The 144,179-nt window shown below is 36.8% G+C and overlaps 2 protein-coding genes and 2 pseudogenes across 5 annotated transcripts; 1 reads left to right on the top strand and 3 right to left on the bottom strand.

Annotated features, from left to right (window-relative positions):
* Positions 1-24,930: 24,930 nt before the first annotated feature.
* POLR1F (RNA polymerase I subunit F) lies at positions 24,931-34,905 on the bottom strand (the record flags this gene model as incomplete). The annotated part of the gene is made up of 4 exons (XM_080701691.1): positions 24,931-25,345; positions 26,217-26,425; positions 30,586-30,727; positions 34,652-34,905. The coding sequence occupies 4 exons, from the start codon at positions 34,903-34,905 to the stop codon at positions 24,931-24,933; spliced, it is 1,020 nt and encodes a 339-aa protein (XP_080557817.1).
* Positions 34,906-55,225: 20,320 nt separating this feature from the next.
* Positions 55,226-114,726, bottom strand: TMEM196 (transmembrane protein 196; the record flags this gene model as incomplete). Of its 2 annotated transcripts, none has more annotated exons than XM_080701309.1 (4): positions 55,226-55,285; positions 58,785-59,039; positions 61,233-61,289; positions 114,562-114,726. In XM_080701309.1, the coding sequence occupies 4 exons, from the start codon at positions 114,724-114,726 to the stop codon at positions 55,226-55,228; spliced, it is 537 nt and encodes a 178-aa protein (XP_080557435.1). The 2 variants fall into 2 exon arrangements, with proteins under 2 accessions (XP_080557435.1, XP_080557436.1); XM_080701310.1 differs by having other exon boundaries at positions 114,580-114,726.
* A 10,212-nt stretch (positions 114,727-124,938) lies between these two features.
* LOC308266767 (coiled-coil domain-containing protein 25-like) lies at positions 124,939-125,613 on the bottom strand (annotated as a pseudogene). Its single transcript has one exon. The product of its transcript is annotated as a coiled-coil domain-containing protein 25-like (transcript).
* A 2,661-nt stretch (positions 125,614-128,274) lies between these two features.
* On the top strand, positions 128,275-129,149 carry LOC308266766 (myeloid leukemia factor 1-like; annotated as a pseudogene). The gene has a single exon. The product of its transcript is annotated as a myeloid leukemia factor 1-like (transcript).
* The last annotated feature ends 15,030 nt before the right edge of the window (positions 129,150-144,179 follow it).

The following is a 144,179-nucleotide window of genomic DNA, read 5'->3' as shown; positions in this document are numbered from 1 at the left end:
GAAGGAAGAAAATCTCTCTAGTGTATGTGTTAGTTAGCCTTCTGTTATTGTAATAATACCTGTGGTAAATTATCTTCTAAGGAGAAAAGGTTTGGCTCACAGTTTGGAGTCCACAGTCTAGGACCCAGTGGTCCCATTGCTTTGGACTTGTCGTGATACATCATGGTGGGAGTGTATACCTTAGAATTATAATTCACCTCATGACAGAGAAGTGGAAGACGGAAAGAAGGCGGCTGCAGTCCCACAGTGACCTCTGAGGGCACAGCCCTAGAGTCCTAACAGTCCCTACCAGATACCTCTCTAGAGGTTATACCACCTGCCAATATTGCCAGGTTGGTGACCAAGCCTTTAACACCTAGGCCTTTAGGCGACATTCCAGATTCAAACTACAGCAGTATATAAAAATATATTGTGTGGACAATGTTTTCTTGGGTGGTAGGATGAAGAGTAGCTGTTAAGAGCTGAGTTCTTTTTCAGCAAAAGGGAGGAGGGTTGCAGAAATTATTGGCTTCAAGTCATTTTCATTAATTGTGAGCCAACCATTGCCAGCCACTGAGCAGTTCCTTTCATTATACTAAGACTTTAATATCCTACAAGACAGTTTTCACGGTCACTACTTGAGGGACGAGGAAAGAGATTCAGAGTTAAGTCATCTGCCCAAAGACTTGAATGTGATTTTGCCAACATTCACACCAGGCACTCCCTTGTACAGCTTTTCTGCTTTCGTGGGAAGGGCAAAGCGAGTCACTAATAAAACAACACAAATTTCACAAATTATGTGAGGAGGAGGATGAAGATATGTTTACAGACAGATGAGAAACAGGACTAAATGTATGTAAAACAAATAATTAGGCAAATATTCCTGCTGTAAGAAAAGGTTTAAAAAATTGTGGACCATATATGTGCACAAATGAATAGATGATCTAGGCAGCCTATGAGTCTTAACAGTGCAAGAGCCAGAAACTAAGTTTTGTTCTAGGTCAGGATAAATGAGCCTTTACCAAAATATATTAGTCTTTAACAAAAGGTCTGATTGTAAATATGAAAACCAAAATGAACAAATTGAAGATCAAATGAGTCTCCTGAGCTGAAAATACTTCATTATTATGTCCTGCGGTGCCTGGTAAGCATGTGGTTACCTACATTGACTATGGTGAGAATGTGTAAGAAGACAGCAGAGAGTGGAGAAATAGGCTTAGACTTAAGGAGTAGGAATAAGGGGGAATTGGTATAGACTTAGGGAATAGGCTAAGAAAATACTTTTCAAAAAAATATATAGATAGATATCAATAATAAGATATGAGCCAAGCATGGTGGCACAAGCTTGTGATCTCAGCATTCGGAAGGCTGAGACAGGAGGATCATGGTTCACAGACAGCCTCGGATCCTTAGTGAGGCCCTCTGCAACTCAGTGAGACCCTGTTTCAAAATAAATAATAAAAAATAAGGCTGCAGGTGTAGCTCAGAGGTAGAATGCCCCTGGGTTTCATCCCCAGTACAGCAAAAAAAAAAAAAAAAAAAAAAAAGGTTTCCTTTAAGAAAAGCAAAAGTTACTTTTAGATAAACTGAAAGAAATTATTTTGGAGATGATTTAAACAGTTACAAAAACAAAATGATATCGACTTGCCATCTCCACCCCAGTGGTGCTTTTCTTGCAGGTACAATCCTGTAAGAAAGGATCCTACTGGAATTCTTTCCTGCTGACTGAAAAGCTACAATTAGTAGTTTTGAGATCTTATGGAGAGCTGGTATTGTAAACCCTGTTTGGTATTATATGACTTCTTGTAATTAATCATAGATTCACAGAGTAGGGATGGTCAAGAAAACCATTTATACACTTAAAATTCAAACTAAATGAAAAATTGTGTCATTTTGTATGGGTTCCACTTGACACATAGAAAAAGAAATATTACTGAATTATTTGTTAAAAACTTTTAACTCATGAAGCATGACAATTCTAATCTTAGTAAACTTAAGGCTACATTGCAATAGTTAAGGAGTGATTTCAGAGCTTGAATGAAGTAGCTTAATTCAGAGTTTGAACTATGAAATTAGGCAGTAGACCTAATTTATATTCCTTCCTTCCTTCCTTCCCTCTCTTTCTCTCTTTCTTTTGTTTTTATATTTTTTAACTTGCATCACATTTCTTGGAGCACGCAATGGTGGATAAAAAGATTCTGAGTAATGAAAGTTACCAGATTTTCCTTATTTTACATATATAAGCCTAATGCAAATTGGGTTTTCACTAATGGAGAGTTTGGATGTTAAACGACTCTGTGTATATTTTTGTCCATTTATTTAAACTAGTACAAGAAGAAAGGGAAAGAGACTAAGATTTATAAGAAGGATATACGGCCATCCATGGGGTAAAGACAGAGAAATAAATTGTTTCATTAGGTGCTTAATTGAGGGAACATCAGCATTTACTTGCAGAAATTCAACTGTCTATGTCACACACAATATAATCTTACTGTTAGAAATAGATTTTCATAAACTGGGCGTGGTGGCGCATGCTTGTACTCCCAGTACATGGGAGGCTGAAACAGGAATATCCAGGTTTGTGAACAACCTCAGCTACTTAGTGAGGCCCTTTGCAACTTAGTGATACCCTGTTTCAAATTAAGAATAAAAAATAGGACTAGGGGGATGTATCTTACACATAAAATACCCCTGGGTTCAATCTCCAGTACCACACACGCAAAAAAATAGATTTCCATGGCATCAAAAAGGCACATGTTCAAGCTGGGCATGGTGGTGCATGCTTGTAATCCCAGTACTTGGGAGGCTGAGACAGGAGGATCGCAGGTTCACAGCCAGCCTCAGCTACTGAGTGAGGCCCTCCACAACTTAGTGAGACCCTGTTTCAAATAAAGAATAAAAAAATAGGGCTGAGGAATAGCTCAGGGGCAGAATGCCCCCTGGGTTTGATCCTGAGATACACACACACACACACACACGTAGAAAATATTTGGAAAGGTAATTTTTTTTTTAAATGGGTGCTTCTGGGTATGTGAAAGTACACCTGTCAAAGAACCCAGTGGGCTTTATATCCCTGACACAAAGCTCCTGCACTGTACAGCTTCACCTTCCTCAACCTTCTTCACCTTCTTCAATCAATTACAGGGGAGGATGGAAGAGAGGCTGACACCTGCAATTTCTTAAAAGATGCTAGTTTTAGGAAGGAAGATAAGTCCCTACCAGGTTACAAAATGGCGGTTTTACAAAATGGAGTTTTGACAGAAAAGATCCAGCTATATTCTCACATTACCAAAACATCATTATACAGTGCATGAATGTATTGAATTTAATGTTTCCAACAACAGAATTTTTATTACCCCCAATATTTTAAAGTATATACTGTGAAATCGGCCTTTAGTGGTCGATGGCTATACCTTTTGACACATAAATTTATGTAATTAACATCATAAACAAAATATAGAACAGCTCCATAAACCCCCCAATTTTCTCTTGTTGCCTTTTTATAGTTAAACATTCCCCTGCTAGATCTGTGCTGCAATCACTGACTTTGTCCATTTATAATTGTACCTTATCAAGAATTTTATATAAAGCCAGATGTGGTAATGTATGCCTGTAATCCTAGTACTCTGGAGGCTGAAAGAGAATGATTGCAGGTTTGAGGCCAGCCTCAGCAACTTAGCAAGACCATGTTTCCAAATAAAAAATAAAAAGAGCTGAGGGTGTAGCTCAGAGACAGAATATCCTTGGGATCGAGCCCCAGTACCCCCAAAATGTCACGTAAATGAAATCATATAGTATGTAAATGTTCAAATTTAACTGATTTCTTTCACTCAATATACTGCCTTTGAGATACATTCATATTGTTGCAACATTATATCTATTCCTTTTTATGGCTAAGTAGTATTCAATTAAAGACTGTATTATGGCTGGCTTGATCCACTTACCCACTGAGGTACATTTAGACTATTTTCATTTCTTTGTGATTGTGGATAGAACCTCTATAAAAACCCATGTATAGCTTTTTACTTAACCTAAATTTTGACATCTCTAGGGTAAATAACTAGCAATAAGACTGTTGAGCTATCTGGTAAGTATATTTTTAAATTTATAAGAACCTGCTAATTTATATTCAAGAGGGCTTGGATATTTTTCATTTCTGTCAGCAATATATAAAAAAAACTAGTTTATTTGAATATTTTCTATGACTAGGAATTGTCAGTTTATTTTCTTTTGTTTTAGATGTTTAACAGGTGGCTTACAGAAACACATTTTGTTTTTTTTTATTAATTTTTAATTATTTACTCTTGTGTTTGAATACTTTTATTTAGAGCATGTCCTTTGGTAGGTATGTAACTTGAAAGTACAACTATCATTATTTACAGATCCCAAAGTGCACATTTATCTGCTCTAATGAGAGCTTAATAAGCTTATCTGTGACTCCCAAACTCACACTCTGGCCACCTTTCTGCAACGATGCAGATTTGTACAGAGTGGTACGATAGAGGAATCACCTGGTATGTGCACCTCTATGTGAAGTTGAACACGGCAACACTTTGATGTCTTGTTTCAGTTCTCCTAGGCAAAAATTGTTCATTTTTCAGCTTATTCAGTGCCACGTTTCTCATATTGCTCATTTTGTTGATAAGGTAGCTGTGTATAATAGATACAACACACTGCTGAAATGCTGACTAGGATCCTAAGTACAAAAAGACTGTGATGTATCTTAGGGGGGGAAATGGGTGGGTTGAATAGGCTCACTTAGTGCAAGTAGAATGTCGTGACCATGAATGAACAGTAACCTGAATAAACCACACTTATTACCCCTGGATTTCCTCTCAGCAGTGGTTCAATACCCACTAATACCTTGTTCACAGTACTTTACAGAACATAACTACCATGAATAACAAGAATTAGCTATAGTATCTCCCAGCTTATAGCTTGTGTTTTCATTTCCTCAACAGTATCTTTCACAAAACAAATTTTTATAGACTCCAACTTGTTTTTTCCTCTATAAATCATGCTTTTGGTATTACATCTAAGCACTGCTTGCCTATTCCAACATCAAGAAAATTTTCACCTAAAATCTTTTTGTAGATTTATATTTTGCTTTTAGATATGTAATCCATCTTTGGGGGGGGGATCTGGGGATGGAACCCAGAAGCATTCAACCTCCGAGCTACACCCCCTACCCTATTTTTTATTCTTTAAATTGAAACAGGGCCTCACTAAGTAGCTGAGGCTGTCCACGAACTGTGATCCTCAGGTCTCAGCCTCCTGAATGCTAGGATTACAAGCGTGCACTACCACACCCAGCTCTGTGATCTATTTGTAATTAATGTTTTGTGTAGGGTGTGGGGTTTAGGTTGAGGCATATGGATTAATGAATTCATCTATAATTGTTCCAATACCATTTGAAATAAGAACAGTCCTTACATTACTGAATTGCCTTTACAAATTCAAGAAGTTAACTAAATGTTCAGGTTTGATTATGACATATAAAAAGAAAGTAATTCATTCCCATGCTTATAACATGAAAAAGTCTATATAACTGAAAATCAAAGTCTACCCTCGTATCTGAAGATGAACATATCCAAATACACAGCCAACATCTTCTTACCTGGAGTAGAAGTCGTTAGCATTATCAACTGGTAGGAATACTTGTGTAGTGATTTTGCTGAATTTCTGGAGAGTGAGGGTAGACTAGTATGAACTAAGAAACTACTGAAAGTTATAGTCTTAGACAGGCCTGCAGTCTTTTACCTCCAAAGACCACACCATGTTTGCATGGTATATATCCAAAAAAGATCCCTTGGGATGCTAGCAGAAAATAAGAAAAATACAGACAGAATCTTCTCCATAATAAAGGCCTGATCTCTGGGAAAATAAAAAAAACATTCTGCTAGAGTGTTACAACAGGGAATTCATTTTTCTGTAACCCCCTTCAGTCTTCCTAGCTTGCCAAAGTTAGGGGATCAGGCACAGTCCAGAGGGCCTAGGGTCTTAAGACAACTGATGGGCAAAGTCCATCAAGTGAAAGCACTGGGGATTGAAGCAAAAGAAACAAACAACTATACCACAGGAAAGTACTAACAAGCACAGGCCCACTGAAAGGGTGGCATATAATCTGAATATATGGAGAACTTTCACTCTTAAATAATTTACTAACACACCAGCAGAGCCCCAATATAATATTAGTAGATTATACCTAATAGAACTGAAAGACACTGATTCTGAGTCTTATAATAAACTTAAGTCAAAAGAGGAGACAGAAACAAAGACACTAGAAGAATCTGAAGCCTCCAGAACCTACAGGTCCTGGAAAAATTAAACACAGGCTAACTGCTAGTCAGAATCACATACATTTTTATACTTAAAACCTATTTACTTCAGTTCCTGTTATCTAATAAATTGTCAGGATTTTATTTATTTATTTATTTATTTATTTATTTTTATTTATGTGTGTGTGTGTGTGTGTGTGTGTGTGTGTGTGTGTGTGTTACTGGGTGTGGAACCTGGGGCTTTTCCATCTCCAGGCTATACTCCCAGACCTATTTTATACTTTATTTGGAAACAGGGTCTCACTGAGTTGCTGAGAGCCTCACTAAATACCTGAGGCTGGCTTCGAACCTGTGCAATCCTCCTGTCTCAGCCTCCCAAGCACTGGGATTACAAGCATGCACCACCACCCGTCTCTAAATTGTCAGGATTTTTGTGTGTGTGTGTGTGGTACTGGGGTTCCTGGAAGCCCTTCTACCTCCGAGCTACACTCCCAGACCTATTTTTTTACATTTTTATTTGGAAACAGGGTCTCCTCAGCAAGCGCGTGGCGGCTGGCTTCAAACCTGCGTGATCCTCCTGTCTCTGCCTCCCAAGCGCAGGGATTACAAGCATGTGCCACCACGCCTGGCAAATTGTCAGGATTTTGACAAAAGTTTACAGTCATGTCAAAGGCAGGAAAACAAGATAGGTTAAAGAGCATCAGAACAGAGATGTTACACCAATGCTGAAATTATTGAACATGAGAGATATATGAACTATTATTTTTATGTTAAGGGCTAACAGATTAACTAGGAAATGTCCAAGAGCAGGTAGGTAATGTAATAAAAAGGATGGAAACCAAGAAAATAAAAATGAAATACTGAAATTATAAACATTTTGTCATATTAAGAATGTTTTCAACGTGTTAAAGGACAGTTTAAAAATATCCAAAGAAAGAATAAATGAACTTAAAGAAAAATCAGTAAAACTTCCCAATAAAAAACAAACAAAAGAAGAATGAATACATGCATCATAAAGTCCAAAAGCTCTGGAACAATAGTGAAAGGTGCAACATATGTATATTTGGAATACCACAAAATGAAAGAAGAGAAATAAGCAGAGAAATAGTCACATACCACATCATGACATCTTGGTCAGTGAGGGACTACATACACAACCTAGTCCCATAAGACACTATCAACTAGTGACATGACAGCCATCCTAGCTTATGTAAATATACTTTGTGATGTTTGCACAAAGATAAAATTGCCCAACAGAGTTCTCAAAATTTATCCCTGTTATTAACATATGACTCTGAGATTAAAAAAAAAAAAAAAAGGTTAGCCAGGCATGGTGGTACATGCTGTAATCCCAGCATTTGGGAGGCTGATACAAGAGGATCTCCATTCCAGGATATCCTCAGCTACTTTACTTAGTGAGGCCCTTTGCAACTCAGTGAGACCCTGTTTCAAAATAAAGAATAAAAAATAGGGCTGGGGTGTAGCTCAGAGGCAGAATACCCATTCCAACCCCATACTGAAAGAAAGAAAATAAGGTTAAAAATTTCCTAGAATTCACTAAAGGCACGAAGCAACAGATTTAAATGTTGTTTATAAAAAATAATAGTTATAATTCAGTGAATTTCTCATCAGAAACTATGTAAGCAAGAAAAAAGGGAACAAGAATATTTAAAGTGTTAAGAGACAAATGCTATTAAGTTAGACATCTGAATCCAACAAAAATACATCTTTCAAGCATCAGAAGAGATAAATGTACCAGTATTGGGAATGGCCTAGGAAGATTTGAGAAAGCTCTAATTATTAAGATATTTCAAAAATTGCTTGAGGGGCAAATCTGTAAAAGACTTGGTCTTGGTTTTGGTCAGGAAGCAAACGGCTATTGAAATTTAGATTGACTTAGCTAAAAGTAATTAGCAAGTCCATAGGAGAGGGGAGCTAGGACTTCCTCTTTCTAAAGGCAGATCTACATAATAATCTAGCTAGGATGGGAGGAGGGGGTCGACCTTTGTGGAAGACACCTTGGCGGGGAAGTAAGGGGAGGTACCTTACAGGGTAAGGAGAGGTACCTTGTAGGGACGTTAACTATGTCAGAATTATGTGAACAAGATGGAGGCCATGTGTATAAAAAAGTCTGGTCCACATGTTGTATCTTTAGTGAATTCGTTTGAACCACCCCCCTCTGCCATTTCTGAATGGCATGGGGCTGTAACTATCTTCTGTATTTCTATCTTTTTAATAAACTTCTTTAAATCTTCAGCAAGAGTCCAGGCTAATGTGTATTTATCCTTAGCTCAGGAAAAGAACCTGTGTTTTTTCTGTTTTTGTGCTTTTTTGTGTGTTTTGAGGGAAATTATGTCCAGGACCCTAATACGGGTCTCTGGGGACAGTTTCCCCAAACCGTAACATATTCTCAAACCATAACAATAAAGACTGTCTCAGACCAAAATCAACTGAGGAATTATCAAACATCAAAATACTCTTCAAGCCGGGCGTGGTGGCGCACGCTTGTAATCCCCATGCTTGGGAGGCGGAGACAGGAGGATTGCGCAGGTTTGAAGCCAGCCGCGCTGGCTTAGGAGACGGTGTTTCCAAAATGAAAATGTAAAAATAGGTCTGGGAGTGTAGCCCCGAGGAACCCCAGTACCACAAAAAAAAAAAAAAATACTCTTCAAGAAAAAAAAAATACTCTTCAAGAAATATTAAAAATTCCTTAGACAGTAGAAAAATTTTGTAAGCAAAAACTTGGGTTTATATAGGGGAAGAAAGAACTAGCAAAATGAACTTAATATAATCAAATTTTTGAATTTTATTCTTAATTGGTCTAAAAGATAACTACTTGCTTAAATAAAATATTATAGAGTATATTGAAGAGTTAGAACATGAATCAGATGTTTAACAAGAAAGTTTAGAAAATGAAAAAAGTAAATTAGAAACTTTATTATATATGGTGTTTGCATTACATTTGACGAAGTATTTTCCAGTTTTCTTCCCATTGTCTAACAATAATCAGACTACCTGTAAAATTTTTTTAAATATAATTACTTTTTTTTAAGGTAGTGGGGGTGAAACCCAGGGGCAATCTACCTCCAAGCTATACCTCCAGCCCAATTATTTTTAGTCTTTTTTTTTAAAAACAGGATCTCACTGAGTTGCTTGTTTAAAGGTGCTGCCCAAGAGGGCATAGAATAGAGAATAGCACCTTTAAAAAGAAGCTCAGTACTTTGCATCTGGATTATAGGAAATATGCCTTAAGGGCATGCCAGAAATCAAGATTCCAAACATTGAAGGCTGAAGGGTATAAAAATATCAACTGGTTTTAAGGACATTCATTTGAGAAAAGAGTCTCAGGGTAGCCTACTTATACAGGGCACCCTAGGTAATTATTTCTCTGGGATTCATTTCCCCATACTCAGCTGTCAAGACATTGAGAGTCCTCTTCAGTCATTGTTTAAGTAGCACAGATACAGCTCAGGTCAGCAGCAAACTTTGGTATCATCTACTTAACACTTGGTTTTTACAGCCATGTACACTACAATCGTTATGGGGCCATAAAGTTTCAACCAAAATTTCAGAGGAATTCCTGGGATCAAGGCAGTGTGTGGCAGAGGAAGAATTTCTGCAAGCAGCCCAATAGGGACATGCAAGAAGCTGATAAAGCTGCAACAAAGAACCCAGGAAGTTAGAGATGCCAAGAATGTGAAGGATTTGCTGAGAGAAGCTTCAGGCAGGGAGCAGAGCCATCCCAAGAGAGAGGTCATTTGGGCTGCAGCCAGCAAGGCCATAGGGATAATGACTCCCAAGCCCTTTGGGACTCATATCACTTATGCCCCAGATGCTGGGCGAGGACCTATAGGATTTAATGTGTGCCTTGTTGAGTTTCCAACTTGCTTTGGTGTATTCTCCCTTTCTCTACCGTTATTTCTCCCATTTGAAATGGGAATGTTTACTTGTACCATTTTTATCAGAAACAAGTTAAATACTTGTTTATTTTAAATTTATTTAAATACTTGTATTTAACTTGATTCTGATATGTTACAAAGGCTCACAGCTGAGTTTACCTTTAGTCTCAGAGACTTTGGACTTGGACTTTTGAGAAATGTTGGAGCTGCTAAGACTTTATAGACTTTTGGAGATGGACTAAATGCATTTTGATTGTGAGAAGGACATGGGTCATTAGGACACAGGGGTGAAACATTGTTTATATCATAAATGCCCCCCCACCAAAAGCCCCTATGCTAAGGGCTTGATTACCAGCCTATGGTGCTACTGGGAGGTGGTAGAACTATTACAAGGTGGAGCCTAGTGGAAGGATACTGGATTATTAAGGGTATGCCCTTCAAAGGGATATTGAGATACCATTTCCTTCCCCCTCTCTTTGCTTCGTAGATAAAAGGTGAGCAGTTTGCTTGACCGTGCTCTCCAGGCTATAATGTTATGCCTCACCACAGACCCAACAGCACTGGATCTAACCAAGCATTGGCAAAAACCTCTAAACCATGAGCCAAAATAAGCATTTCTTTCCTTTAAGTTGATTATCTCAGGTATTTTGTCAGTTACGGACTTCTGGCTACCACAAAGGTTTTTACATGAAATAGATATTTGGCTGGCAGCTAGTTCCTCAAACTCTATTCTTCCAAGGCCATATGAAAAAGTCATCTTCTCATATAAGACCCTATCTTTGCAAAGTCCCTTTCTTTGAATAGTTCTAGTTTTTACTTGTAATTTTAACTTTTATCAAAATCTGACTTGCTATTTTTCTGGCATTATCTCTAATCTCCATGACTTTTTAGTTGCAGCCTTAATATAATATGTTGTTTCCTGTTCTGTTTCTATATTCCAAGTTTCTTGACAACAGAAAATGATGATACCAGCTTGGTTCATTTGTTCCTCCTTATCAAATCAATACAGCTAAAAAAATGTAGTTGTATGATATAAGGGCTGCCATTACTGGGACTATGAATCAACATGGTTAAAGAGGGTACTATTGTATCCACACATCCATGTGGTTTATCCCTTAATGGTTGTACATGGGAGGCTTGGTCCCCAGTGTAGCAATGGGAGTGGTGATGGAATCTTCAAGAGGTGGGACCTATTGGAAAGTCCTCTGATGAAATGAGGGTGCTGCCCTCAAAAGAGACTGCTGGCCACCTGGAGTAAGTTCCTGTGAAGGCAAGTTGTAAGAACCTAAACCCTGAACTGCTCTCTGGTTTCCTGCTTGGCAATACAATCTCTTCCTCTTGCACACATTCCCACTACAATGCCATCCTCTTCTGCACCCTCACCAGAAGCTGAAGCAATGGAGCCACATAATCTTGGACTCTCAGACTCTAAAATTGTGAGCTCAGTAAACTTGTTTGTCTTATAATACTAGCCTGCCTGAAGTATTATATTATAGCAACAAAAAACTGACTAAAATAGAAAGTATAAATGGGAAAAGAGAACAAGTTACATCTAAAGCATATTGTTCTTACCACTTATTTGTGTAGACTTTACTTATGCACAACCTTATGCTATTAAGAGGGTTTTGTTAGAGTAGAGTATCAAACTTGCTTTTTTTATATAAATTTTAGTATTATATATGTCTAAACATAAAAAGAAAACACATCTGGAAACAATCACTTAAATTTACTGGAAAATAAAATAACCCAAAATTAACATCTGGAAGCTAGTATATCACTTGTCAGATAAGAATAATGTTATTTGATTTAATTATGGCATATACATAAAAACCCCATAAATATATATTTCTTAATTTTATAATTTGAAACCAAAACAGATAAGGCACATTTCACATGCAACCTAATACAAAAACATTTAAAATATTTTTTCTAATTACAAGCCTTCAGTTACCCTTGATATAATTGGTAGCAAAATAATTATTAAGCAAATGCCATTAATTCCATCAAAGTAGTTTCTCTAGGTTATTTTGGTAAAGCTGAGGGTTTTTTTTAAGGTACAAAGACATAAGACAAAATTAACTTTCTATGAACTTATGGGGTTTGTTCCATTCTCCACCTTTATCACTGCTGTAGTCACACTATCATTTTTGTTCTAGGTATCTTCCAGAAATCTGAATTCCAAACCCATCCTGCTAGACTACACCCTCACCCTGAAATCCCCCTTCTATAGAATCATCTTCAAGGGTTTGCTCTGATTTCATTTCCCAGTGAGGCCTTTACTTATTATTTAAAATTGCAAGCCGGGCATGGTGGCGCACACTTGTAATCCCCGCGCTTGGGAGGCAGAGACAGGAGGATCGTGCAGGTTCGAAGCCAGCCACGCGTGCTGGCTTAGGAGACCCTGTTTCCAAATAAAAATGTAAAAATAGGTCTGGGAGTGTAGCCCGGAGGTAGAAGGGCTTCCAGGAACCCCAGTACCACCAAAAAAAAAATAAAAATAATAAATAAATAAATAAATAAATAAATAAATAAATAAATATAAAAAAAATAAAATTGCAGTAGTGAGTCACTTCACCATACTGATGGGTCTTATTTTTCTCCATAATATTTGTTACTGCCTAGCATACTATTTACTTATCTTTTTGTCTGCCTCCTGCTACTGAAATGCACTCTTTATTAATAGCCATTTTTTGTATATTTTGTTACAATTACAATACCCAAATCAGAGTTTGACATATACAAGGCATCTAATAAATAACGATATAATTACAGTGCTAAATATCATATATATATATATATATATATATATATATATATAGTAGCTATCCAACAAATAATGGCAGCATGAATGCAATTCTCAGAGATAAAAAAAAATACTAAGGATAATAAAAAATAGTTTTTAATGTGTGAAAGAATACATTTATATTCACCTCATAAAATTACTTCAATTATAAATTATGTGATATTAAACAGGATATATAACTTGAAACCAAAGTGAAAAATAAATTTTTAGTAAAAATAGTGACATAAATGAAATGGAAATCTCCTCAACCTTATTAACATTATAAAGTTGTCTAAAAGAAAAACTGATAGAAACTCTTTGTGATTTGAATAACCAGTGATTCTCTATTTGAGGTTAGAGAAGTCACTTTTATTATTTGTTCTGGTATATAAACTCTATTTGGAAAAATTCAGAATCTACTTTGTAATGTTGGTGAAGGAGCCTTATTACTTCAATCTTCCTCATTTGTAAATTATAGGTAATGTTCTCAGAGCTATTAGAATGGATGGAGAAATATGTACATAGAAAACACATTTTAAACTGTGTCTTACTGTATTACTTTCAAGACAAAAAAAAATGTGCAAAACAAAATGGCCCATGGCTTTTTCTCCCCTTTCTTCCCTCTTCTTCCATTCACTTCTCCAGATCTGTCTCTAAAATACTCATTTTGGAGACCATGGAGCTTTCACCATCTGTTTCTTTTTTCAATGTGTTAGCAGTACAGGTGTCTTCATATTTTGAAATAAGCTAAACTCCACTGGAGAAACAATGGGAGCCACACTGAAGCTGTGTGGCCTGTCTCATTTTCCCTCTACTGTCACATGTCAATTGGTAAAATTATATATATCTCACCTCCAACATGTGACTGGATGAAGCAATGCTTCCTCTTGGTGTTCCCTTAATCCACTGACTGCACCCACAGCCCAGGCTCTTTGGCAGCAATTTTTGTGTTCACTTGCTTTTCTTGCATGGAGCAATAAACACTGGGCCAGCAGGGCAAGATATAGCACCTGGGACAATTCAAATGGTTAGATGGGAAGACTGAAATAAATCCTGCTGCCCCAGGACTAAGTGATTTGAAAACCAAATGGCTTCCTTCCCAATTTATGATTTCTAAAAGGATATGGATGGACAATGTATTTCATTCAATAATATAAATTTTCAGTACCATATTTAAAGGGGTTCTTTTTTGTCTTTTTGTAACCGGGGATCAAACCCAGAGCATCACACCTGCAAAGCAGGTGCTTTGCCATGGAACTACATCAGTACTATATTTAAATGGAACTATAAATGCCACTCCCAATTCCCATCACATATAACCCCATGTGATTAACCAGGATATTATCTCTGGGTTATAAAATCAGAATATACATCTTCTCAGAGTTGATGTTCCCAAACTAACCGAACACATTTAGCAATAGTTTCAACTTGCAGTTTGCTAATTCAGATGTGTATATTTTAGGATCATTTTGTTTCTCTAAATGTTGGATCTCCTATTTCATACAACAGAAGATGTAACTCAGTCAAGATCTCTATGAGGGAAAATCATAAAAATAAATGGCACTGTTTCAAAATGTTTATTGGATGAAAATATTTGGTACCTATTATAGAAGCCACCTTCTGGAATGTCAGGTAATAATGATGCTCCTTTTTGATTGAGAATTTTTCTTACATTCATAAAATTCCTGCTTCATAAATCTTGATGCCAGACAGTCATGTTAGCAATACCATGAGTGGATGCCACTCAGATTCTTTCCAAGAATCTGCAGTTGGGAATAGGCACTCCCAAAATCAGTCTCCATGTGGTTGGGCCTCTAAAATGATGAGGAATGTCCATAAATGATAGGGAGAAGCTACTGCTGCTTTCCAGTAACTTCTCATCTTTTCTTGAGGCGTAGCTGTATTCTTGTCCACAAATTCCCAAAACCCAGAATTTTACAGCAACTCTCATCCTGTTTGCCTCCTGTTTTGTGTTTTAGATTATGTAATTTCTAGTAGCTTCTATTCATTTGGGAACAAAAAATTCTAAATTAAAATGTGAGAGTATAGAAAAAAGAGCTGAGTATAATTAATTTTTTGTGAAATTCTTGTTTGCTCCAACAACTTTTCCAGATGGGAATGATAATTTCATGAAACAAGAGAATTTGGCTCTAAACAAGAAGCCAAAGCAAAACAAAGTTCTAATATTATTGTCCTATAGCTTGAGAGAGTATAATGACCTTTTTAAAATTTTAAGACATTCTCTTCCTTAAGCATGGTACTCAGATCTTTGCCTTCATGTCTAAAGAGATAGAACAAATATTCTGCACACTAGGTCTTGTGAACTAAGAGTACACTTGACCCTTCGTACTTCTATAAAAATTTGGCCTTAAAGTGATTAGTGGTAGCCGGGCATGGTGGTGCACGCTTGCAATCCCAGCATTTGGAAGGCTGAGACGGGAGGATCGTGGTTCACAGACAGCCTGAGCTACTTAGTGAGGCGCTCCACAACTCAGTGAGACCCTGTTTCAAAATAAAGAATAAAAAAGTAGGCAGGGGGTGTAGCTCAGAGGTCAGATGCCTCTGGGTTCCATCCCCAGACCCGCAAAAAATAAAAATAAATAAATAAAAAATAAAGTGATTAGTGGTTACAAAGAGAATGAGGAGTGATGTTTAATATATTTTCATTTATCCAGCAAATAGACATTGAGCATTTACTATGTGACCAGTACTCTATTATCATTCACCTATGCTGTTGTCAGAAAGGGGATAAATAAATAGTTGCTGCTCGCTCTTAGAGAGGGACAGAAGAGAGAAGGGGATTTCTTGATTTATGGCCTATGAAAGTCCAAGATGGTTCTAGCTTCAGGTTGTTCATAGGAATTCAAATATTATCAGTGGACTTCACCTCAGGCCCTACTGTCCTGTGTTTCCCTGATTCTTAATAGGCTCATTCCACAAAAGCCCAAACAGTTACCAGAACCTTTAGATCCTACTTACAGTTAGTGATCTGGAAGGCTCTCTGAGAAGCAGACACCTGAATGAACATCAACAAACGAGAGGACTTACCAAAATGCCTGAAAGAAAATGTGAAGAGACCAGGTAAGATGTTAGGCCACAGTGTTAAGTCTCACCCAGAAGGAAAAGGAGGATGGTATTAATGCTTGGATCTGGAGTGTCCTCTCTCTTCCAATGAGCTTTTTCTGCCATGGCAGACAATAAATGGAAACTTCCAAAACTGTGAACTAAATCTTCTTCTAAGTTGTTCTTGTCAGGTGTTTTAGTCAAAGCAATGAAAAGCTAACAAAAGGGAAATTAGGTAGAAATATTCTAGGTTATTATGTAATCTATAGAGAGGTTAGGAAAGAAACATTAGTTAGGTCCCAACGCTAACTAAACTCCCTTTAGAAGGTCTGTAAGGTCTCTTCTGATGGGAGTTCAATAATCCCTGAGAGAGAGCACAATTTACTCTCTTACTGGATCAAAATTAGTACTCTCAAAATCTCACCTATTTATTTAATTGCTTGGTTATTTCAAAATCCATAGTTCATGGGATGGGATCACGTGGGGCCCCAAGTCTAGGCCCAATGACTTAACGACCCATATAAATCTATGTAGTAGAGGAAAGGTAGTTTCTTAAATAGTTGTTAAAAAATAGCAAGTACTATATAAGTATATAAACTAATATAAACACGTTTATGAATATGTTGTATAGTTCAAGATGATAGTTTATTTTACAATGAACATATATTAATATCAAATTTTTAAAATGACATAAATAAGCAGCTTGAAGATAAGCTTTCCTACAAGCCTATTAAGTAAAAAAGCATTAGTGAATAGTTCAATAATAAAGTTGAAATAAGCTGGGCATGATGGCACAAGTTTGTAATCCCAGTACTTGAGAGGCCAAGATAGGAGTATTGCAGCTGGCCTCGGCCACTTAGTGAGACCCTCTGCAACTTAGTGAGATTCTATTTCAAAATAAAGAATAAAAAAATAGGGCTGGGGGTGTAGTCTGAGGTAGAATGACCCTGAGTTCAATTCCCAGTACCACACAAAAAAAGACCATATAATTATTTTATTTTAGATCTAGTTGTATAAATTCTAATAGATATCTTTAGTGATATTTATCATACATATAAATTATTTAGATTAACTTTTCTTTTGGAATGAGGTGATGTTAGAAGACAAATTTCCACAAACCACTTGTATTCTGCACATCTTGTTAACTTTAGACATTCACATCTTTTGTTCCAGACTAATCTTTCAGAAATAGCTATCTAGTTAAAACCTTGGAAAATAAGAACGCCTCCAACCCTAGCAGAGATCTAAACAACTAGGTTTACTGTGTAGTGTAATGAAGACAAAGTTGTTCTCCTGGAGCAAAGTTTGGCCAGGTATGGCAGAAGCCGGTTTTATTGTTTTTTGTTTTTGTTTTTGGTGGTACTGGGGATGGAACCCAGGGCTTTTCTACCTCCAGACTACACTCCCAAGACCTATTTTATATTTTATTTTGGAACAGGGTCTCTGTTCCAAACAGCACTGAAATACTTTTGTTAGCTGGGTGCAGCAGCACCTGCTTGTAATCTCAGTACTTAGGAGGCTGAAACAGGAGGATCGCAGGTTCGTGGTCAGCCTCACCTACTTAGACTGTTTCAAAAAATAAGTAATAAAATAGACATAGCAGTGTATATATGAGGTAGAATAACCCTGTGTGATCCTCCTGTCCTATCCTCCCAATCGTGCACACCCAGCTTCAGAAGCAGGTTTTTAATTACTAGGTCTGCTACAGTTTGGGTAAGTGTCCTTCAAAGGCCCACATGTTAAAGTCAAGGTCGCCAAACTGTGGCTATACTGAAAAGGGGTAAAACCCTTCATGGTTGTGCCCAGTGAAAGGAATCGAGATCACTGGGGCCATGCCCTTAGGGAATATTGGCACCGTGCCATTCCCACTATATAAATTCACATCTGCCATGAAGTGAGCATGTACCGCCACCATGACGTACTGCCTTGTGACAAGTCCAAAAGCAATGGACCACCCAACCACAGACTGAAAACTTCAAAACTGTGAGCCAAGATAAACCTTTCCTCTTTTTAAGTTGATTTATCTTAAGTATTTGTTACAGTAATGTAAAACTAATACTGGGTTCCTTAAGCATAGGTTTCTCAGCTGTGACTAAAACTTCATAGAGTGCATCTATGTGGGGCCCTCTACATGGCCCCAAGAGGATCTGGCTCATGGAGCTCATGCTGCTTAATGTATGAGTTACAAAAGGAACTTTTATAACATCTAGTTCCCAATTCATTTTACAGGTAAAGAAACATACTCTAGACAAGAAAAATTGCTCAAATGAACTTTTTCCTATAGAACTCAGTCAATGTCATTTAACAAGAAAAGCTCAAAAGGAACAAATAAAAATTGGTTATCTTACAACACTGAGCACTGAAATACTTTTGTTAGCTGGGTGCAGCATCACGTGCTTGTAAATCTCAGTACTTAGGAGGCTGAAACAGGAGGATTGCAGGTTCCTGATCAGCCTCAGCTACATAAGACTGTTTCAAAAAATAAGTAACAAAAAAAATAGAGCTAGCAGTGTATATATGAGGTAGAATACCCCTGGGTTCAACTCCCCGCACCACAAAAACCAAAAAACCCTTTGTTGAATCACTTGTAAACTTGATATTTGTTCAGCCTCCCTTGTACATATGCATAAATATCACACTTAGAAAGAATATGGCATTTTGATACCTTATGAGATCTTTAACTGGTAGTCTAATCTAATCTATTGACAATCAAATCTGAAAAACATTAGACTATAACAAAGTAAACAAAATGTGGTCCTTTGTAGAATTAACAGGAAGTTCTTTCATGTCTTATACTCATTTTAATTCTTTCATTTCTTGCTCATAAAGTCATAAATCTGTCATTTTATTCCTAAGACATTGTAATTTTAATTTTTAAAGTATGGTCTTTGATGGATCTCTTGCCTTCTATTTCCAGCTAAGACAAGAGTTGGCAAGGTATTTCTTGTCCTAGTTTTTCCTTGAGTAAGTACCAGAACATTTTCTAATTATATTTAATGAACATGGAACTAATTACCTACAACTATACAGACTGTGGCTTATTTGCTATTGAAATCCTGGTTGCAAATTTATGTTTGTTGATTCTTATATTCTTAATTAGTTTAATTTTATAACTAAATTTTTGCCTTACTAAAAGATTTTAAAATACATTTATACAAATTATCAAATGAATGTGCCTAAGTGGAAACATTTTAACATTATAATGCCTGAGAAAAGGCAACTGGCTTTAAGATGATCTTGGTTACCAAATATTTATTTAAAAGAAGTAGAAGACAAAACAATACCATGAAGTTATTTATTGCTGCCGAGGGAGAAGTTTGGAAGAAAATTAGTTTAGACCAAACATCTGACCATCTTTGTTTTTAGTAAAGAAAGCCAATGATATACTGAACTAAACATTTGTTGAACTTTCCAAGAAAACATCCCAAGACTCATCCCAGAGAAATGCCCCCCAAAAGTCACACCAGGTGCAGATTTATCTACTTCCAATTTTGTTCCTACTGCGTGGCATATAAAAAATTTTAAAATAGTGCTTTTATATACTTGAAAAGAGGTCATTTTTAATCATTTTTTTTTTCAAAGAAAGGCAAACTGCCTTGTGCAACATCTCATTTGGATGTGTTGAGTCTTGGAAACTTGACTACCCTATGTTTGCCTACAAATGGACTTTGAGAGCTTGCTTGGAGGTTCTAGTGGAAAAGCGCAGCTAACTCATATACCCTTGACCGAAGACCAGTACTCCTCTATCCAGGGAAGATCATCCTCTTTGAGGGAGTGCAACAGGTTTGGCAGGGAAGCACATGGAGAGGTAAGGGAAGAAGGGGACACCTGCCTAATCAGCCAGATCAGGCAATCAATGGGTTGACAGATGTCGTAGTCAGATCACCCTTACATCCTCAATTAAGAAAATCTTTAAAACGGACAATGTCCTGGCCCAAGGAAAATCACAATTTCTAAAAGTTGAAATCAGAATTTACCTTTGAAAGCCACAAAGCATAATATAGCTAGAAACAAAAGCAATTAAAACAATAAAACCTCTTAGAAAAATTTTAAAAGTGTACTAGAGAAATCCTGAAAATTTCAAAGATTATATTTTAGATTATCTAGACATTAAAAATAATGTGATTACTACATTATCAAACAAATATAAGGCAAATCAGAGAGAAGATTTTAGGGGTAAATCATTCTATTACTAAATGAGAAAGCTTAAAATAAGTGGAAACTAAGAATTTAACTGAAGAAGCCAAGGAGAAAAAGTAAACCAAAATTTAGGATTTAGTAAAAAATAGTAATTTGTGAACAAAACCAGGAAAAAGTATTTTATTTATTTATTTATTTATTTTTGATGGCACTGGGGTTCCTGGAAGCCCTTCTACCTCTGGGCTACACTCCCAGACCTATTTTATACTTTTATTTGGAAACAGGGTCTCTTAAGCCAGCACGGCTGACTTCGAACCTGCGCGATCCTCCTGTCTCCGCCTCCCAAGCGCGGGGATTACAAGCGTGCGCCACCACGCCCGGCGTAGGAAAAAGTATTTTAAATAAACAAAATTAAATGGGAAATAAAAGCATTGGTGATGTGAAAAAATGGAGAAATTTTAGCATATTTGGTCAGATAAAAGGTTAATGTATGAAATGAATTATTTTGAAATATGTCAGCAGGAAGTACTAGGACATGCAATGTTAAAAAAATCCACTAACATCTAGAATATACGGAGAACTCAAGAAACACTAAAAAAAAAAACAATCTAATCAAAAAATGGGCAAGCGAACTAAATAGACACTTCACGAAAGAAGAAATTCAAATGGCCAATAAATGCATGAAAAAATGCTCAGCATCATTGGCAATCAGAGGGATGCAAATTAAAACTACCCTGAGATTTTACCTAACCCCAACTAGAATGGCAATCATTCAAAACACAAGCAACAACAAATGCTGGCGAGGATGTGGAGAAGTGGGAACTCTAAAACCTTGTTGGTGGGATTGCAAATCAGTGCAACCACTTTGGAACAGTATGGAGAATCCTCAGAAGAATGGGAACAAATCTACCATTTGATCCAGCAATAACTCTTCTGGGTATCTACCCAAAAGAAAGGAAACCAAACTATCAAACTAATGCATATGTATCTATGTTCATAGATGCACAATTCACCATAGCCAAACTGGAACCAGCCAAGATGTCCATCAACAGATGAATGGATTACAAAACTGGAATATGTACACAATGGAATTTTACTCAGCCAAAAAAACAAACAAACAAACAAAAAAACCCACAATTACATCATTTTCAGGGAAATGGATGGAACTGGAGGAAATTATGCTAAGTGAGATTAGTCAGTCACAAAAAATAAGAAATTGCATACTTTCCCTAATGTGTGAAAGCTAAGGAAAAATGGGTCATAGGTGGAACACAAGATGAAAAATGAAATCCTATAGAGGAGCAAACAAGACAACCTAAATGAGGGGACAGAAGGGGAGAAGACGGAAATTCTCTAAAGCATATAATATACTTAAACATATAGAAGTCAACCACTAAGCCAAGCATGGGAAGGAGATGGGGTGGGAATTGGGTAGGGGCTAAATGGGTGATGTGTACATGTATGTCCATACAAGTTTTTTTTACCCCATTATGATGTATGAATACAATGCACCAATAAAAAAAAATTTAAAAATCCTACTGAAAACAAGAAATGTTATAAAATTTCTGGAAAGTAGATATATAAAAGGCATTCATAGACAAAGTCAGTGTTACTGAAGGATGTAATAGACTTAGTCCACTTTCCCTCAATCAACTGTCATTCAATTAAGCTCTTTAGTGCAATTTCAAATAAAAATTCCAAAAAACTTCTCCTAGCTTAACAAAATACATTTTTAAGTATAGCCACAAGTATATACAAATGAGTTAATACAATTTTAAAAGTACATAAGGCAATGTATAGTCATGCATCAATGACAGATACAATCTGATCAATGTGTTTGTTAGGCTATTTCATCCTTGTACAAATATCAATTTATAGAAACCTAGATTATTTAGCCTACAATATACCTATACTGTAAACTATAACCACTGTTAAATATGTAGTATATTGCTGAATAAAAGATTGTTGCATATCACATGCATGTATATTAATTTTCTATGGCTCTCTGAAAATTATAACAAACCTGGTAGCTTAAAAGAATACCCACTCGGTAGTTCACAGTTCTGTCAGTCAGAGGTCTGACTGTGAGTGTCAGGATACAAAAAGACTGACATCAAGAGGTTAGCTGGGTTGAATTCTTACCTGGAGGAAAAATCTGTTTTCTGGCTCACCCTGGTCACTGGCAGAGTTCAGTTCCTTGTGATGTATTACCCTGTTTTCCTGCTGGCTATTGGCAGCTCTCAGCTCCTGAGGCCCTTGCCACATGTCCCCCTCGATCTTCAGTAGGAGAAATTCTCCCTTCTACTAAATGCTTCTCACGTTTCAAATATTTTCCAATTTCTATTTTTCCACTAGCTTCAAGACTAGCTAATTTTAAAAAGCTCACATGATTAGGTTAAGTTCACCCAGACCATATCCCTTTGTTAAAACCATATTCATACAATATAACCTAACCATGGGGGAAAAATTCACCACCTCTGTCCTAAGGATTAGAATGATAAATCTCACAGGCCACCCTTCTTTCTCCAAAGATACACACACATTCTTTTATAATATGGGAATTTGCTTATTAAGCCACAATAAATTTTCCCATGAATAGTACAAACATCATAATTTCCTTAGTATACATCAAAGGGGGTTAGAACTGTCTTGCTATAAACTAATTTTCTACACTTTCAAACATAATTGTAATTATATATTAAAAATTTAAAACTTGAAGGAAGCATTTATTAAACATTATCTGGATGTGTCAATACATTACATCTCAATACTATTGCTTGTTTCAACTTCTCAACTAATACTTTTAAATAGTACTGTGCAAAGAAAAGTAATGTGAACAATTTTAATCTTTGTAGACAAATAAACCGAAAACAGGCTGAAATAACATTTTATTTAACCCATTATGCCCCAAATATAGTAATTTACCAGTATAAAATCTTAAGTTTACATTCTTTTTCTTTGTATATTTTTAAAATCATGTATGTATTTATATTGGTAACACCTCTCAATTTGGTTAGTCACTTTTTTTGGTGGTATTGGGGACTGAACATTTTACCTCTGAGCTACATTCCCAGCACTATTTTATTTTTATATTTTGAAACAAGATCTCACTAGTTTGATAAGTCTCACTACTTGCTGAGGCTGCCTTTGAACCTGTGGTCCTCCTGTCTCAGCCTCCCAAGTACTGGGATTACAGGCCTGTGCCACCACACCTGGCTGATGAGTCACATTTCAAGGGCCAATACTGACTGTCTCAATTGTAATGAAAAGACACTGACTTGCACCTTTGCACTGTCTGGCACTTCTACTTATAGAGGAGCATTGTGAATGGTCTGCTAGTGTCCAAATTCTCTATTCCTATTCTTATAGATCAAGACACACCATTAGCAGAGTTTATTGATTATCCAAGATTAAACTATGAGACCAGCACAGTGCTGGGTACTAGATAAATGGCAACATAAGGGCTGATAAGACAAGATTAATTCTTCATTCACCTAGATACTAACATAGGCAATATTAATGGTCAATCTTTTTCTTCATAGCATTTAACACAAATACTAATTTCCTGGACTTTCTTACTTGTATATGTTTCTCCTATAACACTCCATTAAGGAAGAACTTCTATCTCCCTGTTTGCCATTATATTCCTGACAAATGGATGATATATCTGATAAATGCATAATCATGTACTGATTATCATCCTCAACCAGCTTGTCACTGTTACTATGTTTTTCACGACACATTCCACATTTTCTCAATAAAAGCAATAAGCACTGTGCCCTCTTTAAAACAATTTCCTGCTGGGAGTGGTGGCGCATGCTTGCAATCCCCATGCTTGGGAGGCAGAGACAGGAGGATCACACAGGTTCGAAGCCAGCAGACCGTTTCCAAATAAAAAGTATAAAATAGGTCTGGGGGTGTAGCCCCGAAGTAGATACTTCCTCCAACACACTTCAAAATCAAGAATGATTGAGAAACAAATTAACAAGTATAAAATAAAAGCACTTTCCATCATCCCCTGGAAGGAAAGAATAATGAATACTGTTTCCTACTACAAAGTCAACAGAGACTTGGTACTTCAGAGCTCTGAAGATTTCAGAAGTAACTTTGGCAACCCATTTTAAGTTAAACAACAAAAATATTAACATAGTTATGATAAAATAAAACTTAAAACCGGCAAATGTACTGAGTTTTTTAAAAAGCCAAATAAGAAACCATGTAATAACTAATGGTGAAACCTATTACCAAGGAGGGGGACTTATTTTTCAATGATAAAAATGATATTGTAATAAAGAGTTCTTTTGCTAATTTTGAGACTATGTAGAGTATAACATCTTGAAGAATGCCAGTTGAGAATGAGAAGCTCTTAGAATTTTATTCTATCTGCAATAAAACTGTACTTTAATAATATTGGTATTAACCAAATTATGGTCAGTTTTGTGATTTTAACACAAAACTTTCCAACTCTTAGTCAAGTGTTCCCTGTTTTCTAAACTACCAGTATACCTAAAGGGTTTTTTTTGTGTGTGTGGTACTGGGCATTGAACCCACGGGTGCTCTACCACTGAACTACATCCCCCACTGTTTTTATTTTGAGACAGCGTCTGCCTAAGTTGCTGAAGTTGGCCTCAAGTTTACAATTCTGCTGCTTCAGCCTCCTGAGTAGATGGAAGATTACAGACATGGGCTACTACATTTGGCACAACATAATAAGAATTCGTATCATTTAAAATATTTACTTATCTATTGTGTGTAAGTCCTTTAGCAACTGAATCATATTTAGTATGCACTAGAGAAAATTACTTTTTCTCTTTTTCTTTGGTGAGACTTCCAGAACTGGGGCAAGCTCAGCCTCCTCAGTGTGTTTCCTTTTCTTTTTTTTCTTTTTATGGTCACTTTGGTAACCACTGGAGTCACTGCCTTGAAAAACAGGGTCCTGATCCTCCTGGTGCCTTCTCTTCTTCTTCCTCCTCTTCTTGGGCTCTTCCTCCCAGAGGCCATGTGCATTATCACTGCACCCCAAGTCCTCCTCCTCCTTTGGAGCAACATCTGCAGAATTTGTGAGTTCTGTGGCACCATCATTCACCTCAGACATTTCTGAGTCTTTCTTCTTTTTCTTTTTCTTCTTTGGAACTTTTTCAACAGTTTCCTCAGTGCCGGTTTCTGCTACTTCTTCAGAAACATCAGAACACTTGGGTTGTAAACTGTAAATTAACAGTTAAAAAAATTGGTAGCATTAAGAAAAAAATAAAAGAAAATGAGACCAAGAATATCTCAGTATGCTAAGATTTTCTAAATTATGGCAGTATAAAATATATAAATTTCTTATATTCTATCCCTTTATCCTTCAGCTCAATGGAATTTATTTTTTATTTTTTGGTGGTACTGGGGGTGGAACCCAGAGGCTTTCTACCTCCGGGCTATACTCCCAGACCTTTTTTTATATTTTATTTGGAAACAGGGTCTCACTAAGTTGCTGGAAGCCTTACTAAGTAGCTGAGGCTGGCTTCGAATCTGTGTGATCCTCCGGTCTCAGCCTCCTAAGCGTGGGGATTACAAGCGTGTGCCACCATGCCTGGTAATGGAATTTAAGTTTAATGCTAAATTTAACATTAAATGCTAAATTCTGTTTTCAAAGTACTTCTTCAGATGTCAAAACAAGGCATTTAAATTTGGTTTGGTTCAAATAGATGGGCCACTGAACGTTAAACCTGACCTATTAGCCACACCACAGACATTTGATAAAGCAAAGACGTATTTGTCAAAATCATGAACTCTCCTATCTACCACTTAAATCTTTGTTTCAAATATAATGAACTAAGCTAGGTGTGGTGGCACATGCTTGTAAACCCAATACTTGGAAAACTGAGACAGGAGGATCACAGGTTCAAAGTCAGCCTCAGTAACTCAGGGAGGCCTGAGTTAGTAACTTAGTGAGACCCTGCTCCCAAATAAATAAAACTGGGCTAGAGGTGGAGGTCAGAGGTAGAATGCCCCTGTATTCAATCTTCAATGACGTGCGCGCGCGCGCACACACACACACACACACACGTACACACACAATGACGAACTAACCTAGTATTATTCAGTTTTCCTCGAATGCAGAATACTCCAGCAGCATCTGAGTCTAAACGAAATACTTCAAATTCTAGTTCATCACCCACATTTATCTCCAGCATTTGCCACTGCTCAGCGGACATCTGCTCAGGTTTAGGGATGGAAGCATTAAAACACCCGTGTACTAAACAGCCAATGTGGCTAGAAGATACCTTGTTAACTGTGCCCTGAGGAGAAGAAAGAACATAACATGAAAAGACCAGAGTTAAAAGGTAAGCCAGACCTACTAAGCTTCAAATTGATCTTCAAAGAATATTAAATTAATGGTATAATTTAATATAAAAATTTGCCTCAATTACAACTTAGCATATGCCATACCCAATCTAAACTCTAGAAAACTATGGAGGTTTTAAAAGTTCAAAACTATAACTAAAAACTGTATTATGTAGCCTCTGAGCTTAAAATAAAACTTTCCATTAAACCTAGGTTTTCTCCCCCACCCCAATCACCACATATAAATTATATGGATGAAAGCTCTAAAACTTTCATCAACCCCTTATAAATGTGAGATAAAGCTTGTGGTCATGATCTGATGTCCCCACAGATAGATTCTGGATGGTCTCCATATAAGCTATGGTGCATCTACAAAAGAAGCCACTCTAAAAAGTGATTCCAACTACACAACATTCTGGAAAAAGCAAAACTACAGACAGTCTAAGATCTCTATAGATTTTATTAGGGGGTGGAAATAAGATCCTCTTGACATCTCTCCCCATAGAGATATACCAGTTGAACAGTAATTCATACATCAAACTAACTTCATAAGAATTAAGAAAATCAGGTGACAAACTATAATGCCTGCTTTTAGTGTAACAAAACATAATGATGCACTGAAGAAAGTAGCAAGGGAAGGATGCCTGTCACACCTCCCCTAACCAGCCCAGTCCTGAGAGAGGCCTCCCACTCGGAGGAAGGGAAGAGAAATAAGTCCAGGCCTTAGACCTGAAACCCAGACAAGGCTCACCATAGCGAAACCCACTATGGGACAAAGTTCCATAACTCCAGACAACCAGGCCAATGCCAATGTGCATGGACTAAATTGCTGGAACTGCCCTAGGCAGATGGCAGACTGGCTCACCACTCTTCCTACAATGTTATATGGCAGAGTGAAAGGTAGACAGGAATGGTAACAAAGGGCTTTGTCTCAGAGCCTCCTGCCAGGCCTACTGCAGTTAAGAGGAAGCCAAGTATAATCTGAAGGTCCTGTACACAGGTCAGAGCTCATAGACAAAGCCCCTTAACCAACTCCATCAGGCAGAGACCTGTGCACCAGTGACATAGATGCAACTGTCTATCACATCAGTTTCTGCCTTGGAGTGGTTCCAGAGAACATCAACCCTCCTCTCCAAATTGTGAGAAGCTCTGCGGCTTAGACTTGTGTGACTCAGCCTAGCACTAAGTGCTTGGTGTCTGGACCACCCATTTCCCAACCTTAGGCAAATTATAGGCCCACAAATATTCAGAGAGAGAGGCTCTAGTACTGCCCTATCTCTGTGGGACAGATTTTGTATTTTAGTCTACATCACGGTCAGCTGTGGCATGGGCCTGACTGCACCCAAGACGTTGTTTGAAATTCACGTACAATATCAGCTCAGGTAGCAGAATCTTTGTGAACACTACCCTAACCTCTGGCAGTGCAGCAGTGTGCAACCCCATGTGCTGGGAGTAGGACAAGGTAGGAAGCACAAAACCTTGCCCTGGAACTCAGTACTGAACTGGTGAAACATAATACTGGGCAGATCCCAACTGCCCCCATCCTCAGGCCTGCCTGGGCACAGAGCCTGAATAGCTTCAGGGGAAGATATATGGCCAAAGAATATCAGACTTCTAGCTAGCATTTCCCGTAGATGGTTGCAGCAATCTTGGTTGTACCCAAGTGATTTTAGAAGCCAGACAGAATCCTGCAGTACCTAGTCATAAGCTGGTAACTAGAGCTGAGACACACAGACCTACCATGGCCCCAGAAAGAAGCTGGAGAAACAGACAACTCTTGTTAGGTATTCTCCTGGCTCTTTCTGAACAATACACCAGCAGAATATTTGGGACAAACCTGGGCTTAAATTGCCCTCTAGTACTAGAAAACAGTGATACAAACCAACTTCAGACTCCCCGCAAATCTGGGTCTAGTGCCACCTAGTGCTGAAATAGTAGAAGTGACTACAGGCCCAGAAAATAAGCAGCCTTCTTAGAATTTCTGGAAAAACAGGCACAAAGCCAGACTGGAAGACTGGAGTAAATACCTGATCCTTCAATACCTAGACAACATCATCCACCAACAAGTACAAAAAACTTTCGGAAAAATGACATCACCTCATTCTCAAAATAAGGTGACAAAAACTGACCAAGTGATAAGCAACACAGGAGAAATCTCATAGAATTTAAAACAACTATTTTAAAGAAATCCAGTGACCTTCAAAAGAACTCAGAAAAATGTCTCAATACTCTAACAGACAATTTTAGTAAATGGAAACAACTTAAATACATCAAACAGAGAGCTGGGTGTGGTGGTGCACACTAGTAATCCCAGTATTTGGGAGGCTGAGACAGGAGGATCGCGTTCACGGACAGCCTCAGCTACTACTTAGTGAGGCCCTTTGCAACTTAGGGAGACCCTGCTTCAAAATAAAGAATAAAAAATTGGGCTAGGGGTGTAGCTCAAAGGTAGAATGCCTATGGGTTCCATTCCCAGTACTGCAAAAAAAGAGCAAATATTTAGGCTATTGGCATTTAAGTAGAACTTGAGAATGTCAAAGGGATAGAAAGCTTATTCAAAGAGGTACGAGAGAAGTTCCCAAACCTAGGGAAGTATACAAATATTTAGGACACAGAAGGGTTAAAGTCACTGTGCAGATTTAATTTAGTAACTAGTCTACCCCAAAACATTTTATAAACCTTTCACAGGTGAGAGATAAAGACAAGCCAGATTCTTAAGGCTGCACAGCAAATTAAATAAATAATACCTACAGGTACTTCCATCTAACTGACAGCATACTTCTCAGCAAAAACCTTACAGGTCAGATAAGTGGCACAGTTTTCAAGGAAAAAAAAATCTGCCAACCAAAAATGCTGTACTAAGCAAACTAACTTTTGAAAATGAATAACCACATTTCCAAACAAATTGTAAGAGAATATAACTTCATCTGACCTTTCCTAAAAGGAACACTAAAGGGAGCTCTTTAATCTGAAAGAAAGATTAATAAGAGGAAAACAAAGAAAGGTATAAAACCTAATGGTAAGAGTAAATATTCAAATTCAGAATAATCTAATAAGTATGGCATGTAAACCATTTATCTTTAATAGGATTTTAAACAACTAAAAAAGCCTTTAATAGCTATTTAAAACATTTAAAAATTAAAAGTCCTTGTGAATTTTGTCATAAGTGAAATTATATCTATAAATTTATTAAGCATACCAAGGTTTAGTTAACATTTTAGATTCATCAATTCCTATAAAATTTTTATTCTTTTAGTTAAAAAGTATGTATTACACATAGGTGAATATACACAAACACATACATACATACATACACAAAAAGAACTGCTGGTAGAAGAGAAGAGCAAGTAAAGAGGATAAAGATATACTTCAGTATATTTGACATCAACTTTTACATATCCAGCTTCTGGAAGCCTGGATGGCCTACCACACATGGCCTTCACTTTTGTGGTATGGACTGAATGCCCAGTCCCCTGTATTCATTTCCTTTATTCATTTATTTCCCTCTTTCTTTCCTTCCTTTCTTCTTTTTCTTCTTTGGTGATACTGGGGATTGAACCCAGGTATCATTCTGAGCTACACCCCCAGCCCTATTTTATCTTTTATTTTGAAACTGGGTCTCACTAGTTACTGAGGGCCTTGCTAAGTTCCTGACACTGGTTTGGAACCTGCAGTCCTAGCTCAGACTCCCAAGTACTAAGATTACAGGTGTATGATGGTGCCTACCTTGTCATTCACTTTTATTACCTGCCAGGACACACAACCATTTGAATTCCTGTTTTGTTTTTAATACCACTATACTACTTGAACCCTTTATAAAGAAAAGTTATTTGTGTAGAATTGAGAAATTTAAAAATAACTATTGACTTTCCCCCATCATTAAGATCATCTATCCAAGTAATCCGTAGACATCAACTAGATAGGTCATATACTCTGCATGCATCATTTAATAGGAGAATTTACAAACTCATCTAGGTTAAATAAATAGAAAATAATTTTTCTTTGAAGATAATTTTATTGACTCACATTATTTGAATTCCAAAGTATACAGTCTATGGAAATTTTCCAATTACATAAGTATGCAAAGAATGCAAATAAAAAATGATATACATACCATAAGATTCTGCCCTGGTTCAGGGCTAAAAATAACAAAATCAGCTTCAATATTAAGATGAATATGTCCTTGATCATCATATATATCTCCCAGTTCACCGACAACTTTGATGTTATCATATGCGATAGGGACACCTAAAAGGCTGTTTGAGAAAAAAAAAATCTTTTACCCTCTTTTATTAGATATTCTAAGAGTCCAGAAAGCACACTTCTTAATATACCACATCAGAAACACAATGGGATATGCCTAGTCATCTTTTTAGCAGGCCCAGTTCATCATAAAGTTTCAGAGTTTTGGCTAAAGTAACAAGGTTATTCAGGACAAGTACTCAGAAACAAAATGCCCAATGCTGTACAGCCACAAATGGATCCTTCTTGCCTTTTTACTACCCCTTTGAATTAGACATGCTAGAACAATAAATAATAAGACGTGGTGAGGAAAACTTCAATTTCTTTATGTCTGTATATAGGCAACTTTGATATTATCTAACATTATTGAAGTTTTGCACTTAATAGCATGTAGAAGGAAAGTTAAAAGGTTAACAATGAAGCCCTCGATTACTACAGTCAGTGACTTCATACAGAAAAATCCCAAATGCCAACTGTTGCTAGAAAATAGAAATGTGTTTACACATATCTACATTATATTGGAAACTGACACTGATATTCTATAAACTGCATAGTTGGGATTAGCAGGCAACTATTTAAAATGGCATTTCTTAATTAAGAAGAAAGACTTGGTAGCATTTCTCAACTTAACTACTACTGGAAGAAACTTCCCTGACTCCCCAAAGCAAAGCTGAATCCATCCCTCTACTCCACATACAAATATACATTGCCCTTAATCTTTTTTTTTTCTCTTTGTGGTACTGGGGATAAAGCAAAGGGCATTCTACCTCCGAGCTACACCGCAGACCTGTTTTTTATTCTTAATTTTGAAACAGGGCCTCACTAAATTGCAGAGAGCCTCACTAAACCTCCTGTCTCAGCCTCCCAAATGCTGGGATTACATGTGTGCACCACCACACCTGGCTCCTTAATCTCACTTTATTGAATCTATCTATACACATTTAGATTTTACACACAACTTTAAGACCAGACACAACAGAGAATATTTTTGTTGTAAATTTTCAACATGATTCATGCAGAAAAAGATAATGAATTTATTCCTAATAGATTTTGCTTTAGTAAAATAATCATGATCATCGGGAAAGGAAATGTAGTAACTACCAAGTCAGCAAAATCACTAGGTAGCTGTGGCTGTCCTCAAACCAGTCCTCCTGTCTCAGTCTCCCAGATGCTGGGATTACAAGTGTGCGCCACCACACCCAACAAATGAGATACCTTTTAAAAGATCTTGTCACTGTCTGGGAAAGAAAGAAGTCTTTCAAATTGAAGACACTGCTGACAAAACCTAAACACTAACATGAGAGCCATTCTCAATTCTTCCCTCTTCCTTACTTAAAACAGACAGAAGCCCTACCCATGCTGCAGATGACCTAAAAACAAACTATACAGGATAAATGGTTTATGCTACTGTATTATAATTCCCAGCAGTATGTTCAATGTTTTGTCATTAGTAATGCTTAGTTCAATGAGTGGTGCCTAATCTGCATTGAATAAAGAGGTTTCTTAGCATACCCAAGTGATAGGGAAGGGAGGTGTTTAATCTGTTTAGAATCTATTATACATAGCCACAACGTGAAATTCTGTTACAGAAATTATTCAACCAGGGTTAGGGACAAAGCTCAGTGGCAGAGGGCTCACCCAGCATACATTATGCCTTAGGTTCAATCCCTACTACTGCAAAATAAACGAAGGGGGAAAGGGGGAAAAAGAATATTCACTCAGTAACTCATTACTCTAGAATAATGACTCCTATAGAACAACTATTGAACAATGACTCCCTTACCTGCCAGGTTCGAGGAAAAACTTTTTCAGAAAGAAGAAAACAAAACAAAAAAAAGCTGCTTTTGTTTATACATTTTATGACCATTTTGTATATCCTTTAATCTTTCAAGTCTATCATCTTTAATCATTCTTGTCTACTATCTCATCTTATTTAAAAATATATAATGCTAAAGTGCTGTTTCTTAAACTGCAAACCTAATTATGTCCCAGGATTTGTAGATGTGCTACTCTGTTCTCTCAAAGGGTATGTGTACCAAACCTTGGAGCTGGAAGGAGGGTATAAGAAGATGAAGCAGGAACTGTTTATAAAACAAAAAGACAAAACGCAAAACAAAAGTAAGCAAACAAAAAGCTAATAAAGACAAGAAGGGACAAAAGGGCCATCCTGTATCATCTCCCACCTGTCTTTAACACCCCACTCTCCAATCCAATGACAATCTCTTTTCCATGACATTAACCTTTTCCCAGCTATATAGTATTTAAGAGTTCTCTAGTCAAAGCATATTAGTTCACATTTATGTTACCATATTTGCCTGTAATGTGACCATCTCAAAATACCCTCTTCTACCAAGTTGTTTTCAAAGATCACAAGATCGAATTAGCCACTCCACTCTTTTTTTACATCTTAATTTAGATTTCTGCCAATTTTTTTTTTTTTTTGCAGTACTGGAGATGGAACCCAGGGGGCATTCTACCTCCAAGCTACACCCCCAGCACTATTTTTTATTATTTATTTTGAAACAGGGTCTCACTGAATTGCAAAGGGCCTCACTAAGTAGCTGAGGCTGTTAACAAACCACAATCCTCCTGTCTCAGTCTCCCAAATGCTGAGATTACAAGTGTGCACCACCAAGCCTTGCTTTCTGTCAAATTTTAACACTTTGCAGGATTTATCTGGCTTATATTTATATATCTACTACAGTTTAAAGCTCTTTGAAACTAGGATCTTTTGTTTTTATATTTCAACTCCCTAGCATATACTAAAGGCATACAAGTGCATAGGCTTGTGCTCAAAGAAAGCTTTAAATTCTAGACACAGAAGACTAGGGGTGGGGAGGAAGGTCTAGCATCCCTTTTATTGATGAAAGCTTTGGTGAATTTGCCCAAGGAAGACGTTGCAATTCCTGCAGGGTTCGTGGAATTACTGAGGAACAAACATGAATCCCTGGGGAATCCATTCACACCCTAGTCTTAGAACCCTTCTTTTGAGCCAAAATAACTTAGATTCTTAAGGCACATCCCTTTGTAATTCTGAGTTTTTGAATACCTTAACGTAAGTGCACGCCGAACTTGTTTTACTCCCATGAGCAATATACTCACCAGTTAGCCTGAATACACTTCTGTTCTTAAAACAAAACAAATGATATTTCTCTCATTCCCAATCAGATCCAAGAGAAGAGGACCCTAGAAAATTACTAGGGCGAAAACAAACGCCGCCCATCATGTTTCACAGTAAAAAGGCTGCAGAGTTCTAGAGAATCTACTTAAGTACGCATACCAAGCTTTTACTGTCAAATGAGAAAACATTATCAGGAAGGGACTAAGCGAAACTTCCAGCGCCAAACAGAACTCGGCCTACTGGGTCTGCATCACCTGGTCTCCTCTCATCTCCACGTCTGGGGCGAGTTTCTCCATTCCCTCCGTGGGGCATTATCACATCACATGTAAGGTTTCTTCCGCGCCCTAAGAAAGGAACCCTACCCGGGCGTGGTGGCACACACTTGTAATCCCAGCATTCGGGATGCTGAGACAGGAGGATCCGGGTTCGCGGACAGCCTCAGCTACTTAGTGCTTTGCAACTCAGTGAGACCCTGTCTCAAAATAAAGAATAAAAAATAGGGCTGGGGGAGTATCTCGGAGGTAGAATGCCTCTGGATTCCATCCCCAGTACGATCGAGCGAGCGAGCGAGAGAGAGACGGAAAGAGAGGGAGAGAGAGACGGAGAGAGGGAGAGAGGGAGGGGAAGGAACCCTACGTCGACCGGCGCCGAGGGCCTCGGGGGCGGGCCGCCAATCCTGAACCTTCAGCTGCTCTCTTTACTCTTTCTTCCCTCTTCTGCGACACCACTGTTAGGGATACCCGCCGCCCCGAATAAGGGGCGCCCGGCTACCTTACGGCGTTGCTGGCTAGGAAGGAAAAGGCCTCGAGCGCAGTACCTCTCGGAGTAGCGCAGGAGCTCGGCGTCCAGCTGCTCGCGGATCCCGGTGCGCTTCCTGTTGAGGTAGCGGGGCGACAGCGCGATGTGCCTGCGGTGCGGCCCGGCCACCAGGCAGGAGTAGCGGCTGCTCACCAGCGCGCACGCGGCGGCGTAGGTGGGCAGCTCCAGGCAGGGCAGGACGCCGGCCGGAACCACCGCCGGCCCCTCCGAGGCCGCCTTCGGCGGTGGCGGTTCAGACCCACCAGCAGCCATGCGGCCGGCTAAGTTTCCTCGGCGCGCACCGCTGACGCAAGCGTACGCCCTCGCCCGTGACGCTCAGTTTTACGTCATCAGCCAGCGACCACGCCCCTAAACACTTCCTCTCCTTTCACTGCACTATGCAGGATTGGCCAGCAGAGGGCAACCGAGATCTCGCACTTGGAGGAGGGAGCGCGGAGCCCGAGGTGCGTATTGAGCATGCGCAGTCCTCAACCCCCTCCGGGTTTCTCTAAGAGCTGGTGAACCGGCTTCCTAAACTTGTAGATTAGTGAGAGTGCTCAGTTTGATCATTTCCAGCAGAAATGTGGTTTGGTAGAATTGTACAGGCTTGGGCTGTACAATAATAAATCAAAAATAGAGTAATTTTATGAAGGAACCCAATTCTGTCAGCAGTTCACAATTCACATGCGTCAAATGCGGTGACTGAACACAAACCCATTTTCTCTCTCCAGTCCTGCTTTCCTTCTCATTCTGTAATTACTAAATCAGAAAACCGTACCAGTGCTTTCCAAGTGGTTCAGCCCAGTTGCCATCTTCCTGGCCTCTTGTAACCCAAACATCAAGTCAGCCGAAAGGTCTGGGCCATGTAAAGCAGAAACATAACTGTTTACACTTAAGTAGCCACTACAAGACTCCATTCCTACCCGTAGAAGGCAAAGTTTCTTTTCGGGAGGACACTGGAGCAGCTAGATTTCTGGAACACAAGTGTGGGCATGAGATTCCCTGTTTAAAGCATAGGTAGGCAACCTGTTTTCCTCCAGGATAATCCAGACACCTTAAAATGGCTAATAAGTTATTAGGTCATCTTATCATTTGTTCTAGATGTCTTCTTCAGCATCATTGATCACTCCTCAAGTTAACATTATCTGCTAGCCACCCAGGATCAGTGATGCACTTTCAGCTCCCTGACCCTCTTCCCTGTAGTCTTGCGTGCCATTTCTTCCATCAGGGAATAAGATAGCTTCTTTCACTTGGGTAAATTCAGCGTAGTTCAGTTTTTGGCTTAGATTCTATATTCTCCTCGGCAGAGATTGCTACCACCCTACCCACCTTTTTTTTTCCCCTTTAGGATTATGTTTGTCACCACTACTGAGCACTGTTATTTTTTGTGTGTGTGAATTTTATGTTAACTGGCTACTTGCTTGCCTGGTACATCACAAGATTCCACTCTCACCTTGCAGTCATCTTATTCACCATAGGACCCTGTGACTCTACCTCTCCCTCCTATAAACAAACCATCAAACAAACAAAAAACCCCAGTGCATCCTGAATGAATGAGTGGATAGTGCATGAATGAATTAAAGAATAACGAGTGATAAAGAATTCACAACCTAAGTGAAAATGAGACCTGAACACTAACATTTATGACAGAATATACTGGGTAAGTGCCAAGAGAACTGGGGAGCAAGAAGTATTCTGAGTACTCCATTCCCAAGTATGACAAACTCCTCTGTAAACCTATTCTATCACTTGTAAAATAGGGATAATAATATTTACCCTGCCTAACTTTGAGAAATGATAGTAGGTTTGAGTAAGATGAATAAATAGCATTTTCTTTTGTATTCTTTGACTGAAAATTCAGCATGAAATGAAAATCCTTTGGAATTGCTCTCATAGTCAAGGTATAGACATTTAAGTCCCAAAGTCAGAAGCATAACAACCTTTACCTTTTATTATAATCTTGTGACACCACTGTGCACAATTCTTTTGTTCAATGTTCCCACTTTTGACTGAACTTTGAAATCACCTGAGGACCCTTCAAAATTCTTGCTGCTGAGACAGAATCCCAGACCAATTCAATAAAACTCCAGGTAATTGATTATGAAAACAGAAGAAGAGACAATTTCCTGAAGGGTCATGCGGAGTTTCCAGTGTGCAAAAGAGATGAATTCAACTCAGGACGGGTGGTGTCCTTGGCTTATGTAATGGAAAAGAATTTAGCACCAGCTAGACAGAGACATAGATTTATTTAGGAAAGTGATAAATACACATTCAAGGAAGAATGAGGGCCATCTACAAAGTGACAGATACACTTTGGAGGTTCACAGCTCTTCTTTTCAGGGAATTCTGACATAGGAGGATATCTGAGGATGACATACTTTCATTGATCACAAGACTAGGGGATTGTGGTCATCTTCCTGGTCCTGATGGTGGGATGGCTAACAGTATCCAAGGAAATTATCATAAATGCACGGATTTTCTGTTTTAGGGTCTAGTCACCTTTCTGCCTGTTTTATGTGGGCCCTGTTGTCAGATAAACAGATATCTCTTGTGTAATTTTTCCTAGGTGGGTTTATGCACAGCTCTCAAGGTATTTTACCAGTGAGTGAATTTCCAGAGTGAATTTCCAGTATGGTATCCAGCCACCTTTTTAGATCTATGTGTCCCTCATTCTCTGATCAATAGCTACTCCTTTGAAGATAGATAACAATGGTCAGGGCAATTTATGTAAGTAAATGAGCAAAGGTTCACAAATTTCTCAGAAATCTGGGCCTGACAAGACAGTCTTGGGGGTGATTGGCCTGGCTTGGGGAATTTTAGTACAGGCTTCCCTTGTGAGTTACATTTTTCTTGTTCTTCCTTTATGACTTGGCTAACATTCTCACTGCTATAATCCAAGACAAATGACCAAATGACCACACAATTTGGGATAATTTATTTGTTTACAGTTGGGGTCTTTTTTTTGAGAATTCCTCAGAGTCTCAGTCCATGTCAAACTGAGTTACATCTAGGGTGCTCAGGGCAAGGGCAGGAAGAAGAGAGAGGGGGAGAGAAAAGACTGTTCTCACCTCATAGGGTCCAGAAGCAAGAGAGAGCGCAGGGCTTAGGACCTTATATAATGCTCTAGGCCACACCCCTAGGGACCTTCCCCCCAACCCCCTTAGCAACCAAGCCCTGCTTCCAACATTGCTACCTTGTTTCTGTGAGGGTAAGGGGTACATTCTAAATCCAAACATTGAACCTTCCTACCTATCTTATATTTTTTTTCTATCCTACCTCAATTATACCTTACAATTAAGATGGATACAGATTGGATTAGGTGATTTCAATAAAAAATAATTTGTTCTTTTCTTTTTTTTTTTTTTGGTGGTACTGGGGGTGGAACCCAGAGGCTTTCTACCTCTGGTCTATACTCTCAGACCTATTTTATTTTTTATTTGGAAACAGGGTCTCACTAATTTGATGAGAGCCTCACTAGGTAGCTGAAGCTGGAATAAAAAATAATTTGTTCAAAAAGCGTCAGTAGCCGGGCGTGGTGGTGCACGTTTGTAATCTCAGCATTTGAGAGGCTGAGACAGGAGGATTGTGATTCGCGGGCAGCCTCAGCTACTTAGTGAGGCCCTCTGCAACTCAGTGAGACCCGGTTTCAAAATAAAGAATAAAAAATGGGCACGGTGTGTAGTTCAGGGGTTGAATGCCCCTGGGCTCCACCCCCAGACCCACAAAAAAAAAAAAAAAAAAAAAAAAGCAAGTCAGTGAAAAGCAGTGAAAAGCAAGATGGACACATCTAACAATCAGACAAATTCTCCAGAAATTATTTTTTCTGTTTATGTTTGTGGTACTGAGGATGAAACCTAGAGGCATTCTGCCTCCAGCTACATCTCAGTTTTGTTTTAGAATGGAAAAAAGGGTCTTGCTAGGTTAATGAGAGTCTCACTACTTGCTAAGCCTGTCCTGGAATCTGTAATCCTTCTGTTTCAGCCTCATACGTACTGAGATTATAAACATGCACCACCATGCCCAGCTATGATTTTTAACAAATATTAAAAATTGTTAAAACATGTGGCACTCCATGGAATATTTTGTAAATTTTATGTGTCCATAAACAGATGTTTGCTTGATTAACTTTGTTCATGGTGTGTGTGTGTGTGTGTGTGTGTGTGTGTGTGTATGAGAGAGAGAGAGAGAGAGAGAGAGAGAGAGAGAGAGAGAGAGAGAGAGAGAGAGAAGAGAAGAGATATGCTGGTGATTAAACTAAACCCAGGTACATTTTACCTCTGAGCCAGCCCTACTTTTATTTATTTATATATTTTTAAAATTTTGAAATAGGACCTAAGTTGCGAAGGCTGACTGTAAATCCATGATCCTCCTGTCTTAATCTTCCAAGTACTGAGATTACAAGCGTGTGCTACCTCACTCCCCCGCAGCTTGCTTAATTATTTTTAAACCCATAATTATGAGTGTAATTTTATGAATAAGGAGGCAATATTTTTAATCTATGTATAACAGTTTACATAAAAAGGTTATATATAAAGAGTATTCCAAATAAAAAGCATTGTATCAGTTGACTTTTGCTGTGTAACAAACTATACCCCAATTTAGGGCCTTAGAAAACAGTATCCACCATTATTTTAACTCATGAATTTGTGGGTACAAATTTGAGCTGGGCTCAGTTGTGCTCACTAGTGTACCTGCGGCCAGATATGGCTCTTTGGGTCTTGTTTTCCCACAGTCTAGAGCAAAGCTTGCTTTCCTGGCACTGCTATGCGGGTTTCTAAGGGAGAAGATAAAGAGGAGGAGGATTAAAGAAGCTCATATTTCAGTTCTGTAGATTCAGGAACTTACACAATATCATTGTAATCATGGAATGTTTCTTATCTCATTTACTTTTTTCTTTGCCTAAGAGGAGGTCAGATGCTACTGTTGTACACCAGGTGTCTACTAGAAATCCCTAAATATGCCCCTCTCCATTTGGGAGATTAGAGATAAGCAGGACAGGAGAAGAAATGGGATAATGAATCTGGCCAGCCCTCCTGAGAAGAAATATGGAGATTGAAACCCCCAGCCCTGGTTAGAGACCTACAGCACCTTCAGGGCAGCTTTAAACACCCCAGGGTTTCACTTAGACTGGCAGGAAAGTTCTAACATGTCCACTCCTGGAGGAATTAGCTCTGTGACCTCCTTCCTAGAGGACTCATCCACACCACATTGCCGTGTTGTAACACTACCACCCTGATAAAGAGCAAAACGGGTATTTCATCACCCCTATGAGGACGGTTTTGTCAAGTTGGTAGAATGAGTGATGATCCTTATATTAGTTAACTCTCCATCCCTGTGACAAAATACCTGAGGCAATAAACTTAATAGGAAAGAAGGTTTATTTGGCTCTCTGTTTCAGAGGGCTTAGTCAATGATCCCTTGGTGCTGCTGTTTGGAGTCCTGTGGTGACAGGGAGTATGTGGTGGAGCAGACTGCTCAACTCAATGCCAGAGAGCAAAGAGAGAGGAAGAGACTGGGACCAATATCCTCTTCAAGGGCATACCCCCAGTGACCAAACTTCTTCCTACTAGTCTCCAGTTCCCAACAGCATCACAGCTGGTGGCCAATCCTTGAAGACATGGCCTTTGGGAACATTTAAGACCCAAATCACAACAGTCAACATCTCAAAGACCAACATTGTTGTTGTGGTTGTCATTGTCACCATCATTATCATTATCATCATGGCTAAACTTTATTATAAACCTGCCAGGCAAGGTACTGTGTGCCTTGTACATATCCCCAACACAGAATCTTTATGAGCTTATTTTAGTAATTACAAATCCTTACATTCTAGGAAAGATTAAGAAGTCAGCCCATGATTACCCTCTCTTAACTAGTAGTACATGCCCAGGGCCCACCACATACTTCTTGAGTGAAAAGAATTCAGAACTTTCCCAAGGACACACAGTTGTTGATCAACCCACGAGTTTTAATCCAGGTATAAATTATCCCATGCTTGCACTTTTCTCATTCTTCCTCTACATGTGATCAACACTGATAAAAAAAAAATTGTAAGTTAGCCTCTGCCTAAAAATGTGAAGATGGGCATCAAACCAAACTGGTTAATATGACCACTTAAACAAGCTTGGGAAGATATAAAAAAGAAGACTACTTTTAGCTAAATCATGAGTGCTTCTGGTCTTACAGAAAATATTTAAGGCAATATGGCTCATTGGAATCAAGTACTAGAACTAGAAATGTGGATGCAAATCCGCTCTCTGTCACTCTTTTTTGGTGGTAGTCCTGGAAGTCCTTCTACCTCCGGGCTACACTCCCACGGGCTACACTCCCAGACCTATTTTTTAACTTTTTTTTTTTAATGTGGAAACAGGGTCTCTTAAGCCAGTGTGGCTGGCTCCGAACCAGCGCGATCCTCCTGTCTCAGCCTCCCAAGCACGGGGATTACAAGCGTGCGCCACCACGCCCGGCCTCGCTCTCTGTCACTTTGGATAACTTGCTTAGGATTGTTAAACTTCAACTTCTTTGCTTTTAGTGTAGAGGTGTGATGATACGATCTTGTAAGGATTTAGATAATGACTGTGAAATACTCAGCACAGTGAATGCCCACTTTAAGTGCCTAATAATATATTTCAGTGAGCCCATAATCAATGTCTCAGATACAACATGCTTGATGGAATCAGATCAAGGCCAGCTTGAACTTGAGACCAGGAACATAGGACCTTGTTCAGTGACAAGGTAGAACCAGAATGTAAAACAAAAATGTGGGCAAAAATATAAATAAAAACTGGAAGATGTTTAGTTATAATACTGTAAAATGTTTTCTTTTTTGGCTTTATTGTTATTGGGATTATTAATTTCATATCCTTTTCACTGTATTATGATTATATAAATTATATAGATGGATATTTGATTTAGTTTGAACAATTTTTGTTATATCTTTAAAATATTTTATTGGTAAAATTCACTGTAGATCTGCACATGCATACTGAGATACAAATTTGCAATTTCAGAGTAAGACAAAAAATAGCTTCAATACAAACTATTTGAAATATATGTGATAATTTAAGAAGATAGTTCTATTTAAGTAGTTCAATAAATGATTAAAGACAGTGTTTTTAAGAAACATACCTGTTTAAAGTTTGCCTAATGGGTTTTAGAAATATAAAAAATGAATACTTATCAGCCAAGTATGGGTTGATAGAAACCACTTGCAATTCACAAATATGTCAGCAGATGGCAAACATGAACTTTCAATCTGTAGCATTTCGCTTTAGCCTGATGCATTGTAGAAATGGTAACAAAAATGGCAATTATTATAAAGGCTTCTTTTTATATAAGCCTTTCAAGAAAAGACTTAAGATTAATTTTTTACTTTGCAAGCCCCTGCTACTTGCTTGTTAGATTGTTGGCAGCAACTGTGTCTACAGACAATGAGGGGGAAAATAACAGCATTATATTACATTTTATTGAATAGAATAGATTTTACATTTTGCAAGCTACAGATTATGCTGTAAAAACATAAAAATAAAAGGACTGAAATAAATTTCTTTATAAGTTCAGATCCATCTTCTTTAATAAGATTATGTTTGCTTGATGGTCCTCAAATTAGGTTTCTAAACCCACAGCATCAATATCAGTTTTGAACTGGTTAGAAATTAAAATTCTCAGGCCTTCCCCAGGTTTGCTTTATTTGTGAATGGATCCCAGTGGTCTGTTTATACAGGTCCTCCAGGTGATTCTATACCTACTGAAGTCTGAGAACCTGCAACGCTAAAGAAACCAGAAATAAAGGGTAGAGGCTCTAAAATTACAATTTTCTTTCAGCTATAATTATGCAAATGCAGTGACAACTGAATGCATAGTTGATTGTGGTGTGTGTGTGTGTGTGTGTGTGTGTGTGTGTGTGTGTGTGTGCGCGCGCGTGAGAGAGAGAGAGAGAGAGAGAGAGAGAGAGAGAGAGAGAGAGAGAGAGACTGGGATTGACTCCAGCTATAGTCCAGACTATTTTTGAAACAGGGTCTCCCTAAATTACCACGCTCTGGCACTGAACCTGAGATCCTCTTATCTCAGCCTCCCAAAGATTGGGATTATAAATGTGCACCACCATACCTGGCTAATGTTATTTATTTATTTATTTATTATTTTGCGGTACTGGGGATGGAACCCAGGGGAATTCTACCTCTGAGCTAAACCCCAGGCCTATTTTTTTTTTTTTTATTCTTTAGTTTGAAACAGGGTCTCACTGAGTTGTAAAGGGCCAAAATAAGTAGCAAGGCTGTCCGTGAACCCAGATCCTCCTGTCTCAACCTCTCAAATGCTGGGATTATAAGCTTGTGCCACCATGCTCGGCTACTTGACTAATTTTTAAAAATTTTATTTAGTGTGCAAACACAGTGAAGTTTGCTAAATAATGCATATAAAATAGTATATACATATAAATTACAAATTTATATGCATATAAAATTAGCTGCGTGATAGCTCAAGCCTGTAATCTCAGTTCTTGAGAGGTTGAGATAAGAGGATGGCTGGTTCAAAGCCAGTCTCAGTAACTTAGTGAGACCCTGTTTCACAAAGGAAAAACAAACAAAACAACAACAACAAAACAAGGTTGGGGGTGTTGCTCAGATGTCGAATGGTTCTGAGATAAATTTCCAGTAAAACACACACACACACACACACACACACACACACACACACACACACACACAAAGTACACAGTTTACATAGATGCAGAAAGGTAAAATAGCAGTATAAAATTTCCACACATTTTTATATGTAATGAATAACTTTAGTTTATGTTCCCTTCAGATTATCCTTTGGGAACGATTACATTAGGATTATTTTTGTACCTATAATATAAGGAATGAAATAAACTATAATTAAATTAGAATATGATTATTTCCAAGGAATATAGAAAAATTCTCATGAACAACAACAAAAAAAAAACCCTACTTTCTATGAAGTGTATTATTCTTATTAGTGTTAACACAGGTATGTTTCATTCTTTCCTAGTCGTGGGAAATTCTTGAACAATTTTTTCATCACTTAAATAAGAGGCATGTGCATTTTAAATTTACAATAAATGCACTCAATCTATGTTTTTATTTGTAAATAACAAAAAGTCAGTCCTGTGTGGTGTGGTGCATGTCTGTAATCCCAGTACTTGAGAGGCTGAGACAGAAAAATCACGGGTTTGAGGACAGCCTCAGCAACTTAGCAAGACCATCTTCAAAATAAAAATTAAAATGGCTGGGATTGCAGCTTAGAAGTAGAACACCCCTGGTATTAATCCCCAGTAGGAGAAAAAATATATAAGAAAGAAATATAAAAATTATCTATGGTGGTAATTTTATCTTAAATATTACTTTACCTCAATTATCTGAATATCTGTTAATTTTTATTTTATTAATTCCAAATTTCTTAAATAACAACTAAAGTACCGATTCCCATAAAGAGGTAGTGTGTATTTAACTTCCTCAGTCTCGAGGCAAACTTTATCCTTGTACGGAAAGTATAAATATACTTTAATAAGTGGATTGTGTATAAATTACATCAAATGTCAATGAGTGTAATAACAAGGGGAAAAGACACACATATGGGAGAGGAAGGAAAAAGACAGATACATGATTTAAATCTGCATTTTAAAATATGGATCAAAGTAAAGCCATATCATCTTTAGCTCCATCTATTTGAGGTTGCAAGTATCTGGTAGTATCTGCAAGTATGTAGGTATCTGGTAGTAAGTACTAGGGTAGCTAATAAGGCAGCTTCGTAGTACTTTGAATAAAAGAAGGGTTGGCTTAGCCAGCTGTGATGTAGTCCCATGCCTGTAGTCCCTGTACTTGGGAGGCTGAGACAGGAAGATCACAGTTTCAAAGCCAGTGCTTGCTAATTTAGTAAGATTCTGTTTAAAAAAAATTAAAAAATAAAATAGAAAGGGCTGGGGTTATAGTTTAGTAGTGGAATATTACTGGTTCAATGACCAGTACCATAAATAAAATAAAATTGTTTTTTTAAGTAATAAAATTAATTTGAGGCGTGTGTGTGTGTGTGTGTGTGTGTGTGTGTGTGTGTGTGTGTGTGCGTGCGTAATTGTGAACACATGCAACTATAAACATTGGTGAAGAGGCTGGGTAGGATTAAAGATAGTATCTTAAGAAATGGGGCTACTCATGAAAAACAGGATGCCATCTTTCTATAATTTGCTGTCCTATGAAAACGAAGGTCAGTATTTCTTCTAAAGCCTTATTTCCTCCCTAGTCAATCCTCACCACAACTAAGTTTCAACACGCATCTTACAACATTTTCAGATCCAAGGAATCCAGCTAATAAAATTTGCTGTGGCACTTGCATGCGTTCCTGAGGAAATTTCATTTATTTCCATCTGTCTTCAGCTCACTGCAGAACAAAAATAGAAAACCATTATTTCTCCTTTTTTATTTTTTTGAAGATTACTTTAAAGCTGTAAGTTAATAAGCCACCTGCTGTCTATAGAGCTGTGGATATGAACCTAAAGATCCTTGACATGAAATGTTTCCAAAGAAAGAGATAGGGAAAGTTTGAGGGTGGAAAGTAAATAGAAACAAAACGTAGACATGGTGCTTTTTGATATGCAATTTACTTTAAAGTGACCAGACAAAGGCCATGATAATATGTCATCTTCTATAATCCCCTTATGGGTTACAGCCAGAAATCTCACCCTTCTGATGAAGCTGCCTTATTAGCCACCCTAGTAGTGACTAACAGATACCTACATAGATACGCAACCTCAGATAGATGGAGTTAATTAAATTGACATTAATATAAATGGAATATTCACATCTATACATAATATACATTGTCATAGTGCTTGACAAATGGCTGTCATTCACCTGCTACATGACCGTCCTTTATGTTGATAGATAGCAACAGGGTCACATGACTAGTACTCACTGTCTTATGACTTGAACACTTGACATTTTTTTCAGCAATTCATTTTATCATAGAGGACATGGACCTCTTATTTTACTTTCTTAGTGATTTAAAAAAGAGTACTAGTATACTTTGAAGAAAGGAAGGCTGGGTTTCAAAAGAGTTTTTGGATAGGAATGAGTGCAGCAATATCCCAGCAGATTATATATATATATATATATATATATATATATATATATATATATTATATACATATGTTATATACACATATATTACTATATAGAGAGAATACTAAATATATACAATATATGTAGATACAAATATATAACTAGTGTTTGCTTATTCTCAGGCTGATTAATGGTCCAGAGTGAGGAGCACTTTTGGCTAGTGCAGCCATCCACAAAAGAGCCTAACGTTTCTTTCCTGAGCCGTACCTTTGCCAGCTCAAGCTCAGAACCAAGGGATTTCTTTTACTTCTTTCTTGGGGTTTTATGAAATGATGTTGAGGATTTATGTCCTAGTGAATAGGTGAGGACCAATATCCTGATTGGCCAATAGCAAGAAAGGGTCATAAGTCCTGACTCCTTATGCTTAATAAATGATTTGATGCAATTTTGACAAGATTTTAGGCTCTTCTGTGAAGTTTCAGCCAAATTTTAGAGTCTTCTTGGTAATTTTTTAGTAATATAATACATTTTTGGCCTTTGGGAAAGACTTGTAATTTTTGTGTGGCTAGAAAGAAGAGTCTTTGGTTGTTTTTTTTTTTGTGTGTGTGTGTGGGGGGGTTGGGGATGGAACTCAGAGGCATTCGACCTCCGAGCTGCAGCCCCTGCCCTATTTTTTATTCTTTATTTTGAAACCAGGTCTCACTGAGTTGTAGAGGGCCTCACTAAGTAGCTGAGGCTGTCCGCGAACCATGATCCTCTGGTCTCAGCGTCCCGAATGCTGGGATTACAAGCATGCGCCACCACGCCCGGCTTGAGTCTTTGGTTGTTAATGAAGAAAAAACTTTAAAATCAATAGTCCTTAGTGTATGGTGAAGGAGTTAAAGATAACTTCTAGTCCTTGAAGATTTCCAACTATAAGAAAGCCATCTTCCTCAAGTAAAAAAGTCTATTTTTATTAAAATTAGTCATTATAAATGATATTGAATTGTTACAACTTTGTATATGGCTTGGCTTTTTAGCAATTTCTGAGCAATGAATTCCTAGTAAATACTCTTGAATTTGATACATAGCTTTTCTGGCGAAAAAAATATAAAAAAAAATCACTGTATAATTTTAAATTTTACTAGGCACCCAATCTGAATTGGTTTCCTCTGCTACAAGTAACTGACAACTTGTGATTTATGGATTTGGAATAATTAAATTTCTTGGCTGTCATACACTTTGAGTAAGAAATATTACATATGTTTCTGGGAAAAAAATGACTTAAAGAAGAAAAGCATAAAATGATGCCAAGTTTTTTAAACTGTATTTGGAAACAGTATTCTAACCAAATGGTACTTAGGATGCTCCCTCAAAGTTTCTGAAACATGTTTGCTAAATACCTTTTGGAATGAATTTTTGGACATAAGGCTTTAAAACGTGCCAGGCTTTGATCTAAGCCAAAGAATAAAGTGGGAGGCAGAATATCATTATTCTCATCTTCTCAAGCCCGAGAAATGTAGGATTATATGATAACACCTGGCAAAGGTAGAGTTCTCCCCAAACAGGAGAAAATATCTATTTTGTCAGTCAAGCAATATTTAGTGATTTAGTAGAATCTTCCTGTGAATAATTTTTAAATGTGAAATCTCCAAAGCAATTTCTCAGTTTTACTATGGGTTGTTCTACTACAAAAACCAAAAGCAAAGTGCCTACTTTTATTAGTTTTTTTCTAGTTTTGCTCAGTCCATGGGATTCCTGGTCCACCCATTCCCAGATTCCATAGAGTATTTATCAGCTCATTCCACACTTTCATTTATTTTTCTCCCCCCCCCCCTCTCGCTTTCTTTCTTTTTTTCTCCTGGTGCTGGGGATTTATTGAACCCAGGGCCTGACTCATGTCTCACGCATCCTATTTGAATGATGATTAGTTGAATATGGAGTAGGCAGTTTTTTGTGTAGTTTTGGCCAGCACCGTCCATTCAAACTTTCTGAGGTACTAGATATATTCTCTAATTGTTATACATTTATGGTTATTTAGCACTTGTAATTTGACTATTTTGATGGAGAAGTTGAATATTAATTTTGCTTTATGTTCTATTTAAATTTAAATATTCATAGATGACTGGTGGCTACCATATTAGATAATATAGGAAGACCTTATGTGTCATTCAGCTTTCTGTTGCTATGACAAAGTACTGGAGACAATCAACTAATACTGAGGCTATGTTTATTTTGGCTCATGGTTTCCTTTCCTTTTTTTTTCCTCTCCTCTCCTCTTCTCTTGTCTCATCTATCTATCATCTATCATCTATCTATCATCTATCTATCTATCTATCTCTCAGAGGTTTCAGAGGTTTCAGTCCATCACCAGCTGTTTGGGCCTTTGGTGAGGTAGAACATCATAATAAGCACTGTATAATGGATGATGATGCTTACCAGATGTTGGCCAGGAAGCTAAGAGAGAAAGAGGAGGGGGCTAGAATCACAATATTCCCTTCTGGAGTATGCCCCGAGTGACTCAACTTCTTTAAACTATGTGTCAGTTCCTAAAGGTTCTACTACCTCTAACAGCACCATCAGCTGGGGCCAATCTTTCAACACATGAACCTTTGGAGGACATTTAAGATCCAAACCATAATGCTCCTCCCCAGCTCATATGCGTCTTATAATGCAAAATACATTTAGCCTATCTCCAAGACTTTCCAAAGTCTCACGAGTCCCAGCAATGCTCAAAAGTAAAAGCCAAAGTCTGCTCTGAGACTCAAGGAAAACTCTTAACTGTTACCGCCTGTAAAAGTCACACTCCAAGATACAGGCAAAGGGTAAATATTCCCATTACAAAAGGAAGGAATAGAAAAATAGCAAGGAGGAATTGGCGCAAAGCCAATTAAAACCTTACAGGACAAACATTAAATCCTAATTCTCTGTATCTGGCATGTGGGGCTCAAAGTGGTATGGTGTGAGCTCCAGAGGGCTTGGGGCTCCACCCATAGCCTTGCGGGGTGCAGCTCATGTGACTTCCCTTGGAATGGCTCTACTCATTCTTTGTGTGTGTGTGTGTGTGTGTGTGTGTGTGTGTGTGTGTGTGTGTTACCTGGGATGGAACCCAGGGCTTTCTACTTCCAGGCTACACTCCCAGCCCTATTTTATATTTTATTTGGAAACAGGGTCTCACTAAGTTGCTGAGAGCCCCACTAAGTAGCTGAGGCTGGCTTCGAACCTGTGTGATCCTCCTGTCTCAGCCTCCCACGTGCTGGGATTACAAGCATGCGCCACCACGCCCAGCTCTACTCACTCTTTGCAGGCGTTACTCATTTCTGGCATCTCTACCTTCTTGTGGTCTTTTTTCAGATTCTCTCAGGGATTGCTTGTAGGAACACCAACCCTGCCACACACTGCCTAGCCTCCAAGGATTTCCCCTGAAGTCTTGGAGGAAGTCTTCACAACCCGATGACTCTTGCACTTTGTGTGCATACAAAACCAGCAACAGGTGGATAACATCAAGATCTGCCAACACTTCTAGTAGTATCTGGGCCCACTTGAATCGTGGCTATAGTGACCTCTGAGTGCCTGGATGGCTGAGCAGGGGGAAATGAATTTTGCAGAAACAATTTCCCAGGAGATCCTATGGCATGAGAGTACCCTGGGGCTCCCTTCAAATGAGAGTTTCAGAGCCTGTGATAGGTGGAATCTTGCTAATTCCTGATATGCACTTAAGACATCGTTTCTCTTGTTATGGTTCAAACCACTTGATGGCAGTTTTCTCATTTTTGTCTTCTTTTTTTTTTGGTGGGTCTGGGGATGGAACCCAGGGGCATTCGACTTCTGAGCTACAGCCCCTGCCCTATTTTTTATTTTTTATTTTTAAACCAGGTCTCACTGAGTTGCAGAGGGCCTCACTAAGTAGCTGAGGCTGTCCGTGAACCACGATCCTCCTGTCTCAGCCTCCCAAATGCTGGGATTACAAGCGTGCGCCACCACGCCCGGCTTCATTTTTGTCTTCTTGTACTAGGGACTGAATTCAAGGACATTTTTTCTCTGAGCTATACACCAGCACTTTTTATTTTGAAACAGGGCCTCGCTAATTTGCTGAGGCTGGTTTTGAGCCTGAACTACTCCTATCTCTGCTTCCCAAGTACTGGGATTCCAGGTGTGCACCACCATGCCTGGCTCACTTGGCTTCTTTGGAATGGTGTTAATCTCTTTAGCAACTACAAGTTCTCATTTTGGCTACAACTTTCAAATTGTACTTTTTTCTGATGAAACTGCAAAATTTGCAAATCATTCTGTTCGGCTTTTTTTCCCCCCTGATCCCCATTATGAATCTTTCAAAAATAAAATAAAATAGCCATAAATACCCATGCCCCTGTCTGAGTGTAGTGCAGCCTTGAAATTTCTCCCATCAGGCCAATTTTTGTAACCTTTGGGTTCAGCTTCACACAAAGTCTCAGGTCATAGACAAAATGTAGATAGGCTGATAGGCTCTTTTCCAGAATGCAATGTGAATGGCCTCTATTTTTATTCCTAATGTAGTTCTCATTTCATCTGAAGCCTCATGAGTCTGGCTTTACTTTCTGTATTCCTATCAGCATTCTGGGCTTCTGAGCCTTTATCTGAACTTCTTATTATGCTTAGCTTATAGCATTTTAGGTTTAGTCCACTTCTTCAAACTTTTAATAATTTCTTCTACAAACCAACTTCAAAAGTTCCGAACTACCACATCAGGTATAGTTGTAGCAGTGACCCCACTTCTTAATACCAGTTCTCTGTTTGCCTGTTTTCTGTCCCATGGTGGAAGCCTCCATGAACCTGCAACTCTCACATTCTGTGTGCCTACAAAACGGTATCAGGTAGATAATGCAAAAATCTGCCTGTGCCTTGAGCAGGAGCTGGGCCCACTAAACACCCAAAAGAGGAAAAGAGGAATAAAAGGTTTATATTGGCTCACAGTTTCATGGGTTTCAGTCCATGGTCAGCTGACTCATGTCAAGCAACACATGGCAGGTGAAGCTACTGACCTCATAGTGGCCAGAGAGAGGAGAGGAAGGGAGGGAAAGAGGGGAAGGGAAGAGGAGAGGAGAGGAGAGAGAAGAGAGAGAGAAGTAAAAGGAGATAGGTGGTAGGAGAGAGAGATAGGCAGGCCATGGTTTGCAAATCTCCTCCAAGGGCATGTCACCAATCACCTAACTTCTTCCACTAGGCCCCACCACCTCACCAGCACCATCAGGTAGAAACCAAGCCTTCATTAAGTGAGCTTCTGGAAGAGATTCAATATCCAAATGATAATACCTTAGAACAGCAAGTTTATGATCTTGAGCAATTTAGATCTACAATTTTGGGTAGCATTAAAATGGGCTTCTTTTGCCAGGCATGGTGGTGTACGCTTGTAATTCCTGACCTTGGGAGGCAGAGACAGGAGGATCGCGCAGGTTCGAAGCCAGTCGCACTGGCTTAAGAGGCCCTGTTTCCAAAAATAAAAAAAATATATAAAATAGGTCTGGGAGTGTAGCCTGGAGGAAAAAATGGGCTCCTCTCGATCATGTTCAAAAGTTTTCCACAATGAGCCGGTCGCGGTGGCACACGTTTGTAATCCTAGCATTTGGGAGGCTGAGACAGGAGGATCTCGGTTTACAGACAGCCTCAGCTACTTAGTAAGGCCCTTCATAACTCAGTGAGACCCTGTTTTATTTTTTATTTTTTATTTTTTTTTGGTGGTACTGGGGTTCCTGGAAGCCCTTCTTCCTCCGGGCTACACTCCCAGACCTATTTTATATTTTTGAAACAGGGTCTCTTATGCCAGCACGGCTGGCTTCGAACCTGCGTGATCCTCCTGTCTCTGTCTCCCAAGCGCGGGGATTACAAGCGTGCGCCACCACGCCCGGCAGGGAGAGACCCTGTTTTAAAATAAAGAATAAAAATAGGGCTGGGGGAGTAGCGTGAAGGTAGAATCTCCCTGGGTTCCATCCTCAGTACAGAAGGAAAAAAAAAAAAGTTTTCCACAGTGGTTCTAAATTGGGTAATACTTCTCTACCAGAGAGAGAGATGGACATTTATTCTGATGCTTTTGGTTGGTAGAAAGACTATATGGTGTGTCCTTCTAGTATTTAGTGAGTGGGGACCACAAATGGCAAATAGCCTGAAATGCATAAGATAGTATGCCAATAGCAATTGATTTAACAAATTTATGCAAGCGATGATAATTCTCTAAATATTTTTTTCATATGTGAGATTTGTGATCTGTCTTCCTATAATTAATTCTGTCTCCTATTATCTGTGTCTTATTTCCTCCTGCATCCTCGAAGACTTTCCTTATAATCATTTTATATCTTCAGCCACTCTCTGCATTTTAACACATTCTAGTCTTTCCTATTTCAAATGACTCTGTGGCTGTTTCTTCCTCACAAACAGCAGTATGTCCCCTGCTAACCTCAGAGCAGCACATTTATTATCTAGATATTAGGAGTAATCATTTGCATATTATAACGAAAAGAAAACCAACACCATATATTGTTTCAAAGCACAACACTTTATTACGTAGACGTATCAGCATATTACTTTCTGCTTCAAAAATCACCGTGTGTATATAAATACACACATGTACACATACATATATGTTCTAAAATTTTCTAAGAGAGTCTATTTTTATTCTTGTATGCTCATTAGGACTGCAACTCTTCGTTACTAGTCTCTAAATCATACCTCCACACCAGTTTCACATATTTTTCTTTTCAGATTTAGCATCGCAGTACTTTTCCCTGAGGGTAGGCTCATACTAAAACTGTAATGTAGTCACTTAAAAACTCTAGTTCATAGTCAGTGTGTTGTCAAAATTAAATCTACAACTACTTGAACAATGTCTTCTTTTACTACACATCCCACATAAATCACTCCAAACTGAGCCCTGAAAACACTGGGTTGAAATAATTGCATTTAAAGATACATCTATATTTTGCTAAACATACACTGTGGACTATTTGAATGACTGTGATGACTGCAATCTCTTAACTCTATGCCAAAGCAGTGATATGCCTACTTTTGTTTTTTAATGTGTGATTTTATAAATTAGTTCAAAAGGCATTAAAATTACTTACACATAGTATATATATTATACAAACAGTTCTACAGAGAAATGCAACAAAAATTAGTGTCAGAGGTTTATTCTTTAAGCACAAAACTAATCCTTGCATAAATTCAGAAGAGCCAGGTACACACAAAATTTCTACATTTTGTAGTTTACATTTCTAGTGGTAAATAAAATGAACTGTGGCAGAAACTATTTAGTGGCAAATAAAATGAACAGGCAAATAAAGTGCCTGTGTATGGCATAAAATGAACAGTGATCATGTCAAGTTACTATTTAAGTTTGCATTTGTGAACAGCATCATGATCTACTAGATAATGATGTTATCAAAAGGGGTTGAGAGACTTCAAAAGCTAAAACCAAATAACCAGTCCAGTTGTTTCTGTTGATAGATACAGCCAGAAATTGTTAAGGAGCTAATTTAAATAAAGTAAATGATGAATATGTTGCTGTAAAACTAAGTCTCCAGTTTTCTGTTTCAAATTAGCGCTATTTTAGCACAATCAAAGCCTTGTTTATACATTATAACATGTTCTGGAATACTGAATATTAAATATTTTAATTTTTTGTGATTCAGTAAGTAACTCATGAAAATGATTTAAAAACTTACCCATTCAGGCCGGGTATGGTGGCGCACACTTGTAAATCCCCGCGCTTGGGAGGCTGAGACAGGAGGATCGCACAGATTTGAAGCCAGCCTCAGCTACTTAGTGAGGCTCTCAGCAACTTAGTGAGACCCTGTTTCCAAATAAAATATAAAATAGGGCTGGGAGTATAGCCCAGAGGTAGAAAAACCCCTGGGTTCCACCCCCAGTACCACACAAAAAATTTCTGAACCATTCTGGGGTGTAATAAATATATAATACAGTCAGTTATGGATTTTAAAATATTTGATTTCTTAATATGTTGTTGGAGGTTATATTCTCATAAATATTTTCAAAGACCATGCTATTTTCTTGCTTATTTGCATTAGTGGTTGCTATTTTACCATTCCATTATGGAAGAGAAGAATTGAATCTAGCTATATGAATGTCAGCTTATATTTTTTATTTCTGCTCCAGAGCACTCTTTCAGATTCTTTAAATGTATGCTTTCTCAAACTTGGTCTCTCTATATTATTTAATGTTAATTGTAAAACAAAACATCTTTATAAGGTAGAACAAAGCTAATTGAAATTTCATCGGGAGGCACATTTTCTTTCCTTTCATATTATTTAATAGGACTACAAGGTGTATGAAATGTAAATATTTAGAATTATCATAAGTAATAATGTCTTTATAAAAGTGGAGGCAAATGAGAAGGTCAGATGCTACTGTTATACATCAGGTGTGCATTAGAAATCCCTAAATATGTCCCTCCCCATTTGGGAGATTAGAGATAAGCAGGCCAGGAGAAGAAATGGAATATTTATAAATCAACCTTAATAATTGTTATTACTTAAATACCATTATCATAATAAAGTAACCACCAAATCAAATTACCTATCTTTATGCTACACTACTCATATCACTCAGCTCCATAAATATTAGCCACAATGATATTTATACAGAACAGTTAGAATTAGAAATATGAACAAATTTAGTAGAAATTAAATATGTGATTCTGTGAGCACAGTAAAGCCTCGAGCAGTTACCATCTCTTTCTGTTGGAACACCCCACACAGCAGTGTCTTTCCTACTGCCTATTTACATTCATGTAGCTATAAATATATGCTGTATATATGTTCTATATTTACAGTATATGTACACACATACATACACATTTTATTCTTAGGCTCATTCATGAACATGCAGTTCAATCTGCACAGTATGATCAAAATGTATTTATTTTTCTAATATGATATTCACTTACAATGTTTCACTCCTGTGCAAAAATGCAAAAATATCATACATATTAATATTCTCTCTAGAAAAATTATTTTTATGCTTAGGTTTTTTTATAATTTACAAATAAATTATGAAATATAGTTCATCCACAGGTTGAAAATAATTATAATGTTTTCGTACCAAGGCGCTGCTGAGGTTTTGAATTGTGGCATTCTTCAAGCCATTTGTCTTTCAAAGCAAAAACATCAACAAATCACTGTTATTTCTTGATGTCTGCACTTTTAAACTACTCATATGAAATAAATCATTACAAATATAATACTCATGCTAGCCAAATCATATTTGTGTCAAATATGAATCTTGATTAATTTTTTTCCTGAAAAGTCTTCTTTAGAACAAGCTGGAAAAGTCTGTTGAAATTACTGAACTAGATCATTTCTGGAAAGGTATTCACCTCATAAAAAGGCCGGAGAATAAGTGAGGCAAAATTGATGAAGAATAATTCTGGTGGATGCTCAGGAGAGATCAAAATAATGCAAGAACTGTTTGAACTTCACATCCTAGTCTCTTGATATCTCCTTGCCTCATGAGCATCCGAAAACATGTTCAGTTCTTTAAAACACCGATTATACTCTTCCATTAAATATCAGCTGTGGTCCTCCATTGCTCATGTTGTCTGTCATTTCCTGTTAGGAAAATAACGTGAATTAATTAAACTTTGCTGTCAGAGTTTGATTTGGTGAATAGGTTTGCAAAACAGAAATTTCAAGCCACTGACAATTTTTTGGGGGGGAAAAGACAGATTGATATTGTTGCTGCATTTGAGGAAATGAAATTTCATGGCATCTTGGAGCACATGAAGATGTTGAGGTGACAGTCTGTTAGACCAATGTCTTCCACCCACACAATCAGTTCACTGTCTCTCTCCACCTCCCTGAGTGCCCCCTTTTTCCTCAGTTTTAATTTGGAAGGACCTCACCTAGAAAGAAGATGGTTAAGTGCCCAAGTGTTCCCACTACACGGGCTCCTCTGCTGAGCACGTTAACAAAGTGCCAACACACCCCACAGGTTGCATTTAGTCTATAGAAAAGCATGTGGCCTTTTGGTTAATAACTGAAAAAGGCCTGCAAGAATATCATTGCTTGTTTATAACTACGAATCACTAAAAAAATCACACTAGTAAAGATTGTTAATAATGACACCATCACTTGTACAGTAAAAATAAAAAACATGAAACAGCAGGTTTTTAGGGGACCACTCACTACAAAGTTAAAAAGGCAAAGTACATGGGAAGGTAAGATAGAATGAAAATATAGATGTGAAGGATAAACTAACATAAAATGTTCCATTTGCAATTATAGAAAATATATTAAGAAAAATTAGATCTTTGAATTCATATATTCTCGTAAGTATTAAGCCTTTCATCACCTACTAAAGGTGATGGGATGTGAGGTCCACTCACATTTATCATGGTAAGAGCACCATATTATAAATAATACATCTGTAAAATTACCTAAAAATAGTTTGACAACATCTTTCAGAACTGAAACAAGCCTATTTGCAAAAGAGCGGGATAAAACATTTCAATTAGAAATTATTTTATCCATTTCTATCTAGTTTCCATTTGGAGACTATATATGTTTGGAGAATCTGCTATGGTAAAAATAAGCCTGAAAATAATTTGAGGTTATTAGGCAGTGTTTAGCTTATAGTTAGAAAATCTGATGTGAGGCTTTCTTTAAGAACTCATTGTTGATATTGAGATAAATAGAAATCACCTCCCTAAAGTAATCATTAATATAATTTATTCAAACATTTTTATTATTCTTTCTGCTTAAAAAAAGGAATTTTTAATGATTTTATGGAATTAAGAATCTTAGGTGTGTTTTGCTTTCTTAAAAGGCTTTGCATTGATATAGCTGCTTTAAGAAAACTAAAGTGTAAATCTTTGCTGCAGAATTTAAATAAAGTTGTTTTTTAAACATTTTAAAACAAGCCGGGCATGGTGGCACACGCTTGTAATCCCAGCATTTGGGAGGCTGAGACCGGAGTATCACAGTTCGCAGACAGCCTCAGCTACTTAGTGAGGCCCTCTGAAACTTAGTAAGACCCTGTTTCAAAAAATAAGGAATAAAAAATAGGGCAGGGGGTGTAGCTCGGAGGTCAAATGCCCCTGAGTTTCATCCCCAAACCCGCAAAAAAAAAAAAAAAAAAAATTTAAACAAATGAAGTTTTTAAACTAAATTCACCCCAGTAGGAACACAGTAAAATTACTGATAGGAAATAACAGTAAAAATTAGTTTTGAAATAAATGAGTCTTGCAAATAGGCATGTCCAATTTAACAAGAGGATTATACTTGAAATTCGTACAGGACCCAGTATGGATATTTGCAAATGGACATGCTTTCTGCAAATGAGCCATAGTATCAGTATGATTTTCTGCATTTCCAATTATACTGTTCAGCCAAACCAAGAGCTTTATTTATATTTAGCAATTAGATATATGGGAAATAAATTTATAGATTTACCAGAAAAAAGTCTTTTTGTATGAAATTTTACTCTATCAGTGTCAAACTTTGGCTATCTGCTCATTCATTTTCAGCACGATGGAGATACAGAGTTTGTTTTTATCCAGACTCATCTACTGTTGAAGGCAAAACTCTGGTCTGTGAAGGATGGTATTGAGTTGCATCATGATGTAGCAGAGAATAAAGGGAATTATGAATCACATCCAAACAGAAACATGTTTGGATGCTTGTAGGCAGGCTGAGTATTTTAAATACTCAACCAACTTTCAAGCTGCAAGGTGCTGCCATGTAAGTTTATGTCAACTCCTCAAAGCAGCCCTTATGAAAGTGGTACTTTGAGGAATGACATTACAGCATCAGTCCACACTGCTGACATCATGGCTTCCTGAAGGAGGCATTGCTCCCTGCAGCGACACTACAACATGGTAACTCCCTAGAAATCAGCGTACCTTGTAGGTAACTCTGGTGTCGGGGGCACCACCGGGCAGCTGGGCAAGTCGGTTATTTCAATAGCCCTCAATCTCTAATGTAAATATAACAATCATACAATAAATATTGCACCAAAATAGACACAAAACGCTAAATCACACTAGAATAGAAATAGAGCACAAAAAAGTCAATATATAAATATAGAATGATAATCTTTTTATGACCTATTTCTTTAAATTATCAGTCCTGCCACTTAATATATAAACTATTTTGTTGAAGGACATGCAGAGATATATTTAAAATGGCTTTCTTGGGAAAAGTCAAAAGCATCTTCTCTCCATATGTATAGATTACATACAAACTGAAAACATATGAACTATAAAGGAAATAGTAACTTCAAGGTAACATTATAAAGACATATGCTACTATTTCTTTTATGCTGTAGCTATATCGTTCTAATTCCAGGAAGTAAAAGAAAATATAATTTGGTCATTATCTTAATGAGTTTATTTTACGGATGTTTATCTTCTCCTTAATAGATCCAGTAGCAGGAGCTAAAGTAAGAAATATATACAAAATGTAGTAGAAACACAGGCAGCTCTTTATACCACTTGTCCTTTTATGCAATTAATGTAACTTTCTGTTTGAATAGGCTTCATGAAACAATTATGCAAGGATCATTATTTAAAATACAAGCAAAGCTATCCAGATAGGCATGAAGTTTAGATGAGAGTTCAATGAAGCTTTATATGGATTGTAATATCTGCACTGATAGATGAAGCTTTTTGTCGCCTCCTTACAGAGCCCCTTTATACTTGATGATCTAATTTACATAATCAAATGCATCTACTTACAAGCACAAGGGATGAGCTAGAAAAGAGAATTCATGCAATTTCTAAAACTGGCATTATTGAGTGGAGACTGTATTTAGTTGATGTGTTTTTTTTCTCAGTATAATACATAAAAATCCATATTTATAAGGTATTCAATATTTTATGAAATGCTATTTTAGGAACTGTGCTTTGAATAGACAGGCTACAAAATTGTTAAAAATAGGTGTAGCCCTGAATTGCAGGAAGAGAAAAAAAAACTCTCATTCTTAATCCAATAGGGCCAAATGTACACAATCTGACCCCTCGATTGTCCTCTAAGGTTGCAAATTGTTCACCTAGGGTAGACTGCAGTCTCTTCACATGGCAGCTGTAGGAGGCAATGGTACAAAACTCACTTTCTCAGCCATCTCATGAGAGTGATGCAGGGAATGCTCCCTTTCTGAGAACATCCTCCTCTGCTCATAGCTGGCTAGTCGACAAGTGAGCCAGGAGGACAGGGTGCAGACCCCAATCCCAATGCACGCCAGGGACATGGAGGCCAGATGCAGGGGATATAGGGAAGAGGTCTTCTTTGTGACTGCCCGAAGGAACTGAAAATTCAGGATGCCCCCAATGAGTCCGCAGATACAGCAGGCTGAAAAGAGGATCATCTGATAAGAAAAAGAAAGGGGTGTTAAAGCTGGGGAGGCAGAGGTGCCCAGAGCTTGTGCTCTGTGCATTGCACAGCTGGAAGGATGACCTAGAACAGAGAGAAGGTTCCCTGGGTACTTCCAGTGCAGGCTCTACTCTGCATCACTGGAGAGGGAGTGGACTGCAGCGTTTCAGAGGCATGCATCTGATAAAACCTCTGACGTGAACAAAATTTACCTCTCAGCTAGATTCACATTTAAGTAGTATTTACTTACTACTTATTGTGTACTACTGTACTAGGAACTACAATAGGCATCCTCTCAATTATCCTTCCCAGTGGTTTTCTGAGTGAGATACTAATCCATGCTTTGGTAACAGGAATGGTGCTTAGGTAGCACTCAAATTCAGGTCCCTGACTCAGGTTTCCTGGTGTGAATCCTATTTCACTGACATTCCTCTCATCAGGTAGGAGACTAAACTGCAGAAACATTTGGAATGGAGAAATTTTTATAAAATTTGATTGGGGGGGATAGAGAATTATTGGGGCTAGATGTTACCTTCAAATGGCAGGTAGAATCTACCACTAGATGGTAGATTTTAAAAACTTCTTTTTATGAATTTTTAAAAATAATTTATAAGAAAGTTAGAAAGATAGAAAAGAGTGGTGGCTTAAAAATGGTCCTTCTCTCTGTCTTTCCTTTTTACCTCCCTTTCTCATTTCCATCTTTTCTTCTTTGCTTTATTCTCCCCAAAAGTTGTTCCTACACAGGCATAAAAAGTCTTGGTAGAGGAAAGGTACAGAAAGAAGGAAGGTCATATCTAATGGTGGGAGTAAGGTTGGAGATGTAGCTCAGTGGTAGAGGGTTAACTTAGCACACACCAAGTCCTGGATTTGATCCACAGAATGAGGAGTGGGAGAGTCTTCTACAAACGTGCAAGGCTAACATAGGAGGATTGCAGGTTTGAGGCCAGCATCAGCAACTTTGTAAGACCCTGTTTCAAAAATAAAATAAAGGGCTCGAGTTATAGCTTAGAGGTAGAATCCCCCAGGCAGTACAAAAAAAAAATCCCCCAAAGCTTTTCTTTTCCCTTTAACATATATTTTTTTTAATTACATCTTATAAGCAGGTAGGTACTTGGAAGAACGTGAGACAGGAGGATCATAGTTCAAGGCCAGCCTCAGCAACTAATTGACACCTTGTTTCAAAATAATAATAAAATAGGATTGGGAATATAGGTCAGAGGTAGAATTCCCTTGAGTTCAATCTCTGATGCCACAAAATTAAAATTAAAAAGTTACATAGTATATGTCTACAGCAGCAGCTGAATTTCTTATCCTTTTTGTCATAATATGTATCATCACAGAAAAAGGCATGGTTAGAACAAGGGGCAAAATGAATATAATCACAATGCCCTTCTTCCCTGGCCTGCTCAGATATCTGCTTCTCCTTAGAAGATCACTTACGAATGTTCTTCTGTGCTACTGATTTTGACAACTTGTGAAGGTTTGCAATCTTTCCTTTGGGACTTCATAAAATAAGCCATGTTTTGTCTTTTCAAACTCTCATAAAATGCTGCAGGAGAGGGGATTCCAGACTTGAGCATGCAGGGTTCTTCTGCAGCCAGTATAAGTTCAGTGGGAGCACGTCTCCTACCCCAGAATCCCATTACAGTACCACAAAATATCTGAAAACACTTACATGTGCATCCACAGTAAAAAGACAAAAACAAATCCTTAAGAATGGACTGTAACCATAGCAACACAAATAGCTGTCTTGCTGCTTTGCAAAGGAGCTTCCCAGTCAGGAAAGCAAGCTATCCTTAGGCCAAGTTCCATTTTTAAACAGTTAAATTTCCCATCCACACAAGCTTGATCTTTTTTTTTTTTTTTTTTTTTTTTTTTTTTTTTGTCGCACTGAAGGATTCGGGTGATTGCCTAGAGTCTCTAAGTGGGAAACTGGGGACTGTCATCCACAGCGGACATTAAAATTTATGAATTCACGTATTGAAAGTGTATATCAAAGCTATTTCATGTCAGTCTCTACTACTTTAGATGGTTTTCTTTGAAGCAGGAAAACCAGGATTTGTCAGTCTCCCTTTCATCCTAAATTAGTAACATTCAGTATATGAAAGTTGGCTAGTCATAATTTTGGTGTTTGAATTCTTATATTTCAAACACTTCAATACACAGTACAAACAAGACAAAAACTTACGACAAGTCCTGATTTTTTTTTGGCGCACAGAATTCCACATATGCCACAGAGAAGAAACTGCAAAGGAAAAGAAGAAAAATTATTCCATATTCAAAGAGAGAAGAACAGCTAGATTTGAGCTCATTAGAATTCATTCATGACACTTGCTCCAGGGAAGCTTGAACATTTTAAATTTTCATCAAAAGCTGGAAAGGAACATAACTCATTATAAAATGGTAAAGGCTAAAATAATGTACCCTGTAATGAAAATTAATTTTTAGCAAAATTGGTAAAAGTAATTGTGGATTTAAGCAAAACTCAATCAGTTTGAAACCAGGCAAAATTATGAAGTAACCAATTTAGAGTTTTGCTTCTCGGACTTTCTTTCACTGTCTTCTTATCCCTCTCTACTTTTTCAGCGTGAAAAGTGGTGAGATATGTTCATTCATACTAAGCGACTAGAATGTAATAGGTTATACTAAAGGTAAGAAATTTAGGTCAATTGAGAAGATGTGCATCAGGCAGGAGGATGTTTATTTATAGAAACACTATTTGTATCTCTCTAATTGGTACAGTGGCTACCTCATTCTGTGCAGAAAGACTGTCCTTGTCCGTATGTCAAAACAACACAAGGAGATAAAGTTACTGATAGTATATAATTCATGTAAATAAGAACACTGCTGATGAAATTGCTTTGCAAAAGGAATGACATCAAATCATTTACCAGTGACAAATTATTAGGCACTGTAGTTATTATAAAATGATAAATCATTTGATTTGGACAAACACATATAGGGCCATTTGAGTGTAAATTTGCAAATATGTCTGACTTGGGCTAATCCATATAAATAAGATAATTCATTAATACATAATAAGTCCACTAAAGCTATTCAAATTTGGGGGGGAAATTGTGTTCTATTTTATTTTTAAATTTTGGAATCTCAAAACTAATCTCAAATTAGAACGAATAAAACAACTGGTTTCAAATAAGTATTTCACACCTGAGAAGATTTTTTAAAATTCGGATAAAATATTCTAATAACTATATGCAATAATATGTAATAAAATGAAAAGTGGGTAAGTGAAGTAGCAAAGGGAACTTTCACTGTAAAGGAGCAAATGATTATCATGCAAGCAGTGCTGTGGGAAGACATCGAGGGGCCCATGGGTATATAAGAATTTCTTAGATAATTTAGATGATCTTTCAAATTAATAATGAAGGATTGGGATCATTTTTCAATAAATAAAAAATAATTTGTTAACCTTCTCTAACATTTTTCACCAAAATTAATATGAAACAGCTTGAGTACTTAAATGTATAAAAATTTATAAACGCATTAGGAGATGATCAAGTTAAAAATGTATATAGTTTTAGAGAAGTGGGACACATTTTCTAAATATAACACTAAAATCAAAATCAAAATATGTGTAAATATTCATGAAAAAATTATGATTATGATAGAAATATAACTCTCAAAGACAAAAATATACATTTGAGATTATAGTAAAAAATATTTAACAAAGGGCTGACATACTCTGTAAGTAACTCTAACACAATATTTATAGTACTATAAAGCCTTAAGAAGATAGAAACTTGGAACTTTATAAAACTATTTTAATACATTTATAACATTTAGAAACCTTAAAAAAGTGATTTCTGAGTGACAGTTTCTTAGCACCTTCTGTGCCCTATGTGTAGATAACCCTGTTCTCAAGTGAAGTCTTCTTACTAATTCCATCTTACCTACTTCAAAGCCATGGTCAAGCAATTCCCATTTGGACCAGTTCTGTATCTTTTCATCCTTTGAGCTAAAGACTGAAGTCCAAGCATGTCTTTCTCTTTAACTTTCCTTGATTATCTCTAACTCAACCTGAAAGTACACTTGCTCAGAATTCATTCTTGAAATAATTTGAAAATAATTTTTTGGCTCTTTTGAAAGAGAGATCTTTGGCTCTTTTGGAAATATGTAAATACCACCATTATTTATTTACATAAAGCTCAAGGGACCTCAGGAGCATAAGCAGAGGTCTCTTCCCCAGCCACATGTCAGAACATCTCGGTGACAATGAAATCACTACATCTAGGTAACAGTTGTCCTACTTCACTTGGATGGAGCGGAGAACAGAAAGTTCAGGGCTGGAGACAGGGAAGGTAGAAAAGTGAAATCAAGCCATATTCTTTCATTTCCCTTCAGCCTGGAGTGCAAATATACTCTAATAATTACTTCTGTTTGAACATTCAAAATCCACATTCCTTAGAGAAATCCTGTAATCTGAGGAAAAAAATAAACACATGTAATGGGAAGTACACAAAATCATGGAATAACTAAGTATATATTCCATGGGTAGATATCCCATAAGCAAATAAATATTTACTTAAATTTAGCCATTATCAGCTGGGCATGGTGGCGCACACTTGTAATCCCAGCATTCAGGAGGCTGAGACTGGAGGACTGCGGTTAGTGGACAGCCTCAGCTACTTAGTGAGGACATTAGCAACTCAGTGAGACCCTGTTTCAAAGTAAAGAATAAAAAATAGGGCAGGGGTTGTAGCTGGGAGGTCGAATGCCCCAGGGTTCCATCCCCAGCCACGGAAAGAAAAAAAAAAAAAATTAGCCATTATCATTTAAAGAGAAGAGAAAAAAAGAGCCCTCAATGTTGTAATATGAACCTCTACGCCTTTGGCTATTTTTACCCCTAAGCCATAGCACTAGGTGATATTTTAATGATGACTTAATTTAGCTCTTATAGTTTATATTTAGAGACCTGGGGAACTAGAAGTCCAGGAAAATTTAGTGACTAGCTAAATATCACACACGAAGGCCACCAGTCATGCATATAATTTATGGTTTTATTAAGTGTCTAAGTTAGTTTGTTTCTATTAGTATAATGGAAATTATTTCCAAAGTGTGTGTGTGTGTGTGTGTGTGTGTGTGTGTGTGTGTGTGTGTGTGCGCACGCGCGCACGCACACACGTACATGCAAGAATGCAAGAACAGTGGACATTATGTTAGCAAGTCCAACCAAAGTATTCAGTGAACATCTACTCACCTGCAATTGCTATCTTTGCCCTTGCTATTGGCAATTTTCATTGTGATAAAAATAATTAGAAAGACAGTCATTGTCTTACATCCTGAAATTAAATGTACTTTATTTATAAAATAATTTGTGATAATATTTCAAAGTAGGTTTTTCTCAATATGCAAGGATGTAAAAGTACTTACCAACATCATATAGGTAAGTAAGCACTCATAAAAAATAGCTAAAACATAGTAAAGCTGGTAACTGGTCATATGTACGTATGTTTTGTGTGGGGGGAGATAAATGGTGTGTGCAAAAGTCTGCCTCTTCCTTAGATTTTTTTTTTTCAGATATGGAACCCAGGGACATTCTACACCTGAGCTACACCCCAGCCCTATTTTTTATTCTTTATTTTGAAACAGGGTCTCCCTAAGTTGCTGAGGGCCTCACTAAGTACCTGAGGCTGGCCACAAACCCATTATTCTTCTATCTTAGCCTCCCAAGTATTGGGGTTACAAGCATATGCTACCATACTTGTCTAGATCTTTTCTTTGAAGAAACAATAGTGCTGTGCATGGTGGCATATGCTTGTAATCTCAGCATTCAGAAGGCTGAGACCAGAGGATCACAGTTTGTAGATAGCTTCAACTACTTAGCAAGGCTCCTCACATCTCAGTGAGACCTTGTTTCAAAAATAAAAAGACAAAAAAAAAATAGGGCTGGGGTTGTAGCTCAAAGGTAGAATGCCCCTGGGTTCCATCTCCAGTACTGAAAAAGAAGGAGGAGGAGGAGGAGGAGGAGGAGGAGGAGGAGGAGGGGAAAAAGCAGCAATAGCTAAAAAGATTTGGAAGAAGGATAACAAAGCTTTTTATTTCTGGTACATATGCAAGCAAAGATGGCTACTATAAATAGAGGAAATGTAGAAGAAAAAAATTATTTACACAGGAGGATAGGCAAGAACTCATCTTAGACCTAATGTCCCATGACTACAGTGAATGAGAGCCATCAATCATTGGAGAATAGGCAGGAGCCTTCTACTTAGATTAATTGTAGATCCAAGGTAGAATTTGGCTTGTCACAAAGAAAAGGATGAAGGATTCAAAATACTGAGAAAGTACCACCACTACGGGCAGGTACACAGGACCTTTCTAAGCTGAGATTGGCCCAGAACAACACAGAATCTTCTACAGCACTTCACCTGCCCTTCACCATGAACCTCACACATGGGAATTTTAAGTGGCAGTAGTCTCCCGTCAAGGGAGGCCAGAGCATGGGAGGAGAGCCCTTTGTGGTAGAAGCTGGTGGGAACTCAAGCTGAGGGTGGGGAACTGACACTAGAAAAAAAATTTTTTGCCCCTTATTTCCTTCCCAGAGCGTGAGGAAACCCTACCCTGCCATTAGAAGAGTTTGCACCATAAGAATACCAACAGCAACACTTAATTTCTTGCTAGAAGGAATCTACTTCTCATACTAACAGCCTAAAAGAAGATATTTAGGTAAAATTACTTCAGTGCTTAAAAATAAACAAGACTTGGAACTGTGAGTTATGGTGCCCAGCCTAACTTTTATTCAAACAACAGATCTTAATGCACATGTGGCCAAAGGCACACTGAATTTAGTCCCCCAAGAAACTGTGAACGTTACATTATATCACACACACACACACACACACACACACACACACACACACACACAAGATAGATGTGATTAAGTTAAAAGTCTTGGGATGGAAAGATTATAAAGGGGTACTCTAATTATAACCACAAGGTTCTTTAAAAGGGGGAGCAAGGTCAAAAGAGATAGAGGCTGTATGTTATAGTTTGGATTTAGAATACCTCCACCCCCCAGACATCATGTAGACAAGGGAGTCATATTGGAGGTGGGCTTTGTTGCTGAGGACAGATCCCTGGGGATGTGACCTTGGGAATTATATATGGTCTCTCCTCCCCTTACTCCATTTCTTGCTTTTGGCCTCTATAATGTGAGAACAGAGCCCTTATACACATACTCTGTCTTTGCTCCCATGCCACGGCCTGAGATTTGCAGGCTTTATCCAACAAAACATGGACTGACTGGCCTAAAATCTCCAAAACTGTGAGCAATTATATCTTCCTTCTTCTAAGTTGTTGTTGTCAGTTTTTTGGGGTTACAGAAATGAAAATGATGACTGAAATACTATGTAATGGCAAGAACAAAGAGACGAAGAAAAGAGACTTGAAGATGCTACACAGCTGGCTTTGAGTTGGGGAAAGAGAACCATGAGGCAAAGGATATAGAGGGTCCCTGTCGGCTGGAGAAGACAAAGATTCTCCCTGGATTGCAGAGAAGGGATGAAGTCCTGCAGATGCATTTTAGACTTCTGGCTTCTGAACTGTGAAAGAATAAATTTCTGTTGCTTTAAGCCATGAAATTAGTAGTAACCTGCTACATAAGCAACTGGAAACTAGTACAGGTTTCAAAACATTATATCACATGAAACTTTAAGAGAATTACTAGAATTATTGTTCTTAGAGAAGATGTAAGAGAATAATGAATTAGGAAAAACACAGAATGAAACAAATAGTTAATCTATTTGTAAACTGCTTAGAAAAATTAGTATGTATTTAGAATGGATATCCCAGATGATTTTGGCATGAGATTTGCTGTGTTGGGATAAAGAAAACATAAGCAAATTGTTCTAAAATTTTTGTATCATTTAACAAAATGATAGAGTTCCTAACTAGTTCTAGATATTGATAGAAAAACAGAAGTTCAAATATATGCATTAAATTACAGAAGACTAGAAAAATAAAAATAAAGAGAAAAATATAACCGCAAAGATTAATTCAACAAATTTCAGGAAAGTTAAAAAAAACACTCAACGGGCATTGGTTGAAAATCACCCCAGGCTATGGCCATGACCACGGGTGAGATTGGGTGCCCAAAGAAAGCCTCCAGGGGCTCAGCTCACCACCTATACTGCCCACTGTCTGGTGTGGGCAATGAAACCCAGGCCCGGACATTACCCATGTGGCCACTCGCGCGCTCTGGCCTACCACCGCCAGTCCCAGACCCTGTTTATTCTCTGCAGATCGCCAGTGTCCTTCCGACACCTCCAGGACCTTGCGGGTGGGAGGACACGGTTGTCCCCAACTTTCAAATACAGTCTAATTGGATGTGTAAACAAATTCAAAGAAATAAAGTAAAATTATAAGATATATTGCTATATATAACCCCAATAATATAAGCAGACTAAATGTGAATGTGTTCACTCTTCCTAATAAAGCGCTTGTTAATAAAACTTAACCAAAATGAATGAAACCCTGTTCTTTTCTTACTGATGTTCCCTTCCCTGCCCTCAGTTTCTGTTCTTGCTGACCTAAGAGATGAATTCCTTATTAATATTCTTTTCTTTCCAGGAAGGTTTATTTGGGGAAGAGACTGAGAATACCAAAGGGTAGTGGAGAATTTCCCAGTTTTATTATAATGGATGATTTGGGAACTATGATTATTGTGGAAAGAGACAAAAGAAGCAGTTCTATCAACTAGAAAAACATTCCTGGGTAGAATATAGGTGAGATTATGAAAGATAATGAGCCAATATTAAGACACCACATAGTGTTTTCCCATCTTACCTTTGACCATTTTCAATGAAAATACTTTTGCCAAAAATTTCTAGCCATTTCAGAAAATGTGTAATTTGAAAGCACTCTTTGTGCTATCTTCTCCCACTCAGCATAATAGACCAACCCACAAATTGAATGAAATATATTCATAACTATTAATTTCTAATGTATAGAAAATGATCAGAAAAACACATTGATAAATGTTGAATGGGGTGTAATTGATTTAGAAGAATCTACCTCTGTTAGACAATATATTTGTTTTATAGCTGGATTAAAAATTGCATGACTTGTTTGCTACTACTGGTTCTTGAATATTTTTATCCTACCTCAGTCATTTTTTAGTTAGAAAATGAAAACTACAAACACTTAACTGAATTAGTTTGGAGTTTAACATGCAAGAATCACATAGAAATCAGTTCATATTTTTCTTGATATTAATAGCGCTGATATGATTGTAATTTTCTGACATCAACCTTTGCTAGATTTATCAGGATGTCTCCTTTATTATGGGCTTTCTTTCATTTGGAATCCTATTTCCCTACTTATTTCCATAAAAATTATTTGTGTAAAATGAGAAAAGTTTATCATTTTGGAAAGATTACCTGAAAGGAGCAATTCTCAAACTTGGCTTCATATCAGTTTAAAGTTCCTGATGACAGCTATGGCATGTGCCAATAATCCAAGTACTTGGGAAACCAAGGTAGAAGAATCACAGTTTCGAGGCCAGATTCAGCAACTTAACAAGGCCCCCAGCAGCTTAGTGAAAACCTTTTTCAAAATTAAAGCTAAAAAAAGAAAAGTGCTACGGATATAAGTCAGAGGTAGAATTTTCCTGGGTTTAATCTCCAGTACTACCAAAAAATAAAATTCCCCATGCCTTCACCAATTAGCAACCAGAATCTCCAAGGTAGGCATCAGTATTTTTAAATATTCCAAGGTAATTCCATTGTGCAGTCAGTGTCTAAGAATGATATGCCCTAAGAATCACATATCCAACAGTGCCTTACCTGCTTACTTCAGGGTTCTTCACAGAAGCACTGCCATTCCCCGTAATTACTTTCAAGGAGATATGGACAAACACAATAGCCAAATAGAGTGCTCTCCAGCGAAGAAACACTAAGACTACACTGGTAATATAAGGTCAAAGAGTCAGAGCTCTTTGGTCTCTAATGGTGCTTAGAAATAGAGGTCATCATTTCATTATCCTTTAATTTAATCCTCCCAGGGCCTTTCATCATTGCTAGGAGATTTTTCTAAGCCTCTGATCTTTTCTAAACTTTCTTCATATTTTCTGTTTTGCTGTGGTTAACTAGATCTAGAACTAGCCATGATACACTTTATGTCGAAGAATCTAAGTTTTTATTAAGAACCTGAAAAAGAATATAAGAAAGATACTCATACAAATAATCATACCTGGAGAAAATATTAAAAGGAAATAGATTAAAATAAAGTGAGAGCAACAATAAGAAAATAAACAACTGTATTAAAGCATGGGAAAAAGATCTGAATGGATTCCTGAACAAAAAGGAGAGATACACTTAGCAAACAAACTGGTGAATGAAAAGTATTCAACATTGGCCCCCCACGCCCCCGTACTGGGGATGGAACCCAGGGCATTCTACCTTTGAGTGACACCTCCAGCCCTATTTTTTAAAATTCTTTATTTTGAAACAGGGTCTCACTGAGTTGCAAAGGGCCTAAGTAGTAGCTGAGGCTGTCCTTGAACTGCGATCCTCCTGTCTCAGCCTCGCAAATGCTGGAATTACAAGCGTGCGCCACCACGCCCGGCAACATTATTTTTCATTAAGAAATTGAAATTAAAATTTAAGCAGCTATGAAACACCAATGTACATGTAGTTGAATAGGTAAAATGCAAAAAAAAAAAAAAAAAAAGAAACAAACAAACCTTATGCTATCACTGCTGGTGACTGTTGTTTGTAAAATTGTGCAGCTGTTTTGGAAAACAGTGTGGTGGTTTCTTACACAGCTAAATACAGTCTTCCTATATTCCCTGATAGCGCTTTAAGTGTTTATCAAAGAAATTTGAAATGTTATGGTTTTATTTATCACTGTTAAAAACTGGAATCAGTAGCCGGGCGTAGTGGCGCACGCTTGCAATCCCAGCATTTGGGAGGCTGAGACAGAAGGATCGCCATTCGTGGACAGTGTCAGCTACTTAGCGAGGCCCTCTGCAACTCAGTGGGGCCCTGTTACAAAATAAAGAATAAAAAATAGGGCAGGGGGTGTAGCTTGGAGGTCGAATGCCCCTGGGTTCTATGCCCAGACGCTTGAGTACAAAAAAAAAAAAAAAAGAAAAAAAGAAAAACTGGAATCAGTGCAGTTATCCTTTAGTAGATGAATGGATAAACTGTGGTACAACCACCTAATACAATATGATTCAGTACTAAAACAAAATGAGATATCAGTCATTTAAAGACATTTAAATGCATATTGCTATATGAAAAACATGTCTAAGAAGGCTGAGAATAGTATGATTCCAGTTATATAGCACTTTGAAAGAAGGAAACAATAGAAATAGCTCCCTCTCAAAAAAAAAAAAAAAGTGTAGTTTGTATAGTTGCCAGTGTTTGTGGTGAGGTAGAAGAGGTTGAATACATAAAGTATGGGTGATATATTTTTGTTTTGTTTTGTTTTTGCAGGTTTGGGGATGGAACCCAGGAGCATTCGACTTCATCTCAGCCTCCAGAATGCTGGGATTACAAGCGTGCGCCACCACACCGGCTTGGGGTGGGGGGTATTTTTAAGGCACTGAAATCAGTTCGTGTGATATTGTACTTATGGATACATGCTATAATGTATATGTTAAAACTTCATAGCAAAAAAATACTCTAATATATTTTTAAAAAATCTACAGAGTAAAAGAATCCCAGGATAAAATATAGAATGTGATCAAACAATATAACTATTACAAATCTATGACATGATTTTACTGTCATATGATTTTACAGAGAAATGGAACTAAGTAACTTTGGAAATAAGTAGTCTGGAAGACTAATGAAAAAAATAATAGAACACTGTACCTAGGTTTGACAAAAGTGTTTCATATTAATGGTTAACAATATTGATACTACTATACATGTTAACTGAAATTAATAATTGAGTAAATATTTGGTGAGTGGTGGGTGATGAAAGGCAGATTTCTTACTGTGGGAATATGTTTCTAGATAAGCAAGGAAAAGAGGCTAGTATAATATACATGATAAAAGATCAGAATTGAAGATGTCAGTCTTAATCAGCTCTAAACTTAATATACAAATGCTTAAATATAGAAATATTTATAGATATGTCTACATACATATTAATGTATAATCAAATATTTTCTTGATTCGTCAATGGGTAGGGCCTTGTGGCAATGAAACCCCAATAGGAAAGAACATATCTATCACCCGGATCTTAGTTTCTAATGCCATTCTTCAATAAAAGGAACCAAGTGTCCCTAGAGAAATGGCTAAGTTTCAGACTGCAGAATAAAACATATAAGATGAACTTGGAACATGCTATAGTACCAGAAAGTAATTAGGTACTCAACAAATAAAGAACTGATTTTTGTCAAAGGGAAAATGGACTGAGTTTCCAAACACCAAAGTTGGAATAATTTGAGAAACAAAATGAATAAAGAAGTATTGGATTATGACCTCAATATCCATGAGGTCATAAAATTAAAAATAAATGACTGAATACATCAATAAATGGGAAAAGGAGAAAAATAGCCCATGCAGAAAAATTCCAAATAATTTATGTAGATACTTTGCTATGTAGAAGGTAAAGTATAACTCCCTCTAGTTAAATGTAGGCCATATAGTGATTTCCTTTCAAAGAGCAAAATATAGGAAGGAGGAAAAAGGGTAACTTACGAGTGGAGAGAAGAAATAAACACTGCCTTGCTCAAGTGACCAAGGTCAATATCAACAGCGTTGCCATGGTGATACATGACCTGATGAAAACGGTAAGGATGTCCACTAGGATCCCTTGTGTTAAACACTAGAATGGAGCTTCTAAGCAATAATTAGATAACAGAAATTATAGATATTGAAATCAGAAAGATAAAGGCAAATTATTATTATTTGTAGATAACATGATCAATTTATCAAATCCCCAAAATAAACAACTCTAAAATTTGTTATAAAAATAAGGTAATTTAGTAAGGAAACAAGGCACAAATTAATATGTGAAAATTAATAGTATTTATTTATCAGAAGCTGTAGTGGTTTGTATCTTTCTGATTGCTAATGATGCTGAACACCTTTAAATAAATTTATTGACCATTTTTATTTCTTCTTTTGTGAAGTATCTATTTAGTATCTATCAATTGTCCATTTATTGATTGGGTTTTTTTATTTGAAGTCATTTAAATTCTTTGTTTATTCTAGATATTAGTCCTTTATCAGAGAAATGGGTTTCAAAGATCTCCCATTCTGTAAGCTCTCTCTTTAGACACTTGATAGTTTCCATTGACAAGCAGATACTTTTTTAGAACCAGGGAGGTAGTCTAGGGGAAGTGAGGGATGGGAGAGAGAAAATCAATGTAGGAATCGTTTCAGTTGACAGTATGCTCATAGGTGAGAGGACCAGTGTCAATCTCAATACCCAGTATGGGGAAGGGGGAAGTAGGGAGGGAACTGGGGGAAAACCCACCAAATATATGCATGTGTGTCACCATCATTATGAATTACATTATGATGTGAGACTCTAATGCACCAAATAAAAGTATAAAATAAATTTTAAAAATTCTTAGCTAAAAGAAAGAAGAAGCTATAATGGGAGAATCTCATTTTTAATACAAGAAGATAGAACTCTTAAAATTAAATTTTATGCCACAAGTGTAAACCAATAAGGAGAAAAATTTTAAACATAAATGAAGAACATAATACTAAATTTGTAAGAATGAAAAAATTTTAACATGATGGCTATGTTTATGAATAGGATTAATGCTCTTATAAAAAGGGCCTGGTGTAATATTTTTGGTCCCTCTTCCCTGTGTAGGAGTTTTGCCGCTTTCCTGGTTTCGTTCGGTTAAATACTGAAGAAAAAAGAAGAAAGAGGCCTGAGAGCGTGTTCATTTCTTCAGCCATGTGATACTTTAGAGAATGAGCTCTCACCGGACACTGAATCTGAGAGTGACTTATCTTGTGCTTCTCAGCCTTTAGAACTCTGAGCAATACATTTCTGAGGTTGATTTAATTTAATTAATTTAATTTAGTTATTTTTTGTGTACTTGGGATTGAACCCAGGCACATTCTACCTCTGAGCTACACCGGCCAACCTTTTTTTTTTTTAATTCTTTATTTTGAAACAGAGTCTCACTAAGTAGTTGTGGCTGCCTGCAAACCTGTGATCCTCCTGTCTCAGCCTCCAATATATTGGGATTAGAAGTACACACCTCTAGGTGTGGTGGCACATGCTTGTAATTCCAGCATTTGGGAAACTGAGACAAGAGGATCACCATTCATGGACAGACTCAACTACTACTTAGTGAGGCCCTTTGCAACTCAGTGAGACCCTGTTTCAAAATAACAAATAAAAAATAGGGCTGGGAAGCCGGGCGTGGTGGCACACACTTGTAATCCCCGCGCTTGGGAGGCTGAGACAGGAGAATCACACGGGTTCAAAGCCAGCCTCAGCTACTTACTGAGGCTTTCAGCAACTTAGTGAGACCCTGTTTCCAAATAAAGTATAAAAAAGGTCTGGGAGTATAGCCCAGAGGTAGAAAGCCTCTGGGTTCCACCCCCAGTACCACCAAAAAAAAAAAAAAAAAAATAGGGCTGGGGGTGTAGCTCAGAGGTAGAATGCCCTGGGTTTCATCCCCAGTAATGAATAAAAAAAAAAAAAAAAAAAAAAAAAAAAAAAAAAAAGACGTGAGCACCAACACGCCTTGCTCATTTCAGAGGTATTTTGTTATAGAATCTGAAAAAGACCAAGATAAAGAGATTTAATATTAAATGTATGCTAATACTTTAATTCATTATGTTAATTTAACATAACTCAACAAAACACCAGACATTCTAGTCTTTTGAATTAAAAAGCTAATTCTAAAATTAAAATTAAAGATTAATTATCATTCAGAGAAAATATCAGAGGAAAACTGATAAAGATGAGTTATGAAGTCGTTGAATGTTAATATAAGCTATTAGAACACATTATAAAACCTCAGTAATTAAAACAATGATATTTGCATTTGGATAGAAAAACTAAACAAACAAATAAAATTGCAAAGACATAAATAGATAAAATGTATATAAATTAGTTTTATAATAAAATGGCATATTTAAGAAACTATGAAAAATAGCCATTTTATAATTTGTATTTGGGTATCTGTGTATCCATCTAGAAAAATAAAATTAGTTCTATAATTTATACCATCTCAGGAAAATAGTCCAATTAATTAAAGATTTCACTTACTGATAAAACCATAAAAACTAGAAGAAAATAGAATTCCATTATTACTTTGAAGTAGCAAAGACATTTTACCTATTGTCTAATAATCCAAAAAAAAATAATTTATGAAAAAACTAAGAGCTAAGAAGTTAAAACTAAGGAAAAAGCTTCCTACATCACAAAAAATATGAACAAGTTCAAAATTATATACTGCAGAAAATATTTGCGGATACAAACAAAAAATTAATTTCCCTAATATAAAATGAACTAAGCCAGGCATGGTGGTGCACGCTTGTAATTCCAGCATTCAGGAGGCTGAGACTGGAGGATCATGGTTTGTGGAAAGCCTCAGCTATTTAGTGAGGCCCTTCGCATCTTAGTGAGACCCTGTTTCAAATTAAAGAATAAAAAATAGAGCAGGGGGTGTAGCTCAGAGGTCGAATGCCTCTGGGTTCCATCCTCAGACCCGAAAGAAAAAAAAAGAACTAGAAACCAACCAATAAATAAAAGACTAATGATCTAGTAGAAATATAGATATGAACACATACTTCCTTCAAAGACAAGTTATTTTAAACATAAGTAAGCTTAACTTTAGAGTGAGCGAAATGCAATTTCAGACTCAACCATGATTTTTCTACATATCTGACTGGCAGAAGCCTTGTTTAATAATTAGTTTGATAATCTTGGCAAAAATCAAGAAAATTAGACCACCATGTTTATAAAAAATAAATTGATGCAATCCCTTCTGAGAAGAATGTGTCAACAATTATCAGTTATATAGGTATAGCACATATATTTATCATGTATGTATTTCTCATTTGCCTCAGCAGTCACATACTGAGAATGTATCCAAAAGATATAATCAGTGTGTAAAAGGATCTATGTGCCATGTGATTCATTTTCGTATTGTGAGTAACAACATGAGAGGAAAATTTCAAATGTCAGTCAGTACGGAATTGGTTAAATTCAATAGAATTCTCTGCCCCTATGAAAAATATGGGAAATCACTATGCATTGACATGGAAAGTTCTCCAATATGTATATTTAAGTGAAAAAAAGCAAAACTCAGAATCATATATGTCATGATTTTTTGTGTGTAGAAAGGCAAGAAATAGAATAATGTATATAATAATATACTTTTTGTGGAGAAAGGCAAGAAATTATATATAATTTGCTCAGATGTATATGAAGTAATTCTGAAAACCACAACAGAAATGGCTGTGATTATTTGGGTTAGAGGAGTGATGATAGAAGGGGCCTGAATTTTCATTAAATATCCTTGGTTTTATTCATTTCTGAGGCATATGCAGCTGTTGCCTATTTAGAAAGTAAAATAAGTAGCCTCCTATTTGCTAATGGCAAAATTATTATGTAGGGAAAAGGGAAAAACAGCCCATCAAAATTCATCTTTACTGGCAAATACTTTGTGCTCTATGAGGATCATGGTTCATGGAAAGCCTCAGCTATTTAGTGAGGCCCTTCGCAACTTAGTGAGACCCTGTTTCAAATTAAAGAATAAAAAATAGAGCAGGGGGTGTAGCTCAGAGGTCAAATGCCTCTGGGTTCCATCCTCAGACCCCCCCCCCAAAAAAAAAAAGAAGTAGAAACCAACTGATAAATAAAAGACTAATGATCTAATAGAAATATAGATATGAACACATACTTCCTTCAAAGACAAGTTATTTTAAAATAAGTAAGCTTGCGATATGTATATTCTCAGAACGTTCTCAGGAAATCGAAAATATTTCCATATTTTGCAAGTTAAAGAGTTCTGCTGCTGTGTCTTCAATCTTGGATCTAAGGCCACTGTCTTGCTCGCCTATATACAAAACTGGACTTGCCTATTGAAGGGGACTGAATTCAGAACCTCCTAGAACTAGACCTTCTAGGCACAAAGATGAAAATGTCACAGAGTGGTTTACAAGAGCTGAGCTGTGTCCTTGAGATAATGAAGGCTGGAGGTTGAGTGCGATTTCCTTCTTAGTTAAATACAGTGAAAATGTAGTGGTTTATATCACTCCATATTAAGATAGGAGCTACTTTACCTTCAATGACCACCAGAATTCATCTTTATTTAGAAAGGGATTTTGTAGTCCTATTACATTCATAAGAATAGCTGAAATAAAGGTTTTTGGGTTTTTTTTGCAATGTATTTTGATTGTCTCTAAACCCACTAAGGAAAAAAAATGTTGAAAGAGAAATTTTAGCCAGGAATGGTGGCACACACTAGCAAGATCCTGTTTCAAAATAAAAAGTAAAAATGTCTGGGGTATAGCTTGGAAGTAGAAGAAAATAACTTAGGGAATGAGAGAAACAGTTCGGAACTTCATGTGAACCTCCATACACAAAAGTGGAACACTGTCATTTTCTTTGCCATCCTTGACATTGCTGTGGTAAAGGATCATCTGTTATACTCAGCTCTGCCACATCTTCTCCTACAAAGTTGTATGGTTGGGATAAAATTTCTAGATGGTATAACTTAAAACTGAATGAATGTATATGTGGATAGATGGAGGTATTTACACTTTACATGGGAAGAGGCAAAAATTAACCAATTTTAGCCAATTCTAAAACATAAATGGATGCAATTCATCTTTTTATTGAATAACATTTCAATTATTTTTTTCCAGAAACATTCATAATTGGTCATATCAGATTAATTCTCTTCTCAATTATAGTGTTTGAAAATAAATTGGACAGTATTGACTTTTTAAGTATAATAGCCATAGCTGTGGGGATTCTAGAAGATTCCTTTTCAATCCTCAGATGCTCACAACATAAACTCTTCTTTTTCTTTTATAAATTTTTATTGGTGCATTGAAGTCACATCTTAATGGGGTAAGGAACTTGTGGAGATATACATTCTCTCTTCGGGCTCTCTCTCTCTCTCTCTCTCTCTCTTCTTACTGAGATTGATCTCAGGGATATTATATCTCTGCACTACACCCCTAGCCTTTCTTATTTTTTATTTTGAAACAGAGTCCTGCTAAGTTGCTCAAGTTCTTACTCAATTGCTGAGGCTAACGTTGAACCTGTGGTCCTCTGGTCTAAGCTTCCCAGATACAAGGGATTACAGGTGTGCACCATCACACTTGGCTTCAATCTCTTCTTTATTTCCTCCTCTCATCTTAAATGCACACACTATTCTAATCCCATTGCAATTTTTTTTTTCTGGAAGAAATCTAGATACTTTTTATTCAGCCAAAATCAAATAATTGAAAAACATCAAAAGATATCAGAAAATGCTTCAACACATAAAAACAGAAGGTTCATTGTTTTTATATTTGGTAGTTCTTTTGAACCATTGAATACTATTTCTGGCAAAACATGCCTGTCTACAAATAGAAGTTCTGAAGTAAGGAAAGGTGGACCACATTTTCCGATTATGATTAGAGGCCTGTTTTGGGGGACTATCACTAAAGCTAGGCTGTTGTCCTTGTTGTGCATTCTTTCTGGGAAAGAGAGAATACTGTTAGAGAGGAGAAGGCCCCCCTAAAAATAACAAACCTTACAGGTTCTATAACAACTATAAGCCTGACTTTATATGCCAGCTTAAAATCGTTTATGGGATCTCATAAAGTGAAGAAATCTCTCTTCATTTGAGAGCTGTTCATTATGCAATACTTTCATCTGAATGTCTATTCACCCAGTACAAGATTTCCCTCAATAGTCTAAGGATATCAAGGGTATATTAAAGCCACTGATAAGCCAGGAGTGGCACACGCTTGTAATCCCAGCATTCGGGAGGCTGAGACTGGAGGATCACGTTTTGGGGACAGCTTCAGCTACTGAGTGAGGCCCTCTGCAACTTAGTAAGACCCTGTTTCAAAAAAAAAAAAAAAAGAAAGAAAGAATAAAAAAAGTAGGGCAGGGGTGTAGCTCAGAGGTCAAATGTAGCTGGGTTCCACCTTCAGAACCGCAAAATAAGCAAACAAACAAAAAACCGACCATCCAACCAACCAAACAAACAAATAGATAAAAAAAACTACCCATGTTACCTGCCTATATCTTCTCCAAGTATACACTTTGAGAATCTGCTTTTGAGTGTCTGGTAATTTGGACGAACTTTGCACCGACGATTGGAGTAGCAAAGGGCTTGACAAGATTTTTTTCAAAGTGACAAGAATTTTTTTCAAAGAATAACTTTTGAAGACCATTTTCATCAGAATGACACAAGGATACTTGTTAGAACTGCAGATTCTTTGGACTCCACTAAATCAATTTTGATGGGTGAAGATGAAGAACCTGCATTTCTGAATCAATCACAAGGTAACTGTTATGCTCCTCATAGTTTGAGCACTGATTTAATGATGTATTTTTGGCTTTAGATGGACTGGCCCAACGATGATCTTTCCAAATGTGGAACCTGGTAAGCCATCCTGAAGGGTAACCACGTTGGAACATCAAATGGAGTGGCAGTGGACATCTAATATTAGATCGCAGAGATTCCCTAGGTTACATGATAAACAGATGTCCTTCTCCTTCCTCAAAGGTTTATACTCTTCATACAGAAAAGTCATCTCTGCAGGGCATAGTGGCACATGCTTGTAATCCCAGCATTCAGGAGGCTGAGACAGGAGGATCGCGGTTCAAGGACAGCCTCAGCTACTTAGATTTTTTGCAATTCAGTGAGACCCTGTTTCAAAATAAAGAATAAAAAATAGGGCTGGGAGTGTAGCTCGGAGGTAGAATGTCCCTGGATTGCATCCCAGTACCACAAAACAAAACAAAACAGAACATTCATCCCTCCATTCCTAGATATTAAGCCAGATTTAAAAAATTATACTAGCGGGAATTGTGTATTGCTCATATGTATTTTCATCACCCACACAAGGAGAAAATGAATGCTGCTCTCTCTAGACTCAGTTTCAGACATTTTTATGTCTCTGAGCAGCAAGTTTTTATGGCTTATCTTTGATAGGCTGATTTCCACCATCAAAAAACTGGTGGTATAGTCAATTCTTCTAAGCTTTATTTGCTTCTCTGTTTCCTGTGATGAGGTTTCATTTCTAGGGATCAAGATACCTACACAATATATCTAAGGAATAAGGGAACTGTTTCCCACTCATTCTGGGAATTGAACCCAGGGTTTCGTGCATGCTAGGCAAGTTCTCTACCACTGAGCTACATCCAATTACTTAAAGTTGGCTGAGCTGGCCATGAATCTGCAACCCTGCTTCAGCCTCTGGAAGAGCTGAGATCACAGTCATGTACCACTGTGCCTGGCTAACAATCGCCATTTTTTTTTTTTTTCCCACAGAAAAAGACAGAGGTTTTATTTAGAAAAGTGAGGGATTAAGAGTGAAGGCATTCAAGGGGAAAGGCAGACCATCTTCAGAGGGGGAGAACATCCTGGCTAGAGCATCTTTTTGGCTTTTTCAGTTCTTTTATAGAACCCTTAAGAGGGAGTGGGTGGGGTCTCACAGTGGAGGTCTGGACTTTTTCTTAATCTTCTGGTTCCCTGGCTAGGAGAAATGGTGGTGGGTGGCTGGTTTTTTTTTTTTTTTTAATTTTGGTGGTACTGGGGGTGGAACCCAGGGGCTTTCTACCTCCGGACTATACTCCCAGACCTATTTTATATTTTATTTGGAAACAGGGTCTCACTAACTTGCTGAGAGCCTCACTAAGTAGCCGAGGCTGGCTTCAAACCTGTGCAATCCTCCTGTCTCAGCCTACCAAATGCAGGATTACAAGCGTGCGCCACCAAGTATGGCTGGTGTTGGACCTTTGTCCTCCTTGTGAGCCCTTTGTTTACTAAGCATCTTAGGAATCTCAGGTGCTGAGAGGGGCTATTGTGATTAAGGGTGTGGCTCATTTAGGCTTCTGCCTAAGACAGAAGATACCCTATAGGATAATGTTAGAGATTATGAACTTTCCAGATTTTAAAACTATTTTTTTCCAATTTATCTCCTTTCTACCTAATATTGCTATTTTAAAGAGTATTAATCTAGTGGAAAATTTCTAACCCAATTTCTGTTCCTATATTTCTGATTTCCTCTCCTTTTTAAGAGACTCTGGAGCAGTTGATTAGAGGCCTGTGAATATACTCAGGGAAGAATTTTGCTTCCACTCTGATCGCTCTGCTATAATTTTATAATGCATATTTTGTGTCAGGCATGAAATTATAATTTCCTTCCTGAATATATTTATGACAGAGCTCATCAGTATACATAATTGGACTATGAAAACCAAAAGACTGGAAAAAGCAAACCAGGCTGATGTTTCCAAACTCCGTTGAAAACCAGTGAGTTGCAGAGCACTGTTTATAACTCAACTTGAAATTCCCAAAGTGGAAGTGTCTCTTCTCTCCACATGACTATCCAGTTAACTTCACATTGCTTCTAAAGGACAATAAACATATCTGGCATCTTTCCAGGACCTGGTTCCATTTGATTGACAGAGAATCCTAAAACCTTCACAAGGTCAACAGGGAGACTCAAAGATCTAATGACTAAGGGAGCCATTAGAGACTTAGAAAACTGGTAAGAGATTATAAGTTTCTCATGGCCCCCCAAAAAACCTAAAATAAGGTCTTACAGGAACGTGAATCAGGCAGTTAAAACCAGCAGATTCTGGGAAATGCATCTGGAGAGTGAGGTTTTTAAGAACTGGATTTGGGAAGGAGGTATTGTAACTGAAGTACAGTAACAGTGCAAATGATTTATGAACTTAAGGACCCAGGGAAGATGCTGAATTTCCGAACTGTTTAAGAATAGCTCTGAATGGTGGTTACTGTGCCTCATTGATTTATGTTACTAATGTGATAGCTTTCAGCCTGCTCTGGATAAAGAACACCATAAAATCATTCTGAACCCTTCTTCCAGCCTTTCTGGGCTCACTTCTTCATGACTTAGCAATTTTACTACGCCAGTGAAGTTACGTAAAGGACTGCACACTTGTCTTTGTGCTATTCTAATACGATAATACAGTGAATCAAAAATAACTTACATTCCCAACAGAAATAGATAATAGGTGCTGGCTCATAAAAAGCCAAAAGATTAAGCCTGATAGATTTTCTATTTCCTGGAGTTAAGGTATGCTTTTACTGAAAAGCCCACAAAAGTTGCAGGAAGAAATAATAATGTGGCATAAAGAAAAACATCAGGGTCATTAAAAAAAAACACTTCCGTTATGCACTTTGTAGAAAACACGAGACACTGAATTCTTCACCAATATCCTTTAGCATTACAATTATTAATTAAACTTACTGGAAGAAGAATTCCGAGATGTCTTAACAGATGGACTTTTATCATCATTCTTTAGTTCCTTTATTTGAATTCCTGTTAAAGAACCCCCAAAAGGAAGCAATTTCTCAAGTATTCCATTGAGATAAATTGTACAATTTCTATAGTTTACTTTTTTTTGAAAGTTTGCAATATTTCTGTTTGGGTTCTTTTCTCCAATATTTTGAGAGAAACTAAAAAAAAAAAAAACCCACTCTTTATTAATTCTATTTTGTGTGTAGAGAAATTAAGATGCCAAAAAATTATAGCAAGTCAGCAGCAGCAGCAGCAGCAGTTCAATGAGAAAGTAAGCTTGAGACTTCCAAGCCAGAGCTATGTCTTTGATACCTCTAGGTATATTATGTGCCGATATTAATTTCCAAGATGTAAAAAGCAATCAGAATCTGTATGCTACACAGGCACTCAAGCAGGGAGAGGAAGCAATTGTCACATCACAGAAGTCCCCTCTTTATTTGCCCTTTGTTCTAATGATTAATCTATAGTAAAGTTGTAAAGGAAATTAAGGCATTTAGCCTTAAAAACCCTAGAGACAATTGAACCCTTTAGCCCTAAAATATATAGAGGTAATCAGTGCCTCTGTTTACCTCCTCTCTTTTGAGACCTGGCTTGAGTATAGAAAAAGTGAACTCATTTGCTGCTTCAAAGCACCCTAGATGATGAACAACCAATATAGCCTAATACAATAGAGCCGGAAGCCGGGTAGATTACTGACCTCTATTGAATAGAGAAAGAAGAACCCACAACGCTATTCCAGCTGTAACATATCAGGAGCACCATGCCAAGAAAATATTCTCTTTAAAAGATATACCCTGCCGGGCGTGGTGGTGCACGCTTGTAATCCAGTATTCAGGAGGCTCACACCAGAGGATCGGGGTTCACAGACAGCCTCAGCTACTTAGTGAGGCCCTCCCCAAATTAGTGAGACCCTGTTTCAAAATAAAGAATAAAAATGGGGCATGGGGTGTGGCTAGGAGGTCAAATGCCCCTGGGTTCCATCCCCAGACCCACAAAAAAAAAAAAAAAAAAAAAAAAGATAAACTTTTAAAATGTTCTTGGTTAAAAGTTTTTGAGGAAATTTTCTCTGATAAGAAGGGCAGCTATATAAGCATTATGTAACCTTAGTGTTTACGTTTCCCCTTGAGAGATTTAAAAAAAAATTTTCCCCCTTTTTCCCACTATCCGTATCATATTCAGCCTCAGGCTTTCTGCTGTTTTTTTTTTTTTTTTTTTTTTTTGCCCATTTATGGATACAACCTAACAAAATAAATCCCCTTCCATTTATCCCTGCAACAAAAATAAGCTGGTATTTTCAATTGAACATGGTTAGAAAACAAGGGGGTAAAAAAGAAAAATAAACAAAGAAGGAAAGATATGTCTTTTTTCTGTTTCATAATTCATCTAATATGCAAGCCCTGCTCCATCTCTCAACCTGTATGAGGGACTCAGTTCCAAGGATTTGCTTAGGATATCAAACCTTAGGAGACAGAGAGCCAGAGGCCACTTCTGTGGTCATCTGCTCCCAATTGAAATAAATTTTGTTATATTTTGTGGTTTGTTCTAACAAAAAAATAATTATTGTGCTTTTTTCTGTTTTTTACCCAGATATTTTTTTATCAAATAAATAAAAAGATCTATATTATATTAAGGTGCTGAAGCTACCAAAATAACAGTGCATGAAATTACATGATTGTTGAAGGATAAGCTATGTAGAACAGCAGCCTTTGTTTTTGTGGGTTAGGATATGCATATTCATAGGTTAAAGCTAGTACTACTCCAAATTCTGTTCTTTAGTCTACTAGAAAATAGGAGTAGTTTGAAATGTAGCCTAATACTTAGGAATGTCAATGCTTGATCCAACAACAATGGAAAGGAATTACATGGAAGGAGATTTCAACTCACTATCAGGAAAATTTTTATAATGAACAGAACTGTTGAAAAAGTAGCTTGGGATCCTTCACAACAGAAATGATCTTCTAATTGGCAATGTTTGGGGAGTGGGTAAATGGCCACTTGTTAGGATTGAAATAGTTCTGACAAAGGCTTGAACTAGAATATTATTAAATATACTCACATTCTATTTGAAAGGAATTTGTCTTATGGCTACATTCTTAGCCACTTTAGAGATCAGTATGGAGTTTTCTCAAAAGACTAGAAATGGAACCACCACATGACCCAGTCATATCACTCCTCAGTATCTTTGAAAAATAATTGAAGTTAGAATACTATAACGATATATATATACATACATACATATATATATATATATATATATAGTAATATAATTCACAATAGTCATATTAGGGAATAAACCTAGGTGTTCATCAACAGATGAATGGATAAAGAAAATGTGGTATATACATACAATGGAATTTTACACAGCCATAAAGAAGAACAAAGTTATGTCATTTATAGGCAAATGAATGGAACTATAGAGTATGTGAAATCAGCCAGTATCAGAAAGTTAAGAGTCATGGAGTTGTATGCTTTTTTTTTTAATAGGTGGAGCTAGAACGAAAATAAGAAGTAGAAGGTATTTCAGTCAAAACGAGAAAAAAGTAAAAAAGTAGAAGGGGCTTGGGGGAGTGAGGAAAAGAGAGGAAAATGAGGCTTAAGGGATGAAACAAGTCAAATAAATTTATGTCCATTCATGAAGGTTTCACTACAATCTCACTAATATATATGGGAGAGATAAATGGGGTGGGATGGTAAAGGGAAATACACCAAGCAGTGTGTATGTGTATGCTTGTATCACATTGTATCTAACTATGTATATATATATATATATATATATATATATATATATATACTTGCATATTTATACTTCACCAATAAAAGCATAACTTTTTTTTTCAAAAAATTAGATTTCAGTGACATGCATGTGGCACTCTGTAATCTATATTTGCTGAAACAAAAGACATTTTAGGCTCCTGCTGTGTCCTGAGCTATTTATTATTGAGTATAGATTAGTCAAGTCAATTTATAAATAGAAGGATTTGTTGGTTAATTTAGACTACTAATTATAGCATGTCAGCTACAATTTATTATAAGTGAAGAAATAACTACCTTTCTATTTAAGGTTAATAATAGCTATCTCTTTATAGTTCTTACTGTATGAAATTATAATTGGCATCCACATACGGATTTTATATTTTAAGCCACTTCCCACATCCATTGATTCATATTCTTTATAGCACTGTGAGTTGGGAGAGCTAAAAGTAGGCTTCGTCTCCTTGCCCAGAACTTAGCAAGAAGGAGCCCTGGCTGCCTGATCTAGATGTAGAACTTACAGGGTTTCTTCATTTCCACTCTCACTGTGCCTCTCTTCAGAACTATGAAATCACAAAGCATCCCGATTATGTTTGGCAATGTTTGGTGCCTACAGTAATGTTATGTTTTTAGCTTTTATCTCTTTGGGATTGGGTTGATATATCAGTAATAATACTTGTTACTTATTTAGGGTTAGGAAAGAAAAATAATTTTCATAATAAGACTGGGTTAACACATATGAGCATTGACCAGTCTCTGGGCCAAACCTTTTACATACATCGCCCAGATGCATCCCCCTATTTCAGCTGAGAAAATTGCTCCTCGGATCATTTTTTGTACACACTATAGTCTTTCTACCTCTAGACCGTGAGCTGATTTAGGATTTCCTGATCATGATTCTACTGCAACTTTCTCAGTATTTGCTGCAGCTACATAGCCTTCCTTGCTGTTTGAGGGGTAGCTCCTGGAACAGAGATTGAAATAAACTCATAAAGTGTCATCTTTTGACAAGGAAATATTTTGATAGTAAGGTTATAGAAGCCAAAGGCGTCTTGCCATTTGATGAATATAGGGTGACCATGGTGCAAAAGAATAGGGAGGCTGGATTCTATTCTCTGAAAAAATATTTTTGTCACCACTTGGTGGCAGTAGCTACTAATTAATTCTTAGAACTGTTTTTCAACTTATAAGTAAAAAACTGGTCTTTATCTGTAGCTGGGATGAGCTTTTTTTTTTTTAAGGATTTTAATTTTTTAATTAATTGAGCTTTGTGTGTAATACATTTATTTTTATGGTTTTCTCCAATGACGACGATGATGATGATAATGGTGATTAGACATCACTCAGGAATATCTTGTTTCCTAAGATCTTGGGGCTTTCCTTTATAATAAAAATCATACATGATGACATTAGAATAACTTCCTTCACTCAACCTTATTGCTTTAGAGATGTTAATTGTGTAGCTTCCCCAAATATAATGATGACATAGCTTGGAAAGAATGAGGTCTTATGAAAATAGAACTGGAAGACAACTTTTAATCAAGTATTAACTTATTATGAGTTTCCACTGATCAAAGAATTTTAAGCATATTGTCTTACACACATAATCAGTCCATTTTACATAAAAGGTTTTGGAAAAGTTAAGGGTTTGTCTAAGATATATTTAGATAATGTGCACAGCTGATAAATGGCAGAAGCAGAATTCAAATCCAGAACTCACTCAAGCACATAAACTTTCTACTGTCTCACGCTGCCTCTATAGTGATAGCATTATCATGCCTAAAGGAAGATGCAAATAATAATGAGTTCTAATTTTCAAATTCAAAAAATGCTGAGGATATCAATTTTCCAATGGAGAAAAAAATGAAAGAAGTGCATTTATAAAGAATATATAGCAGGGGATGGAGGCACACACTTGCAATCTCAGCGCTTGGGAGGCTGAGACAGGAGGATCGCACAGGTTCGAAGCCAGCCTCAGCTTAGTGAGGCTCTCAGCTACTTAGTGAGACCCTGTTTCCAAATAAAGTATAAAATAGGTCTGGGAGTATAGCCCGGAGGTAGAAAAGCCCCTGGGTTCCACCTCCAGTACCGCACACACACAAAAAATAGAATATATAAAGAATACATTTAGCTGGGCATGATGGCACAGACCTGCAATCCTAGTATCTGAAAGGCTGAGACAGGAGGATCACAGATTTAGGGACAGTTTACTATAACTCTGCCAAACTCTGTTTCAAAATTAAATTAAATAGGGCTGGGAGTGTACTTAGAATGCCCCTGGGTTCAATCCCCAGTGCCACTAACAACAACAACAAAAAGTATATATTTTACTTAGCTTTAAAGATAGATGAAAACTTGATCTACTAAAATACACGAGGAAAAATAATTTCTAAAAATATATAGATAATATTTATCTTAAATAATTAAATGGAACTATTTGAAAGTAGAATATAAGAGTAAAGAATTACTAAAATCTAGTCCTAATAAGTTTGTCTTCTTAGAATATGTTAGGCCATAATTAAATTCTTATGAGATCAGTTTGGGAGGTGGAGCAAGTTGGCAACTGAGTAAGATTCTCCAGTGGTCATCTTCCCATATCACAATGTGAACAAATATTCTGGTACCAAATACCTTCACAACAGGCAAGGAAACCAGGAAAAAGACCATAATGCCCCGTTTTAATATAATAAGAAAAGATGCACTGACGGTAGCAGAAAAGAGTTGCCCACATATCCCTCCCCGGCTCCAAGCAGCTCAGGGGGAGAAATATGCCTCCCCTTGGTGGAGGGGAAGAAAGTAAATTCAGACCTTAGACTTACAACCCGGTATCAGACCCACCATAGAGAACTCAATTGTTGGGAAGAGCTCCCAATTCTTCCCCTCAGGCCAGAACCTGCAGACGAGGGGCTGGAACCAGATGACGGATTGCCTCCACCACCTCTCCAATCTTAGGCAGCGGAAGAGCGAGCAAGATCTCACCTACTGGGAAACAGGTCATGAAAGACCTGTCCATCACAGAATGTTAGCTTGGAGCTCCACGCCAGGCCACTGTGGTAAGACCGAGCACCAGGAAGAAACCCAAACCCTCATACTCAGGCCAGAGCTAACAGACAAAGACTTTATGTCCTCTCTGGAACCAGGCAGCAATTGCTGCCCTGGTAGGACTGATGAGTTTTGCCTGAATCATTGCCTGCTGCAGTGTGCCTCTGAGTAAACCTCTGAGACTGTGCAGGTCCTTGTGTCACTAAGCCTCAAATACGACGCAGCTTAGTGTCAGCATTGGTGGCTAAGGGATGGCCTTTACCAACACTAAGCCAAAATAGGCAGCATGGCTTGGAGCAAGAGTCCATTTGCTGGAGTTAAGACAGGGTAATAAGCACAGGATATAAGCACAGGGTAATAAGCACAGGATATATCCTCTGGAACTCAGTGCTGGGGTAGTGAAACTTAACAGTAGACAGATCCTAATGGTCACCATTCCCTGGCCAGTGCCCATCAGTGGCAGCGGAGACATGCAGACCCAGTAGGCCTAGTATTTTGGACTCCTATACCTGCCAGGGTCACCTTTCGCTAGTTGTAGCAGTTTGGGGCCATAAAGAACAAGGCCTTCAGTAGTAAGAAACCCATTTGGGGGGCCTTTGGGGGCCCTGTTCATACCCTGGTGCTGGTCTCAGTGGTCCATGAATTCAGGGTGCAACATGATATTGCAGCTTTGGGGGTGCTTGGAACTTGTTCTTCCATGGTGAAGCTTTCCAGAGTCAGGAAAATCTGGTGGTTCTAATCTCCCCTCCCATACACACACACAAATGGTTGAATACTGTGGATGAGACACCTGGGCCTACCAGCCCCAGGGACGGGTTAGTGGAGATAGACTACTCTTTATAGGTACTCCCTCAGTTCATGCTGAACAACACACCAACTGCAGATTGGGGACAAGCCTGGGCTTGGTTCACTTTCTAGTACTGAACTTGCAATACTCCAATAATGGACTTGCATGGAACCTGGATTAGGGCGCCATCTAGTGCTCAAATAGTGAGAGTGACTATAGGCTCAAGGAAACTAAACAGGGTGCTTAAGTTCTGAAAAGGCAAACACAGACTCAAATTTAAAAGACTGGAATAAATACCCAGTTTTTCAATGCACAGATGCCATTTCACATGAACAAGCATCGGGAACTTTTGGGGAACCATGACCTCATATAACAGTTAAAAGAGCAACCAGTACTGATGAATTAGATGAAGGATTTAAAATGTTTTATGGCTTAAGAGAAAAGTGAATGACCTTCAATAGAACAGAGAAAAATCCAATACTCTGACAGACAAACTTAACAGAGAGAATTGATTCTTAAAAGACAAACAGAAATTTTTTTTAGCTAAAATGCATTAAATAAAATTAAAATCATGATAGAAGGCATCAGTAGCAGATTGCATTAAACAAAAGAAAAAAGTAGTGGGTTCAAACACAGGCTCTTTGAAAATACATAGAGACGAAAAAGAATGAAGAGGAATGGAAAAAGCCATAGGAACTTTGGGACAGCATTAAAAGAGGAAATGTTCAAGTTTTTAGGGTCCAAAGGGAAACTGAGATTGCCAAAGGGATAGTAAGATTATTCAATATAATAACAAAAAACTTCCCAAACCTAGAAAAGTGCACAAATATTCAGGTATAGGAAGGTCAAAGGTCACCATTCAAATTTAATGCAACCACATCTACCCCAGGGCATCTTCTAATCAAGCTCAAAGGCGAACTATAATGAGAAGTTTTTCAAGGCTGCAGGGAAAAAGAAATGAATAACATAAAAGTGTGTCCCAGTTCACCTGACAGCAGACTTCTGAGCAAAATCCTTACAGGCCAGGAAATGGTGGCATGAAATTTTCACAGTAGTAATGGAAAAATCCCAGTCAAACAAGAATACTATACTCAGCAAACTAGCCTTCAGAAATAAAGTATGGTGAATACAAAAGCTGAAGGAATATATCTTCACCAAGCCTGTCCTATAAAAAATTCTAAAGGGAGATCTTCAAACTGAAACGAAAAGACATTAATAAGTAAGAAGAAAACATGGGAAGGTATAAAACTCACTGGTATGAGTAAGTAAACAAATTTAGAATGTTCTAATATTGTAGCATGGGTGTATATTAATATACAGAATAAAAATAATTAAAAAACAATGACTACATTAATATGTTAAGAGATATGCAATATAGAAAGATGCAACATTAAAAATTCAAAGGTGAAGAGGAATAGAATGTGTCTTTTTTTTTTTTTTGTATTTGTGATTGAACTCATGGGCATTCTATCTTTGAGCTACATCTCCAGCCCTTTTTTATGATTTGAAGACAGGTCTTTTAAGTTGTTGAGGCTAGCCTAGAATTTGAGATCCTTCTGTCTCAGCCTTTCAAGTACTGAGATTACAAGCATGCGCCACCACACTCAATGTCCAAGCCCTTTTTTTTTTTTTTTGTGGTACTGGGGTTCCTGGAAGCCCTTCTACCTCCGGGCTACACTCCCAGACCTATTTTTACATTTTTATTTGGAAACAGGGTCTCCTAAGCCAGCGCGCGGCTGGCTTCGAACCTGTGCGATCCTCCTGTCTCTGCCTCCCAAGCGCGGGGATTACAAGCGTGCGCCACCACGCCCGGCTCCTTTTTTGTTTTTTGTTTTAAGACTGGGTCTTGCTATGTTGCCCAGAGTCTCAGTAGGTTGCCGAGGCTGTCCTTGAACATTTGATCCTCCTATCTCAGACTCTTAAGTACTGAGATTACAGGTGTCTTCTACCATGCCTGGTTTTGAAATTTTAGTGATATATTTATACTCATGTATGCTGCTGTCATTTCCAAATAGCTTGTTATAATTAAATGGTACATTTTATAAATCTTATGATAGAAAGAAAAAGTATATAACAGAGAAAAATAATGAGCAAGGAATTAAAACACACTATTAGAGTAAATCACTTAATGATCATATAGTCCAATAATTTCACTCCTTGAAATGAAATCAGCATATTGAAGAAGCATTTGTACGCCAATGTTTACTGTAGCACTGTTAACCGTAGCCAAAAGATTGAAATGACCTATATGTCTATCAACTGATGAGCAGATGAAGAAACTGTGGTGCATACACACAGTGGGATACCATTCAGCCAAAAAAGAGTGGTATTCTGTCATTTGTGACAACATGGATGAAACCGAGGATGATGATGTTAAGTAATTAACCCAGACACAGAAATACAAGCACCGCACGATCTCACTCATACATAGAAAGTCTATATATAGAATTCTCACCTGAATTCTATGAGATTCCCCACCAGCCCTGCATCTTCTCTAAGAGAAACATGCTCTAGTTTCCCATTTCCACAATGACTCTTTACTGCTTGCTGTCTTTCTTTTTCTCTCTTTGAAAAAATTGTCAGCAATGTCTCCCTACTCTCTCAAAAGATCAGAGTTTAAGTGTTCTCACTAAAAAACGATAAGTATGCGGAGTGGTGGAAATATTGTTTAGCTTGACAATCATTTCAGAATATAAATATTCATCAAAACATCATATTGTACCCTGTAAATCTATACAATTGTTATTTGTCAATTAATTATAATTTTTTAAAGTGTCAGTCATGGAACTGTCTGAAAGAAATCAGTAAGTTGATAAAATGTTTTTAGTCAAGTCAGGATTCCTTTCTAGAAATGTCAAGACAGTGATGTCTCTAATTCTAATCATTGTTTTGTCTAGTCCACAACCTCCTGACAGATATTTATATCTCAGAAAAACTTTCTAATATGTATCAGTGTTGAACTGGTATAAAGTTATATTGGGTTGAGGATATTTTTAAGTAGTGGTTTCCTGGTGTTTTTTGTTGATCCTATTTCCTACTCTTAAATGGGACAGGGGAAAATTAAAATATATGGGGGCTACTATATTAAGAAACCTATAAGCAAACAGTACCCATCTATTATCTAATTATTTTTCTTGATGGGCACTTACAGACTTTACAGAACTCACTAAGAATGACATAATCCTCCCAGAATTAGAGAGAGTCTTATACATTTGCACCAAAAGTAGAGTTTCAGAATTCCTGAGAGGGAAGACAATCATATTTTCTGGCTCGTAAATATCTATTTTAAGCTTTAGTCTTCCGGTGGTCATTTTCTTGCACAGTGCTCTGTTTCCAAAGGTGCCTGTGAGGAGTGCCTGTGATACCTGGACCAATGCAAGAGGAATGGTTAAAAGTGTGATATAGTTCAGCATCCCTCTCATTTAAGGGAAAGTAGTGTCTGGTGCAAGGGAAATAACATTATGGCTATTGTTTTTATATTTTTAGAACTAGAAAGAAGTAGGATAGCATGTTTATTCTATTAAACTGTATGAAGAGGAAACACAAAGGCTGAGAGGAAAATCAATCCATTTTCCTTAACAAGACATACATTGTGAGCGGTTGTGCACTCTGTGGCACATTGTGTTACAGGCGGGGGACATTGTCTGTAGAGGCCTTTCAGGTGCTGTTCTAAAATACTTTCATTTTGAAAAATGTTAACTATGGTGTGTTATTTATAAAGCTCTGGCATATAGAACCAACACTGTTCTTTACAGACCGAGCTTAAGAGAAATGAATAGAACTTAGTACAAAGTTTAAGAAAATAGTCTCTGGTCAGGCAGACCTGGGATTTAAGTTTTGTCGTGGTATGTATCAGTGGGACTTCTAGGAGCAACATAAGCTCTGAATTAAATCTTTCCCATTTAACTGGGCGTGGTGGCGCATACTTGTAATCCCCACGCTTGGGAGGCGGAGACAGGAGGATCATGCTGGTTCAAAGCCAGCCTCGCTGGCTTAAGAGACCCTGTTTCCAAAATATCATATATAAAATAGGTCTGGGAATGTAGCCTAGAGGTAGAAGGGTTTCCAGGAACCCCAGTACCACCAAAAAAAATAATTTTGCCATCTATAAAATACATAGACTACAGGTATGCTAATACCTATCACACGGTTCTGAGTTAATGCTTGCAATGTTTTGGGTTAATTTGTAATATCAAGTAAGCCATAAATAAATGGAGCTATTGAGTCATAACTATTAAAACTGTATACTGTTTTGAGCATCTGTTGGGTCCAGGCCTTTTTTTCCCCTCTTTTTTTCATTCATGGAATCTTGCCTAATATCAACCCTGTGACTGCGTTTGCTTCAAAATGTTCTCATTTCCTCCTCTGTGAAGATGAGTTTTCCCCTATTAGTCTATGCTCTGGGATTTGAGCACCATTATTTTCTCCAGCCTCTGACCCTGATTTGCTGAGCTACAATTAGCAAGACTTCAAGCCTTGTGAGTTGAAAGTCATCTAGAAAAACACCTATCAAATTATTAATTTCTGTTTGATGCAAGGGACATGTTCTAAATGTTGCCAATAATGCCTGCCTCTACACGTGATATTTCAAAGCAAATGTCATATCTAAACTGTGTCCACTCTTTAAGAGAGCAGAGAATAACACAGGATGCTGGTCATCATGACAGCTCATTCTATTTTTAGCTCAGCCTACAATCATTTTGCTATTCAGTGTGTGCGTGCAGCCAGATGCGAGACAGTCAATGAAAGAGATCCAGCGGGGATATTTTCAGCTTCAAAAACTTACAGAATGAGTCTTAATCCTGTTTCTCCTCAATCTTCTTTTGTGCTCGTCACCCTTACTACTATTCTTTTAAAATGCAGAGATACTATTGATTCTTCCTCTTCCCATATAATTTTCATCAAAATAATTACTGTATGCCATTCATTGTCTAAACACAATGAGACTTTTATTTATTCTTTTGTAAAATAATATTTTGTGGTGCCAAACCCAGAACAAATTCTCCCTCTGAGCTATACTCCCAGCTCTACTTTATCTTTTAATTTTGAAACAGAGTCTTGATAAATTGCTGGTCACGAAGATGTCTCAGTCTCCCAAGTACTGGGATTACAGGCGTGCGCCACCATGCCTGGTATGATTCCTTTTATTTTCAGCCCTCTCCTGCAAAATAGTCTCCTTTCTGCTTCTCCAGTAGAATTCTAAGTCTACCCTAAGCATTTTACTCTCAATCCAAGCATGATTTTTAGCACCTCTTTCCTTTGTTTAGTCTCTTTTTCGTGGCTCTCTTTACGCTTGGCCTGGCACCAGGACTCAGATGGGTAGTTCCAACTCCACTTGCCAAAAGTTCTTGGCTTATCTTCTATGGGCAATATGAATTTAAGCAATATCATAACTCTCAAAGTGTCACCTTTGCTCATTCCATCTCTCTACTTGCAAAGATTTATTCTTATTCCTACATATTCTCTGGGGCTTATTTCAAGTTCTCTGATCAGATGTGATGCCATCTCTTTTTTGAACTCTCATAGTACCTCTTTAAGGGCTTTATTACACTCAAATTTATATGATTTCTGTAGAAATTTAGCTCTCTAAGGAGGGAAGCATTTTTATTCATCTATATACCTCCACCAGCACATGACTCTCTTAGAGATAACTAGCATGGTTCCTGGCTGATTTTCCTGAGAAAGCACTTACTAAAATGTTGAAATGGAAGGATACATCCTTGGTTAAAACACTTACCTCCCAGTAGTTCTCAATAATTATTTAGTGAATGAGTGAGTGGTAAATAGTTTTAATTCCCAATTTTCACTAAAATTGCCCTCTGGAACATTATCAATGATAGTGACTAAAGTTTACTTCTCTACTTCATTAACTTTTGGAACTAAGTTCTCATTTTTTTTATTTGGGCACTTCCCTTATTTCTTTATTTTTATACTTTTATTGTGCCTGGTAATTACACATATTAATGAGATTTTAATTCTTACAAACAAACTTGCACACAAGACTCAGTATGTGTGAGTTCCTACTTAAAGTTATTATGGCACCCTCACTTTTTTCCTTGTAAAATTGGAGTTAAATATTATTTGAACAATTATTTTTCTAATGTTTCTCTACCACCATAAAATACAAATGTCTGGAAAAGGCAGAGGCATATTTCCTGAATAAATGAACCAGGGAGATACAACTTGTCTTAAATTAATTCACTTTCTTGCCCCTCCCCAAAATCTTTTTGTTGTTGTTGTTGTTAGCCAAATATCAGTATACTCTACAATTTTCTCAATCAGAAAGTCAGTTTCCATTTCCAAACTCTTCCAAATGCATCTTTTCATAGCCTGCCTCTCATCAATTCTTGTTGAATCTGTCTCCATAAGGTTTCTCACATGAACCCGTTCAATTCTGTTCCTGCTGGCATTCCCTTCATTCTAATTTCATTTCAATAATAAAGGTATGTATAGCCAGGTACAGTGGTGCATGCATATAATCCCAGTTCTTGGGAGGCTGATACAGGAGGATTGCAGATTCAAGACAAATCTCTAAAACTTTGTGAAACCCTCAGTGACTAAAAGAGCCTGTTTTGAAGTAAAAAATAAAAACGGCTGCATGTATAGCTCAAAGGTAGAAGGCATTGGGTTCAATCTGCAGTGCCAAACAAAAAAAAAGGTGCATTTTCTTCTTGGTTCTAGTTTTTCACATGATTGCCTGTGTGATTATTCTTGAAATAAGTTGACTGAAGTCACTCTTGTCCTCAAAATCTTAAAACATTTTTAGTATCAGTTCACTTCAGAAAAAAAATCATAATTCAAATTTTATTCAAGAGTTCTCCAGGTCTTCAGAGTCAGGCTGTCTGGGCTCCTCCTCTCCTTGCACTCTGTGTTCTGAAAGCAACCTTCTCTTTGCCATCCCCAAGGTCTGGCATGTTTTCCCTCCTCCTCTTCTCTCCTCTAGTCCTCCTCTCATGTTACCAAAGGCACATCTTTCACAAAGCCAACTGTCTCCCTCATCACCTTCATTTGTGCATCCACAGGATTTGCATGGATTTCATCTTGTATTAAACTATAGTAATTTGGCTTTAGTAAGAATGTGAGTAAGAATAGTGAGTAAGAATGATTAACCTGGAGTCAAAGATGTGTTTGAATCATGGCTCTGCCATTTCTCAACTGTGTGGCTTTGAGAAACTTACTTAAATTATTTTCCTATAGTTTCTTCTTTAACTAGATGCCTAAGAGTACAGACTTCATGGAACAGCTGAAAATATTAAATAAAATAGTAGGTATAAATCACTTAGAATTCTAATGTTCAATGTCTATTATCATTTGCAGATATATTTCCCTTACCAAGTTGGATCCAGAGTTCAGTACATTGTCTTCAGATTCTTAGCAATGTACTCTATGTAAAGCTTACTCAATAATTATTTGTTAAATTGATTCATTGAGAAGCTCTAGGGTGCCATATTTCTTGAAGTTTTGTTTTATCAAAATTACCTTGATAAGATCAAACTTGTTAAAGGAAGAAATACATAGGAAAGCAAAGAAAGGGCAAAAATTATTTGAATTTTAAAAAAGGGGATAAAAATACCAAGAACATTATAATTGAAACTGTAGTAGAATACAGACAGGAATCTTGTACAGACCAGCTGAAATCTTATAGGAAATCATGAATAAGGTTTGAAGTATGTGGTTACCAAAGTGCAGTTTTTAATGGAAATGTATTTTCTACAGTCCTGGCCTAAGAGCTCACCTACCAACTTTCTGTGTCTATATACCACTGAGAAACACTTCTCACTTTAGGACAAAGCCCTCCAGGTCCTTTAGTCTTCCTTTGTCATTTACTTATATAAGGCAAGTGAATGGAATTATCTGGGCTTCCTCTTTAAAAGAAATAGTTGGATTGAACGGAACTATAGTTATGACATTTTCCTGGCCACGAGTTTATGCAGCCTTATTTTTCTTACTCATTTTTAGCAGAAATTTCTTCAGTATGCACCATGACTAAGTCATAGCTCTCTGACACTGGAAATATCAATTACAATAAAATTATTTTCTCTATTTTTCGTAAGAATGAGAAATCATGTTAATAGCATGTGATTATGGGATTAAAAAGCACAAGTTATATGAAAATGCTTAACCTTTACTATTGGGATATGGCAGATGTCAATAAAGGTTTATTTTCTCTCTGTGTGGAAAATTCCTTCTTAAATATCAAGACTCAGGGTAAATATTGACTTTATTTGTGAAGCTTTCTTCAACCTCTTTACACAGTCCTAATCAGAACCCAATAAAACATGCTGTATTAGTGCTTATTATAACATTGATGCACATATTATATTTTATAATAATTATTCATTACACATTTGTTATTATAAAAGAGTTTGAACTCCTTTTTATCAGATGATATATAAGGATAAAAAGGAGTTAAAACTCTTTTGTATATATATTTTGTGTTACTAGGGATGGAACCCAGGGGCATTGCACCTCTGAGCTACACTCTCAGCCCTAGTTTTTAGTGTTTTTTAATTTTTGAAACAGGATCTCACTGAATTGCAAAGGGCCTCACTAAGTAGCTGAGGCTGTCTGGAAACTGCGATCCTCCAGTCTCCACCTCCCAAATGCTGGGATTACAAGCGTGTGCCACCATGCCTAGCCCAGATGATATTTTTTAATTAAAAAAATTTAGCACTAATATAAGATCTGGCCCATAGAAAAGTTTTAATGAGCATTTGTGGATAAATAGACAAATGAATTAATTATAGTTTAGGAGAAGTGGAAAAATGTCTTCCCTCTCCCAAATACTTTTGATGCTTGTAGGCGATAATTGAAATACTTATAATTAAATGACACAGAGACTTTGATATCACCATAAAAAAGTAAAGACTGAAAAGCTCATGTCATTTAAGCAGGTAACTTAGATGTTCATTTGGAAAAATTCTATGCTGTAACATTCAGCAGTTTCTGGTATCTGCACTAACAAACCTACTCTGCTTTCCCAGTTTACTAACAGCTCAAATTGACTTAAAGATTTTCTCTTTCATTGTTTATTTCTTAGAAAAACAATCAAGAAGAGTTCTCTTACCAGCTAACCACTTATTTTTTATCAAAATATATCTAGACAAGACTGGTGGAATAGATATCTAATGTAAGCTACAAACACAAACACATAGTGCTATGTTTTCTAGTAGTCACATTAAAAGAGAAAGGTGAATTTAATAATATAGTTTAATATAATATATTAACACTGCCCCCTGTAATCAACATAAAACCTTAGGATATTTTATATTCTTTTTCCACACTCAGTCTTTGAAACCCAGTGTGTATTGTATATTTATAGTGCATCTTTATCCAGAGCAGCCACATTTAAAGTTCTCGGTAGCCATGTGTGGCTAGTGGCTATCTTCTTCAACTGTACAAATATGGTTGTTCACAAGTCAAGGAAAAAACAGTTTTCTCCCAAATATCTTATCACCTAGGAAACATGGTGCTTTCCTGAATTGACTAATTATAGGGGAATTACATGAGCATTCTAGAGACAGTGCTTTCTACCTGATAATCTATTGCATAATATCTCCAAACTTTCATCTTTAACATAGATGACACTTTTGTATTACTGTTTTATATACCTGTCACATATTCTTCTAAAAGACTATCCAAAAGATCTGAGAGCTGAAGATAGTTGCTGGACCTTGCTAGAGCTCAGAAGACATTAGCAAAATAATTCAAGTTACTACTGTCTCCAAAATAACTATTGCTTTAAGAAAATACTTTAATTATAAGTAATTAGCATACAAAGTCAGTGAATAATTCTTTTTGCAATGACATCTTAATTTCTTAATTTCATATGGAAAAATTCAGCCTACCCTGTCACTAGTAAATATATTGCTATATCCATAATAACAAAATAAACGTACTTCAAAAAGCACCTTTTTATTTTTTACATTATTATTATTATTATTATTATTATTATTATTATTTTGTGGGTCTGGGGATGGAACCCAGGGGTATTAGACCTCTGAGCCACACCCCCTGCCCTATTTTTCATTCTTTATTTTGAAGCAGGGTCTCACTTAAGTTGCAGAGGACCTCACTAAGTAGCTAAGGCTGTCCGTGAACCATGATCCTTCAGTCTCAACCTCCCTAATTCTGGGATTAGAAGCGTGCGCCACCACACCCGGCTTAAAAAGCACCTTTTCTAATGTGGCACTATTAAAAGAAAATATATAAACTATAAAATAATTTGCTAATTTTTAAAAGAATGTGGATAAAGGCATACTAATCATACGCACATTTGTTCCTTAATGCTTAGGCAAATCTGTTAACTTTGATTCTTATATCTTTGAATTAAAAAGAAACTAGGTTGTAAATATTCAAAGCTATAGGACTCTGACATTCCAGTCCAACTTTGAATGTAAAACACTTGATAAATGAGCTTTGGAATCTCTTTTTAAAGTGTTCTTGAAAGCAATTCATTTACTTATCTGAATTGATCCATAGCTTTTGTGGGTTTGAAAATATTAGCTAAAATGGAATTTAGCTTCCATTTTTCAGTTGGTATGGAAAAGTACCATGGAGGATAAGCCAAAGCTTCTGCACATCGCTATTTTTTGGTACTTCAATACTGGTGGAAACTCCTGAAGTCCATTATATTTCCATCATAGTTTAGCTCTGCCAGTAATTTGAGATTATTCCTGTTCAGTTTGGGTAGTAGCCAGCATTTTTCTTTTGGTTGAGCTCATTTTAAGGATTCATAATATATTGAGGCAACTGTGGAAATAATGTTATGGTAAAAAGTAGGTGATTTGGACTCTTGTTCTACCTGTACTGGTAGCCAGCCAGACTAAGTTTCTAGATATTAGTTTACTTACCTGTAATATGATGAATTTAGAATAGATTATTTGTACACCTCTATCACATTGACAACGTGTGACTTAAAATATAATTCTTACCCAGCAGGAAAAGGAAACATTTATTGATATTTTCAGTGCACTGCAGACCAGAGTTCTATCCAGTCTTTACCCTTAACTATTAAGTGTCGGAATCTAGATGAACAAACAAACAAAACCAAAAAGGGTTTCTGTGACATCTCTCCCCACTGACCATTAATGTGGCAAACTATCTATATATTCATGTTTATGGTTCTCTCTTTCTTACAATAAAGATGAAACTTAATTTTAAAAACTTTACACTTCATCTCTAAATCCAACCACCCTTCACCTACTCAAATATTTTTTTCTCTATTCATATTTATGTTCTCTCTTTCTACTTCATTATTCACACTGGAATGTAAAAATCTTCCAAAGTCACACTTAAAAATGAAAACTTTCCTCAACTCCAAATCCATTTATATCTATTATTCTCTCTCTTTCCACAGAGATCCTATCACTCATCCTGAGGTCCAGTACTTAACTATTTTTATATTCTCATCTCCCATTCAACACATTTAGACAGGTGTTTATTCCTACTGCTTTACTTTGACTACTTTGGCTTCGTAAAGAACCAACACATCTCCATTCTCATCTTGCAAGGACAGCCTCTTTGGCATTTCTGACACCACCCTCTTCTGCATTATTTTTCTATCCACAACTCACTCTCTCTCTCTCTCTCTCTCTCTCTCTCTCTCTCTCTCTCTCTCTCTCCTCTCTCTCTCCCTCTCTCCCTCTCTCTCTCTCCTCATTACTATTGAGCAGTTTCTTCTAAACTCTCAAAATCAAACTCTTTAAGGTCTTCCATTTTGATAACCCACAGCAAATAGATTCTTAATTTGGTGGATTGCAAATAGATTCTTGATTTTTCCCTATCCACCACATGAATGTTTGTGTTCATACAATACATATGTATGTGCACACACACACATTTATTTTTCCATTTTCTAATCATCATCTACCTTTCTAAAAAGCAAATTGTTTAATCTAAAAATTATTCTTTTTTTTAATACTGGGAATAGAGTCCAGAGGTATTTTACCTCTAAACTAGATCCTCAGCCCCATTTTATTTTGAAACAGGGCCTTGCTAAGTTGCTAGGGTTCTTACTAAATTGTTGAGACGGGCCTCAAGCCTGTGAGTCTCCTGTTTCAGGCCCCCAGTGTACTGGAATTACAGGCATTTGCCACCACACCAGTCTAGAGTCATTCTTAATACTTTCTTCTCTAATGACATATGATTAAATACAAATTATTGTCATTCTGTAGCTTAAATATTTGTACTTCCTTTATATCTACCACCTCCTACATCACCTCAGCAACTGCTGTCTTACATCCTTATAGCCTCCTATATAGACTTGTGGCTTTTTAACTAGTCTGATTCCACTATATTTTCTAAATCGCAGCCCAGTAGTTTCTTTGAATGCAAGTATAATTTTGTTATTTTTCTGCTTAAAAGTGTTTGTCAGCTCCTCTTAAAAACTCGTGGGGAATCAAATTGGTGATGTACATAAAGCTTTAAGTGAAGGGCTGGGGACAGCCGTAGCTCAGTGGTAGAATGCTTGCTTAGTATGCAGAAAGCCATCTCAGTACCCAGCAGCACACAAAAAATAGTTAAAACCTTAAATGGTTTTACCTCTGTTTGCTTCTCCACCCCACCAATGTCTCCTACCTCCCCCTCACTTTTATATTCCAGTCCCCTTGTCCTTCATTTAGTTTCTGAAATAGACCAGCCTTTCTTTCTTTCTTTCTTTCTTTCTTTCTTTCTTTCTTTCTTTCTGTGCTGGGGATGGAACCCAGGGGAAATCTACCTTCGAACTACACCCCATCCCTATTTTTTATTCTTTATTTTTAAACAGGGTCTCACTGAGTTGCAAAGGACCTCAATGAGGAGCTGAGGCTGTCCACAAACCTGGATTCTCCTGTCTCAGCCTCCCAAATGCTGGGGTTTCAAGCATGTGCCACCATGCCTGGCTCAGACCAGCCTTTTTATACCTCAAGATATTTATCCATGCTGTTTCCTAGTTTGGAACAACTTCTCTTTATCTGAATAATGCATTATTATTCTTCAGAAAATACTGATTAAATACTGATTATTGGCCGGGCGTGGTGGTACACGCTTGTAATCCCCACACTTGGGAGGCTGAGACAGGAGGATCGTGCAGGTTTGAAGCCAGCCTCTGCTGGCTTAAGAGACCCTGTTTCCAAATAAATTTAAAAAATTCTGATTATTTTTTCCAGGTGTTTGTCTTGGTTCTCTCTCTCTCTCTCTCTCTCTCTCTCTCTCTCTCTCTCTCTCTCTCTCTCTCTTCAGTACTAGGGACAGAACCCAAGACATTCTACCTATAAGCTATATCCCCAGACCTATTTTTTATTCTTTATTTTGAAACAGGGTATCACTAAGTTGTGAAGGGCCTCACTAAGTAGTCGACCTTCCTGTCTCAGCCTCCCAAATGCTAGGATTACAAGTATGTGCCAACACATCCAGCTTTCCCCACTTAGTTATGCTTGTTAAAAAATATTCTCCACAGCCGGGCGTGGTGGCCCATGCTTGTAATCCCCACGCTTGGGAGGCAGAAACAGGAGGATCACGCAGGTTCGAAGTCAGCCTTGATGGCTTAAGAGACCCTGTTTCCAAATAAAACATATAAAAATAGGTCTGGGAGTGTAGCCAGGAGGTAGAAGGGTTTTCAGGAACCCCAATACCATATATATATTCCACAAGTCTACATATTTTCCTATTCAACAAAACACAGTGTGTAATTTAAGTTTGTGCATTATTTATTCCGTGTCCAGATTCCTTTCTAAATGATACCTCAGAAGCTGAGGTTCATACTTATTTTGTCCTCAGCAAGGTCCTCAGGACTTGCTCACAACACAGAATGTGGTAGCTGAGGAGTCAGGATAGAGAACTGGGGAGAGTGAGCTGCTGGGATTTGAGAATGGGAACAGGAGCTTGCCCTCCTGGCTGCCCACGGAACTCTTCCTCCACACTGGCTGCCATTTCTCTTCTCCACCCATTCCATCCCAGAGTGGATGGTGGTGCTCAGGCCCATCAGATGCCATTGCCACTGGCCTTGATGTTGACTTGGCCCCATCTCTGCAATCCCCAGGCACTGAGCCAAGATCCCACAGTCAGTTCTTTGGGCATTCTCTGCCTTTATTAGATTTTCAGATCTCCTCAATGGTCTTGGCTCTCCCCTTTCCCCATCCATCTGCATTTTTAATGTACTGTTCATCTTTAAAAGAAGCCACTTTTCTGCTTTCCTATTTATATTCCTTTCTTTTCTTAGTCCATGGAAAACCTTGCTAATTATGCAGTGTTCTTTTTTTCTCTAAAGCTCAGACTAACTTCTTATTTTTCACCACAGAATGACATGCTGACAGCTTCATTTACTGTTCCTTGCACTTCAGGCATTTCCAGTCACTGTACCTGGAAAAGGGTAAATGTACATCTCTATCAAGGGAGCCGCGACCCCTCACAAATGGCATTAACTGAGCATAACAAATAAAATCCTAGAGGATAAAATGTACAATCGATTTGTCTATGTGATAAGCTGTCCTCAGTACCAGGCCATCTTGGTGGCTTAGCAGACCAAGTGAGATAAGAGGTAGCCACAGCAACTATAGAAATTTAAAACGTAAAACAAAACAAAAAAAACTCAGGGTAGAGATGGAAAGCATGAGCTCATAGTATTAAATGAAGATGTATCTCAAGTAATGCTGGAAAAACCTTTGCAGAGACTGTAAAGTAACTGAATGAAAATTAGCACAAGAATAGATTTCCAATGAAATATTCAGACATAGCATGTAGCTAACAGGCATGCCAAGCACTTCTAAATAAATCCAAGTCCAAACAAGAAAACAAAACAAAACAGCTCAGACACTCGCCACTGGCCAGGGACTCAAATCTTTTAGTGCACAGATAAATCAGGTCTGATTCTTAGAATACCATTTCTTCACATCTCCCCTTGTATTCACATAGTATGAGCCTTCTTGTTTTTAATGCATTGTGCACTGTGTGCTGTTCTAATTCTGTTTTGTAGTGGTTTTCTTATTTAAGAAAAATAGTCTACCGAATATTTTGAGCATGCTAAGTAAATAAGGCTTTCTGATCTTAGACATGTTTCTGCTCCAAAAGTGGCAAGAAAAATTATCACTAAACTTAAAATTTTTGCATGAGAGCCGGGCATGGTGGCGCACACTTGTAATCCCTGCCCTTGGGAGGCAGAGACAGGAGGATCGCGCTGGTTCGGAGCCAGTCTCAGCTGGTTTAAGAAAACCTGTTTCCAAATAAAATATAAAATAGGTCTGGGAGTGTAACCCGGAGATAGAAGGGTTTCCAGGAACCCCAGTACCACCAAAAAAAAATTTTTTTGCGTGAGAAGGGCTATGAATTTGCAGTACACTTGAATGTCAATTGCTCAGATTAATCCTGTAGTCACTATTCACATTACTTTGTATGAAAAGAACCATACATAACACGCCTCATAAATAGTAGTGGCAAAACCAAGAGTTTATCTTCTGAATCTAAAATTTTTATAATCTTAGTCATGTGGATGGATTTTTTTATTATTATTATATTTTTTTTGGTAGTACTGGGGTTCCTGGAAGCCCTTCTACCTCCGGGCTATACTCCCAAACCTATTTTTACATTTTTATTTGGAAACAGGGTCTCCTAAGCCAGCGTGTGGGGCTGGCTTCGAACCTGCGCGACCCTCCTGTCTCTGCCTCCCAAGCGCGGGGATGGATTTTAAAATTAAATTTACATAAACATTCAAAATAATAATTACTTCTGGAGGGAAGTAAAAGGGGATATGATAGATATAAACAGGTATAGATATATTACTATTAACATCCTACTTACTAAGGTAGCTTAAAGTTTTTATAGATTATAAGGATCTCCGTATTATATAATTCATAATAACAATAAATATATTTATAGTAACAAGTATTCATGTTATTCCAATATGTATTTTTGCCTATACTTTTATGTTTAAGATTATATCTGACATGAGTAAAATGAACTTAGATATTATATTAGAACCACATTCAAATACTATGTTCACAACTCAATACATGTGGAAATGATAACAGAGTTTAAAATGTAGATGATAGGTTTATTGATGAGGAAAGAAAAAGAAACAACTTTCTTGGGTGGATGCCAGCTTTAAGTCTGATTTGTGACCTGTTCATACAGAGTTGAAAATAGCCAGAGACTCTAGGGGATAAAAGGATTGAAGTTATGCTCTTCCCCACAACTGCCAACACAACAGATAAATATCCATCCAACATACTTGGCAGTTGCTGAAAGCCACTGAAATTGACTGCAGCTGCACAGAGGGTCACAACATTGTGAAGTAGTCCCCACATCAGAGGCATTAGCAGCCTAAGTGTGGTATATAGTGCATATCAGTGACAGTCAGGAACTTCTTCCTAGGAATTGCTTATCTTTTCACTTGCCCCATGCCAGTGGGTGCGTACCCACATCCTCAAAAGTCTTTCTTGATGTGATTTAGATTTTTATTCTACCCTTTATACTGATTTTGATTTCTAACCTTAAATCACTACATTCTAAATTCATTAGACTTTTGTCCCTCAAGTGAAGGAATTTGTTGAGATAAATGATATAATAAAGGTAGTTGGAATTTTTAGGCAATGTAATATATTAAAACACAAACTTTTATTGATGTTATTATTGTCATATTATAATTACTTAATTTATCAGAATAATCCATGTAGCACTGGTAAAAACCAAGTAGAAAAAAATAAATTCCAATAGCCCAGCCAAAAATAATCAGAAAATCAGATGCATCTCTACATGGTAGAACAAATAAAAAGTGTAGCTCTTTATCCCAACATTTATCTAAAAAAATTTATTTCTGGAACCCTGGAAAATGCACTGTAAATCACAACTAATTATTACCAATGTCCAAAAACAGTTATAAAAATAACACATTTTCTAATAGAAGCTATGCAACCTAAATGTTAGCAAGCCAAGACTCAACTTTATCAACGTTCTTATAATATAATCCTTTTCAGAGATATATAAAGATAAAATAGCTCTATAATATACAAAAAAATCATACTCAGAGTATGGATTTTCCTGAAAAGGGGCAAAAGCATGTAGTTATTGTCGTGGGTTAGATGTGATTGAATATTTTTGTATAAATATTATGTTTATTTCTTAAGAAAAATCTCAACTCAGTAGTAATGCTGTTTTGCAGAGGAGTTGACTGATTGCTCAGCCAGGTAATGTAACTTACTTAAACTCTAAACAACCAGAAAATGCTAGAGCAAGAATTTAAACTCAGACCTTAAGTTCCTTAGCCTATTCTCCTTTTTCAATGTTATTCTGATATCTCCAATTAACCATTCAAATTCCTGTTTTTATATGCCAGGAAGCTGTGAGAACAATTGAACACAAGAAAGTTATGTACTTAAAAATCCACCACCAACAGGAAAGACACTAGTAAATATGGTTAGATTAGCAATGGTGTATATCTATTTCCCTTAGATATCAAGATTCCCTCTGAGTCTTTCTTTTAATCCAGGATATACACTTGAATCCCAGGGCTGGTGTTTGCCTTGAAATGAATCAGTGATGTTTGAGCCCTCTGTCTTAGAATCAGGACCATAAGGTTCTAGGGGAGCTCTCCAAATTATGTCATTTGCAAGAAAATAGATGGACCTGGAGAATAAGATGTTCATTGAGATCAGCCAGTTACAGAAAGTGAAGGGTCATATTTTTTTCTCTCCTATATGGAATCTGGGGAGTAATTTATTCAATGAACCTCACTCTTCTTCCTCTGCTTCCATTAGACTGCCTCATGGGCTCCACTACAGTCTCTCCTTCATTAGCTGAAGTCCCTCTGGTATCCTGTTTACCTCCTAGCTTCCACATAGGAGAGAAAACATATGACCAAGTGCTCTGTGAATGTATGAGCTGCATTATGTGAGACTATAATGTATCACAAAAGTATAAAATAATTATCTTTAAAATTTCTGATTAGTCTTCAAAATATTTAAATATCATTTGAAATGAATAATTTAGTTTTATTTTTTAAAACTAAGGCTTAGCTGGGTGTGGTGGCTCACGCTTGTAATCCCCGCGCTTGGGAGGCAGAGACAGGAGGATCGCAGAGGTTCGAAGCCAGCCACGCGTGCTGGCTTAGGAGACCCTGTTTCCAAATAAAAATGTAAAAATAGGTCTGGGAGTGTAGCCCAGAGGCAGAAGGGCTTCCAGAAACCCCAGTACCACCACCAAAAAACAACAACAACAACAACAACAACAACAACAAAAAACCCTAAGGCTTAAGCTTTCTTTTTTATTTACCCTCTTGGTACTAGGAATTGAACCCAGGGGCATTCTACCTTTGAACCCAGGGGCATTCTACCTCTGAGCTACACCCCCAGCCATTTTATTTTTTATTTTGAAACAAGGCCTTACTAAGTCTGCCTAAGTTGCTGAGATTGGTTAAAAACCCGTGATCCTCTTGTCTCAACCTCTCAAGTACTGGGATTACAGATGTGGATGGTTATGCTTAAACCTTAAAGGCAGGAAAAATTTAAGTCAGTATCTTAGATAGTACAATTCTGATATTATGTGAGTTGTGCTTGTTAATCAATTGACTATGCCAGTGTATTCTGGAAAATTAGGTAAAAAGAAAGATCGGGACCTGGCCTTATGCCATCCTGCCTGACTCATAGAAGAGGGAGGAAACCAATAATAAGGTCAAGTCTCTATAATTTTTTTAATGAAAATTTCCAAAGTTCCACACAATGCAATGAAAATACTCAGACTTTGAAATCAGTTTGTTCTGGCCTTAAATACTGACTCAGTTGATTAAATAACTGTGAATCCTAGGTAAGTTTCTTTTTCTACTTGAATTTTAGATAGTGCATCCTTTACAAAGTGATTAAGATTAGAATACTAATGTATATGATAGCATCTGAAAATTCCTTAACCATTAATAACAATAAATAATGCCTAGTATTATTTCTACAAGATAAATAGATCTAAGCACTCTCTCCCAAGGTTATCTACATAACCATTAATAATTCTTTATTTTATTTTTGCCATGAGCACATACTTTTGTCCAGTATTTAATACTGGGTCATGAACTAATAGAACTTAGAAACGCCTCTCAAGAGTGTTAATAGTGGTGCTAAAACATCATGGGCCCTGATAAAGATTATAATAGTCACTGGTGAAATCTAGAATTTAATTGATGCATCCGTGACTACTACATGTAATAAAACATTCTTTCAAGACCTACTGGTCATCCCAAGGAAAATCATGAATGGTTCAAAAATATTAAGTATCTTTTACAGATATTAATTGGAATTCTATTTTGGCTTTCTGAGTATTTAAATAGTTCTAAATATGTTTTTGAGGACTTTGTTTTATAGCATAAAGAGAAGTCACCATATCCCTGTTTCTTTTCCTAATTTAGTTATCTAATTAATCTGCTTACTGAATATTTTTATGATAGAGTTTCTATTGTCCTCTACCACTCCAAATGGAAAACAAAGAAACAAACGCTGTGGCATGTGCTGATAGTCCTAGCCATCCAAGAGGCTGAGGAAAGAATGTCTCTTGAGCCTTGGTATTTGAGTCCAGCTTTGGCAAAGAAATGAGACTGGATCTCTAAAAAACCAAACCAAACAAATAAAATACAAAATAAGAACAAAGGGAGATGTGTTTTGCAGCATCTGCCATTTCTTCATTTGGTTTAAAGCTAAATACTTACATGACCTCTCAATTTTAGATAATTTGGTTAGTTAGATTCCTGAATTAAACTGAAAGGTAACTAGACACATACTAGACATGAACAACAAGAAGAAGAATGAGTCAAACTAGGGTTGACTAAGGGTATTGGAGAAATACTGAAAGCCATTGAACCATGAGTGGACTTGGGTCCAAGACAGTCATGGAACAGCACCTTCTCCCTGCCTGGCTCCATATTAATGAGGAGGCAATAAGCATTGCTTCTGAACTTCACTTAACCCTATGAAATTGATAATAGGATCTCTCTTCTTTTACAAATAAAAAATCTGTGACTTAGTGGAGAAACAACTTATTCATGGCCACAGTTATATTAAGTGACACCTGAATCTAATCTAATCATCACTCAATTTGAGTGAAGTATGCATTTATTAGATCTTCAATCACAAGAATGATAGCATAGCTTAATAAATTTCAGAGGAAATGAGTCACACAGTTTCTTTTTTTTTTTTTTTTTCTGTTTTCCTAGAGGCACGCTGAATGTGAGTTTCTACCTACTGCTATTTAATTCTCTGGGCACTGTTCATTTGGTATGCTGAAACATCTCAAGGTAGAGAGGCCACCAGACAATTTCACTAGTTACTAAAAACAATAAAATCAAATATTTGGCCAACTCTGGGCCTAGTTACTTAGATATAGAAATGCCTATATGTGCATTTGAAAGTCTGAACTCTGAAACGCCTCAAGTTCCACAATATTTTGAGTGCTGAAATAACACTACACATGGAAAATTCCATACCTGACCTCATATAACACTTTGCAACCAAAAGGCAGATACACTAAAAAGACTGTATAACATTCCCTTCAGGCTATGTGTATAAATAAAAACTTATGTTTAAACTTAGGCTCTATGTCCAAGATATCTCACTATGTAATACAACTATTTTAAAAAATCTGAAAAACATGAAATCTAAATCAGTTGTTTTCCAAATATTTCAGATAAGAGAGGCTAAATTATTAACATCTGTAACTATATATAGAGAGGGATTAGGTACATGAATACAATTTTAACTTAATAATGAAATGAAATTTGGTGCATTTCACAAGTGAAATAACATTTTTGACCCAATATCCTTTGAACATTAAATTGTTGAGATTTCTCCCTTTTTGGATTTTTGTGTATACAGAGAGGGTATGGACTCATTTGTGCATAAGTGAGCATGTACATGAGAACACACGCCAAAACATATTGCAGGTTTCCTTGGGGTGAAAGACATTTTGGTTTAGGAGGCTGAGGTATGTCTACCACCTACCAAAAGAATTAATTGTTATATGCGGATTAAGTGGATATAAAGAAGTTAAATTGCTTGGTTATCTTGGATTGGATGTCTTACTAATAATTAAGTCCATACAAAGAGCTGCTTCAAACCTTTTAGGCAAAAGCATTCAAATTGAGATTTTATTCGAATCATGTTTCTCTTCAGTATATTGTCAGAAACTAGGTGACTGGTACAAATATCATGTATCCGCTATTGTTCCTAGAATGAAGAATTTTAGATCAATTATATCCTTGGATAAGGGATATAATTCCAAAATAGATTTTTGTCATGGGCAAAAATGGAGAAATTTCAATCTATATGACTTAGACATGGAAAGAATTTAGATAAAGAAAAATTTTCATCAGAAAATGGCAAAGCCAGAGCCAGGCCTGGTGATGCATGCCTGTAATCCCAGTACTTGGAGACTGAAATGGAAGAACTGCAGGTACAAGGCCAGCCTCAGAAATTTAGCCAGGTCCTCAGAAACTTATCAAGAATCTGTTTCAAAATAAAAATATAAGAATAGGGCAGGGTTTAGCTCAGAAGGGTTCTACCCTAAGTACCACCAAACAAGAAGAAGGAAATGGCAAAGCCCCTGGATTCAATCCCCGATACCACAAACAATTTTTTTTTTTTTTTTTGGTGGTACTGGGGTTCTTGGAAGCCCTTCTGCCTCCGGGCTACACTCCCAGACCTATTTTTTATATTTTTATTTGGAAACAGGGTCTCTTAAGCCAGCGGGGCTACCTTCGAACCCGCGAGATCCTCCTGTCTCTGCCTCCCAAGCGCGGGGATTACAAGCGTGCGCCACCACGCCGAGCCAAGCAAACATTTTTTAATCCTTTCCCAGATTACTTGTATACTTAAAATTAATTTTCAGTTGAGAACATAAAAATAAATTTGTAATTTCTTTCTGAGACTCGGGCACTGTTTAGATCTTATGAAAAAGAATGTGTGTCCCTTGTGTATTTTGACATTAGAGAAAAATGATATACTATCTGGACAGAAACATGCAATTTCTAATTGTGCACATTTGAAATAAATGTGCAAAGTATTCAAGTATACACTTCAAATTGCATTTCTTTGAAGTAAGCTGGGAATTTTACTTAATTGTTTAACTTGCTTTTAATTAAATAAACTTAAAATATTTAAATATTAAATATAGTTTGAGTAGCTATCATTTACACCGTTCCTTGTTTGTGCTGCTATACTATGGGAGTGTACTGATGGGCGTTTTAACTAAGTCTTATGGTCTTTCAACCAAGTCTTACGGTTGTTGCCATGGTGAATAAGGCAGGAGTCTACAGAACAGGTATGTGCACTAATTATGCTATAAATTTCATGAAGCAAAACATTTTAGAGTTATTAAGCAGAAAAAGTTATGATCTACAGAGCAAGTACATTCCTGAAAATCAAGCAGTAAAACCTTAAGTGGTTTGGATAAGGAAAGTTCCAAGTATTTTAAAACACCTGTATTTCAGTTTACATATGAGAAACCCAGTCTTAAAAGTTTTTAAATAAATTACATTTTCAGATATAGATGGATGGAATTATCAAGTACAACTCAGTTAGACTCTGTTCCGAACTTCACTGTCTGAATCTCCCGGATTTTCAAACTCCAATTTATGAAAATGGCAACAAATACTCAGGGACTTTGGGTCTGCGTATTACTAAGTCCAGTTTATTCCCACTACGGAGGATGCACTCGGGCCTGAGAAATGTGGCTTCCACACAGCAACTTGGGAACACAATCCGTCTATTTAACTCCCTGTCAATCAATCTCACAGATTGATTTTCTTCCATTTGACTGTCTTTTCCACAGCAGATTACTCAATGGTTCATTCATTGCAATCAAATGGTTGTGCTTTTGGATTCTGTAGTTCCATTCTAAGCGACTATATTACATATAATAAAGAATAAGAAAGAAATGAAAATTCCATAATGGCACATATAGCTGTCTTTCTATATAAAATTATAGTTAAAGGATTTTTCCTCTTAATTGCCTATATTTTTAAAATGATCACTGGAAGTACTTTGATTATGAAATAATGACTGGAAATAATTGATATAAGCATCCATCTCATACATTTTAAGCCCTTTATCTAAATACTACCTGATTTTAAGCCATTTTAAAAATTTTACATGTTTGGAGCCAAATACTCAAACTAGTTGCTTAAAATCTTAATACACTTGTTCTAAATAAAAAGCTCATGATTTACAAGTCTTCCTATGTAAAAACAGTCCTTCATAATGTAGCTTTTATTTCCACTGACTTTTAAATTTGATTCAGAAACTTTGCAACAGTGCTATTAATATTGTTGAAAAAACTTCATGACACCAATCAAAACAATATGATTATAGACTCTGTATACCCTGACAGGCTAATTATTGGAAGATCTCACTTGGTACTTATAAGTAATACAGGATTAAAATGCATCAATTGCCAAAAGGATGAATATTTTTTCTATCTAGCTTAACTCTGCATCTTCTGGGAGCCTCTTTAGTAAGTAAGAATTGGTATTATTACTATTAAGCATAGGAAGAAAGAAATATATTCCCTCAGAGTGGCACATGGCCTTCAGTGATCTGGTCCCAATCCCTCTTCTATCCTTATCTTTATCTCACACACGTAAGCCCCAGAAGAATGAAAATGTTCACTATTCCTGGGACATAACTTATCCCATCCCAATTTTTTGCTTGCTTCCATGCTGCCAAATGTTGGACATCCTCATGCTCTCCACAGCAATTTGTGCATCCAGGATCTCAAATTCACCCAGTGCTAGCTACCTGCCATAGACTTTACTAGAAGCATTATTCAATTTAGGCCTGGTACCACTCCTATGTGGCAGATGAAGAAACTCTGGCTAGTCTCTCTGCTAGAAGTAGTAGGTCTGGGACTTGCAACCAGGCAGTCTGACTTCAGATCTTACCCTATGGCACGTTAACACTGTGATACAATCATTCCATGTCTCCATAAACTGTCAAGATAAATTGTAAAGTAATAATTCTTTCATGGATATTTTATTGCCCATAACAACATCTCTCCCCTTGTACCTCTCAGAGGTCACGCTCTAACTTCTTACCAAGTTAGTGATGTGCTCATATTTTCTTTGCTAGGCCTTTAGAGGACAGTTTTCTGATTCATCTAGGTAGCCTCTGTAGTGAACAGCAAAATGTCTTTCACACACTCAGCCATCTATTAATATTGGTTATGTGGATTCATCAGTAAAGGAATTAAGAGGTAGTTCAGACTTCATGGCAAATGACTTACTAAAAATAATTGCAAAAATATGCTTAGCCCATAATTTGATAAACATAATGATCAGAACTGGGTACTTATTTCTCTATAAATTTGATATTTAAGTTGAGCTTATAAGTGTTTGAACATTTTAGTTTCAAATTCACTCATTCAAATAATATTGTTTGATTTTACTGAGCCAGATAATAGAAGTTAGAACTTATGTTCCAGGGACCTAGGTGAACTTTGCTTTCTCTAAACAACCAATTGAAAATTAAACTCTAGATAGATAGATCTATATGTAGACCCATTTATATATGTTTATATCTTATATATATGATTGATTTTTTCCTGAGATGATTCAATTTTTTCATTGTTTGTACTTATGTTGACTCATGTAAATAATATTAAATAGATTATGAAGATAAAAATCATTTATTTTTTACATGATACTAAACTAATGTAATCATTAAAAATTCATGAAGATAAACTAGAAATATAATATTGTCTAGAGACAACTTATGTTTACTCATTCAATTTCTTGAATATCAGGGGCTGGAGAGTGAATTACAGAGCATCTGAGGTTTCCTCTTCTTAATCCATCAAAATATCACATTTTCTCCCCCTTTCTTTGCATGCTGGCATTACATTTTATTTTGACTGCTGTCCTATAGAAGTTTTAAAGTTCCATTTTTGTTTATGTAATAATAACTGCAGTTCTTAAAATATAAATAACCACATATATGATGTAGAATTACCAGATTTAAGATGCATCTTTTATCCTTTCAAGCTCATATTTAATATTTACAGTGGCAATCACCTAGTAAAGAATAAGATAATTATTTAGAGATTGATAGTAACTTTTTACTGAATTCAGAAAAAGGATTCATGGAGAATTCGATCTTATGGCTAAATGCTATTTTTATGTTTTTAGAAGTTCTTCACTAAAAATATTAATTTCACTTGAAAAAATAAAAACACAAGAACTAACTATCCAAAGCAGAATATTGCCAGTTTTAAGCATGTTAGATCATTTCTGAAAAATCAATTACTTTTTTACAATGATTTTTCTTAAACTTCTAAATGGCCATTTTTTATTGTCCTAAAACTCATGCTCAAGTAGTGAAATCCTGACTGCTAAATACACTCTGGATTATGAATGACAGAATACCTCTCAGTAAATTATATTTAAAAAATAAGAACAAACAGGAGATCCAGAAGATGAAGGCAGCTATATAACTTGAAGAAAAGAAGAAAAACTATGTTTTACAATTAGGTCTATACTAGGGATAGTGCTAAGTTATTTTATTGATCCTGTCAGAAGGAATGGGTCTCTAAGGCTTTCTTAAATTCATTAAAGCAACTAAACATGCATCTTTTGGGGTATGCCACCTGGCCTAATAAAAATTATGACATTTTGCCTAAGCAGTTAGGTAATTTTTAAGGTAGGCTATTTTCCAGTTAGAATGTTGCTACATTTTACTATTGTTGTTTGCTTAACTTATTGCCTAGAGATTACTAAAGAGTTTTCAGAGGTAAATAATCAGAAAATACAGCAATGGAAAATTAAGAGAAGTGGTTTTCTGGATGAAAAGCACCCACATGTTTCTTCCACAGACATTCTACTTTTTTTTGTCATATTGGTGCTGACTTTGGTATATCTTGGGCACTGTAGCCCAGAGGTAAATGCATAACTGTCCTTGCTTGTTCCTGGTATAGGAAAATGATGTAACACTCATTTTGATTTTTCTTATTTAAAAGGAACAAAAGCCTGAGCCCGCCCTTGACAGGTGTAACCCCCACCCTCCACTAATCATGAACACTGGGCAGTTCTTTGCAGAATTAGCTGGTGGAAATTGAACTCCCCTCCCAACTTCAACCAAAGCCTCTTAATTTGGTGTTGGTAAAAATCACAAATGGCCGGGCGTGGTGGCACACACTTGTAATCCCCGCAATTGGGAGGCGGAGACAGGAGGATGGTGTGGGTTCGAAGCCAGTCGTGCTGGCTTAAGAGACCCTGTTTCCAAATTTAAAAAGAAAGTATAAAAATAGGACTGGGAGTGTAGCCCGGAGGTAGAAGGGATTCCAGGAACCCCAGTACCACCACCAAAGGAAAAAAAAATAAAAAAAATAATTAATAAATAAACAAACAAAAATCCTAATAAATAAAAGAACAACATAAAGGAGCTACCTTGCCGATACAAACCTACATGCAAGCTTCCTGGAGGGGGAGTGACTAACGCACGCACACTGACCGTCACCGTAAACAGGTAAAGAGAGTGAATGGCTCAACGTACACACACCCCGCTCCATACCGGGGACGAGTCTCCGAGCTGCGGCTTGTGCTCTCGGAGGGCCAGGCTGAAGCTGACCGCCCCCACGGCCACGCTGGACACCCCCAGCCCTATCTCCAGCACGGAGAGCACCAAGAGGCTCCCAATAATCTGACCGCTGGTGCACATCCTTCCTGGGTCATCATTCCTTCCAGATCAGAGAGGAGAACCAACCATCCACCTTCTTCCTTCCGCAATCCTCCTTACCCCTTTCACCCCCTACCAGGTCCCAAAACTTTTCTTTCTTCACCAGCGAAACGTCCGGAAGGGCTGGATTTTCACGGCCCGAGAGAATCTCTTCCCGGCCCAGCCAGAGGTGCAAAAGCTGCAGCCCCTCCTGGCGCGCTCAGTCGGGGATGGGGACGGTCCTCCGGGGCTGGCGGCAGGGTCCCGGGCTTTCGGGCAGGAGCCTGCGGGAGCGCGGGGAGCCCGGGCGGCTCGCGAGGCGCTGTCCAGAGTTCTGCCGGGTCCCAGCCTCCGCAGCAGCCCGCTCCCCAGCCCCGACCTCTCTCTCGGCTGCCTTCCCCTTCCTTGCGGAGATGCGCTTGGCTCCTGGAGATGCAGGGGGGACCGCTCAGCCCCAGCGCGTCTCCCGCCCCTCGCTCTCGCCTCCTGTCCTTTGTTTTCGTGGTAACGCGAAGTGCTTCTTGGAGTCTCGGGTCCCCAGGGCAGAGCGGGCGGATGGGATTCAGCACCACGCTCCCCTCCTTCGCCCGGTCGCCAGAAAAAGCGACCTTGTCTGCTGGCCTTTTTCAGTCTGGGTTTCTTCTCCCTCCTCGTCGTCCTCGTCCACCCCCTCTCTCTTGATCTGATTTTCTCTCATCGCTATGACCTCATTGGAATTTAGGAGATTGACGGAGGAGGGGAAAGCCTGATGTATTCGTGGGTCTAGGACCAATGTTCTTGGCGGGCCGTGGATCCGCCCCGCCCCGGGACCCCGGCCACAGGAATCCCAGGGATCCGGGTCTGCGCAAGTCCGCCTCCCGCTCCCCTGGGCTCCTTTCCAGAGGGAGGGAGACCATGCCTACGTCAACGCGGGGCTCGTTCTGTGTGTAAAACTTTCTTCTACGTGAACTCGGAGTGGGGGAGCAGTGTGCAAAGACAGGGAGGGGGGGGGGAGAGCTCTAGCAGTAAAGCCAGACTCCCAAAGAATCTCAGCAGGACTGGGGGAGGGACCCTCACGGAGGGGTCCTCCAGCACTCCAGGCTGCGCGGACCTGTCAACTTTCATATCCCCACATCCCAGAGGGAAGCAGCTGTTAGCTGAAGCAGCACTTCTGGGGAGATGGCCACTGCTGTCTCCAGCCCACAGAAGCCCCGCTCTCCCCTTGAGTGCCTTGAGAGACCTGGCATGTGTAGCCAGACCTTACACATCTAGACCCGGTGTTCTCACTCAAATGCAAGAGACATGCACGCTTATGGACCACAGTGGGACAGGCATTATTAAATTAAAAAGAAAGTCTGGCCCAATCTGAAACCGTTTTTGACAGTCTGCCCTGGTTGCGATCATTAGGGCGCAGGCCAAGCTTGGCATGGGTATTTTTGTGTTGTCATCTTTGATACATATGAGACTCTAGATATCTGGGAATTGCGACGTTCAAATCCATTTTCATTTCCCTGATTTTACCTCACAAAACGTCTCAATGCATTCCATCAAAGTTATAGGGGAAGTGGGAGGGGGAGGAAAGGTTTTTAGGTGTGGGTCATCCTTCTATAAGCTGGGTTCTACAGTCAGAGGTGGAGGGAAGGGAAATAGAGTAAAGGAGTCAGGGCACAGTAAACAGGGCTAAGGCTTCTTGACCTCCACACACAGGTAGACAAGTGCCGCACAGGCGCTTCTGTGCTTGGAGGCTTCTTCTTGTTTTAAAACCCCAACTTCAAGGACACAAAAGCTAAGTGACCTAGAGCCTAAATTCTGTAGAGTTAGGTGCCAATTTTGATTTTAAATTTGATTCAGTTTGTTTCACAGTTTAAATCCAATGCTACACTGAATCATATTTTATGGCATATTTATTCTATAATTTTAAATTTTGAGTCCTCTTTTTAAAAAATAAAAAAGGTGAAGAAAAAGGACTACAAATTATTAGGCATTAGGGAGTCATGGGTTATAATGTTTGGAAAGAAACTTAACCGCTTATATTGAATGAATATGAGTGAATTCACTTTCTACTTCTTAAAACCCGGCCTGTCAAATAGCCAGTTGCTAAAATCCCTCACAGAGTTATGGCTTTAATGAACCCTAGTTTAGTTTATTTAAATGTTGCAGGTATCATCTAATTTATTTAATTTATATGCGAAAATAATGAAGCATCTATGTTGCTTGACTTAAGTCACTGCTTTTCTTTTTGTAATTTCTTCCTCCATTTCCAAAAATGAATGACGTTAGAGTGATTATTGAAATAAAGTCATTAGTGCAGACATGGACAAAAAAGAGGACTAAATCTTTGTAAAGAGTATTTAGCTTATATTAACAATATTATTTTTAAAGAGAAAAATGAAAATACAATGCATTACAGTTGGATTTTTGTTTGTGATGAATGTGATGCCTAGAACTGAGTTTACTTAAACCCTACAGCCTAATAATACGCCTGATATAATCAATCTTGGTTGGTTCCAGGTCATTGGAGCAAAACCCTCAAGCTTTGGAGATAAAATTTACATAGAACAAATTAAAGTTGTATTCATTTAAATGACTACTAGTGAGGCATAATACAATTGAAACAATTTTAGGAATAAAACGAAAACAATCATTATCCATAGAAGAATTTACTATTATGGCTTTACATTACTTTTTTTCTGGGACACAAATATATATTTTGTGTGCCTGTTAAACTGGTATAAAGAGTAATCAAAAGTAAACCCAATACATCTAAAATTTCCTCATTATCATGAAAATCAAGACTAAGAAAAATTAGTTTGGTGCGGTAACCCATACCTGTAACCCTAGTTCTTAATAGGCTGAGACAGGCCAATTGAAGGTTCAGGGCCAGGCTCTGCAACTTAGTGAGCTTTGCTGAAAGTTAGTGAGGCCATGTTTCAAAATGAAAATAAATAAATACATAAATAAACAAATAAATGGATAAAAGGGCTGGTGGTGTGGCCTGGAGGTAGAAAGCCCCTGGGTTAAATTCCCAGTATCAAAATAAGTAAGTAAATAAATAAATACAATTTTAAAAGAATAAAAATGGGTTCAAATGAAAAAATGATTTGTTATTATTATTAGCATCATTATTCTTTGAGTTTATTTGTTAGAGAAAGAATTATATTATTGCATCAAGGGAAGCTATACAGACTACACTGCTACCCAAAGTAGTACCAGCAGCTCCACAAGTGAGGATTTTGTATTTCTTGTGTCCTAGTACACCAGAGGTGTTATTCAGGAGGTCTGTTGAGACATGGGTCAATATTTCTGTCTTTAATAAAGACAACTGTATTAAAAAATCATCTCAAGCTTGCCCCCTGCTGGCTTGTACAGGATGCAAATGAGTGAGTGAATAGCTCAGTAAGCTGCAAATAGGATAAAGAAAAGTAACTGCAAGTAAGGAAGACACAACAAGGAGCATCTCAATTAAATTTCTGCAAATTAGTGCTAGCATTAAAACTTAACATAGCCTAAGAGCCGGGCATGATGGTGTTTCTCCTGGGAATACATTTTTACAGACAGGTGGGAGGTACTTCTGTATAGACAGAAGAGAGGCTGAGACAGAAGGACGACAGATTCAAGGCTAGCCTCAGTAACTTAATGAGACCCTCAGCAACTTGGCAATATTTTGATAAAAAAAAGAAAAAGAAAAAGAGGAAAAAAAAAAGGCTGGGGTGTAGGTAGAATGCCCTTTTAATACAAAACAAAAACAACACAAGAAAACCCACCCAGAATAAAAAAAAAAAAAAAAAAAAAACAGCCAGAGGAAGAAGGTCATATTTTTTACATAGCAATGAAGGCCAGATTTCATTACTTCTTATATAATATTATTCAAGTCAGAGGGTAATTGATTACATTTTAAAGCGTCACATTTAAAAACAAACAAAAACTTCTGCTAATGTAGAACTGTATACCCAGAGAAAAATATTTTAAAAATAAAAGGGAAACATATTTCTTCAGACCAATAGAAACTGAGAGAATTCACTGACATAAAATATTAACCATCAGTAATGCTAAAAAAAATATCCTTTGAACAGAATTAAAATATACCAGAAAGACATTTGGATCTACACAAAGGAATACTGAAATCATAAAGGTACATTTACAGGTAACTGTGAACAATATTTTCTCTCAGTTATGATCTCTCAAAAGCAATTGAGGAAAGAAGAAATTATTTGAGTGTGTGACATATATACAACTAAAATGTATCACAGCAATAGCATGTCAGCTAGAAGAACAAAATAAAATGAGACTGTTGTAATGTGCGTAAGTTATATGTGCAGTAGTATATTACCTAAGATTAGTTGGGATAGTTAAACAGGAAATTATAGCACATAAGCTAGAGCAATTACTAATCAGCAAAGATAAAAAGAGACAGCAAATTAGCCAAAAGTAGAGATAAATACTAAATACTACTATATGCTCTAAAAGAGAAAAGGAAAAGATAATAAAAAGAAACAAATACGTGTGTAACAAGCAAAGCCTGCTGAAACAATGAACCCTAAACATATCGATTATCATAATGAATTAAATGGTCTACTTTAATTAAAAGGCAGTGATAGTGAGACTGAGTAGTAAAAATAATTGCAACATAATAATACCTTGCCCTATTCTCAGATAAATTAAAGGTAAAAAGATGGGAATTCCTCTTCTGAATGGGATGAATTAATGTCTTTCTAATTCTACTCTTTTAGAATTTAAAAAACCCTATAAAATGTGGACATAATGAAAAAAAAAAAAAACACTACCTAAGAGTGTGGGACAGTGGACGGGAGCAGGCAGACATTGGCGTGAGTGCATGCTTACCTAAGGATGGAGGAAGGAGAAGTTATGCAGTAAGACCCTTTGCAGCTGAGGCTGCAGTGCATGCTGCGTGATGCATCCAGCCATGGCCAGTCACAGCATGGAGAAACTTGTAGTCTTTCTGGTCTGGAAAACAAGAAAAATGGAGCTACAAAAATTTCAATGCCACTGAGAGTTATCAAACACCAGGAAGAAAAGGACCCAGATAGTTGGATCCCCAACCTTTGATAGACTTTCTATTACACATATATAAAACAGGCTCAAAGACTTAATTGAGACCAGTTTCCAAGGAACAGAGTTTTAATTTCTAGCATGGCCAAGAAAATGCACATTGAAAACAGATAATATTATTCTTATTGAATAAAATGATAGACTTAAGAAACTCCATAATTTAATCGTAATGATATTTAGATATAATTTTAAAAGTGCTCAACATATTAAAACTAAAATAATAGCTGGGCATGGTGGTGCATGCTTGTAATCCCAGCATTCGGGAGACTGAGACCAGAGAATCACAGTTTGTGTACAGCCTCAGCTACTTAGTGAGGCCCTCTGAAACTTATTGAGACTCTGTTTCAAAATAAATAATAAAAAAAAATATATAGGACAGGGGGTGTAGCTTGGAGGTTGGAGGTTGAATGCCCCGGGGTTCTGTCCCCAGACACACACACACACACACACACACACACACACACACACACACACACACACACAATAATAAAGACAATTCTCAAGAGAGGAAATAAGATAAAATCAGACCAAAAAATAGATCAGATGTTGGATATAACTAAAGACTTTTGTCCTAAAATCTATTATAATTAAAATAAATAAAGCCTTAAAATTAACTATAATTAACTTCAATGAATTAAAACAGGATATTTTTCAACCAATGATTTTTAAGTAGAAGAATAGATAATTTTAGCAGAGAAGAAAACAAAAGAAAAGAATCAAATGGAAATTCTGCAAGTTAAAAATAAAATATTGAAAAAAAATTTAAAAGACACCAGAAGGATTTAATAGCTGAGAGGTGTTAACAAAGGAGTAAGTTAATTTAAAGATATATCAATAGAAATTAACAACTGTAATCAGCGAGATACAGTTTGTAAAATAAATAGAGCCTCAGGAGTGTGGTAAATGATACCAAGTGTGTTATATGATAAACACAAGAAAAATTAGAGAAGGGATAGAATTAGAAAAAATATTTGAGAATATGATGGCCAAAAATTTTATAAATTTAATGAAAAATTCAGATATTTAAGATCCTAAATGAACATTAAACAGAATAAGCATAAATATGTGTATAAGGCACATCTAACAGACCTGAGTTTACTAAAATCCAAAGACAAAGAGTATTATTTTAGGCTGGGCATGGTGGCACATGCTTATAAAATTAGCATTTGGGAGGCAGAGAGCAGAGGATAGGGGTTAGCCTCAGCTACTTAATGAGGCTCTTTTTTTTTTTTTTTAACTCAGTGAGATCCTGTTTCAGAAATAAAGAATAAAATTTAGGCCTGGGGGTGTCACTCAGAGGTAGAATGCCCCTGCGTTCCATCCCCAGTACTTAAAAAAAAAAAGATTAAAAAGAGTATTATTTTAAAATAATAGAAGAAAAACTCTACATTGTGTGTAGAAATAAACAATTTTTATTAGAAATTATGGAAACCTGAAACAAGTAGAATGATAAACATTAAAGTGTTTAAAGAAAAAATATTTTGACCCAGAAGTCTATATACAACTAAAACACTGCAAAAATAAAGCAAAGACTCATTTTTACAGACTAAGAATTGGTGTTTTTTAGACCTAAACTAGAAGAAATCACGAGTTCTTCAAATGAGTATAAATATATCCAGATCCTAGAAAATAAGACATAAAAATCATCAGATATTGGCAATATCAGGTTTAATGCAAAAGACCATGTCTTCTTTTTTTTCTTCTCTGAATTTCTTTATAAACCATACAACTGTTTAAAACAAAAATCATAACACTATTTTGTGGGGTTTATAACGTATGCATATATAACAAACTATAATATAAAGTATGGAAAATACAGTTTCATGTATTTTCAAGATTTTGATGTTTATATACAAAGTACATGAAAGCCGAGCGTGGTGGCCCACTCTTGTAATCCCCGCGCTTGGGAGGTGGAGACAGGAGGATCACGCAGGTTCGAAGCCAGCTGTGCTGGCTTAAGAGACCCCGTTTCCAAAAATTAAAAAAAGTATAAAATAGGTCTGGGAGTGTAGACCGGAGGTAGAAGGGTTTCCAGGAACCCCAGTACCACCAAAAAAAAAAAAAAAAAGTTAATGAAAAACCATAATTGGACTGTGAAAAGTCAAGAGTATATTGTAATTCTTTAGGTAATCTAGATAAAATCCAAAATATAAAATTAGGCACAGAAATATAGCACAGAAATATAGCTAGCAAGAAAAGCTTAAATAAAATTCTAAAAATCCAAATAAGGATAGGAAAGAATAGTTCAGGAATAAAACATACAAGAGACAAGTAGAAAACTAAAAGTAAAATGATATCATATTTATATAATGATTAATAATTACATTTAAAACATTATTTTAAATATTAAAAAGCAAACATTATCAAAAATAATAAAATAAGAAAGAGTCGACCTATGTGTTGCATATAACACAATAATTAAATAATACAGATGGGTTGAGAGTGAATAGAAAAAAATATTTTATGCAAACCATGATTATATTAGCAACAGATAAAACACATTTCAAAATAAAATTATTACCAGAAATATAAACGGATATAATGAACGGATTTAAAAGTTTATTTCAAAAACAGATAATGGAAGTAAGCTTTCAACTGTTTCCCTATGGTCTCTGCCTCCTGGAATTCAACCCTGGGTAATCTCTCCCCTTCCGTGTGCATGGACCTAGTGACTTATGTCTAACCATTAGAATATGGCACAAATGATAATATGTCACCTCCAAGATGAGGTTACAAAGGACTCTGCCATTCATCTCATGGTTTTCTCTAGTCTTTTCTCAGCTTATATGTTTTAGGAGAGTATGCTGTTATGATGGAAGGTCCCACAAGCCAAGGAGTTGAGGGTGACCATGAACCACCGGCCAGTGAAGAATTATCATCCTAAAGCCAAAACTCAATGAGAGATTAAATCCTGCCAACATGTACCAATAAAAAAAATGGATAACAAAGAGAAATGAAAAACTTTATAGTCATATTTGGATATTTAATCACTCAAAAGATAATGCAAGTAAAAAAAAAAATCAGCAAAGAAATAGAAGTTCTAAAAAAATACTACCAACCAGGGATAGTAATTTCTTTCTAAAAGGGAATCAGGTATCTGGCTATTGAGGTTTATTGAGCTAAAATGTTTTTCTCAAATTCTCTATCTCAAGTCTATCTCTCCAGAGGTATATTTCATATCCTTTTCTAATTTGTGAGTTTAAAGAATGAATATTAAGATGTTTAATAATCATTTTATGATGTACTTATTAAGTGAGAAACCATTTTCATAATTATTTAAAAGAATAAGAAATTGATGAGAACATCTTCTGGGTTACATTTTTAAAAATTAGTAGATTAATATAGAATGGTAGAATTGAAAGGGCTAGAAAACCTTCCGTTTTCAATCTGTATTTAAATCCTTTCTATCACATTCTTTATTTTTCAACTCTTCAAGTGATGAGAAACACATTGCTTTAAAAAGGTTTAAATATTAAACCAACATCTATAGGTTTATAAATTCTATTCAGTACTTTCAGTTCTATGTTCTGATACAACAGAGACTAAGTAAAAACTCTGTATATATTCTTTCCAGGCTAAAAATGATACTTTATTTCAATTTTTAATTGTAGAAGTTCAGTCTAAATGTCATTTACACACACACACACACACACACACACACACACACACACACATCCATTGATCTCTGGTGCTGTCTTCATTTCCCTCAAAATTTGGCCAATGCTTCTGCCTCGGGGAACTTCCCAGTTCAACCTCAAACACCGCCTTGGAGTGAAAGGAAGCTCTGGTCTTCTGGTTGCAACCACACTTCCAAAGCACAGCAATAGCTAGAACGTTTGCTGCAGGCTGTTAGTGCTGGGATAGGGTAACAGCGCTATGGGCACAGCTCTGGGTGGGTCAGTGTGCTTCTGCAGCCTGTGCTCTCTTCCTCTTTCACTGTTTTGTTTTTGTTTTTTCTTTTCTGATACCGGTAGCCTTATTTTTTTGTAATAAAAATGTCTTTTTTGGCCAGAATCACATTGGACAGCAGGTGTTTTAGATGATTATCAATGCTACCTACTAAGATAGGAGCCTACAACTGAGAAATTTGAACTCTGAGGGTTACAACTCAAATATTATTTAAGGGCAAGGAAACAAATTATTTGGCTGCCTAGGGGAATGCTTGAATCTTTGTAGAATCATAATTCAAGGTAGACTTGGGCTTCATACTGTCTCACAAGACAAAAATCACAAAACGTGTATATCCCACACAATTTACAGAGCTCCCCTTCCTATGTCACCCTCAGTGCTGAGAAATGATTTCAGACCCTAGAAGTTGTCACATCTGTGCCCCAGTAACAACTTCTGCTGCCTTCTTAGGTAACAATTGCTACAAACTCGATTATGACCAACTCTTTCTTTAAATACAAAGCTACTAAGTTGGAGGCCCTCACCTTAAGCCAGTGAGGACACAAGGAGCTGGGACAATACGTGCACATTAAAGCCAACACTCTTTTGAAATAATCAGTATCTTCAAAGCCCATCTGCCTGCTTTTCTAATCAGGCAATCCCAGGGGAACACTGGCTTGTACTGCCCACCAACACATTCTTCTACACAGAAGTGAAGATGTTTTAGGATATGAAAAGGAGGCCCCCACAGGTTCAGCTACTTAGTGAGGTCTCAGCAACTTAGTGAGACTCCGTTACTAAATAAGGTATAAAAAAATAGGTCTGGGAGTATAGCCCAGACGTAGAAAAGTCCTTGGGTTACACCCCCAGTAAAACACACACACAAAAATAGTGTTTCAACATATCTTTTTTCAGGGATAAAGCACAGCCACAGAAATACTTCTTAGAGTTGGTTTATTCTAATGTCTATCTCAAGGATAAGGTGAGCCAGCTTTCAGAGGTTCTGAGACATGTTCTGGCAAAAATACTTTTGCTTCCCTGGAGTTATATGTTGTCTTCAAGTTCAACTATATCACAGATGTGATATATATCTGTTCTTTTTCTGTCAGCAAAAAAAAAAAAAGGAACATCTCTTTTTCAAACCCCTAAATGAATAGTATCTGTGGAGAACAAAGGTAGAATTTTGGTTGTTATTTTTTATAATTCATAGCACAGTAATGAAGCCAAATGCCTTCAACTGTCTCTGCAGCCCCATCTTTCCATGGTCCTTTTCTTTTTTCACGTGAATTCATCTGGGTCATTACCGTCCTGATCTGAAGACATATTCTCAGCTCTCATTAGTGATGAATAGCTCCTGTGCTCGTCCATTTTCCTCTTCGTTTTCATTTTTTTCTTCTCTCTTGTTTTCATTTCCTGAATCTTGGCTTTTTTTTTTTCATTCTGCTCCCCACCTGCTCTTCATGAAGCAGTCTCTTTTCATTGCGAGGTCTAGGAACCCCTAGGATTTGGTCTTCTCTAATTGGCTCAGGATCTCATTCAGCTTCTTCTCCACTGTCACAATTTTTACATCCTTCTGCCTGTGAAAGCCTGTCTGCCCTACACCCATGTCAGGTGTTTTCTTTGGGTTGGGCCACAGCATATACATCACGTTAACGTTGCCCATCTTGCAGTCCTGAATGCTGTTGACCTTCAGCAGCTGAGCACAGTCCATCAGCGCCTCCTGTGCAATGTCTTCCAGCGTCTCTCCCTTAGGTAATAGAAGGTAGACCTGAGCCAAGACAATTTGTCCACGTGAAACCAAATATCCTCAGGCTAGCCATACTTTATTAGATCCTTATTTTCATATTTGTCCTTTCCCAAGTAAATTGTGTAAGCAGATGAATGAACGCTGTTGCTGGTGAAGTAGAACACGGGATCCCGATGGCTGGATGACAACTCCAAGCCAAGCGGCATGTCGGACACAGGTCACCAAGCTCAGGAGACCAGAAGCACAGTGAGTGGCCCCTGCTCCCTGGAACTTCTCCATGCACGTTTTTATTATGATAATCATTCAGTCATTTAAAAATTCCTATGCTTATCTACTACTTAGTGGGGCCCTTTGTAACTCAGTGAAACCCCGTTTCAAAAATAAAAAATAAAAAAAATAGGGTTCGGGGTATAGCTCAGAGGTAGAATGCCCCTGGGTTCTATCCCCAGTACTGCCTAAATAATAAATAAACAAATAAATAAATAAATAAATAAATCTAAAGTTATACCTATCTCCCTTTAAAGAAAATAAAACACATACAAATGAATAAAGTGCAACAGATGTTTTTCTATAAGGACCAACAAGTACAGAATAATTCTGCATTTTTATAAATGTTCTCTACGGTGGTGTGGTCTTTTTATACACTGTTGTTGGGGCGTTACAGTCTTACTTCATAATGCAGTTCAGAGTGATAGTGACATACATGCACACAGCCCTTGGTGAGCTTTCCCTGGCTCCCTCTCCACTCTCTCCCAATCCCCACACAAGCTATGGAGATTGGCATTGGTCTTCTCACACATGTACATGAACCACAGATTCATACTGAGTTTTTAATTGGTGTAGGCCCTGGAGTGTTTTTCCCGTGGACCATCCTGCTTCCTCAGTCTGGCATTTGTACAATGCTTTTCACCTCAGGGCAGTTGATCCATTTATCACTAATTTAATCATGTTATCATTGGCTCTTCATTCTTTCCTGTTTAGATTTTTTTGATTCCTTTCTCTGTCATTCCATGCCTTAGCTATTTCTTCCAGAATTATGTCATATGCCCCCAAGCACTGGGCCTATTCTGGCCTCATTCTTCTTGTTCTGAACATTTCTAAAAATGCCATTTTTATTATCCGAGACATTTTTAACAAGCATTTGTTCATTGATGCCTCTCGCTTTTCTGTCTCTGTATTTCCAGATTTCCACTGCTCCCAGAATTTATTATTGTTTATCATATCCTTCTCCTTTTAGCTTTTCACATTTTCCTCAACATCTAAGTTTATTTTAGTAGTTCTTAGGAAACCACAAGATTTAATAGTTTTAAAAATTCATTTCATTGCCCCTCAAACAGAGAATTTATAGTTATAATCAGAATTTTGGTGTCAAGAGACTCTTGTGCAGTCAGTTACCTTACCACTCAAGTATCTGGCTGGCTGGGGCTCAGCCCACATACCACAGAGCTTCAAATTCATCTCTCCCTATGCCAGTGCTCCTTTCTCCAACTGTTGTGATTTTAAAATGAGGCTAACTTACAAACTCACTGAACAATGCTGAATAAATACTTGTGTGCAAACATGAAAAACACAAAAGCAAAAAGATTGATGTAAAACTAAGATGTTGTGTGAGTCAGCTTTTCGCCACTATAACAAAGAACGTGAGATATTCAACTTGTAAGGATAAAAAGTTTATTCTGTCTGACAGTTCTGAGGTTTCAGTTCATGACTGGTTGGTCTCAGGCAGCATATCATGGAAGGGAACATGTGGTGAAACAGAAGAGCAGGGTTCCCCAGTCCCCTTCTAGGACACACTCAAAATTACCCAAGGACTTCCAAGAGGCCCCACTGTCTCCCAGGAGCATGAAGCTGAGGACCAAGCCTTTAATACATAGGACTCCAGGAGACACTTAAGACACAAACTATAGCAAATGTAATATTTTTCCAATTCTTTATCCATGCAGCTATATCAGTTCTTTACATATATAATTATAAGAGATCAAAGCAGTATGGTTATTGTTTTGCCTTTTTTTCACTGTTTTATTTAAAGACAAAATGAAAGAGGGATATCGTAACCTGGAAAAATTGTGAAACATTTATGGGGGGGGGTTTGCTTTTCACAGACAAATAGCTCTTTCAAATCCAACCTGATCCAAAAAGTCACGATATAATGAACAAGTAATTTTCACTTCCTAAAAGGATTTTACAAATAGCTAGTCAAAATATTAAAAATGTTGCCGGGCGTGGTGGCCCACGCTTGTAATCCCTGCGCTTGAGAGGTGGAGACAGGAGGATCGCGCTTTGAAGCCAGCCTTGATGGCTTAAGATAAATATTTTTATTTCCAAATAAAAATTTAAAATAGTTCTGGGAATGCAGCCCGGAGAAGGGTTCCATCCCCAATACCACACACACACACACACACACACACACACACACACACACACAATGTTATCATGAGTAGTAACCAAAGAATGTAATTAGGCACGAAAATGTAATCAATTACTACTTTTATTATTGGTCCAGAAAGTATTTATTTTATTTATTTATTAATTTATTTATTTATTTATTTTTTGCGGGTTTGGGGATGGAACCCAGAGGCACTTGATGTCCAAGCTACACCCTCTGCCCAATTTTTTATTCTTTATTTTGAAACAGGGTCTCACTGAATTGCAGAGGGCCTCACTAAGTAGCCGAGGCTGTCTGTGAACTGCAATCCTCCGGTCTCAGCCTCCTGAATGTTGGGATTACAAGTGTGCGCCACCATGCCCAGCTGTAAGTATTTATTTTAAAACAACAAATGGTACTGTTGGAAAGAAACGAAATAGTTATTCTTATAAATACAACTGGAAATTTGAGTTTGTCTGTGTCTGCCACCCAGTAGGGTGGGATGTTCAGAATGTTGATCAGCAGCCTTGAGGACAACCCCTTCTCTGATTCTTTTCTGGCACCTCGAGGAAGTATGCAGCAGATGATGTGAGGTTTTCCTGAACCTTTTGGAAGAGACCTGCTCAGTATTTCTGATGGAAGAAGAGCTCATAATCACCTGGGACATGATGCTGGACAGGACTCCTTGTCTCGTACAGATGTTCGCCCTCTTCAGGCAATGGACAGAATAATGTTAAGTATGAGAAACAGTATGCAGGAATTACAAAGAAATTTTGGTCAACTTCCAATGGATCCAAATGGACATTCCTTTTATTCTTCCTCAGTAATGACTTACTCCAAAGTAGCAAATGAATCACCCAAGGTTTTCCAAGCCTCAACTCAAACACACAGGGCTCCAGGTGAAATAAAAGAAACCAGGAAAGCAATGAGAGATTATGACAGTGGACTAGAAAAAAAAAATGGCTGTTGGTCATCATATCCATGACTGAGCTCAAGTCATTAAAAAAAAAATCAAAGAACAGCAAGACTGGAGATGAAGAGGCCAATCCGGAGTTCATCAGTATGAATGAAAGTGATGCTCATGCTTTTGATGATGAGTGGTATGAGGTTTTGAAGTACAAATCAGGAGGACCAGGGCACAGTCTTGAAATCACCAGAATGCGAAGTGTCAGTCATGAGAATTCAGGATTCTGAGAACTTAGAAGAAGGGAGAGACCTCATTAGAGTCCAGCCATTGAAAGTGGAAGAAGATCCAGTGTTCTTGTGGACAAACTCAACATCAAAGGATCACCTGTGAAAGTCAACAAAATAAATAACCAAGTATTTGACTTGTTTAGTTTTAGTTGTTTCTACAGAGAAAGTAATGGTGCTGGGTAATACATATTAAGACCAATCTCTTGTTCAATCAATACTATCCTATCCTTTGCAACTTTCTTCTGATATATGAATGTTCTTCAGAACTCTTGCTTTGTGTACCTACTGTAGGAATAAAACTTTCATGTTCAAAATGTGATTAAATTATTAAGTAACATTTTGTGAGTCTTTAAGACATACTAATTTTTAAAGCTCACATGCTTATTTTGCTTTCCCAATTACTTTTTTATTGGCTATGTATTCTTGTGTAATATAAAGATTGACAATGGAGCTATTTCCACAATTTATAATTAGAAGAATATAAAATGTTTAAAACAGACTATTTTCACTATCATTTATACTACTGTGATGATAGTTAAGATACAAATAGATCATCTCAAATTTTATAACATTTTATACAGCCAGCTGGTTTAAAGCTTTAAAAATAATAAACTAGTACTGTTTCATAAGAAATTAATTATTTTGACAAAGGACAAAAGTAATCAAAAGGTTTATTTTCAAAGAAAAATATTTTAAATTATAGCAAAGTCTTGTTATAATTTCTTGATACAACATATTCCTTTTTGTTCTATATTACACTCTTAACATGTGTCAATTTATATTGATCTTTCTCTTTAACTTCTTAAAGTGGTATATTTCTATTCCCACAAACAGCTTAAACTCTCTCTAAGGTTAACATTCTAAAGTTGAAAAGCCTTTTGGAGAAACTCTGCTTACCCTTTTTTGACAATTTAAAAAATATATTTGGAGCTGGGCGTGGTGGTGCACGCTTGTAATCCAAGCATTCAGGAGGGTGAGACAGGAGGATTGCAATTTGCGGACAGCCTCAGCTACTTAGTGAGGCCCTCCACAACTTAGATCCTGTTCCAAAATAAAGAATAAAAAAACAGGACAGGGGGTGTAGCTTGGAGGTCAAATGCCTCTGGTTCCATCCCCATATCCTCCCACATATTTATATATATATACACAATATTTATACACAATATTTATATATACACAATATTTATACAAAATATTTATATATTTATATATTTTACATATATATATATATATATAAAATTTGGTAGTCTGAAAAAGAAAATTATTATCTCAAAGCTTCTTAGTCAGGTGATAATGTTTTTTTGAGCAAGATATTTAATAATACAATTGTCCCTTTATTATTTATACCATTTATTATTCTAGAATTTTATTCTACCTTTTCTCTACCTAGAATTCTCTACCTAGAACTTTATCTGCCTTTTCATTCTAGAATTCAAACATTAAGAATTTTTATAAAAGCTAGGGATAAAGTTTATGAGTATAAAAATCTTAATTTTTATATCTGTCAAGGATAAAAAAGAACAGAAAACCAATTGTCACTCTACAATCCTAAGTATATTTCTTTTTAAGTTTAGAAATAAAATTATATTGACTATGTTTAAAAAATAGAACTGAAAATTTAAATTGGGACATTTAAAATTAAAATATATTTAGCAATATATTTAAAAATATTTAGCAATATTTATCTAGAATATTAAAACTTATACTTTTGGGTCAAGGTGTAGCTTGGAGGTAGAATGACCCTGAGTTTCACCACTAGTACCAAAAAAAAAAACCCAAAACAATAATAACAATAAAAACTCTTAATTTTTTCTAAAAAATGCATTCTTCTGCCCTTAAAGCATAATACAATATAGAAAATCCAATAAAGTGAAAGATTTATTGGATCATTTCTCAGCTAATAGGCCACAATAATATTAGATCATGTGCCACAAGGGTTGAGAGTAAAGAAATAGTTGAATATTTTAGATTAAAAATCAAGAGATGACACATGATCAGAAAGACTCAAAGTGAGTGTGTGAATCCCAGGAAAAACTGGAGAAAGAAGACAGCCAAAAAAGAACAGAAAAGAATATTGAATATCTCCATAATGGCAATTCGTGGTAAGTTAGGGGGAAAGGAGTTGAAAATGATGTTGAAGTAGCAGCCATGGCTAGATTATTTAAGGCCACTTGATCATTCTAATGCTTTACATTTAATTCTTTCATTTTCTTTCTTTTTTTTCTTTTTTTGCGGGTCTGGGAATGGAACCCAGGGGCATTTGACCTCCGAGCTACACCCCTTGCCCTAATTTTTTATTCTTTATTTTGAAACAGGGTCTCACGAAGTTGCAGAGGGCCTCACTAAGTAGCTGAGGCTGTCTGCAAACAGCGATCCTCCAGTCTCAGATTTCTGAATGCTGGGATTACAAGCGTGCACCACCACGCCCGGCTACATTTAATTTAAGTGGATAGATTAGAAGGTGTTTTTTTTAAATTTAAAGAAGTTTATTAGAAAGATAGAAATACAGCTCCATACCAGACTGGCATGGAGGGGGTGAATCGAAATGAATACACCCGATTAGAAGGTTTTGAGAAAAGAAAGAGCATGCTATGATTTACTACTTCAATAAGACCAGCCTCTTAGTTTTCTGGTTCTAGATACAATTGGCTGAGAGATGGAGTGGAGATGGGAGCATAGGTACCGGCTACAATTGTCTTGAAGATTCAGACTAAAAAGGTGGTATTATGGGTGGTAAGAAGTGCATTTTGGCAGTATCATACAATGAATACATAGAAATTTTAAGAAAAGACCATTAAATTAAAATCTTATTATACAATGCTGGGTTGAGAAAATGAAGCCAGGCCAAGGATTCAAACAGGAGACAATTGGGAGTTGTTCCTGTAAAACTGCCTAAGGCCGAAACTAATTCTGGCATATAGTCACATTGCAGCATGCTAAAAGTCTTACACATGTTGGGAAATATTTTTTCCTCAGTTTGTAGTGTGGATTGTGGGGTATATGAGAGAGAAAATGGAGACCCTCTTCCATCTCCTCATAATCTTTTCCATGAACACCACTAGATATGTATTATTATTATCTTTAACCTACAGTCGCTACAGTGTCATCGAGAACTTGATGGTATTTGTGTGATACTGAGTGTTGCCAGGAAGGTGTTCTGTCTTTTGAAAGTCTGGCTTAGCAAACATATGTATACATACTTATGGAAAAAGTGGCCTGTGGAAAAATTTTAGGTTCCTAAGGATCACTGAAGCACCAAAGGTAATAGTCAGGAGTGTCAGATGAAATGACCTCGTAGAATTTTCTGGAGGATACAGCTTGAGTTTGAACTGGACGTCTGTATTCACATTTAGGGAAAATTTCTTTGTGTAGCCTTTTATCCTTTTAGCCTTTTGCAAACTAGTTGCAAGTAAGCTTTAAATTAGAGATAATTATTCACTGCTACAAAAATATAATTAAATTGGAATAATATTCATATCACCATAAAAGTTTTCAAAATTACATTTGTAGGAAGAATTATGTCAGCATGATGATGAATAGAAGGTTCCCAGCTCATGTCCTTTTCCACAAACAATGATCTGGCATCAATCAACAAACAAAAGTGCCTTTTTGAGAGTTTGTTATCCAAGTAGTTGGTTGCAGAATCCAGGAGGCTGGGAAGCCCAAGACTAAAGAAACCTGGCTTGTCTGCCAGTGTCAGGCTTATTGAATGTGGTCCCATCTACAGAATGAAATCAGACTCTTAGCCTTATGTACTTAGTTCTAGCCCTATTTGGCAATAATCTTGCAGTCAACCCCCAAAACCAAGAAATATGGGAGGAACTATGCTCATATGAACCTCTATTAACAAAGCCTCTGAGCTCAAACCCAACTGCAGATGCTGAAGCAACTCTGTGTTCTGGCTCTAGCTACAATCTACTGCTGTGCCAGAAGAAGCCCCATGCTCTATGTTCCAAGCTCTATGTTCCCAAACAAATGACGATACCCTGTTCAGGGACTCAGTGGGATCTGGAACCCTCTCTATTTCTAGTAACAATTCAGTCATCCTCAGAACAAGAGTATCAACCCATACTGACTCCAGGGTCTGGCTCCAGCTCTACTTGAATGCTCTCCTACAGAGAGCCCCATCAGTCTGGAAAGTTGGCAGGAGAAAGTCTTCATTTGCCAAAACCAAATTGTAAAGACAAGAGCGAGTGTTTGCCTTTTCAAAATACAGCCAACAAAACAGTGCCTCACAGATCATGAATAATCAGACAAATATGACACCACCAAAGGAAGCTAATAAAAGAACAACTTCAAAGAAATGTGGATCTATGAATTATCCAACAAGAATTCAAAATAATTGTTTTAAGGATTCTCAATGAGCTACAAGAAAACACCAAACATGAAATCAAGAAAATAAGAAATGAACAAAATAGGAAGGTCAGCAAAGAGATAGAAATTATTTTTAAAAAATTCATTCAAATCTCAGTCTAGAGAACAGAACCTGGGACACCAGCCCTACCAAAAGTCACACAAGATGGAATGGTTGAAGTCAGGTGAGTGTTGCTGTCTTATGAGGCCCCAGTAATATGTGTAAGAGAGACCGGGTTTGATGAGATCCACTGTGGCAGAAGCAGGCAGACACTGGCTTCAAGTGATTTAAAGGATGCATGCTTCAGTGTAAAGATAAAATATATCCTGGGACCTAAATAAAAAATATTTTTAGATCATTGAACAAGGAATTTACCCTAGCCTTGAAAAATGAATATTAATAACAACAAAACAAATAGAATACAATAAAATTCAAAACCTAAAGAATATGATGAATGAAACGAAACTTTCAAGAGTTTCATTTAAGTACACGACACAATCAAATAGAAGAAAGAATTTGAGAACTCAGTGATAGTTCATTAAAAAATTTCTAGTCCAAGGAAGAAAAATAATGAAAAAGAATAAAGAAAGCCTACAGGATGCAGGAGACACCATGAGGCAAACCAATGTATTCATTATGGGAGTAGGAGAAGTAGACGAAAGAGAAAATGGCTGAAAGCTTATTTAATGGTGTAACAGATGAAAACTTTGCCAATTTTTAGAGGAGTGTGAACATCTAAATTCATTAAACTCATAAATTTTGAGAAGGTCAATCTAAAGAAGATTACACAGAGACACATTATAACTAAATTCTCAAGAGTAAAAGACAAAAATAATTTCGGAAGTAGGAAAAAATTCTTCATAAACACGGTAATTCCTTGAGGGTATCAGCAAATTTCTCAGCAGTAAACTTTCAGGCAAAAAGAGTAAGATAATATTTTCAAAGTGTTGAAAGAAAAAAAAGCACCAATGAACAAACAAAAACAACTTCTCAATCCAAATACTCTGGCAAAGCTGTACTTTAGAAATGAATAAGAGATGTAATTTTGTTCTTTTTATGGCTGAGTAAAATTCCATTGTGTACATATCCCGTAGTTTTGTAATCCATTCATCTGTTGATTGACATCTTGGCTGGTTCCTTAGTTTGGCAATTGTGAATTGTGCAGCTAGGAACATACATATGCATGCATTAGTCTGGTAGTTTGGTGGTTTGGTTTCCATTCTTTTGGGTAGATACAGGCACAAGCATATCAAAGTCAACACTAAGCCAAACATGAGAAGGAGGGAAGGGGAAGGGAAAGGGGAGGGAACTAAATGGGTGAAGTGTGCATGCATGCCTCTACTATCTGGTACCTTGGGTGTATGATTACAATCCACAAATAAAAAATTTTTAAAAAGAAATTAATAAAAGAAAAATAACATTTTTTTGGTACTGGGAGTTAAACCCAAGGGTATTGGAGCATTGAGATACACTTCTAGCCCTTTTAATTTTTTATTTAGAGACAGAATCTCACTAAGTTGCCACACACTGATCCCAAACCTGTGATTCTCCTGTCTCAGTCTCCCAAGTATTAGAAATAGAAGCATGAGTCACCACACCTGGAGAGAAAGACTTTCTTAGAAAAAGAAAAAAATAAAAAAGCCAGAGCAGTTTATTATCATTGAATCTGTCTTACAAGAGATACTAAAAATAGTTAATCAAGAAGTTGTAATGAAAGGATGCTAATTAGTAATATGAAAGTATAAAACTTATTGTTAAAAGTAATTATACAACCAAATTCAGAATAGTTTTATACTGTAATTTGGTACATAAATAACTTTTAATTCTAGTATAGAGGGAAGAAGATGAAAATATTGAAAGTAACTATAGATAAAATATTTTGTTAATGGGCAATCTAAATAAAATGTAGATTGTAGCATTGGTAATGTAAAATGTATATGTAAGGAGAGAGTAAAAGTAGTTTTTTTAGTGCAATTTATTACTAACTTAAAATATTTGAACTATAAGATTTTTTTATAAGCCTTGTGTTAATCCCAAAAATCTTTTAGTAAATATACAAAATTAAAGAGAAGATAATTAAATATACCATTACAAAATATATATATATATTAAAGCAGACAGGAGTGAAAGAAAGTAACAGGATCTATAAGATAGAAAAGAATAAAAAAAATGACAGGGAAATCCCATATTTTTCATTAATCACTTTAAATATAAATAAACTCCCTAATTAAAAGACATAGAGTAGCTGAACAAAATTTTAAGAAGAAAAGGAAACCCAACTATATGTTCCCTACAAGAGACTCACTTCAGCTTTAGAACACATACAGTCTGAAAGTGAAGGGATAGCAAAAGGAATTACAAACAAATGGTTAACCAAAAATGATAGGGGTGTTTATAATTAAGTAAAATAAAACAGACATTAGATAAAAAACTATAGCAAAAGGCAAGGAAAATATGTAATAATAAAATGGTCCATTCAACAGCATGATATAAAAATTATAAATACATCTTCACCCAATTTCAAAGCACCTATATATATATATAAAGTATTCATTAACAAGACTAAAGAAAGAAGCAGACAGCATATAATATAATAGGATACTTCAATAATCTACTCTTTATAGTGAATATATAATCCATACAGAAAATTAACAAGGAAACAGCACAACTGAACAAGGCCATACAACAAATAGGCCTATCAAAAATGTACAGAACTTTCTGTCCAACAACAAATGAAATATGCCTTCTTCTCAAGTACATGCAGGATATTAACAAGTATAGAGCACATGTTAGGTAACAAAAACTGTATTTAAAGAATCACAAAAGATCAAAATAATTTCAAGTATCTTTTCTGACCACGATGCAATGAAAGTCAAAATCAGTAACAGTAAGAAAATGAGAGAAAAAAAATACAGGCACTAAATACTCTGCTGAACACCTTTCAAAAAACAGGAATTCCAAAAGTAATTTACAAAATATCTCAAGTCCAAAGAAAATGAAAACATATAACAAAACTTATGGGGTATAGCCAAAGTAATGAAAATTTAGAATAATAAATGCCAACATTAAGAAAAAAAAAAAAAACAAGAGTCAAGACAAAACTCGCATGCTAGCACAGCACTAATTTTGCTAGAGCCTCTTGGAGAGAATTTGCTGGTCTGGATTCATGGTGGGGGCAGTCAGTGACCCCATTAGTGCCAAGTTGTGAAACACACTGTAACCTGTGTCCTAGGAAGTCTGAGTTTACCTCTTTTCTCATGCTCGTTAGATGTTGGTACTTAATATAGTTTGTTGTAAATTTATCTTTTTCTACAATAAAATGTATAAAAAATAAAGAGAAAGATCTTAAACAGTCTCACTTTATCCCTCACAGAACTAGAACAAGAAGAAACTCAGCTTGATGTATCAAAATAGAAGAAATATTACAGATAATAGCAGAAATAAAGACTGGAAAAACATTAGAAAACACCAATAATTTTTAAAAGATAATTTTTAAAAGATAAACAATATCAATCAACCCTTAGCTGGACTAAGAAAAAGACTCAAAGTTTTAAAAATTAGAAATGAAATAGGACCTCACTAAGTTGCTGAAACTGGCTGGAAACCTGTGATCCTCTTGTCATATCCTCCCAAGTACTGGAATTACAGGTTTGTGGAGGTGTATCTTGGAGGAAGAAGGCCCCTGGGTTCCATCCCTAGTACCATACAAACAAAAAAGTAGAAAATTAAATAGCTTTTACAATATATGCCTCAGAGATAAAAAGTCATGAGACATTACAAACCATAGTATGTCAACAAACTCAATATAAAGAGAAGAAAATGATAAATTCATGCAAACATGAAATACTTAAAAATTGAATCAATAACAAGCAGAAAGCCTTAATAGACCAATAACAGATAAGGAAATACATAAGTAATCACAAATTTTAAACAAAGAAAAGCCCAAGACATCCAAAGAATAAACATCCAAAGAATAATTAATATTAATACACATCTTCCAAGAAATAGAAGAATGGGTTACACTTTCAAAATAACACTAGAAGGTGCATGTTACCCTGAAGCCAAAGCCAGAGAAAGATATTCTGAGGGAAAATACAGGCCAAGGTTCCCATTAAATACAGATTAAAAAATTCTCAATAAAATAGTAACAAACCAAAGTCAATAGCTCATTAAAAGGCCTACACATTATGACCAAGTGGGATTTATCTCTGAGATTCAATGATGGTACAACATATACAAACCAGTCAAAGTAGTATACCTGTTAAAAGAAAAAAACTTAATCACAATAAACATGTTAAGAAGTTAGGCTACACAAATGATGATTCGTGATTCAGGAAGCACTAAACCAAAGAGGTCAGGTTTTTATAGAGGAAATACAAATTAAAATAAAGATAGTGTGTGATTATACAGTTAAATCATGACGTTGCCCTATTCCATCTTTCTCACTGGGAATCCCACAGTTGCATTGGTACAAGCTGGTGGTTGCTCCTGGTTGAACTCGTGTTTTCACTCTCAACTATGAGCATTTACTAGAAGTAGCTTAAGTTAAATTTTACTTGTGATTGTATTTTAGACAAGGTTAAGCTTAATTAAAATACCTAATTGGCTTCATCTGCCCTAGTGTTATTTTAGGCCCTGTCTCCATTTTAATTTGCTTGAACACACCACATTAAACAAAATGAAAACACCCAAACAAAACATAATAATCATAATAGATGCAGAAAAATATTTGACGAAGTTAAAAAGTAGTTAATAATTAAAATTTTCAACAAAGTAGGTATAGAAGTAGAAACTTACCTGGTCAGAATAAAGGCCACCTATGAACATCTTATAGCTAATGCCTTAATCAGTGTAAAAAGACTACAATGAAGTTTTCTCTGTTCTGCTATAACAAAATACCACAAATCAGGCAATTTGCAAACAACAGAAATTAATTTCTCATGTTTTGAAGCCTAAGAAGTCCATGACCAAGGCAGAAATTATGATTAGTGTGCAGCAAGAATTATTGTAAGCTTCCAAGAGAGTGCTTCATTACTGTAGTCTCCAAATGGAAGGAACACTGTGTCATAAGGGAGAGAAGGGGAAGAGAGTGTGCTCTTCAACCTATAAAAATCCTAATCCCATTAGTGAGGAGGCTTTATGACTTAATTACCTCCCAGACACCATATCTCTTAATACATTTACTTTTGGTATTACATTTCAAGATGAACTTTTGAGAGAGGATACCATCATTCAAACCAAGGCAAGGCAAAAATGTGCACTTGAACTATTATTCAACATTTTATTGGAGGTCTTACCCAGAGCAAAGAGAGGGAAAAGAAATGCAAGGCATCTAAATGAGAAAGGAATATATAAATTATCTGTTTACACACCAACATGTATGTTTATAATAAAATACTTTTTAGCCATAAACAGGAAATCTTTCCATTTGTGACAACATGGGTGAATGTGAATATTATTATACTAAGCATAATAAGCCATACATACATACATACATACATACATACATACATACGCCTCCTTTGTATGTGTAGACTTAAAAATTGAACTCATAAAAAAGAATTAAATGGTACTTGTCAGAAACTAGGGGATCTGAGAAATGAGGTGATGTTGGTTAATGGGTACAAAGTTTCATTTATGTGAGTTGAATAAGTTCTAATGTATAGCATAGTGACCATAGTTAATAATTCTATAACATACACTTGAAATTTGCATAGAGCTCGCATTAAATGTTCTTACCACACACAAAACTTATCACTACTTGAGGTGACAGATATGATGAACCTGATAATTAGTTTGATCGTGGTGATCATTTCCAAACATCGCACTGTATACTTTAAACAAACAGTTTTTGGTATACCTGGGTAAAGTTGGGAAAAACAAATGTAAAAATTATACATGTAGGTTACAGAAAATAAATGGCCTTTATAATTTTAAAATGTTAACTGTCATAATTTATAGAAATGACAAATTATTGTCAATTGCCTTTCTAAATATAATTTGTTGCAAAGAATTAAAAATCGCCTTTACAAGATTTTGATATAAAGTTATGTATGTATTCATTTTGAGGAAACAAAATTGGATCAACCATATTCTCCATTAAATTTATAATTTCATTTTTACCTGGGTAATTTCATTTCCACCTGTACTGCTCTCAAAAGACCTTCAAAGGGTTTTATGAAATTAAAAAAAAGAAAAAATCATTTTAAACACTAAGAGTTAAAATTATTTCAGCATTTAAATACACTAAGATAAGTTGGAACTCAATGTAGTGTTGTAAACCACAATCATATCCTGCACCATATGATTTGGCACAGCACAATTTGTTCAACTTACATATAAATAATGAGCCTAATTTGTATATGTTCTCCTCTAAGATCAATCCTTTTATCATTTATGAAAGAAATATTTCCCCAGACTATAAGGTATTGTTCACCATTTTAAAAAATAGTGCACATTTTAAAAACAAGGAATAGAGCAGAAAAACATATTTTTTTAAAAAAAATTAAACCTTTTAAATACCATTAGTTTAAATGACACTATAAGGACACATTCACATTTTTTATAAAATAGATTTTTCATCTCTCTTATCCACCCATTCAGAGACAAACATTTTCTAGCAAGATAATGATTAACTAGAATAACCTCAAATTAGGTATTTTTAGAATATATGTAAACGTGATTGATTTTTAATATTTTGAACCTCAACCATACCAACATCTTGTCAGTGAAGAATTAATCCTTGTACCTCACCTTCTGGCTGCTGATTATTCTACTGCCTTTCCATAGTTGAAGAGTTGTTACTCTCTGGAACTTTTGTCCTGGTATTTAAACTAAATTTCTCTTCTAAAAAATTCTGTTCTGTACTTGCCTAGCATGTGCAAGGCCCTGGGTTCAATCAACACACACACACACACACACACACACACACACACACACACACACACACTATACTACTCATGGATATAGTTTCTCCAACTGACTATGATTATTTGTCCTTCTCTTATGTTATAATTTATATCTTTCAGATATAAATTTTCTCCCTGAGAAAATTTAAAAAATATTCACTTTAAGCCTATAATTCTATTTTTTATTCTCACAGGCATAAAACTACATAGATAATTTTTGTACTACATCCTAGGCCTCCTAGAACAATTGACATAGAACTAGTTGATCTATTGCTGAAGGCCCTTGGCTGCCAAAAAGAAATAAAACAAAAAAACAAAAACTCTGCAAAACCTTTCCAGGTGCAATCTTAACACAGTCATCTCGATAGTGATAATAATCCTCTCACCATGACACTCTGCCCAAAATAGCACTGCCATTCTTTGACACTGTGAGGAAGCTAATTTTTATTATGTTAATTCACTTTATATGCACTTGGCAGTTATACCGTATGGCACAAGTTCATAAGTACTGGACCCCCTGAATGACTGAGCTTGAAATAATCATTCTCTGGATAAAAAATGCAGAAAATAACTGAAAAGTCATAATACATCTCTCATTTCCCCACATTATGGATACTGACAATTTAGTATCCTAAAACTCATTACACAAAAAATCACAGTTAAAAATGTTTATTTCACTTTTATATATTTTTAATCACATTTAATCCTTACAATAACACTGTAGTATACTGTCATTGTGGAAGTATGGTTTTAGAATTTAAGTATTTCAGACTCTTACAGCTATTTACTGACATCTTCCATTAGTACAATCTTTACATGACAATATAGTATTTCTATATGTTTTAGTTTTTGTTGAAGGATAATATATATACATGATAGTACACATTGGACACACATATGTAACTAGCACCCAGACTAAGAGTCCCAGATTCTTCCCTGTACACTTAGAATCATTATCCAACCCACTAGCCTTTACAATAACAAAATTCTGAATTTCAGCAATGCACATTTCTGCCCCTGTTTATATTTTATATCAATGGAATCATATAGGCAATTCTTTATATTTGGCTTCTTTAAATTGACATTTTGTTTATGAAATTCATCCATATTATTGCATATAGCTGTAGACTATCATTCTTATTGTTGCACACTATTTTGTAAGTTGCAAATATAATACAATTTATCACCGGATGTGGTGGCACACTCTTGTAATCCGGCGCTTGGGAGGCTGAGACAGGAGGATCACACAGGTTTGAAGCCAGCTTCTGCTACTTGGTGAGGCTCTCAGAAAATTAGGGAGACCCTGTTTCCAAATAAAGTATAAAATAGGTCTGGGAGTATAGCCCAGAGGTAGAAAAGCCCCTGGGTTCTACCCCCAGTACCACCCCCCAAAAAAATACAATTTATTAACTGTTGTGGTTTGGCTATGAAAGGTCCCTAAGAGAAGCTCATGTATTGGAAATATAACAATGTTTAGAGGTGAAGATATTGAATCATGAGGACTCTAGCCTCATCAGAAAATTAATTAATTTGATGAATTAATAGACTGAATGGATTTACTGAGAAATAATGTAAGAAGGTAGGATATTGTTGGAAAGGTAGATCACTAGGGGCATAGACTTGGAGTTTGTCCCTTCTTTCCCCTCTAACTCTCTCTGGCTCCCTCCCTCCCCCTCTCGTTTGTCTTGGCTTCCATGAGCTGAGCAGCTTTCCTCCACCATGCCCTGCTGCCATGATGTTTTAGTCTTGGAGCCAGCTGACCATGGACTGAACCTGTGGAAATGTGAGCCAAAATAAATTTTTCTTTCTTTGAGTTGTTCTTTTCAGTGTTTTGGTTACAGTGATGACAAGCTAACTAATTGCCCACTCTACTCTTGATGAACATTTGAGTCTTTATTCTTTGGGCCTATTAAAATTTTATTATTTTAAGCATTATAATTGTATGCAATTTTACAAAATATGTGGTATAAGTAGATTTCCATGATAATCTAAGAGTGTCTCTCTATTTCATTATTATAATTAAATAATTACATTAATGATTATATTTTCAATTATGACTTCCATCCTTAACAAAATAGTTAATCATAGGATTAACTATTTTGAGACAGATACTATGCTATGTTATATAAATGTATATATATATATATGTATACATGCACACACATACACTTCACATAGACACACACATACATACATACACACACAGACACACACTCAAACATATACACTCAAGCTATAATACAGTTACAGTTCCCTTTCTTGAAGGTAGAATATCAGTATAAATTACTTGGAATTTTCTATGGGATCTTTGTCTCTTTTCCTTATTTTATTTAATCATTTTATGTCAATATAAACTTATGGATATTTATTTTATACTCTGGGCTATATAATACAATATTACTCAATTAATTTTGTTGCTCAATTTTTTTCTAGATTTAGTTTTTGAGAGATTTTTTGATAGCTCTATCCAAAGTCTTAGAATAAGTCATTTACCAAGGAACTTTGGATTTGTTCTTTTGAATATAATATTAGGAAACAAATTTTTAATGTTTGATGTGCTAGTTACTATGAAGTGTCATTACTAGTAGAACCTCTCAGCTGACAGAGCATGTAAATACATGTGTGTATACCAATTTGCATAAACAGGTCTCTCTATATATTAAGATAAACATGAATTTATGATGACATATAACTATAATTATCATAAATTATCCTAGCCTCCTTCCTCTATTATTTGTACATTTGCATATAATAGTGATTATCCACTATCACAGTGGAATCAACTTTATCAACTAAAGTGCTTAAGTGTTATTCCTTTGCCTTTAGTTTTATAGATTCCACTCATTTCAGAATTTACTTACTTCAGCACCTTTTATTCGGTCTTGTTTAGTGAGGTTGTTACTACATTTGTGATACAGTTAGAGTCTCTTATTGCAATTTACATTTTTCCTGGCATCTCCAAATCTCTCAGTAAGTTTTTATAACATTTACAAACATTAAGTTTGACTCTATGTGCTAACTCTGTGTGCTCAAACATTCTGAAGATTTTTGAAAAATTCACAATGTCACTTATCTGCCATCATAGTAGCATACAAAATAGTTTCATTGATCTCAATAAAGCACCATGCTTCTTCTATTCAACTTTTATTTGGAACTCATACTTTCCACTGGCTGATTTATCAAAAGACATAGTTTTTTCTTTTCTACAATGCCAAATAATTATAATCACATAGTATGTGGCCTTTCAGAATGGCTTCTTTCACTTAACGATGTACATTTAAAATTCATCCACATCTTTTTTTAGCTAGTCAACCTCATTTCTTTTTATTGTTGCTGTGCTCTAAATATTGATGTTTCTCAAAATTCATATAGTGAAATTTAACCCCTTAATGCAATAGAACTAAGTGATAAAACCTTTATACAGTGATTAAGTTGTGAGGGTTCTGCCATCATGAATGACACTAGTGCCCTTATAAAACAGATCGAAGAAAACTTTTGTTTTTTTTTTTTCTGCCAAGTGAGGATACAGCAACAATGCATCATCTATTCAGCATTTAATGAGCCCTTACCAGGCAGAATCTGCTAGTGTCTCAACCCTGGACTCCCTAACTTAAAGAACTGTGAGAAATAAATTTCTATTACTTATAAGTTACCCAATCTAAAGTATTTTTTAGCATACAAATGAACCAAGACAATCACCAAATTATATTTCATTGCATAGGTGTACCCAAGTTTGTTTACACATTCATCTAATGAAGATTGCTTCTATTTTTTGGTAATTAAAAGAAAAAGCTACTGTAGCCGGGCATGGTGGCGCACACTTGTAATCCCTGCACAGGTTTGAAGCCAGCCCCGTTGACTTAAGAGACCCTGTTTCCAAAAATAAAAAAGTATAAAATAGGTCTTGGAGTGTAGCCCGGAAGTAGAAGGGCTTCCAGGAACCCCAGTACC

This window comes from Muscardinus avellanarius (assembly GCF_963383645.1).
Source record: "Muscardinus avellanarius genome assembly, chromosome: 9".
NCBI classification, from domain to species: Eukaryota; Metazoa; Chordata; class Mammalia; order Rodentia; family Gliridae; genus Muscardinus; species Muscardinus avellanarius.
The sequence above is the reverse complement of the archived record's forward strand: the minus strand, read 5'-3'. Positions and strand labels throughout refer to the sequence as shown.